The 143,590-nt window shown below is 40.2% G+C and overlaps 7 protein-coding genes across 11 annotated transcripts; all 7 read right to left on the reverse strand.

Annotated features, from left to right (window-relative positions):
• Positions 18,438-26,110, reverse strand: KRT25 (keratin 25). Its single transcript, NM_001285766.1, is given in 8 exon segments — positions 18,438-18,829; positions 19,715-19,782; positions 20,280-20,497; positions 21,952-22,077; positions 22,163-22,324; positions 24,558-24,714; positions 25,258-25,340; positions 25,623-26,110. Coding segments are annotated over 8 exon segments (1,353 nt in total). The 5' UTR covers positions 26,052-26,110; the 3' UTR covers positions 18,438-18,719.
• Positions 36,750-43,144, reverse strand: KRT26 (type I keratin 26). 2 transcript variants are annotated; one of them, NM_001285714.1, is given in 8 exon segments: positions 36,750-37,255; positions 38,212-38,279; positions 39,157-39,374; positions 40,014-40,139; positions 40,223-40,384; positions 41,018-41,174; positions 42,127-42,209; positions 42,642-43,109. In NM_001285714.1, coding segments are annotated over 8 exon segments (1,407 nt in total). In that variant the 5' UTR covers positions 43,083-43,109; the 3' UTR covers positions 36,750-37,103.
• Positions 49,190-55,060, reverse strand: KRT27 (keratin 27). Its single transcript, NM_001285719.1, is given in 8 exon segments — positions 49,190-49,499; positions 50,039-50,088; positions 50,290-50,507; positions 52,453-52,578; positions 52,662-52,823; positions 53,072-53,228; positions 54,010-54,092; positions 54,562-55,060. Coding segments are annotated over 8 exon segments (1,383 nt in total). The 5' UTR covers positions 55,006-55,060; the 3' UTR covers positions 49,190-49,356.
• Positions 61,129-69,231, reverse strand: LOC102168573 (keratin, type I cytoskeletal 28). 2 transcript variants are annotated; one of them, XM_018065041.1, is made up of 9 exons: positions 68,707-69,222; positions 68,156-68,238; positions 67,188-67,344; positions 67,029-67,094; positions 65,836-65,997; positions 65,532-65,657; positions 62,572-62,789; positions 61,910-61,965; positions 61,129-61,633 (listed from the first exon to the last, which is right to left on the reverse strand). In XM_018065041.1, the coding sequence occupies exons 1-9, from the start codon at positions 69,154-69,156 to the stop codon at positions 61,491-61,493; spliced, it is 1,461 nt and encodes a 486-aa protein (XP_017920530.1). In that variant the 5' UTR covers positions 69,157-69,222; the 3' UTR covers positions 61,129-61,490. The 2 variants fall into 2 exon arrangements, with proteins under 2 accessions (XP_017920530.1, XP_017920531.1); XM_018065042.1 differs by lacking the exon at positions 67,029-67,094 and having other exon boundaries at positions 68,707-69,231.
• Positions 78,655-83,296, reverse strand: KRT10 (keratin 10). Of its 2 annotated transcripts, none has more exons than XM_018065044.1 (8): positions 82,659-83,296; positions 81,785-81,867; positions 81,129-81,285; positions 80,882-81,043; positions 80,666-80,791; positions 80,144-80,361; positions 79,451-79,789; positions 78,655-79,025 (listed from the first exon to the last, which is right to left on the reverse strand). In XM_018065044.1, exons 1-8 carry the CDS (start codon positions 83,232-83,234, stop codon positions 79,019-79,021), a joined length of 1,668 nt encoding a protein of 555 aa, XP_017920533.1. In that variant the 5' UTR covers positions 83,235-83,296; the 3' UTR covers positions 78,655-79,018. The 2 variants fall into 2 exon arrangements, with proteins under 2 accessions (XP_017920533.1, XP_017920532.1); XM_018065043.1 differs by having other exon boundaries at positions 79,431-79,789.
• On the reverse strand, positions 119,545-125,819 carry KRT12 (keratin 12). 2 transcript variants are annotated; one of them, XM_005693792.2, is made up of 8 exons: positions 125,256-125,819; positions 124,157-124,239; positions 123,054-123,210; positions 121,817-121,978; positions 121,481-121,606; positions 121,148-121,368; positions 120,227-120,297; positions 119,545-119,756 (listed from the first exon to the last, which is right to left on the reverse strand). In XM_005693792.2, the coding sequence occupies exons 1-8, from the start codon at positions 125,811-125,813 to the stop codon at positions 119,659-119,661; spliced, it is 1,476 nt and encodes a 491-aa protein (XP_005693849.2). In that variant the 5' UTR covers positions 125,814-125,819; the 3' UTR covers positions 119,545-119,658. The 2 variants fall into 2 exon arrangements, with proteins under 2 accessions (XP_005693849.2, XP_017920545.1); XM_018065056.1 differs by having other exon boundaries at positions 120,227-120,274; positions 121,155-121,368; positions 125,256-125,813.
• KRT20 (keratin 20) lies at positions 132,793-142,623 on the reverse strand. Its single transcript, XM_005693793.2, has 8 exons — positions 142,173-142,623; positions 139,656-139,738; positions 137,901-138,057; positions 137,402-137,563; positions 137,100-137,225; positions 135,048-135,268; positions 134,065-134,096; positions 132,793-133,558 (listed from the first exon to the last, which is right to left on the reverse strand). Exons 1-8 carry the CDS (start codon positions 142,560-142,562, stop codon positions 133,461-133,463), a joined length of 1,269 nt encoding a protein of 422 aa, XP_005693850.2. The 5' UTR covers positions 142,563-142,623; the 3' UTR covers positions 132,793-133,460.

Genomic DNA, 143,590 nt, shown 5'->3' on the forward strand with positions numbered 1-143,590 from the left:
TAGCTGTTAGTCACAAATGGGCCTCCCTGGTGGCTCAGCAGTAAAGACTCTGCCTGTTGCAGGAGATGTGGGTTCGATCCCTGGGCTGGGAAGGTCCCCTGGAGAAGGAAATGGTAATCCACTCCAGTATTCTTGCCTGGAGAATTCCATGGACAGAGGAGCCTGGTGGGCTATAGTCCATGGGATTGCAAAGAGTCAGACATGACTTAGTGACTAAACAGCAAGACAGTGACTAAACAGACACTTGTAGCTGGGCTTATCCTTCACGAAGCTAATTACTCCTTGACTCCATGTGAATTATACTCTAGCATTCTTCTCCTCCTGTGCTCCCTTGATGTATTCTTTGTTTCAGAAAGAAAGTCTTTGGCCTATAACTTCAGAAAAGAGCAACCCCAGTTACTGGGAGTTTTCTGATGCTAGCAGTGGCTGTTTTCTGAAATTTTACAAGAGGAAAACACACACACACACACACACACACACACACACACACACAAGACCTTCATTAGAGTATAAAACTTTGGTGACCCAAGGACAAAAGAGCAGATAAAACCAAGGAAGGTCTTGGAATGCAGGAAAGGAAAAACCAGACCCTTATTGTCCTTCCCTCCCCCATATTGTAACTATGAACGGATTTCAGGTCCTCCTGAGCAGAATAACCTGTCTCCCCTCCTACCCCACACAGGGATGAAGGTATTTACTCTTCCCCCACCCAGTGCACATGCCTCATCCAGTCAGCAAATGACCCGAAAGACCCCTACCCTGGGTATAAAAGTGGACTAAAGATCAACATCAATTCTCCCTTGCGCTGGCCTGCTGTTCTAACAGCGTCTCCCACTCTAATAAACTTTATTTCCCTGTTATTCTGTCTCATGTCTGGAAATTACTTTCTAACCCATGCGCGGACCATGACAAAAACGTCTCCGTATTTCTTCCCCGGGGGGAGTGGGCATAATTCTCGAGGCTCTAGCCCACTGTGTTCCCTCTTTGCCTGGCAAAGAATAAAGCTCCTCTCTCTCGTTCTTCCAAAACTCGGTCTCCGTGTTTCTCTTTGGCATTGGCGTACGGACAGTCAATATTTTGGCATCACAGCTCCTGCCTTCCTACGATTCACTGTCCACACAGGCACCAAAGTGATTCTTCTAGGTTCACGGCACCCTCAGGTCTGGACCTCCCGTGGCTCCTCACTGAATAATGTCCAGCTTCCTCCAAGGCATCTTTTGAACCTCTCTCCGCTTTGCTCGCTCCTGCCACACCGGCCATTCTTCTGTCTCTGTAACATGCCCACTTCCCTCCTGCCCATGCTAGCTCTGCCCTTCCACAGAGCTTCCCAGTATCGGCTGCTTCGTGTCCATTTGGGCCTCAGCTCAACACTGGCCCCTCTGAAGTTCTCAAATAACTTTTCCATCTGAAGAAACCACCTTATCCCTGTATTCATCATACTTTTTATTTCGGTATTTCATGATGTTTAGACATCTTAAAACTCTCTGGCCCAGGACTAGCCAATTTTAGCAAAGGGCTCAGCTGGGACCCTCTTTTATTTGCGTACTAACCAATCCTGAGTTGAAAGCACCAATCAACTTCATATATGACTGTCTATCATCAAGCCCCTATTTCCCTGGCTCTTATGTCATCGCAGGACCACATAGAGACCCTCCACAGCCCCAAACCCAAGGGAGTTACTCTAACTAGTCAAACCTAAGCTGCCCTGCCTTGATTTTCCTGCAGAAACTGCATAAAGGCTCTGGCCTTGGCCTTCTCCTTGCTCCTTTCTTCCTCTTGACCTACGCAGGTTCTCCCTGTGTGGCTCTTTGTGCTGAGATATGCCCCCTTCTCTCAGGAAGTATCAGTTCAGTTCAGTCGCTCAGTCATGTCTGACTCTTTGCGACCCTATGAATCGCAGCACGCCAGGCCTCCCTGTCCATCACCAGCTCCCGGAGTTCACTCAAACTCACGTCCATTGAGTCAGTGATGCCATCCAGCCATCTCATCCTCTGTCGTCCCCTTTTCCTCCTGCCCCCAATCCCTCCCAGCATCAGAGTCTTTTCCAATGAGTCAACTCTTCAAATGAGGTGGCCAGAGTACTAGAGTTTCAGCTTCAGCATCATTCCCTCCAAAGAAATCCCAGGGCTGATCTCCTTCAGAATGGACTGGTTGGATCTCTTGCAGTCCAAGGGACTCTCAAGAGTCTTCTCCAACACCACATTTCAAAAGCATCAATTCTTCAGTGCTCAGCTTTCTTCACCGTCCAACTCTCACATCCATACATGACCACTGGAAAAACCATAGGCTTGACTAGACAGACCTTTGTTGGCAAAGTAATGTCTCTGCTTTTGAATATACTATCTAGGTTGGTCATAACTTTTCTTCCAAGGAGTAAGCATCTTTTAATTTCATGGCTGCAGTTACCATCTGCAGTGATTTTGGAACCCCCAAAAATAAAGTCTGACACTGTTTCCACTGTTTCCCCATCTATTTCCCATGAAGTGATGGGACCAGATGCCATGATCTTAGTTTTCTGAATGTTGAGCTTTAAGCCAACTTGTTTACTCTCCTCTTTCAATTTCATCAAGAGGCTTTTTATTTCCTCTTCACTTTCTGCCATTAGGGTGGTATCATCTGCATATCTGAGGTTATTGATATTTCTCCTGGCAATCTGGATTCCAGCTTGTGCTTCTTCCAGCCCAGAGTTTCTCATGATGTCGGGAAGTATAGGTAATAACAATCTTCTTTCAGTGGTATTGGCCTCTCTGTGTTGTCACTCAGTCATACCTCTAAGCTAAATACTAGGTATAATTTTAATGCAGACCAAGGACGTCCAGTGGTAGTCCTTGTCAGTCCAGTGGTTAAGACTCCATGTTTCTGACGCAAGGAGCTTGCGTTCCATCCCTGCTCGGGACACTAAGATCCCACATGGCATGCAGCCAACACAAGCAAACAAAAAAGATATTTTACATGCATTAAATTGTAAAATGTTATAAATTTTTTTTCAAAAATACAGTCCACAAGCTCCCCCTCTCTTTATCATCTTTAAGGCACGTGGCAGCACTGATGTCTTCCTGTCTGTCCACCTGCAGGTGCCCTGTCTCCTCCACTAGCATGTAAGCTTCAGGAAACCAGGAGCAGGATTTGTTTGGGTTCCCATAGATCCCTGGCCCCTTAAGTGCTCACTTAATTGATATATGTTTTTGGTTAAATCAATGAATAACAGATATCTTCACTCACACTGACCTATCTACATTACTCTACAAAGATCAGAAGAGAAATGGCACCAGGTTGGAATTATTTCACGCTAAAAATAGGAAAGTATCAGTTATAATTTTCACTCATGTTTGCGAGTACTCTCCAAATAGCATGGTGATATTTGTTTTAAAAGAACAAATTAGAGACATTTGCAGAAATAATGACTATTACTTGTCAGCTTTGATATTGCTCAGGCGGTAAAGAATCTGCCTGCAATACAGGATACCCAGGTTTGATCCCTGGGTCCGAAAGATCCTTTGGAGGAGGGCATGGCAACCCACTCCAGTATTCTTGCCTGGAGAATCCCTTGGACAGGGGAGCCTGGTGGGTCCCATGGGGTCACAAAGAATCAGACAGGACTGAGTGACTAACACACACACCCCTTTCTTCCTGTTAGATTATTACCGTAACTGAATATAAATCCATCAGTTTTTTGACGTTCTTTAAAAATATACATATATTTTATGTATTTATTATTTGGCTATACCAGGCCTTATTTGCAGCATATGGGATCTAGTTCCCTGACCTAGGATCAAACCTGGGCCCCTGCATTGGGAGAACAGAGTCTTAGCAACTGAACCACCACGGAAGTGCCCTGACCTGCTTTCCTAATTAATCACTATCTGGGTCCTTCTCTCCTGCTCAGCGATACCTCTGCTCTTCACCCTCTGGAGAGTTCTTTATTCTTATCTACCTTTAGGGCCTCACTGATCACCTCCCTCCTGTGGTCTCTGAAACCCACCTCCTGCTCCCATTTGCTTCCTTCCTCTGGGAAACAATTCGCTTGTCCTGATCTCAAAGCTCACGTTCCAGACTCATCTCACCCTTTTCCATTTCACTGACGCCCCCTGTCACTTCGCTACTTCTCCCAACAGTATTGTTATTTTCTAGTTATGTTTCCTTAAAAGCTTGGCATCATTTTTGGCATCTGTTTAAAAAATTTTTAATCATTAAGTATCTTAAATTAAAAAAAAATTTTTTATTTTGGCTGCACCGTGTGGCATGTGGGCTCTTAGTTCCCCAACCTGGGATGGAACCTGTGCTCCCTGCGGTGGAAGAGCAGAGTTACAACCATGAGACCGAGACCACTAGGGGAGTCCCTATTGTAAAATATCTTACATGGTAAGGATTTAAAAATTATCTGCATAGTTTAAATAATGATAATGAAACATACCTGTATTTGAGAGTTCCTCGTTTCTTCTCATTCTTGCTCAGATGTCATCACTATCTAAAGTTTTGTTTTTGCCAGCTTTATTGAGGTAAATAAATAATAAATAATAATAAAAAATAATAATGCTGTGCTTAAGGTGTACAATGAATTGATTTGATACATGGATAAACTGCAAAATGATAACCACTGTAGTGTAACTATGGCCCTCCATCTGCCAGATAGTTAACGTTTCTTTACTTTTTTTGTGGTGAGAACATTTAAGACTTATTCACTTAGCAACATTCTAGTATATGATACAGTATTATTTGCTATCACCACCATGCTGTATTGTTACATCCCAAACTTGTTAATCTTATAACTGTGAGTTTGTACCTTTTGACCAACACATTATCTAAACTTTTTTCTTTTAAACAGTTTTGTCATTGATGTTCTTCTAAACAATGCATTATTTAGTTTTTCTGTTCTGAACATCAGGCAAATGGAGTTATACCTAATGTATCCTTCTGGGACTTGCTTCCTTCACATGCTTTATATTGATGGAACTGCTCAGGGTTGGTGTGTGTGGCAGTTGTAGGTTGGGTTCCTTGAGAAGCAGACTTGAAGGTGAATTCTGTGTACAGGCGAAAGAAAGTGAAAGTGTCAGTCCCTTAGTCGTGTCTCTTTGTGGCCCAGAGACTGTAGCCCTTCAGGCTCCTCTGTCCGTGAAATTCTCCAGCCAAGAGTACTGGAGTGGGTTGCCATTCCCTCCTCCAGGGAATCTTCCTGACCCAGGGATCGAATCCTGGTCCCCAGCATTGCAGGCAGATTCTTTACCATCTGAGCCACCAGGGAAGCCCTTGTTCTTTTACAGGGTGCTTATTAACAATTGCCCTTGGAATCCTTACCTGTGAAAGGGGAGAAAGAAACAAGATTGGGTGTAAGGAAAATGTGAACTTCCATGAGGCACCTTGGAGCTCAGTATTGTCCTGAGATGGGCTGAGATGTCCAGGCCTTTGTGCTCCTGAACCACTCAGCCATTGGATGTGGGTCACTCCAGGAGGGGGCATCATCTTGAGTGATTCCCTGTAGCCAACACTATCTCTGGGGGACCAATGACTGAAGAATGTCTGCTGCCAATACTCATAGCTGAGATAAGAAGTCTTTCCTTGAAGGAAGACCTGGGTGGCACATCACAGTGAAGAGGTTGTACTTGGTCATTTTTCACTAATGAGATACCATTCCTTGGTATGAATAAGCCTTGGTTATTACTCCATTTCCACTCTTGATGACTGGGTTGTTTCTAGTTTTTTGCTATTATCATTAGTTATGCTGTGAATATTCTTGGACATGTCTCCTGGTGCACATGTTTGAGGGTTTCTAGAAGTTCTAAACCTAGGAGTAAAATGGTAGGGTTATAGAATATGCACATATCCAACTTGATTAGGTAAAACCAAACAGTTTTTCAAAAGTGATTGTATTAAAAAAAAAACAACAAAGTGATTATATTTTTACAACCCCACAATAATATGAGAATTTCTATTACAGCCTCATCTACACTTGATACAGTGAGACTTTTTGATATTTGTCAAGCTGGAGCATGTGAAATGAAATCTTGTGGTTTTAATTTGCATTTCCCTGATTACTAATGAGGATGAATATATTTTCATATATTTATGGAATGTATCGGTTTCCTCTACAGTGAGGAGCTTGTTCAAATTTTCATGCTGTTTTTATACTGCTGTCCTACTTTATCCTTGTGTCTCTTGATCTTCTAATATATTTGTTCACATATATGAACATTGTGGCTATATACATGCTAAACTATATACACTACTCTATTTCTGTGCTGAAGTCTGGATAATTCCTTTAGAATGCAATTTACTAATATTCTTTTCTACTACTAAATCTAAACATTGAGATTTTATATTTCATTTCTTATCTTCTTTCTATCTAGACATGTACATTTGTTTCTTTTTCAAATGCTTAGTTTTTCCTTTCATATTTTAGGATTCTGCTCATATTTCAAGGTTTTAAAAAATTTCCTTAAATATATTCATCATATTTTTAAATACTCTCTGTTTTATCATTGTTTCCATTGGTTTTTTCTCATTGCACCTTGTTTTCCTGGGTTGATTTTTGATCATGAAAAATACATGTTCCTTAAAATTTTATTTGGGAGAATCCTTCGAGGCCTGGGGTGATGGTGGCTTTATCCAAAGAAAATTTTTATTTGCTTCCATTAGGTCATCTGGAAGGATACCAGTAGATATAGGGATCATCTTAAATGGAATTCTCAGCTTAAAGTTATTTTGAAACAGCCAGATAATGTGAATTTTGACTTCAAATCTGTCTGAAGTTTGACTTGTAACTGTATATTCTAAAGGGTAATTTTTTCCTCTTCTCCTTATGCAAAGGGTTGAAACAGGAAACTTTCCTTGTAATCCTGGGAGGGAGTGAATTAATTTCTCAGTCATGCTGGGTGCATAGCCCTTTGGGGTTCACACTTACAGAGGAGGCCCTCTGCTTATACTTCCCCCTTTAGACAAGTGCTGTGCTTTATCTCTTGACTTTCACACTCTGGGTTCATATAAACTGAAGTCCAAGTTCATAGCTTCCGCAGTGCTTCAAAGTTCACGCCAGCATCAGGTCTCTATTTACCTCTTAGGTTCCCTCCTTCATGTAGTGGTTGATCTGAATTTCTTTGTTAGTACCAGTTCATTAATGCTTTTAAAAAGCTTTAAAAGGGATTTTATACAGAGTTTTCAGTTGTTCTCAGTAGGAGAACCAATCAAAACAGTCTCCCATACTGATTCTTTTTACCTCTTCGACTGTTCCTATTTATTGTTATTCATAGATTTTTGTTCCTCCAACTAGTCCGTAAGGGTTGATATTCCCCAGTTTTAAAATACATACTCAATTGTATCTGATTCTTTGTGACCCAGGCTCCTCTTACCCATGGGATTTTCCAGGCAAGATTACTGGAATGGGTTGCCATTTCCTCCTCCAGAGGATCTTCCTGATCCAGGGATGGAATGCAAATCTCCTTTGTCTCCTGCATTGGCAGGCAGAAGATTTACCACTGAGCCACCTGGGAAGCCCCAGGGTTTTTTTTTTTGCTTGTCTTAAAAAATTTCTTTTATTTATTTAATTATTTTTTATGGAAGGATAATTGCTTTTCAGAGTTTTGCTGTTTTCTGTCAAACCTCAACATGAATCAGCCATAGGTATACATATAACCCTTCCCTTTTGAACTTCCCTTCCATCTCCCTCCCTATCCCACCCCTCTAGGTTGATACAGAGCCCCTGTTTGAGTTTCCTGACCCATACATCAAATTCCCATTGGCTATCTATTTTACATATGGTAGTGTAAGTTTCCATGTTACTCTTTCCATACATCTCACCCTCTCCTCCCCTCTCTTCATGTCCATAGGTCTATTCTCTATGTCTGTTTCTGTAAATAAATTATTCAGTACCATTTTTCTAGATTCTGTATATATGTGTTAGAATAAGATATTTATCTTTCTCTTTCTGGCTTACTGCATTTTGTATAATACGTTCTAGGTTCATCCACCTCATTAGAAATGACTCAAATGTGCTCCTTTTTATGGCTGAGTAATATTCTATTGTGTATATGTACCACAACTTCTTTATCCATTCATCTGTCGACAGACATTTAGGTTGTTTCCATGTTCTAGTTGTTGTAAATAGTGCTGCAGTGAGCAATGGGATACATGTGTCTTTTTCAATTTTGGTTTCCTTAGGGTATATGCCTAGGAGTGGGTTTGCTGGGTCATATGATCTCCATACCATCTTCCATAGTGGCTGTATCAATTTACATTCCCACCAACAGTGCAAGAGCGTTCCCTTTTCTCCACACCCTTTCCAGCACTTATTGTTTGTAGGCTTTTTGATGATGGCCATTCTGGCTGGTGTGAGGTGATAGCTCACTGTAGTTTGATTTGTATTTCTCTAGTAATTAGCAATGTTGAGCATCTTTTCATGTGTTTGTTAGCAATCTGTATGTCTTCTTTGAAGAAATGTCTGTTTAGATCTTTTTCCCACTTTTTGATTGGGTTGTTTGCTTTCCTGGTATTGAGTTGTATGAGCTGCTTGTATATTTTGGAAATTAATCCTTTGTCAGTAGTTCCATTTGCTATTATTTTCTGCCATTCTGGGGGCTGTCTTTTCACCTTGCTTATAGTTTCCTTTGCTGTGCAAAAGCTTTTAAGTTTAATCAGGTCCCACCTGTTTACTTTGGTTTTTTATTTCCATTACTTTAGGAGGTGGGTCACAGAGAATTTCGCTTTGATTTATATCATTGAGTGTTCTGCCTATGTTTCCTCTAAGAGTTTTATAGTTTCTGGTTTTACATTTAGGTCTTTAATCCATTTTGAGTTTATCTTTGTGTATGGTGTTAGGAAGTGTTCTAACTTCATTCTTTTACATGTAGCTGTCCAGTTTTCCCAGCACCATTTATTGAAGAGGCTGTCTTTGCCCCATTGTATATTCTTTCCTCCTTTGTCAAAAATAAGGTACCCATAGGTGCATGGGTTTATCTCTGGGCTTTCTATTTTGTTCCATTTGTCTATATTTCTGTTTTTGTGCTGGTACCATACTGTCTTGATGACCATAGCTTTGTAGTATAATCTGAAGTCAGGAAGGTTGATTTCTCCAGCTCCATTCTCCTTTCTCAAGACTGCTTTGGCTATTTGGGGTCTTTTGTGTTTCCATGTGAACTGTGAAATTTTTGTTCTAGTTCTGTGAAAAATGCCATTGGTAATTTGATAGGGATCACATTGAATCTGTAGATTGCACTTGGTAGTATAGTCATTTTCACGATATTGATTCTTCCTACCTAGGAACATGGAATATCTCTCCATCTGTTTATGTTGTCTTTTATTTCTTTCATTAGTGTCTTAAAATTTTCTGTGTACAGTTCTTTTGTATCCTTAAGTAAATTTATTCCTAGATATTTAATTCTTTTTGTTGCAATGGTGAATGGAATGATTCCTTAATTTTTCCAATTTTTCATTGTTAGTATATAGAAATGCAAGTGATTTCTGTGCATTGATTTTGTATCCTGCAACTTTACTAAATTCACTGATTAGCTCTAATAATTTTCTGATACTATCTTTAGGTTTTTCTGTGTACAGTATCATGTCATCTGCAAACAGTGAGAGCTTTACTTCATCTTTTATGATCTGGATTCCTTTTATTTCTTTTTCTTCTCTGATTGCTGTAGCCAGAGTCCCAGAATTATGTTGAATACTAGTGGCAAAAGTGGACACCCTTGTCTTGTTCCTGATCTTAGGGGGAATGCTTTCAGTTTTTCACCCTGAGAATAATGTTTGCTGTAGACTTGTCATATATGGCCTTAACTATGTTGAGGTAGTTTCCTTCTATGTTCATTTTTTGAAGAATTTTAATCATAAATGGGTGCTGAATTTTTTCAAAGGCTCTTTCTGCATCTATTGAGATTATCATAAGGTTTTCATCTTTCTGCCAGGGTCCAGCCCCAGTGGATCCAGGGAATTTGAAGAGGGAATGGAGTCAGCATCTGGGAAAGGACTATTTAATTAGAAATATAAAGAGATTAGGAAAGAATAGTGTATTAGGAAAATTTAGTGGAGAAAAGATGCTGAATAACTTGGTTTACGTGGAGAGCTAATAAAACCTCGAGACAAGAGGTTTGCACCATCTACGTAGGCCACCAGTGCCCACTTGAATAGCGGAGGGTGCCCCGCCTTGGGCTCCCTTTCGCGTGGGTCTTAGAAGCCAGGGCAAGTAAGTAGACTTGGTGAGCCTCCACGCTTCAGATGGGAATTCAGCCAGAAAAGGAGAGGGAGGGAGAGGGAGAAAGAGAGAGAGAAAGAGAGATTCGACACAGGGGGAGCCAGATTTCCAAGAAACCAGTTCAAGAAGCTGGTCTGAGAAACTGGTCCATCCTTTATTGTTTGGGAAAGCTTTTTATACTTTTGGTTGTACATAGAGATCAATGGATAATACAAAGTTATGCAGGGTCAGCAGCCCTGACTCTTATCAAGACCAGGCTTTCTTTCTGCAAATCTTTCCATATACAAAGGGTCTCAGGTGATTTACATTATCTTCTGGCCAGAAGGCCAATTAACATTTTACAGCCCTTTTCTGATAAGAGTAATAGTGTTGTTCTTCCCAAAGTCTGGTGCCACTCTCAGAAAGCACTAAATAAAGTTACATTCTTACATAGCAAGGACGCAACAGTTTATAACAAAGAAAGAGGAGTACAGCGACTTCTCACAAAGAGAAAATTAATTAACTCAAAGGTCTAGGGTTGTTAACATCAAAAACTACTATATTCCTTTTTCTATATCCCAATTACATTGATTAATATCCTTCAGGTGCTTAAAAGATAAAGAATATGGAGGTCTGGCAGCAAACATTAACTCAACAATGAAATCCTTCACCAAACTAATTCTTAGCTCTAAAAGGCTCTATATCTTTAAAATGTTTTAAGCTTCGTGCCTCTCGTGGTTGTGGGGCTGTAAACAATCACAAGTTGTAAAAGTCTCCAACCATCAGGCAAGTTAGAGAGCCATCAGAGGGATTTGAGCTGAAACATTCCTTTCATATGCAGGAGACCAGTTGGAGCTCTAAGTTAACTTTTTCTGGAGAAAAGTGGTTGGGTCAGTTCAGCTGCTCAGTCGTGTCTGACTCTGCGACCCCATGAATTGCAGCACGCCAGGCCTCCCTGTCTGTCACCATCTCCTGGAGCTCACTCAGACTCACGTCCATCGAGTCCGTGATGCCATCCAGCCATCTCATCCTCGGTTGTCCCCTTCTCCTCCTGCCCCCAGTCCCTCGCAGCATCAGAGTCTTTTCCAATGAGTCAACTCTTCTCATGAGGTGGCCAGAGTACTAGAGTTTCAGCTTCAGCATCATTCCTTCCCAAGAAATCCCAGGGCTGATCTCCTTCAGAATGGACTGGTTGGATCTCCTTGCAGTCCAAGAGACTCTCAAGAGTCTTCTCCAACACCACTGTTCAAAAGCATCAATTCTTCAGTGCTCAGCCTTCTTCACAGTCCAACTCTCACATCCATACATGACCACAGGAAAAACCATAACCTTGACCAGACGGACCTTAGTTGGCAAAGTAATGTCTCTACTTTTCAATATGCTATCTAGGTTGGTCATAACTTTTCTTCCAAGGAGTAAGCGTCTTTGAATTTCATGGCTGCAATTACCATCTGCAGTGATTTAGAAGCTCCCCCAAATAACGTCTGACACTGTTTCCACTGTTTCCCCATCTATTTCCCATGGAGTGATGGGACCAGATGCCATGATCTTCATTTTCTGAATGTTGAGCTTTAAGCCAACTTTTTCACTCTCCTCTTTCACTTTCATCAAGAGGCTTTTTAGCTCCTCTTCACTTTCTGCCATAAGGGTGGTGTCATCTGCATATCTGAGGTTATTGATATTTCTCCCAGCAATCTTGATTCCAGCTTGTGTTTCTTCCAGCCCAGCGTTTCTCATGATATACTCTGCATATAAGTTAAATAAGCAGTGTGACAATATACAGCCCTGACGTACTCCTTTTCCTATTTGGAACCAGTCTGTTGTTCCAAATCCAGTCCTAACTGTTGCTTCCTGACCTGCATACAGATTTCTCAAGAGGCAGGTTAGGTGGTCTGGTATTCCCATCTCTTGAAGAATTTTCCACAATTTATTGTGGTCCACACAGTCAAAGGTCTTGGCGTAGTCAATAAAGCAGAAATAGATGTTTTTCTGGAACTCTCTTGTTTTTTCCATGGTCCAGCAGATGTTGGCAATTTGATCTCTGGTTCCTCTGCCTTTTTGAAAACCAGCTTGAACTGCAGGGAGTTCATGGTTAATGTATTGCTGAAGCCTGGCTTGGAGAATTTTGAGCATTACTTTACTAGCACGTAAGATGAGTGCAATTGTGTGGTAGTTTGAGCATTCTTAGGCATTGCCTTTCTTTGGGATTGGAATGAAAACTGGCCTTTCCCAGTCCTGTGGCCACTGCTGAGTTTTCAAAGTTTGCTGACATATTGAGTGCAGCACTTTCACAGCATCATCTTTTAGGATTTGAAACAGCTCAACTGGAATTCCATCACCTCCACTAGCTTTGTTCGTAGTGATGCTTTCTAAGGCCCACTTGACTTCACATTCCAGGATGTCTGGCTCTAGATTAGTGATCACATCATCATGATTATCTGGGTCGTGAAGATCTTTTTTGTACAGTTCTTCCATGTATTCTTGCCACCTCTTCTTAATATCTTCTGCTTCTGTTGGGTCCAGACCATTTCTGTCCTTTATCGAGCCCATCTTTGCATGAAATGTTCCTTTGGTATCTCTAATTTTCTTGAAGAGATCTCTAGTCTTTCCCAATCTGTTGTTTTCCTCTATTTCTTTGCATTGATCGCTGAAGAAGGCTTTTTTATCTCTTCTTGCTATTCTTTGGAACTCTGCATTCATATGCTTATATCTTTCCTTTTCTCCTTTGCTTTTCACCTCTCTTCTTTCCACAGCTATTTGTAAGGCCTCCCCAGACAGCCATTTTGCTTTTTTGTATTTCTTTTCCATGGAGATGGTCTTGATCCCTGTCTCCTGTACAATGTCACCAACCTCATTCCATAGTTCATCAGGCACTCTATCTATCAGATCTAGGCCCTTAAATCTATTTCTCACTTCCACTGTATAATCATAAGGGATTTGATTTAGGTCATACTTGAATGGTCTAGCCTAGCGGTTTTCCCTACTTTCTTCAATTTGAGTCTGAATTTGGTAATAAGGAGTTCATGATCTGAGCCACAGTCAGCTCCTGGTCTTGTTTTTGTTGACTGTATAGAGCTTCTCCATCTTTGGCTGCATAGAATATAATCAATCTGATTTCAGTGTTGACCACCTGGGGATGTCCATGTGTAGAGTCTTCTCTTGTGTTGTTGTAAGAGGGTGTTTGCTATGACCAGTGCATTTTCTTGGCAAAACTCTATTAGTCTTTGCCCTGCTTCATTCTGTATTCCAAGGCCAAATTTGCCTGTTACTCCAGGTGTTTCTTGACTTCCTACTTTTGCATTCCAGACCCCTATAATGAAAAGGACATCTTTTTTGGGTGTTAGTTCTAAAAGGTCTTGTAGGTCTTCATAAAACCGTTCAGCTTTAGCTTCTTCAGCGTTACTGGTTGGGGCATAGACTTGGATCACTGTGATATTGAATGCTTTGCCTTGGAGACAAACAGAGATCATTCTGTCGTTTTTGAGATTGCATCCAAGTACTGCATTTCGGACTCTTTTGTTGACCATGATGGCTACTCCATTTCTTCTGAGGGATTTCTGCCCGCAGTAGTAGATGTAATGGTCATCTGAGTTAAATTCACCCACTCCAGTCCATTTTAGTTCGCTGATTCCTAGAATGTCGACGTTCGCCCTTGCCATCTCTTGTTTGACCACTTCCAGTTTGCCTTGATTCATGGACCTGACATTCCAGGTTCCTATGCAATATTGCTCTTTACAGCATCGGACCTTGCTTCTATCACCAGTCACATCCACAACTGGGTATTGTTTTTGCTTTGGCTCCATCCCTTCATTCTTTCTGGAGTTATTTCTCCACTGATCTCCAGTAGCATATTGGGCACCTAATGACCTAGGGAGTTCCTCTTTTGGTATCCTATCATTTTGCCTTTTCATACTGTTCATGGGGTTCTCAAGGCAAGAATACTGAAGTGGCTTGCCATTACCTTCTCCAGTGGACCACACTCTGTCAGACCTCTCCACCATGACCTGCCCATCTTGGGTTGCCCCCTAGGCATGGCTTTGTTTCATTGAGTTAGACAAGTCTGTGGTCCTAGTGTGATTGGATTGACTAGTTTTATGTGAGTATAGTTTCAGTGTGTCTGCCATCTGATGCCCTCTTGCAACACCTACCATCTTACTTGGGTTTCTCTTACCTTGGGCGTGGGGTATCTATCTCTTCACGGCTGCTCCAGCAAAGCACAGCCGCTGCTCCTTACCTTGGACGAGAGTATAGTATAGCAGACAGTAAACAGACAGATTTTGATTTCGGGGTAGATGCTCAGGCAGAGGACCTCTTGAAACCTGACTCGCCTTGCCTGTCAGGTCTCTCCGCATGACCTTTTCATGGGTGGGATCTCCCGTGCTGGCTCCCGGCATCTTTCTATTTGTTAATATGGTGTATCACATTGATTGATTTGCATATATTGAAGAATCCTTGCATCCCTGGAATAAACCCAGCTTGATCATGGTGTATGAGCTTTTTGATGCGTTGCTGAATTCTGTTGACTAAAATTTTGTTGAGGAGTTTTGCATCTATGTTTATCAGTGATACTGGCCTATAGTTTTCTTTTTTTTGTGTTGTCTTTGTCTGCTTTTGGTATCAGGGTGATGATGGCCTCATAGAATGAGTTTGGAAGTGTTCGTTCCTCTGCAATTTTTGAAAAGAGTTTAAGAAGGATAGGCATTAGCTCTTCTCTAAATGTTTGATAGAATTCTCCTGTGAAGCCATCTGGTCCTGGGCTTTTGTTTTCTGGGAGATTTTGGATCACAGCTTCAATTTCAGTGCTTGTAATTGGGTTGTTCATAATTTCTATTTCTTCCTGGTTTAGTCTTGGAAGATTGAACTTTTCTAAGAATCTGTCTGTTTCTTCCAGGTTACCCATTTTATTGCCATATAGTAGTTCATAATAGTCTGTTATAATCCTTTGTATTTCTGCATTGTCTGTTGTAACCTCTCCTTTTTCATTTCTAATTTTGTTGAATTGATTCTTCTCTCTTTTCTTCTTGATGAGTCTGGCTAAAGGCTGGTCGATTTTGTTCATCTTCTCAAAGAACCAGATTTTAGTTTTGTTAATCTTTACTATTGTTTCTTTCATTTCTTTTTCATTTATTTTTGCTCAGATCTTTATGATTTATTTCCTTCTACTAATTTTGGGGGCTTTTGCTCTTCTTTTTCCAGTTGTTTTAAGGGTAAAGTTCAGTTCAGTTCAGTCGCTCAGTCGTGTCCGACTCTTTGCGACCCCATGAATCACAGCACGCCAGGCCTCCCTGTCCATCACCATCTCCCAGAGTTCACTCAAACTCACGTCCATTGAGTCGGTGATGCCATCCAGCCATCTCATCCTCTGTCATCCCCTTCTCCTCCTGCCTCCAATCCCCCCCAGCATCAGAGTCTTTTCCAATGAGTCAACTCTTCTCATGAGGTGGCCAAAGTACTGGAGTTTCAGCTTCAGCATCATTCCTTCCAAAGAACACCCAGGGCTGATCTCCTTTAGAATGGACTGGTTGGATCTCCTTGCAGTCCAAGGGACTCTCAAGAGTCTTCTCTAGCACCACAGTTCAAAAGCATCAATTCTTCGGCACTCAGCTTTCTTCACAGTGCAATTCTCGCATCCACACATGACCCACTGGAAAAACCATAGCCTTGATTAGAGAGACCTTTGTTGGCAAAGTAATGTCTCTGCTTTTCAATATGCTGTCTAGGTTAATCATAACTTTCCTTTTAGGAGCAAGCGTCTTTTAATTTCATGGCTGCAGTCACCATCTTCAGTGATATTTGAGCCCAGAAAAAGAGAGTCAGCCACTGTTTCCATTGTTTCCCCATCTATTTGCCATAAAGTGATGGGACCAGATGCCATAATCTTCATTTTCTGAATGTTGAGTTTCAAGCCAACTTTTTCACTCTCCTCTTTCACTTTCATCAAGAGGCTCTTTAGTTCTTCCTTGCTTTCTGCCATAAAGGTGGTGTCATCTGCATATGTGAGGTTATTGATATTTCTCCCGGAAATCTTGATTCCAGCTTGTGCTTCATCCAGCCCAGCATTTCTCATGATGTCCTCTGCATATAAGTTAAATAAGCAGGGTAACAATATATAGCCTTGATGTATTCCTTTCCCAATTTGGGACCAGTCTGTTGTTCCATATCCAGTTCTTACTGTTGCTTCCTGACCTGCATACAGATTTCTCAGGAGGCAGGTCAGGTGGTCTGGTATTCCATCTCTTTAAGAATTTTCCAGAGTTTATTGTGGTCCACACAGTCAAAGGCTTTGGCAAAGTCAATAAAGTCAGAAGTAAATATTTTTCTGGAACTCTCTTGCTTTTTCTATGATCCAATTTATGTTGGCAATTTGATCTCTGGTTACTCTGCATTTTCTAAATCCAGCTTGAACATCTAGAAGTCCATGTTTCATGTACTACTAAAGCCTGACTTGGAGAATTTTGAGCATCATTTACTAGTGTGTGAGATGAGTGCAATTGTATGGTAGTTTGAGCATTCTTTGGCATTGCCTTTCTTTAGGATTGGAATGAAAACTGATCTTTTCCAGTCCTGTGGCCACTGCTGAGTTTTCCAAATTTGCTGGCATACTGAGTGCAGCACTTTCACAGCATCATCTTTTAGGATTTGAAATAACTCAAGTGGAATGCCATCACCTCCACTAGCTTTGTTTGTAGTGATGCTTCTTAAGACCCACTTGACCTCACATTCCAGAATGTCTGGCTCTAGGTTGGTGATCACACCATCTTGATTATCTGGGTCGTGAAGATCTTTTCTGTATAGTTCTTCTGTGTATTCTTGCCACCTTATCTTCTGCTTCTGTAAGACCCCTCACCTTGAGGGAAATACAAGCACAGAGCCTTGGTCCCTCTAGGGACCTATTATGCCCCCTTTCCTGCTTAGGTCGGAGAAGGCAATGGCAACCCACTCCAGTACTCTTGCCTGGAAAATTGCCTCTATGGATGGAGGGGCCTGGTAGGCTACAGTCCACGGGGTTGCGAAGAGTCGGACATGACTGAGCGACTTCACTTTCACTTTTCACTTCTCACTTTCATGCATTGGAGAAGGAAATGGAAACCCACTCCAGTGTTCTTGCCTGGAGAATCCCAGGGATGGCAGAGCCTGGTGGGCTGCTGTCTATGGGGTTGCACAGGGTTGGACACGACTGATGCGACTTAGCAGCAGCAACAGGCTTTTAGGTACCCATCCATCTCTTTTTTTTGTCCTCTGCCATCAGAGAAATATGGCTTAGGGGCCCAGAGTCTCCTCTTTCAGGTCAAGGCAAACACTTATCGTTGAAACAGTTATCGGGCAGCAATGGTACAAGGCATGGGTTTGGCAGTAGTGGGGTGATGGTAAAAATGTGTAAAGTAAGCTCTCCTTCTCTCAAATGCTTCGAGACTAGTTAATATTGTAATATTTGTATTTCTTATAATCTAATAGGGAACATAATTAGGCATTTTGGCTCTAGTGTCCCCTGCCTAGGATTCATTAGAAGAATACAATAAAAATAATTCAAGGATAACTCTAGTGCTTATTATCTGCTTAATAATAATTATTATTATCTGCTTAACACTTTCAGAAGGCTCTTGAAATCAAATTTTCATGAATGGATTACAACATGGGTATCTATAGAGTATTAAGAGTCAGCTGAATATAATATTTGATCTGAGGAAACTATGTTTTCAGTTTATCGAATTTATTTCCCTTTCTTGGAGATGTTGATCAAGAGAGTTACAAACATTAAGTGTGCTTTGTAATGCAAATGAAGTACTCCATCAAAAGAACTTAAATTCTAAGCCAGAACTTTGGATTAACCTCCTTTACATTTGAAACATTGTTTAAATATTTATTCAAAAGGGATCTGAAAGTTAATCCCTATAAAAATTGAGTATTAAAAAATGAGTTAAAACATTTATTGGGTGCTTACCCCTAAGTATACTTTATGATAATTTATTTGTTTAATCTTTACAATAACCACTTGAGAGAAGTACTGTTATTGTTTTTTAGATGAACCTGAAATGTACTACTGTGAAAAGGAACAGGCTTGCTATATGTCAAAGGACGGCACACTGGGGGTTCAGTGGAAGGATTTTTATTCCTTTTGAGTTTGTCTCATATTGAGTTATTGGGAAAGCCTCATGAAAATCCAGGGAGAAATCTTGATTATTTTTTAAAGTTTTCATGCAGATCAAGAGCTGTTAGATGTTCGCACATCTGTACCACAGACATGAACATTTTAAAGATAAGACAATACCACCAGTGATAACTTGCTAAAGGAAGAAGGTTTATTGACTAAAAAGAACTGACAACATTTCCTGTAGGGCAATCAAATGAGTCATCATATTTATATGTGATGTTCTTCCAGATAAATGGGAAGATACTATTGATAATGCTAATGATTGCCCAGACAGAGATTATATTTCAGCAACAGGAAGATAAGAGGACAGACCTTTTTTTAAGACTTGCTCATTTTCCCAGACAGATATACTATGCCTTCTCTTCTCAGAGAGTTTTGGACATATGCTGTCTCTTGTATATCAGATTAATTGCTTTGAGATTTCTCTTCCAGGGAGTGGAGCCTGGTGGTAAGTATTTTGCTGCGCTGGTCTACCTCCTCAAGGACTTTCTTAACCACAATGGCTTTGATTGGATCTAAAATTCAAATTTTAAAAGGAAAGTTTTAGAGAGTTGAAACAAGATGAATAAAATCACAATAGCTAAAATGTGGAAGCAACCTAAGTGTGCCTTAATAGATAAACGGATAACAAAATATGGCATATCCATATGGTGTAATATTATTCAACCTTAAAAAGAGGAAATTCTGACCCATGCTACAACATGGATGAGTCTTGAGGATATTATGCTAAGAGAAATAAATCAATCACAAAAAGACAAATATTATATGATTCCACTTATATGAGGTACCTAGAGTAGTCAAATTCATAGCAAGAGAAAGTAGAATGGTGGTTGAAGAAACTGGAGGGAGGAGGAGGAAAGGGGAGTTTTCTTTTGTTTTTAAACAGGAATAGAGTTTCAATTTCACAAGATGAAAAGAGATAGACAGTGATGATGGCTACACAAGAATAAGAATGTACTTAATGCCAGTGAACTATACACTTAATATGGTTAAGATAGTAAATTTTATGTTCTGTGTATTTTACCACAGTAAAAAAGTGGAAAAATAATGTCATATTAATTAAGGGAATAATAGAAAAAATTCTATTATATATAGAATATATTCTATATAGAGAATATAGAATAGGATAAATATTCTATTTCTATAGAAAGGACTATGCAGGAAGCACAAAGACTCATTTTTGGGGAATTTTGATTTCTTGGTTAACTAAAAATATGATGACAAAACACTTTGTTTAAAATTAGCACACATCACTAAAGTTAGACATCCAGCACACACTGGTGTCTACTACAGTCCTTTATTACATCTGTTCTTACTGAGGCCTGGAAATATGAAAACAGTCAAGCTGTGCATTGAAAATGAAGTAGAATAACATAAAACCAGGATTCCATTTTAATCACCTTTCATTTGGTTTCCCATATTTCCAGCTGCATAGTCTTTAGACTTGTAACCTCCAGACTTGCAAGCCCTGTGGACGCAAATTGTTGAAAATGTCACAGGAGAGTGACTTAGAAAGAAATCCTTTAACTAGATTCACTCTTTTGTTTTCTTTTTTTTGTTTTATTATTAATAGTATCCTGACCAGAGATCGAACCTACACCCCCTGAAGTGGAAGCTTAGTGTCTTAACACTGGACTGTCAGGGAAGTCCCCCTCTTTTTTTTTTTTAACTCTTGTTTTCTTTAGCTGTTTGGTGAGAAGAGTTTCAGTGGGTCACACAGTTGAAGCTACTTTGCTTTAGCAACAAGAGGTGGTTTTTAAAAACTTCTCGCCTTAAATAACAGTGCTTATGGCACCTTGATTTTGTAAGATGTGGCTAATTTGTATCTTGGCAGTAGTGTATCACGCTTAATATTTAGCATTTATGACCATAAATATGGTCATTTCAATTTATGTTCACTTTCCAGGTATCTAAGTTCAGCAGATTTTGGTATATTGCATTTTCCCTGTAAAGAATTCCACTTACCCATCATCTCCACCAATGAGGAGACAGTAGGTCTCGATTTCTTTTTCCAGGTGGACCTTGATGTCCAGGAGCTGTTCATACTCCAGTTTCTGGCCCTCGGTCTCGGTCCTGACTTGGTGTAGCTGCTCCTCCAGGGCCCCGATCTGAGCCTGGATCTGGGCCAGCTGTGCACAGTAGTTGCCCTCCGTCTCTGTCAAGGAGCACTCCAGGGAGTGTTTCTGTTAGGAAACAGTAAAGAATCTGGGATGGATATACAGATATGCAGACATTTGCTTTATTGATGACTTTTTCCTTTTGTTACCTTTCTCTATAATTGTTTTAGATTTCACATTGACACATAGTTAAGAAGACACTCTATGACACACTCTTAAAAATCAGAAAAATTTTCTTTTTTGGTAGAATAAGCCAAAAGATATCGATGATGCTGTTTCAGCTGTTACATAAAATACCATCATTTTCTTATGTTCTAAGTTAACTACATAAAAAAATATATTTTTTGATATATGGATATATTCTCAACACAGTTAAAGCTTTTAGCATCAACCGGCACACATTTAAAATGGGAACATAGGAGCTTAATTTCCAAAATAGACAAACAGCTCCTATAGCTCAATATAAAATAAAAAACCCAATCAAAAAATGGACAGAAGACCCAAGTAAACATTTCTCCAAATAAGAAATACAGATGGCCAATAGGCATATGAAAAGATGCTCAACATCACTAATTATTAGAGAAATGCAAATCAAAACTACAATGAAGTATCAGCTTGTACCATTCAGAATGGCCATCCTCAAAAAGTCTACAAATAATAAACTGGAGAAAATGTGAAGAAAAAGGAACCCTCCCACACTGTTGGTCGGAATGTAAATTGGTATAGCCATTATGGAAAAAAAGTATGGAGGTTCCTTAAAAAACTAAAAATAGAGTTACTATATGATCCAGCAATCCCATTCCTGGGCATATATCCAGAGAAAATATTAACTTGAAAAGATACGTGCACACCAATGTTCATAGCAATACTATTTACAGTAGCCAAGACATGGAAGAAACCTAAATACCCATCAGGAGATGAATGGATAAAGAAAATGGGTGTGTATATACACAATGGAATACTACTCAGCCATAAAAGAGAATGAAATAATGCCATGTGCAGCAACATGGACACAACTAGAGGTTATCATATATGTGAAGTAAGTCAGAGAAAGATAAATATATATAACTTATATGTAGAACCTAAAAAGTGATGCAAATGAACTTATTTACAAAACAAACAGACTCACAGACATAGAAAACAAATTTATGGTTACCAAAGGGGGAAGAGGGAAGAGAGATAAATTAGGATTTGGGGCTTAACAGCTATACACTACTTTATATAAAATAGATAAACAACAAGGTCCTACTGTATAGCACAGGGAACTATATTCAATATTTTGTAATAATCTATATGAAAAAATATATATGTAATATTCACATATTAAATGTTAGTTATTATGATCATTATATCATCATAGATGTTGGAATCAGTTTTGCAGCTAAAGTCTATGTATATATCTGAATCACTTTGCTCTATACCTCAAACTAATACAGCATTGTAAATCAACTATGGATCAGTTTTAAAAAAAGAAGAAAAAAGATAACCTAGGAGATGGTAAGAGATCAGCCTTTTCATACCGTGGCTAGGAGAGACTGAAGTTCAATTTCCAGTGTTTGGAGGTTGCGCTTCATCTCTGTCAGCTCATTCCTGGCTGAGGTGGTGGCTCCCACATCCTCAGTGATCTGCTGTTGCAGCGAAGCGCTCTATCAAGGGGTAAAGCATGGAGCACATCTCAGTTTTGTGAACAGTGCTCAAAAGCAGAGGGGAAGTTTTCAGGTTAAGGCTCACCTTTTCGTTGAACCAAGCCTCAGCGTCCCTGCGGTTCTGCTCGGCCAGGGCTTCGTACTCGGCTCGCATGTTGTTCAGCAGAACCGTGAGGTCCACGCCGGGCGCTGCGTTCATCTCCACGTTCACGTTGCCTCCGGCCGCGCACTGCAGAACCTGCATTTCCTGGAGGCGGAAGAGTGTTCAGCCCAGCTGTGTAGGGATGTCCAGAAAGTCTAGAGGCTTAGATTTGGCAGGGCTCTTAAGAGTTTTTCCGGGTCCACCTCCCAGGCTGTGCAGCTGCCTCTACATTTCGTATTTCCTGTCTCATGAAGTAATGTGTTTTATTCTTGTAAAGTTTTAATTGCTCCAAAGCTCTTCCTTCTGGTCAATTTAATTCCTGCTCCTATAACTCCAATTCATTGATTTAGTTCTGCTGCACAGAAAAGAGTCTTTCTTCCTTTCCCAAATGAAAGTCCCTAAGATATTTAAAATTAGTTATTCTTATCTCTTATTCTATTTATTTATGGCTGAAATGTCTCCACCTTGATGCACTGGTCTGCATTTTACTTAAGAGACCAGCTTTGAAGTGTTCTCTGATCAGCTCTCTTGATCTCAGACAGTAGGACCATGATCTAAGAGCTGTCTAAAGAATTCTGAATAATTATAAACAAATATTTGTTATATATTTATATTTACAATTTAAACATATTTGTTTATTTATAGTTAATAAAGGGAGAACCTACTCCTGTAAAGAATCCTAGAGGTCGGTTAAGCTATTAAGCTTATACAAGGACTGGTGTCATGATGGACTTGGGTGTCGGACAGATCTCTGCATGAACTCCGGTTCTGCCATATAGTGGTTAAGTGAACTTGGGAAAATCCTTAACTTTTTAGTCTTGATTTTCAGATAAAATAAGAATAAAAAAATATCCTTCTCTTGGTGGTTGAAAGATGTGAAAGAATTATTAGTGATAAGACCTAGTAATACTTTCCGGAATATAAATGCTAAACAAATGCTAGTTATTATGATCATTGTCATCATCACAGAAGCTGGAATCAATTTTGCAGCCAGTCTACTTATTATCCCACCCAAGATGTGGGCTGTTGGGATGCACTCAGTTCTAAGGCTGTGGATAGCAGACATCACTGCTAAGACTGTGTACATTGAAACAGTAGGGATCAGCTTTAGGTCTCTACTGCAGAAACCCTCCTGCCTGCCCATGTCCTGGGCTCTGAATTGGACCTAATGACAATAATGAGGCTTTCTTTTTTCCCGGTGATCTGTATACCTTCTGTTTCTCCAGGTGGGGTTTTTCCTTCTGAGGATTTAGTGAAAACTTCCTCAGTTCAAGCAGAAAACGAAAAAGATAAAAAAAAAGATGCATGTGGGTCTGTCTGTGAGTGAATCATTTAAAAAATCAATTGTATCCAATTCATCAAAAATTTGTTATAGGGACTTCCCTGGTGGTCCAGTGGTTAAGACTCTGAGCTTCCACTGCAAGGGGCATGGGTTCAATCTCTGGTTGGGGAACTGAGATACCACACGCTGAGTGGTGCAGCCAAAGATTAAAAAAAAAAAAGATCACGTAGCTACCATGGGCTATAAACATTCCTGAACCTGTATGTTCATATTAACGTTCTTTAAGTAGGTATTGTTTCAAGACAGCCTCATGGCTAATTAAATTGCATTTTTAGCTTGATCTCCTGCTTTGAGGTTTGGCATGACTCTGAGAACTTTTTTGACTACTTTAAAATAAATTCAATTTCAAAGAATAAAGATTTCTCAGAAAACAGTGGTTCTGAAAGCATTCCCCCAAATGTGTCCAGAGTCATAGCTGTATGGTCTGATTTTTTTAATCTAACTTCCAATGGTGACCACTTTGGAAATGCATGTTTATTTGGAAGTGCACATTTTTATATGTTTAGTTTCAGCCTCATTATTTTTATATATGTTAAGTTTATATCTATTATATATATTAAGATTATACATTAAGGACATACACTTAAGTGTGTACAAAGTAAGGGTTTAAGTGTTTTAAATCTGCCACTGTTTTATAGAAATCTAGATCTGGTTTCCTTAAGATATCCTTAAAATATATTTATCTAATTAGATGTAATCTCCTAAGTATGCCATTTTAACTTAGCCATAATTGCCTAGCTGAAACATTGCTCTTGTAACCCTGATTGGTATGGAAAAGAAGATTCTTTCCCCCTCCCTGCCATGGGAAATTTGGTGCAAGGTCAGAGGTGAATCTGGGCTAATACTTCACCATTGCTACAAACCACTCAGGCCTCATGTCTTTCTGATCACGGATCTTTAGTGCCAATTTCTTACTTAAGAAATCAAGTCCATTATCTCCTGTTAGATGGATAGTGTCTGCAGAGGGATGGCAATATGTGGGCAGTCAGTTCTTACCTCTTTATGGTTCTTTTTGAGGTAAGTCAGCTCTTCACTCAGGGTTTCATACTGAATCTCCAGGTCTGTTCTGCAGAGGGTGATTTCATCCAGAACTCTGCGAAGCCCATTGACATCGCTCTCTACGCTCTGATGAAGAGCCAGCTCATTTTCATACCTTAAAGAGGGTTAATGATTTTCCAGTTTATTTCATGGTTGGAGAAATGGTCACTGATCAATGATAAAATGCTAGAACTGTGTAATTTTAGAGTGACACATTTGGCCTAGATGAGAGGGGAGTTTGGAGGAGAATGGATACATGTATATGTATGGCTGAGTCCCTTTGCTATTCACCTGAAACTATCACAGCATTGCTAATTGGCTATAACCCAATACAAAATAAAAAGTTAAAAAAATATAAAGTGACACATTTTGTCACAAGAGACATTTTCAAAATTTATTGTATCATAATTATTTTGAGATATTTCCTTGGCAGAAAAAGAACTAGGGTTTTGCACACTGCTTTGATAGCAGTTCATACGTTATATTTCGTAGCCAAAGAGTAAAAAAATAATAACATTCTGTTTGTTTTAAGTCCAAGTGTTTTACACTGTTGGAATCAGAGTTGGTAATATTTAATGAGGGATCAAAAAATAAATTTAATGAAATGCTTATCATTGACCTTGTGAATTTTTTTTTTTCACTCTGTGAGGCTACTTACTTGAGTCTGAAATCATCAGCAGTCAGCCTGGCATTATCGATCTGCAGAACAGCGTTGGCATTGCTGGTGGTGGAAGCAATGATCTGGAAGCAGGGAGTTTGATTTTTTAGAGGCAATTTATCATAACTGATAAAAACCAAAAAAAAGCGTGTATGTGTTTAAGATTAAGAAATGGAAATAATCCAAGTTAATATCGTTACTAGATAGTGACATTTTCATCATAACTATTGAATCTGCTAAAATGAAATTCCCTTTAAGAAGTCACAAGTAGGAATGAGAAATGTTTTTAGTATTCAGTGAAGAAAGAAAAAGAACATTTGGAAATAAAAGTACATAAAAAAGGATGGCAAAGTGTAATTTCTTACCTGGTTTTTAAGATCCTCGATTATCGGGAAATATCTACTATAGTCATGATCAAGACCACGGCAAGAACCGGGCCCGAATTTCTCATACCAGCCCTTGATCTTCTGCTCCAGGTCAGCGTTGGCCTCCTCCAGGGCACGGACATTCTCCAGGTAGGATGCGAGGCGGTCATTGAGATTCTGCATGGTCACCTTCTCATTGCCAGAAAGGAGGCCCCCCTCATTCATAGTAAAGCCAGCACAGGGATTGCCCCCCAAGGCGTTTCCTCCTGATGAGCTGCTCCCAAAGGCACATGAGAAACTGCTTCCAATTCCAGGCATGCTGCAAGCATTTCCAGCTCCGAAGCTGGCTCCTGCACCGGAGAGCCTGAGTGAGCCCGTGGTGGGACGGGGACTGGCCCTCCTGGATCCACTGGGAAGTCGAAGAGACATGGTATCAGGACAAGCGTGTTGCAGAGATGTGCTTATGAAAGCTGGAATAGAGTGACTGCCCGTCCCAGCTCGTCTGTTGTCCTTTTTATAGACAATGCTCAAGTGTGTTTGGATGAAATTCTGCCTACATAGAGTCAAACACCGCTTGCCAGCCTCAGCAAGTTAGCTTAATTGGATGAATTTTCCTAATTAGTATCTAACTTTGCCCGGCTCATTTCTGTAGGAGGGCAGTTGCCCCCAGGTTGGTGGTTATCTGAGAAATGGGTCTGGGTGGAGCAATTTCAGGTTCCTTATTACGTTTTTAAATTGCGAGTGAGTCATTCCTCACTTCCCTCCTTAGAAGATAAAAACTCACCAGTCCATCACCGAGTAAAAATCTGGCGTCATGGTTTTGGGCTGTTAGGCCAAGGTAGATTTTGATGTTTCTGAGACTTCTACTGCTTCTGTTTTTACAGTTCTTTCCACAGAAATAGAGCACAGGACAGCAATCATTATTTCCCCAGCCTGGATCTTCAACCACCGACTTTTTTCGACTCTTGCTACTGTTTCTGGTGGGAAGTTAATTTCCATTTTGGCTGACATGCGGGGTGTTTTGTTGACATGTACTATGTCTGGGTATAGTTGTCTTCTCATATCCATTTTGGTAATTAGGAACACACCCCTAATTGCTGTTATGGATTGTGGGAGTTTGGAAGGACATTAACTTATTTCCTGACCTTGCAAAATTTGAAGCAGAAACCTGGAAAGAAATATTTCACCTGTTTCTACTTCGTGGTGGTTTCGTTTAGGTGAAAGTCATCAGTAAGCTACTTTCTGGATGTGGATTCCCACATATTTATTGAAAACTCTAAATATATGGCAATTTGGGGAAAAAAATCTGGAAATTGGCTTATGGACAAAATTTCCATGAATATTTATTATGTGAGGCTGTTGTGAAAATATGGGTTAATTCCTTCATTCATTTAGAACCTACTATGTGCCAGTCATTGTTCTGACACTTGTGATAAGTAGAATCATACATTATTTGTCCTTTTATGACTGGCTTGTTTCACTTAGCAAAATTTCTTCAGAGTTCATCCACGTGGCAGCATGTATTAGATTTTCCTCTTTCTAAGCCTGAATAATGTTCCATTGCATGTGTTTTGTTAATCCATTCATCAGTCAGTGGCCACTTGGGTTACATCCACTTTTTAGTTATTTTAATGTATAATGCAACTATGAACATGGATGTATAAATATCTGTTCCAGTCTTTGTGTACCCTTTTCATGGGAACATACCCCACAGTAGAATTACTAGATCATATGGAAATTTTATTTTTAATTTTTTGAAGAAATACTGTACTATTTTCCATAGTGGCTGTACTATTTAATATTCCCATACATAGTGCACATGGATTTTAATTTCTCCACATCATCACAAACATTTGTTATTTCCTTTTTTTGATAGTAACCATATCAGGTGGTACCTCGTTATAATTTTGACTTGCATTTCCCTAATGATTAGTGATGTTGGGCAGCTTTTCATGTCCTTGTTGGACATTTACATATCTTCTCTGGAGAAGTGTCTACTTAAGTCCTTGCCCACTTAAAATATCATGTTGGATATTTTTTTGGTTAAGTTGTAGGAGTTTGTTTTATATTCTGGATATTAACTCATTATCGTCTTATTTTTAAATAGGTTGAATTAAGAGTTGAATGACTGAGTGACTAAGCACACACATGCACACATCACTCTTCGTTTTTGGATTGTGATTATTTTATCTAACTTCAGGAGGTGATTAACTCTATGAGGTCATAAAAGTGTCTTCCAGTAATGTACTCGAAACATTTTGCCTTTCACATTTAAGGCTTTGGTAGTTTGGAATAATTTTTGTATATTCTGTGGTATATAATCAAATTTCATTTTTCCAATATGGATAATGATTTCAGCCCTTTGTACAGAACAGTGTCACCCTCTCCCTGCAATGCCATGCCACATTGCCATAAAGAAACTGTCCAATGCCTCAATAGGTCAGGAAATCAAAGTCCTCAATAAATCTTCATTTAGGTGGGGATTCAGCTGTTACTATTTTTTGGTCTGGTGCGGAAACATACCGTTTTGGTTACCATTGCTCCATAATATAACTTGGTATCTGGTAAGGCAAGTATTCCTTTGTTCTTTGTTCTATTTGCCATCAAGTCAAATATTCCTTCTGTATTGCTCTTTCATATAAAATTTAAAGCCTGATTCTCAAATGCAATAATAGCCCAAGATTTGCTTGAAATCCATAAAGCTATTTGAAGAAAATTGACATCTCTGTGATATTGTGTATGTCTATCCAAAAAGTTGAATATTCTTTCCATTTATTTAGGTCTTCCTTAATGTTCTTCAGTGAAAAGGTACAGATTTCTTCATAATATGCTTTTGCATCCTTTTAAAAGAACTATTTCCAGATACTTATCTAATATTGCTAAAGATATCTTTTAGAAATCGTACTTTCTGGACAAATTCTACTAAGAAATGCAATTGATATCTGTGTAGTGGGTTTGATCAGCTTTACTACAGTCTGTTCCCTCCCTGCCCCAGTTTAAAAATTTTATTTTATTTTTTTGGCTGTGCAGTATGCAGGATCTTAGTTCCCTGATCAGGAATTGAACCTGGACCTTTGATCATGGACGCACGGAGTCATAGCCATTGGATCTCCAGGAAATTCCCATCCCCCAGCTATTATTTATTAGTTTTCTCAGTTTTATTGAGGACCAACTGACAAAAGTGTAATGCATACTTTGTAGTACAGTATTATAGAATTGTAATACAACTGTGAGAAATTATTCTCACAGTCAAGTTAGTAAATGCATTTATCACCTCATATGGTTACCTTGGGCTCCAAAATCACTGCAAATGGTGACTGCAGCCATGAAATTAAAAGACGCTTTCTCCTTGGAAGAAAAGTTATGACCAACCTAGATAGCATATTCAAAAGCAGAGACATTACTTTGCCAACAAAGGTCCGTCTAGTCAAGCCTATGGTTTTTCCAGTGGTCATGTGTGGATGTGAGAGTTGGACTGTGAAGAAAGCTGAGCACCGAAGAATCGATGCTTTTGAACTGTGGTGTTGGAGAAGACTCTTGAGAGTCCCTTGGACTGTAAGGAGATCCAACCAGTCCATTCTAAAGATCAGCCCTGGGTGTTCTTTGGAAGGAATGATGCTAAAGCTGAAACTCCAGTATTTTGGCCACCTCATGCGAAGAGTTGACTCACTGGAAAAGACTCTGATGCTGGGAGGGATTGGGGGCAGGAGGAGAAGGGGACAACAGAGGATAAGATGGCTGGATGGCATCACCGACATGATGGACCTGAGTTTGAATGAACTCCGGGAGTTGGTGATGGACAGGGAGGCCTGGTGTGCTGTGATTCATGGGGTTGCAAAGAGTTGGACACAACTGAGCGACTGAACTGAACTGAACTGAATGGTTACCTTTTTTTCTTTTCGGTGAGAACATGTAATATCTGCTCTCTTAGCAAATTTCAAGTATTCAGTGTAGTATAATTAACTAGTCATTATGCTACACGTTAGATCCTCAGAATTTATTCATCTTTTAACTAAAATTATGTACCCTTTTTCCTCCATTCCCCAGTCCCTGGCAACACCATTCTACTCTCTGCATGAAAATATGATTTTTTTAAAAAATTGGAGGATAATTGCTTTTCAATGTTGTGTTAGTTTCTGCCATAAAACAACAGGAAAATATTTTTGATAGAAACAAACATCGCAATATCTATAGAATAAAATGTTAAAGTCCTTCCTCACCTTCCCCTCTCTTTTGTCTTCCCTGCTTTCTCAGGAAACTGCAGTTTACTCATCCAGATGTTTTCACCCTTCCAGATGGATTTCTATTCATTTGCACACATACACAGCACGTAAAAATACACACGCTATCTGTGAGTCTTCTGTGTTAAATGTGTTCTGTAACTTGTTTTGTTCACCTTGCATAATACACTTTAGTGCATGGATGGGTGCCCAATGTGGATGAAACTGTTGGTTGACTCTCAATTTTAGCTGGGCAATAGCTCACCACAAGAAAGACTACTATCTCTAGTTTTCTTTGCAGCCAGCTGTGGAAATGTAATTAAGTAGCTGATATGATGTAAGCAGTATATGTAGCAAGTTCTAGAAAACTTTATCTAAGAGAAAGCAGACACATATCTTTTGTCCTGTCTTCTCCGTTTCCTCCATCCTGGCTCAGGGTGTGATGGCTGGGTATGAGGGTTGGAGGGTCATCTTGGACTATGAACTGGCACCATATCCTGGGTATGGCAGAGTGGAAAGCTGAAAGGAATGTGGGTCCCAGAGGATGTCCTGAGGCACAAAGCTACCATCTGCAGCCCTGATTAGCCTACTTTTGAATTTTTATGTATGAGAGAAACAAACTTCTATCTGTGTAAACTCATGTTATTTTGTTATTGTTCAGTTCAGTTCAGTTCAGTCGCTCAGTCATGTCCAACTCTTTGCAACCCCATGAATCGCAGCACGCCAGGCCTCCCTCTCCATCACCAACTCCCGGAGTTCACTCAGACTCACGTCCATCGAGTCGGTAATGCCATCCAGCCATCTCATCCTCTGTCGTCCCCATCTCCTCCTGCCCCCAATCCCTTCCAGCATCAGAGTCTTTTCCAATGAGTCAACTCTTTGCATGAGGTGGCCAAAGTACTGGAGTTTCAGCTTTAACATCATTCCTTCCAAGGAACACCCAGGACTGATCTCCTTTAGAATGGACTGGTTGGGTCTCCTTGCAGTCCAAGGGACTCTCAAGAGTCTTCTCCAACACCACAGTTCAAAAGCATCAATTCTTCGGCGCTCAGCTTTCTTCACAGTCCGACTCTCACATCACTGGAAAAACCATAGCCTTGACTAGACGGACCTTTGTTGGCAAAGTAATGTCTCTACTTTTCAATGTGCTATCTAGGTTGGTCATAACTTTTCTTCCAAGAAGAAAGCGTCTTTTAATTTCATGGCTGCAGTCACTGACTGCAGTGATTTTGGAGCCCCGAAAATAAAGTCTGACACTGTTTCCACTGTTTCCCCATCTGTTTCCCATGAAGTGATGGGACCAGAGGCCATGATCTTCGTTTTCTGAATGTTGAGCTTTAAGCCAACTTTTTCACTGTCCACTTTCACTTTCATCAAGAGGCTTTTTAGTTCCTCTCAGGGCCAAACCTAATATTAAGTAATTTGTCTAACCACTGTCTTATTTAGAAACTTTCAGATTGTTTCCTACTTTTTGCTGTTATTAATAATGTCAGACATGTTTTTATTTTTCTTTAAGGTAGAATTATTAAATCTTTTCTAGCCAGATTTGTTGAGGTTTAATGTATGTATAATAAAATTCATTCTTTAAGCATACTCTATGAGTTTTCACAAATTCATAGTCATGTAACACTCACCACCATAAAGATATAGAAAGTTCTGTTACTCATCTCCCAATTCCTTTGTACCCCTTTGTCATCAACCTATCCCCACAGCCCCAGCTCCAGACAAAGAATGATCAATTTTCTGTGTCTATAGTTTTGCCTGTTCCAGAATGTCATGTAAATGGAATCATACAGTATGTATCCCTCAGTCTGACTTCTTTCACTTAGCATAAGAGAACTGAAATGCATTCATGTTTGAGTCAGCACGTCAGGGCAGTGGGAATTCTGCTAGAAGCCTCCCATGGAAATGGTGAAAACCTCATAAATATACCCCACTATGTGCAACTCAATTTTCTCTCCACTTAAAGTGACTCTATGTTCATATGCCTATAATGGATCAGTTCATGCCTATTAGTGCGCCTGATCAATAGAACCTTTTGCTCCCTCTCAGCTGTTACATTTGGATAATAACTATGGTTCCTTTATCTTAGAAAGGCCCTCAGAATGCTTATGGATATCCAAACACCACCAGATCTGAGGGAAACTGATGACGGAAGGGATGTTGGCAAGGAAACAGACAGCAGATTTCACCAATTGTGGTAAATTATTTTAGTTTTGCAAAATTTACAAAAAGTGGGCATATGAACCTAATTCTAGGTCCCCCTTTGTGCCCTTGTGCTAATGAGGGCTCTTGAAGTGTGTGTGTCCTTGGTGTCATGGTACTTTCACCTCTGCCAGTCACCATGCCCTCAGCTTCATCCCTCAGCCCAGTCCTCCATCACACCTGGTTCTTCCAAGCCTTGAATCTCTCTTGGATTTTATGAGGTTGACTAGTTCCAGGAACATGTATTTTGTTGTTGTTATTGAGGCTTCTTCTGCCACTTCCTTTCTTCCAAATTAAAAAAAAAATCCACCTTTGTTTCTTCTCTTACTTTTTTTTCTATCTTTTTGGTTTTATACATTTTTCATTCTTAAATGGGGTGTGGGGAGGAAGAAGAACCTACATGTTCAGTATGGTGTGTGTTTGCAAAGAAGATGGCAGTACTCTGGCTGTACCATGATTGGGTATAGCCTCAAATTGGTCACATTCGAGACTATAACTCTTGCATCAGCCCTTGGGGCTCACAGAACATCTGAAATATCTGAATCAGAGACAAAATAGGCCCTTTCAGATGTCCTCAGAAAGTTCTAATATAGCACAAAACGGTTTGTATCCTGTTTGGGTTTTTGCTGTCCTTGTAGGACTGAGGCGGGAGATCCTGCCTGATTCCTCCATGCTGTGTTTTACTCCAGAGGCCATGAGTTCTTATCGGTCCTGATTTTTCAGGGCAGTACCTTCTCAGCCTGTTCTGTAAAATATTTGTTTCCAAGGGCCTGATGGTGAAATGTCTAGGACATGTTCTGTTAGCCAAGGTCTGAATGATGGATGCTGGACAAGGTTTGGTAGTTAACAATTAAGAGTGCCCAGTGAAAGTTTCAGACCTGGACATTGAACAACAGACTGTTTCCAAATTGGGAAAGGAGTACGTCAAGGCTGTATATTGTCACCCTGCTTATTTAACTTATATGCAGAGGACATAAGGAGAAACGCTGGGCTGGATGAAACACAAGCTGGAACAAGATTGCTGGGATAAATATGAATAACCTCAGATATGCAGATGACACCACCGTTATGGCAGAAAGTGAAGAAGAACTAAAGAGCCTCTTGATGAAAGTGAAAGAGGAGAGGGAAAAAATTGGCTTAAAACTCAACATTCAGAAAATTAAGATCATGGCATCTGGTCCCATCACTTCATTGCAAATAGATGGGAAAACAATGGAAACACTGAGAGACTTTATTTTCTCGGGCTCCAAAATCACTGCAGTCAAGCCACGAAATTAAAAGATGCTTGCTCCTTGAAACAAAGTTATAACAAACCTAGACAGCTTATTAAAAAGTGAGACGTTATTTTGCTGACAAAGGCCATCTGCTCAAAGCTATGGTTTTTCCAGTAGTCATGTATGGATGTGAAAGTTGGACTATAAAGAAAGCTGAGCACTGAAGAACTGATGCTTTTGAACTGTGGTGTTGGAGAAGACTCTTGAGAGTCCTTTGGACTGCAAAGAGATCCAACCAGTCCATCCTAAAGGAAATCAGTCCTGAATATTCACTGGAAGGACTGATGCTGAAGCTGAAACTCCAATACTTTGGCCACCTGATGCGAAGAACTGACTCTTTTGAAAAGACCCTGATGCTGGGAAACATTGAAGTTGGGAGGAGAAGGGGACAACAGAGGATGAGATGTTTGGAAGGCATCACTGACTCAGTGGACATGACTTTGAGTAAACTCTGGGAGTTGGTGATGGACAGGGAAGCCTGGCATGCTGCAGTCCGTGGGGGTCGCAGAATCAGATACGACTGAGCGACTGAACTGAACTGAACTGAATGAAAGTTTTGGAGATTTGTTAACTATTGATATCAGTGTTTTACTTTTTTTTTTCACTAAGACTGAGTTCTTAGAAATGTGGATGAGTACTTAAGTTTTCCAGCCCTCATACTTATGCTTTCCAGAAGTATTAGCTAAAACCATGCATTTTGGAATCATAACTTAAGTTTGTATTAAATACAAATCTGTCTTGTATAGAGAGACAAGTCTGTTTATCTGAATAGGAAAGAGTGGATATAGAAAAATGGAAGTTAGATTGTGTTTTTGGAAAGAATAAGAACATTCTTTGGAACAAGGAGTGACTAGCACTGGTGGTTGCAGACGAAGAGGGTCCAACATTGTGGTATTAAGACGGGGGATTAGCCAGGTGTCTTGAGAGAGCTGTAGTTGTGGCCCTAGTCCTCCAGTTCCTAGGAGATGGAGCCTCTGGATGACCCTGCTTGTCAGAATGAGATGGTAACAAGACATAATGAAGTAACTTGCAGCCTAAGAGAGAGGATATCTAGTGACCAGGACTTAATAAATATGGAGACAGAGAAGGTTGCTGCTGGAGAGGAGCTGGACATGGGTGGTGAACAGAGAGGAAAATAATACATCTATGCACACAACAATCTGTTGATGATGGACATTCCTGGATGGCAATGGAATCTTAGTGTGAAATAGAATGTGCTTGGGGGAAGTTGTTGATTTTTTTCCTGGTCTATTAAGACTCTGGTCAGCGAGGAAGAAAGGGAGATCTGAATCTGAATCTATCCCCCACTGCCCATCATCTGTGTGACTCTGGGGAAATTGCTTAATCTATTTGAATGTTTATGCCTTTTATGTAAATAAAAATAATAAAAACACTTACCTTATAAGCCTTTATGAAGATCAAAATGGTGAATTCACAGAAAGCAAGATTAAAGCACAGTCAATAAATGTAAGACATTGGTATTCAGTTCAGTTCAGTTCAGTCACTCAGTCATGTCCAACTCTTTGTAACCCCATGAATTGCAGCATGCCAGGTCTCCCTGTCCATCACCAACTCCCGGAGTTCACCCAAACTCATGTGGTTTGAGTCGGTGATGCCATCCAGCCATCTCATCCTCTGTTGTTCCCTTCTCCTCCTGCTCCCAATCCCTCCCAGCATCAGAGTCTTTTCCAATGAGTCAATTCTTCACATGAGGTGGCCAAAGTATTGGAGTTTTAGCCTCAGCATCAGTCCTTCCAATGAACACCCAGGACTGGTCTCCTTTAGGATGGACTGGTTGGATCTCCTTGCAGTCCAAGGGACTCTCAAGAGTCTTCTCCAACACCACAGTTCAAAAGCATCAATTCTTCAGTGCTCAGCTTTCTTCACAGTCCAACTCTCACATCCATACATGACTACTGGAAAAACCATAGCCTTGACTAGATGGACCTTTGTTGGCAAAGTAATGTCTCTGCTTTTTAATATGCTATCTAGGTTGGTCATGGAGAAGGCAATGGCACCCCATTCCAGTACTCTTGCCTGGAAAATCCCATGGACGGAGGAGCCTGGTAGGCTGCAGTCCATGGGGTCGCTCAGTTGGACACGACTGAGCGACTTCACTTTGACTTTTCACTTTCATGCATTGGAGAAGGAAATGGCAATCCACTCCAGTATTCTTGCCTAGAGAATCCCAGGGATGGGGGAGCCTGGTGGGTTGCCGTCTATGGGGTTGCACAGAGTCAGACATGACTGAAGCGACTTAGCAGCAGCAGCAGCAGGTTGGTCATAACTTTCCTTCCAAGGAGTAAGCAGTATTATGGTCCTGCAATTGAAAGTACTTTTATTTATTTATTTTTTAAATATAAATTTATTTATTTTAATTGGAGGCTAATTACTTTACAGTATTGTATTGGTTTTGCCATACATCAACATGAATCCGCCACGGGTGTACACATGTTCCCCATCCTGAACCCCCCTCCCACCTCCCTCCTCGTACCATGAAAGTACTTTTAACCTAACCCAATCCAACTCTACACCATTGAACTTATGACTTCCATTACCATAATTCATCAGAATAAGACCATGAAGAAGGTAACGTCCAGCTGTAGCTACAGTTCAAGAAACTATGCTGGAACAGAGGTCAACTACTTATGTGGGAGGAGGGAACATAGCAATCAAAATGATCTTTGAGACCTGGAGATGCAACCTTAGTGTGGCTTAGCACCTAGATATGCTCCCGTTGAGTATGTGGGCCACTTTGAATTCCACATGGTGTATTTATCAGTTGGTTAAAACCCTTTAGTGAGAGACTTTCCTGGTGATCCAGGGGCTAAGACTCTAAGCTCCCAGTGAAGGAGGCCTGGGTTTGATCTCTGATTGGGGAACTGGATCCCATATGCTGCAACTAACAGAGAGCAGTCAAATAAACCAATCCTCCCCCCTCCCCGCCCTCAAAAACCCAAAACAACCCTTTATTGATACTTTGTCATCCACATTGGAAATCTAGGTTATTGCAGAGCTCTCTGCCTCATCCCTCATATGAAATAAACTTTTATATCCCAAAACTTTGTTGCTGTCTAGACCCAGCTGCACTTTCTAAAATAACTTGGTTAGGATACCAGGCAGGAACTTGTGTGCAGGAGGCTATGAGCAAGATTGAGAACCACCCCAGTCAATAAGCAACTAAGTGCAAAATGGAAAACAGCTATCCAGAGTAACAAACTAACATTAGCCGATCACCCCTGCATTCTAAGGTTGAACCAATTATAAAGCTCAATCAGTATCATTTTCTATTACAACCATAGCAGCCAGCTCAAACTCAAAGAGAACCAGTCATTTACATAGTTAATCAAGGACAGATTTGGGACCAGAGGTTAGGACTGGCATTCTTTCCAATTCATCCTGCATTGAACTGGAGTGAATATGACTACAAGTGAGGCACTTAATTTTATTAGCATATCCTTAGTACTGCGACACTGAGATCAACTGCGGAAATTCAAAACCACAGAATTTATCAAAAATAACTTGGGGCAGAAAATTGTTAATGAAGAGGCAATAAAGATTCCACCAAATGCAAGCAAAAACCAGGGACAGAGCAAGATTTTTTCCCTATTCCTGGAAAGGATGACATGCAAAGAACCTGAGAAAGGGAAGAGAAGGGAAACATCTTCTAACCCTTTTATTTTGAAGAACGGAAATGAATAGTTTCTTTGGGATTTTTGGTTAATAGGATTTTACAAAAGCAGACTTTTTTTTTTGTTTGTCTTAGAGAGCATTTCCCCTCATTAAGGGACTTTAGAAGGCAGTCGTTGCTCCATTGTAATGTTGCTTATTTTTGAGGATTTTTCTTCAACCGAGTGGACTCTTAGTGAGAGGACGCTGCCAAGCTGATCAAGTTCCCCAACCACTGTTTTGACAACAGCTTCTTCTTTTGAGTCTAAAATAAAATAAATGCAAGCTTAGTACTCATTTTTAACAGGTGGAAAGGTATTTAGTCACAATGGGTATGCTCGTATAAAACAGTTTGCATGTTTGGGAACGCATGTAAGAATTAAAGATTTTAAAATTAAAAAAAAAAAAAGAATACCTAAAAAAAAAAATTAAAAAAAAAAGATTCAGCTGAAAAAAAAAAAAAAAAAAAAAAAAAAAAACCAGTTTGCAGAACTTCCCTGGTGGTCAAATGGCTAAGAGTGCTGCTCTCAATGCAGGGAGCCTGGATCTGATCCCTGGTCAGGGAGCTAGATCCCACATTCTGCAGTTAAGACCCAGCACGGCCAAGTAAATAAATAAATAAAAATATTAAAAAACCCCAACAAACAGTGTTTGCGAGTTCGCTGAAAATTGAGATGTAATACTCACTATCTGTGCTTAGCAAGGCCTGAGACTATCTTTCTTATCTTTTAGAGCAATGGGTGTTTGAAAACATAAGTGAAACATGCATAATTCATGTTGATATATGGCAAAACCAATACATTATTATAAAGCAATTAACCTCCAATTAAAATAAATAAATTTATACTAAAAAAAGAGAAGTATCAGGCAGGTATAGGCCTGGAGCAAGTAATATTTTTCTTTTAAACACCAACTTTCCCTGTTTTTGTGGTTTAAAATAAAGTTGCTTTTCTAGAAAAACATTGAAACTGGGAAAATAATAGGTTCTAAGTAAGAAAAATGTTGGGGGAATTGATTTCCCATTTCAGTAATTTCATAATTTGACCACATCTGTTCTACAGGAATATGAAATATGAATGTTAAGAGCTGATACCTTATCCCTTCATTCACTAGAACTAAACTTATATACAATTTTACTTAGTTTCCAAATAAGTGACTTATTTAATATGACTCCTGGAGTTTAAGAGTTATTCCAAGTTAAAAAAAACAACCCTCCTGTACCTTTGACTTGATTTTCAGAATTTTTGGGCCCACGCCCTTCTGATTTGTAACATGTGGACTTGCTTTTTCTGTGAAGAGAAAAGAAAATTACTGCAGTTTTCTTTCATTAGGGAGCTCATGCTGCTGCTGCTGCTGCTGCTGCTGCTGCTAAGTCCCTTCAGTCGTGTCTGACTCTGTGCGACCCCAGAAACGGCAGCCCACCAGGCTCCCCCATCCCTGGGATTCTCCAGGCAAGAACGCTGGAGTGGGTTGCCATTTCCTTCTCCAATGCATGAAAGTGAAAAGTGAAAGTGAAGTCGCTCAGTCGTGTCCGATTCCTAGCGATCCCATGGACTGTAGCCTACTAGGCCCCTCTGTCCATGCACAAATAACTATGAGTGGGGAATAAAAGTTTTGGAGTGCTAGTTTCAACTGAAGTTCTAGTTTCAAATATGGCTTCAACATTAGCTGAAGGAAATGAGATCTCCAAGATCTCCAGGATCCCCTGGAGAAGGAAATGGCAACCCACTCCAGTATCCTTGCCTGGGAAATCCCATGGACAGAGGAGCCTGGCTGGCTATAGTTCATGGAGTCTCAGAGTCAGACATGACTTAGCGACTAAACAACAACATGACAGGGTGGTGGCCAGTGAAGCCACAATGGAGTGTGTTATTAAAAGAAACATGCTTCTGTGCTCAATCTTAGAAAGCAGTTTTCCTCCTGGATTGGAGTCCAGGCATTGCTCAGTATTCCATATTTAAATCTTCTCTACAGTAATAGGTATAGATACTTTACATACTAAGAGACTGGATTTTGCTGCCTGTTTTCATGTCATTTAGATGCAGTAAGAAATTGCTAAGTGATGTTCTTCAGAGCAGGAAATTCTAGGATACAGTATTGGTTTACACATACACTGAGAAAACCTAGTCTATGTGTGATTCATGTTTTTCACAAGTTGATATTTACCTTCCTTCCCCATCTATTAATTTGCAATACATTTCAATTTCTTTTTCTAAAAATATTTTGACATCGAGAAGCCTTTCGTGCTCAAGCTTCTGGCCTTCTGTTTCCATCCGAATCTGCTGGAGTTGGTCCTCCATTGCTCCAATCTGCTCTTGGATTTGCTGGAGCTGATGGCAGTAATTGCTTTCAGTCTCAGCCAAGGAGCATTCGTAGGAATGTTTCTGAAAGAACAAAGCACAGCTTGCATGTGTAACAGATAAACCACATGTTTATGCTTTAAAAACATTCTCAAGGTGGAAAGAAATATTTTGTACAAGGGCTAAATCTTTCCCCTTGAAAATCAACATTAGCCAAATTAAAAAAAAAAGTTTGCTCTTCATTGAAAAAGCTTCCTGTTTTTCCTTCTTCAAGTTTTGGGATTAGTGAATCAGAAGTAATATTTATAGAAAAAATGCTTGATATGTAATATGTCCATGTCTATTTAATACATTTTAGTGAAATATAATTAGTTATATGTATTTAGCTATATAATTAGTTATATATATTCAGTTATATGTTTATATATATATATATGGGTTCCCAGGTGGCTCAGTGGTAAAGCATCCGCCTGTCAATGCAGGAGATGCTGGTTTGATCCCTGGGTTGGGAAGATCCCTTGGAGAAGGAAATGGCAACCCACTCCAGTATCCTTGCCTGTAGAATCCCGTGGACAGAGGAGTCTGGTGGGCTACAGTCCCTGGGGTTGCAAGAGTCAGACATGACTTAGCAACTAAACCAACAACACATACACACCCGCATATATATACATGTTTGTATTTACTTAACACACACACATTCAAGTCAAGGTGATGCCTACGAACCATGGCCAGGAGGGACTGAAGTTCTATTTCCAAGGTTTGCAGGTTGCGCTTCAGTTCCATCAGCTCATTTCTGGCTGCCATAGCCGCTCCCGCATCGTCAGAAATCTGCTGATGCAGCGATGTGCTCTGAAGCATAATTGTCAGATGGGTTAGTGACCCGCTTGGTGGTCTCCTGAACAAACCCTTGGCCTGTGATTTGCAACATGTACCTTCTCGTTAAACCAGGCCTCGGCATCTTCACGGTTCTGTTCCGCCAAGTCCTCGTACTCAGCCCTCATGTTGTTCAACAGAACAGTGAGGTCCACTCCTGGGGCTGCATTTATCTCCACGTTCACGTTCCCCCCGGCTGCACCCTGCATGACTTTCATTTCCTGGAAAAGCTATATGTATTAATCATCAAGGTAGACTTAAAGAAAATTATTAAAGTATAGTTGATTTTGGGCTTCCCAGGTGGCGCTAGTGGTAAAGAACCTGTCTGCCAGTGCAGAAGATGTAAGAAACATGGGTTCGATCCCTGGCACAGGAAGATCCCTGGAGAGGGAAATGGCAATCGCCTCCAGTGTTCTTGCCTGGAAAATTCCATGGACAGAGGAGCTTGGCAGGCTATAGTCCATGGGGTCGCAAAAAGTCAGGCATGACTGAGCTCACACACACACACACACACACATACACAAGTTGATTTACAATGTTATGTTAATTTCTTCTATACAGCAAAGTAACTCAGTTATACATACATACCTATAGATTCTTTTTCATATTCTTTTCCATTATGGTTTATCACAAGGTATTGAATATAGTTCCCTGTGCCATACAGTAGGACTTTGCTGTTTATCTCTTCTATATGTAATAGTTTGCCTCTGCTAATCTCAAACTCCCAATCCATCCCTTCCTTCTCCCCCTTCCCTCCTGGCAATCACAAATCTATTCAGGGTAGACTTTTGATTGAGATCCACAGTGGACTTGAGGAAGGGCATCAGATACCATAAGAAGCCAGGGTTCCTTACCTCCTGGTGATTTTTTTGGAGATATGTCAGTTCCTCACTGAGTGCTTCACACTGCATCTCCAGGTCACTTGTACAAAGAGTCAGCTCATCCATAACTCTGTGAAGACCATTGATGTCAGCCTCAACACTCTGGTGGAGAGCAAGCTCATTTTCACACCTGGAAGGTAGTTAACATGCTTGAGAACTATAATCGTAGGTAGGTGCAAAGCATGACTTTTCTAGATGTTTCATATACTAAAAGATACCAATGTTCAGTACATACCCCTGAAGCAGACGATGATAGCAAAATGATGAAACATTTTGAAACACCTATTGATTTATGAATATTATTTTGGAGCTGTTTCTTCAGAGTTGATTTTTGGCATCCTGTATGCTTAACAGTAGAAGAAAACTACTCTTTAAAATTTATGATAGCTTTAACCTAAATGTCCATAGCAGAGAAATAGATAAAGAAGATATGGTACATATATACAATGGAATATTATACAGCCATTAAAAAGAATGAAATAATGCCATTTGCAGCAACATGGATGGACCTAGAGATTATCATACTGAGTAAAGTGAGTCAGGCAGAGAAGGGGAAATATTGTATGCCATCCTTCAAATGTGGGATCTAAAAAGGAATGTTACAAGTGAACTTATTTACAAAACAGAAACAGGTTCCCCTACTTAGAGAACAAACTTATGGTTGTCAGGGGGGAGTGATGGGAGGAAGGGATAGTTAAGGAGTTAGTACCACTATATTTAAAATGGATAACCAATAAGAACCTGCTGTATAGCACAGGGAACTCTGTTCAGTGTTATGTGGCAGCCTGGATGGGAAGTTTGAAGGAGATGGATACATGTATCTGTATGGCTGGGTCCCTTTGCTGTCCTCCTGAAACTATCACAGCATTGTTAACTAGTTATACTCCAATATTTAAAAAAAAGGTTTTAAAAAGTTAAAAAAATTAAATTTATGCTAGCTTTGTATCAGGGCACATTTAGTCTCTTCAGTCATCTAGTCTGACTTTATAAAACCATGTTGGTTTTTAAAGCAAAAGTTATGTTCTCTATTCCAACGTAGTATTTTTACCTTTATTATAATTAATTACTTTATGTTTACCTACTTCAGCCTGAAGTCATCAGCGGTCAGTCTGGCATTTTCATTTTGTAGAACAATGCTGGCATTACAGGTAGTCACAGAAATAATCTAAATAGGGTGGATGGTGCAAAATGTTAGGTCCCAAAAGTCAAGGGAGATTCCAGATCTCATTGTGATTCTTACCTTCTTAATCCATAAAATATCTATTTTAGTATCATTTTTTTCCTATTTTAAAGAAATCTGGATTTTCTGCAGAGTTTAAGAGCCAAATGTAAACTTTCCCAATCACAGACAGCTTTATTACTCTTCATCAAAAAGTATGAGGTAATAAAAGATCAATGAAGCAATTCTATTTGGAAACAATTTCTCTTTCATCAGTTAATTCTGCAAATTCTTATTGCCAGGCAGTGTACCAAGCACTGGGAATGTAGTGTTAGCAAATTCACACAAATTTGCTAAGCATGTTTTCTATTACATCTTTTTTTTTTTTTAAGGTTATGCACACCCAAAGCCTGTAGTAAAAGTATCCATCTTTCTTACCTGCCTTTTGAGATCTTCAGTGACTGAGAAATATTTACTATAGTCATGAGCAAGTTGCCGGCCAGAACCAGGCCCATATTTCTCATACCAGCCCTTGATTTTCTGCTCGAGGTCAGCGTTGGCCTCCTCCAGAGTACACACGTGGTCCAGATAGGATGCCAGGCGGTCATTGAGGTTCTGCAGTGTTACCTTTTCATTCCCAGGGAGGAGGCCATGCTCATTTTCAAGAAAACCAGTACAGACACCACTTCCCAACCCTCCACCACCATGAGAGAAACTTCCTTTAGAAGAAACGCTTCCAAGAGGGCCAGAGAAGCTGCTTCCTGCTCCCAACCCACTGCATACATTTCCAGCCCTGAAGCCTGTCCTTCCACCAGTTAGCCGACCAGTGCCAGCTTGAGAGCAGAGCCGCCTGGATCCACCAGAAAGTCGAAAAGACATGGCAACAGCACCAAACGACCCTTTCTCAGAGAGGAGCGAAGTCAAAAGTCACCATCCATGGAAGTTCGCTCTGTTGGCCTTTTATAGGATTTAGGAGGTCATTTCAACCTTAACTTTGCCCATCTGTAATAAAATATTACTTGCATGCTAATTGTTGTTTTTCATAATTGGGTGATTTTTTAACAGTGTCCAGTCTGTAGGTGGAAAGCTGGCCCAAGGATATCTTTGTATATGAAAAAGGTGCCAGATAGAGTAATACCAAATCATAGTTTTAAAAGTCAATATTGTATATGAGTCAATGTACATGTTTTTGACCTCTGAAATATATTTTAGTTGTTTTTTCCCTCCAATATAACAAAAGATTCATAATTCAAATGGACTATGCCTAACGCTTTTGTTCTGTAAATACTTATGTAGTATTTTTATTATTCATGTGTTATTGAATGTTTTCTTTATTATTCAAATCAGGCGCTCTCAATATATAGTGATCCTTTGGTAGTGGGAGCTCTCTAACTGATTAAAAAAAAACAGAAATAAAAGTCCTGCAGAACTTTGCTTATCAATTTAACTAAAAATTAGTGAGTATGTGGCATTGACCGAAAAATTACTTGTATTACGATTTCTTGGTTTAGTCCAGGAACAGAATGTCTATTGAAGTAACTTCTGAGCCTCCAAATTGCTCATTTTTCTAATGCAAAAATATTGTTTAGCGTTTTATAGTTTAAATGTATGTATTTAAGACATTATGAATTTTTTTGAGAAACGAGCTTCATGTTGGTGAGGGAGTAAAATATATGAAAAAGAGGGGGATTTTCATCACTACTTGGAAAACCAATAATCATGGTACTCTAGATAAAAGATTAGTTGTCACTGGTGAGCAGAGTCTTCCTCCTTCTGCCTTGATGCCCATGGGAAGTCATCCTGTCCAGTGGGTGCTTCTTTTCCCTGTTGGGCAAATGAAAATAATAATGTTGAAAAGTCTCAAATGAATGTTGAGCAGTTCCAATAATTAATGATTACAACACAGTTGGATGGGCACAAACATTTTGTAAGTGTTAATTATTTAAATTATTATAATAAAGTAGACATGTCAGACAGAGTCAGCTGTCCATCACTTAAAATGGTGCTACTTGATTGGTTAACTGATTATGTGTCCAAATAGTTTTGAAACAGTAGTTTTTCTGAACAAGAGTTGTCAATGTTGTGGATAGTGAATACCTTTGAAAAACATCCAACATTATTGTTTTTAAGTGATATTTGGTATACCAGAATCCATAAAAATCCGTATTTTTTGACCCAAAGTATTTAAAGATAATTAAGGTAAAACTAACTGAGACCATTGGGACACATTTAGAACAATGTGTGATAAGAGATTCAGCTCATATTTAGAAACTTGGTACTGATTTTGTAGTGACCTGGTCAAAATTTCAATCTTTTTGTCCATGTTTCCCATGAGTAATACAAGTAAAACAGAGTATGTTGTCAGTGTAATAGTTGATAAGTCTTGAGTTTCATGGATAAGAGGTATTATGAGACTGCAAAGTGTTATTAACATAATCTGCTTATCTCTAGATCTTTTATAAACACTAATTAAGTGATAATCTTTTGTGTAATAAGGTAAGCATATATTATTAAAATCATTTTGAAGACAAGTTGACTGTGAAGCTAAGAGGCAACACAGATTATAAAGCATTTCTATATCAAAGCAGGACTGGAATGTATGATGCTAAACTCAGTGAAACATGAGTTTACTCATAAGGGCAAACCTCTTGAATTTTTTAATCATAGATTTCCTCCAAACTAACAATTACTACAAAAGTTTAGATATGCTTTAGTCCTTTCTAGAAGTGGGGGACAGAGTTAAATATTCTAGGCTAGTTCTATCTATATATTTCTCCCTGACAGTGGTGATTTTATTAATGATAAGAAATGTGTATTCAGCTGTATATAATTATCATTTCTTGAGAATCTATTGGGTATTAGAACATTCATTATATAATACATATAGTGTAGGTAGAATCCAATGAACAGTATGAGATGGTTGGATAGCATCACCAATTCAATGGATATGAACTTGGTCAAACTTCGGGAGCGAGTGAAGGATTGGAAGGCTTGGCGTGCTGTAGTCCATTGGGTCATGAAGAGTTGAACACGACTTAGCAACTGAACAACAACAATGTAGGTACTCAAAAATAATTGAACATACAAACTTTAAGTTAGGCAATTTTAATGTCTACTTATTTCAGGATAAAGTTATTCCTTACATTATCTTATTTTAATGATTGGATGCTATTTTTTCCCTGATAAATTTAGCATTTAATTTCAAATATGCTTTGGTATCTTTTGCTGTTGTTTAAAGTTAATATTCTACATTTCTTCTAGCCAAGTTTATAAAAGTGTGTTTCTTGAACACAGATAAAGTTTGTTTTGTCACCAGATTCTTAGTTTTTTTTCTGAGAATCAGACTCTGGTGAGCTAATTCCTCTCACAAAGTGGCTTCCCTGATTTGTTTGGGAAGGAGACTCTGATGACTGCTTAATCTCAGACTGATTGGAGTTAGGATGATTTAGTATTTTTTTTTTTTTAATTCCTTCCCTTGCTGGAAGGTGGAAGCATGAAGTTCTTACTAGCATGGTGTTATGTTGTAATTAAGCAAACAGACTCTGAGCCTGACTGCCTGGATTAGCATTCCAGCAACTCCAGTTATTAGCTGTGTGACCTTGGGCAAATTATCTAACCACTCTCTGCTTCAGTGTTCTTATCTGTAAAAAAGAGGGTGTTAATAGAATATACCTCATAGTGTTGTTGTGAGAATTAAATGATGCTTAGGACAGACCATGGACTTCCTGGGTGGTGCCAGTGGTGAAGAACCCACCTGCCAATGTAGGAGACATAGGAGACTTAAGTTTGATCCCTGGGTTGGGAAGATCCCCTGGAGGAGGCCACAGCAACCCACTTTCTTGCTTGGAGAATCCCATGGACAGAGGAGCCTGGTGGGCTACAGTCCATAGTGTCACAAAGAGTCAGACATGACTGAAGTGACTGAGCTTCATGCATGCGCAGAATAGACCTTAGCACATAGCAAGTGTTCATTATCATTATTTTGAATTTTTTCCCTGGAAATTATGTTAAAAAGTCCTGGATATATGTTTGGTTTCATTGCCTGTTGCTTTTGGTATCAAATCTGAGAAATCATTGCCAAGACCATGTTAAGAGGCTTTTCCTTATGTTTTCTTTGAAGAGTTTTATAGTTTCAGGTCTTGATATTTATGTCTTTAATCCGTGTTGAGTTGATTTTGTGAATAGTGTATGATCAGTTCAGTTCATTTGCTCAGTCATGTCTGACTCTGTGACGCTATGGACTGCAACATGCCAGGCTTCCCTGTCCATCACCAACTCCCGGAGCTTGCTCAAACTCATGTCCATCGAGTCGGTGATGCCATCCAACCATCTCATCCTCTATGAACAGTATGAAAAGTGTACTATAGGGTCCAATTTTGTTCTTTTTACATGTGGATATTCAGTTTTCCCAATACCATTTGTTGAAAAAACTGTCCTTTCTTGATTATGTATCCTTGGCTCCCTTGTCAAAGATCAGTTGACTGTATGCATGTGAGTAGTTCTGAGCTCTCTATTCTGTTTCAACGGTTTAAGTCTGTCTTCTCCCCTCCCACCATACTGTTTTTTCCCCCCAGTTGCAGTAAAATACACAAAACATAAAATTACCACTTAACCATTTTATGTGTATAGTTCAGTGATATTAAATACATTCATTCACCAATGTTTGCAACCAACATCCATCTCCAAAACTGTTTTCATATTATAAAACTGAAACTCATACCTCTTAAACAATAACTCCCATTCCCTCCTCTTCCCAGTACCTGGCAACCATGTCCCTACTAACACTTGTTATTTTCTATTTTTTTGACAGTAGTCATTCAGCTGCGTATGAGGTGGTATCTCCTTTCAGTTTTGATTTGCCTTCCCTAATGATCAGTAAAGTTGAGCCTCCTTTCATGTGTTTATTGGCTGCTTATATATCTACCCTAGTGTTTTAATTACAGTAACTTTGTCATATATTTTGAAATTAGGAAGTGTGATACCTTCAGCTTTGTTCTCTTTCCAAAATTGCTGTGGTTATCAAGAGTCTTTTGTGTTTCTCTATGAATTTTAGCATTTTTTTTTCCATTTCTGTAAGAAAATACAGTTGGGATTTTGATAAGGATTGTTGGAATTTGTAGAGCATGTTGGTAGTAGAAACATTTTAACAATATTAATTCTTCCAGTCTGTGAACTTGAATGTCTCTCCATTTATTTGCCTCTACTATAATTACTTTCAGCAATGTTTTATAGTTTTCAGTGTACAAATATTTTAGCTCTTTGATTAAATTTATTGCTAGATATTTTATTCCTTTTATGCTATTGTAAATAAGATTGTTTAATTTTTTTGGATAATTTGTTTGTATATAAAACTATAGCTGATTTTTTAAAAATGTTGAGTTGTATCCTGCAACTTTGCTGAATTTATTAGTTCTAATAGTTTTTCGAGGAAGTTTTCAGGGTTTTCTATATTTAAGATCATGTCATCTGCACGCTGAGACAATTTTACTTCTTCCTTTTGGATTTGGATGCCTTTTATTTCTTTTTCATACCTAATTGCTCTGGCTACGACTTCCAGTACTGTATTGAATAAAAGTGGAAAGAGTGGACATGATCTTAGAAGAAAAGATTTTTGTTCCTGATCTTAGAGGAAAAGCTTTAAGCACTTCACCATTGAACTTGATGTTAGCTGTGGGACTGTCATAAATGGCCTTTGTTGTGTTGGAATACATCCTTCTATGCCAAATTTTTTGAGTATTTTTATCCTGAAAGTATTTGAATTTTGTCATATGCTTTTCTGGCCTCTATTGAGATGATCGTATGATTTTTATCCTTCCTTCTGTTAATGTGATGTATCATATTTATTGATTTGTATGTATTGAACCATCTTGCATCCCAGGGATAAATCCCACTTGATCATGGTTTATGACCCTCTTAATGTGCCCTTGAATTTGTTTGCTAATATTTTGTCAAAGACTTTTGCCTCTATGTTCATCAGAGATATTGATCTATAATTTTATTATCTTGTAGTGTTTTTGTCTTTGGTATCAGGGTAATGCTGGCTTTGTAAAATGAGTTTATCAAATTTCCATCTTGTTTAATTTTTTGGAAGAGTTTAAGAAAAATAGGCATTGATTCTTCTTTAAGTGGTAGAATTCACCAGGAAACCACCTGGCCCTGGGCTTTTCTTTGCTGAGAGGTTATGATTACCAATTCAATCTCTTTATTCATTATGGGTCTGTTCAAATTTTCTATTTCTTCATGATTCAGTCTAGATAAATTGTATGTTTCTAAGAATTTGTTTCTTCTAAATTATCCATTTTGTTGGTATATAAATATTCTAGTATTTTCTTTTTTATATTTATTTCATTTTTCTGTACTGGGTCTTAGTTGCAGCATGGAAACTCGTAGTTGAAGCACATGGGATCCTTGAGCAGAGATAGAACCTGGGTGTTCTGCGTTGGAAGCATGAAGTATTAGCCCCTGGACCACCAGGGAAGTCCCTCTAGTGGCCTCTTATGAGCCTTTGTATTTCAGGCTTCTGTTGTAATGTCTCCTTTTTCATTGATACTTTTATTTATTTGAGTCCTCTCTCTTTTTCTCTTGGTTAGTCTAGTTAAAGATTTGTCAATTTTATCTTTTCAAAAAAACCAACTCAGTTTTGTTGACCCTTTCTAATGTCATTCTAGTCTTTATGTCATTTATTTTTGATTGTTCAATTTCTTATATTTCTACTTCTATGAGTGTGTTGCACTCAGTGATCGGATTTTATTAACTGTTTTACTCTTGCTGTTGGTATATGCTCAACAAGTATTTACTGAAGGAAGGAAGGTTTAAAATTTGACAAAGATGTGAAAAAGACACCAACTAGTTTTTTGCCTGTTAAACTTTACACCTAACTTGTGAAGACCATTGCCTTAAAGAGAAGAAATTAAAAACAAATTCAGTTTCTGTTGGGGAGGAGTATATTTAAAATGCAAAGACTGACCAGAACCAGTGAGGATGGCTTGCAACAGGAAGAACTTTTATTTGAAACACCACCACAGAGAAAGTCAAAGAAATGTTACTATTCTAAAAATAATTTTAAGTTCATTGGAAGAAAAGCAGAGAAATGAGAGCTCTTGTTTAGGATAGCTTTGATTTGATATTTTGATTTAGGGGCATCCTTTTGGGCTTAGGAAGGCACCCTCTGTTCACTCTTCATGTTGTTGACTTTGGTGGACTTCTCTTCCACAGTGTGAACTCTAGATGACAGAACTTTGCCACGAGGATCTATTTCTTCAACAATTGTTTTAACCACGGTGGCTTTAGATGGATCTAAAATGACATATATACTGCAGTAATATGGATACAACCAGAGCTTATCATACTAAGTGAAGTAAGTCAAAATAACAAAGACAATGCATATGATATCACTTATGTGTGGAATCTAAAAGATGACACAAATGAGCCTCTATGAAATAGAAACAAAATCAGGGATACAGAGAACAGACTGGTGGTCACCTTGCGGGAGGGATTTGGAGGGTGGATTGGGAGGCTGGGCTTGGCAGATGTAAACCTTTGTATGCAGAATGGATGAACAAGTTCCTACTGTATAGCATGGAGAATTATATTCGATAATCTCTGATAAACCAGAGTGGAAAAGAATATTTAAAAAGAATATGTATATGTATATAATTGAATCACTTTGCTGTACAGCAGAACTGAATACAACATTGGATATCAACTATACTTCACTTTAAAAAAAAAGTAAAATGAGACATGAATTGTTAGAATTTATCAAATTCGTAAAGGGGAAATAACTCATTCCTTGAAACATATACAAATGTTGAATGTTCAACCCAGCTTTTGTTTACCTTTTATTTGATTTCCTGGGCCACCATAGCCTTTTGATTTAGTGCAAGAGCTGTAAAAGTATAAAGTTTGTATTAAATATTTGATGCTGTTTTTCAAGAAACTGATTAAAGATGAATGATTTAAGATGGGAGATAACTGAATTCTTAACACTAGGAGTTTAGGTACACATGACCTAGATCATAGATACTTTGGATTTCAAAAAAGTCTTTAATAACCTTAATATAGTTTTTTCAGTGTAAATAGTACTTACCCATCCTCTCCATCTATCAGGCGGCAGTAGGTCTCGATTTCTTTTTCTAGGTGGACCTTGATGTCCAGGAGCTGTTCGTATTCCAGTTTCTGGCCCTCGGTCTCGGTCCTGACCTGGTGCAGCTGCTCCTCCAGGGCCCCGATCTGAGCCTGGATCTGGGCCAGCTGTGCACAGTAGTTGCCCTCTGTTTCCGTCAAGGAGCACTCCAGGGAGTGTTTCTGAGGATCAGTGAGACATAATTTAGTAGTTGATGTCACTGTTTTGGGATATGGCAAAGCACTTAAAAGATATTGAGAGAGTTATCCTTATATAATAACTGTATTCCTCTTGTTTAATATTAATTGTTGCCCTTATTAGATGTCATACTATTTTTAATCTATTGGAGAATAGCACAGTTGGTTAAATGCTATTCATATCCCCAAGAGTGTTAGAAAAATTGTTTTCTCCTAGGACACAGTCTAAAGATCTGTCCCCTCTCACCCTGTGCTTTGGTACAGTTTGCCACTGTTTCCAGGAATTAAAGTCCCCCGACACTTTGTGATCTCATTTCTAATCATGTGGCAGCTTTGTGTCATGAGGATTATACCTCTTATGTTAAAGAAGCAATCCTGGGATTTCCCTGGTGGTGCAGTGGTTAAGAGTCTGCCTGACAATGCAGGGGACGTGCCACAACTACTGAGCCTGCACTCTTGAGCCCATGCTCTGCAGCAAGAGAAACCACGGTAATGAGAAGCCTGCACACTGCAACCAGAATGTGGTCCCTGCTCACCGCAAATAGAGTAAGCACATGTGCGGCAATGAAGACTGAATGCAGCTAAAAATATATTTTAAAAAAACTTTAAAAAAGTAACCTCTGCATAAATTTTCTGGAAGTAGAATGATCCCAAGAAAAGAGTGGTCTTCTTAGGCTTTAAATAGTTTGATTCATTGGCTTTATGGGTGCTTGCTGTAATTTTACATGGGATGACAATGAGTATGTCTTATTCTTCTACCTGCAAGAATTTTACATATATTTATAGCCTCTTCTGGAGAAGGCGATGGCACCCCACTCCAGTACTCTTGCCTGGAAAATCCCATGGACGGAGGAGCCTGGTAGGCTGCAGTCCATGGGGTCGCTAAGAGTCGGACACGACTGAGCGACTTCACTTTCACTTTTCACTTTCATGCACTGGAGAAGGAAATGGCAACCCGCTCCAGTGTTCTTGCCTGGAGAATCCCAGGGACGGGGGAGCCTGGTGGGCTGCAGTCCATGGGGTCGCACAGAGTCGGACACGACTGAAGCGACTTAGCAGCAGTAGCAGCATAGCCTCTTTTGGAAGTTTGCTAGCCATAGTAGAAAAAGTATAGACTTGGGAGTTAGAAAATTTGGAGAGAAGTTCTGGTACCTTTGTACCTGACTGTGGGACTCTTGGAAAATTGCTTAACTTCTTTGAACCTCAGATTCTTCTCTTGGAAATAATAACATGAAATATAAATTCTGGTCTGCCCAAGCGCCAGGGTTATTGTGGACTCACGTGGGTGAAATTGCTGGGCAACCCTTAATGAAAACGGTTATTATTAAAGTTATTGTCATGCATGTTTAGCTTTATGGGCAGCCTTCATGCCTCTACTTTGCTTGTTTATGTCACTTAAAAGGGAACATGTGTTCCAATTAAAATTAAGTGGCCCAAAGGAATGCTAGATAAAGAAACTAGGATGGGTGCAAGCATGTTTTTGCATTCCATGAACAGTGATTTTTGATCTTTTGACGTGGGAGAGAAGACTCAGGGTAAAAACTGTTTTCTTCTTTTTTTACTATTTATTTTTATTCATTTATTTGGCTGTGCCAAGTCTTAGTTGTAACATGTGGGATTTTTAGTTGCAGCATGTGGGATCTAGTCCCTGACCAGGGATAGAACCTGGGCCCCCTGCACTGGGAGTGCAGAGTCTTAGCCCCTGTTTCTTTTTGAGTACCTAAAAGTCATTGTATTTTTTAATTCTAATTAGCATCTTGGTATAATTTTCAGGCCAAAGATATTCCACTGTGAAAAATGCAAATGTGTCTTATTTCAGGCAGAGCAATGACTGGATAAAAATGAAAATTAATAATAACAGGTGGCAGAAAAACTCTGATTTTTTCCCCCTCAACTTCTAAAGCAACTCTTTGGTGTCATTTTTACTTACTGTTGCTAAAAGAGACTGAAGTTCAATCTCCAGGGTTTGAAGAGTACGTTTCATCTCAGTCAGTTCATTTCGAGCTGAGGTGGTGGCGCCAGCATCATCAGAAATCTGCTGCTGCAGCGAAGCGCTCTGAAAACGTTAGGAGCCTTGTTATGAGCGATGCTTGCATCAGCACCGGGCGCCAAGTCAGCGCATCCTAGCTTGCTTTTTACCTTTTCGTTGAACCAGGCCTCCGCGTCCCTGCGGTTCTGCTCGGCCAGGGCTTCGTACTCGGCCCGCATGTTGTTCAGCAGAACCGTGAGGTCCACGCCGGGGGCCGCATTCATCTCCACGTTCACATTGCCTCCGGCTGCGCACTGCAGAGCCTTCATCTCCTAAAAGAAACCATGTTGGGATCGGAATATTTCTGAAGGAGCCAGACAGACACGATCCATATGGTTAGAAACTTCTGTGAGGGTTTCTTTGGAGGGAGATGAACAGAAACATTTCAGACCATCTAAGCCATATGGAGAAATCAACAAATTCTTTCTTGAATTCAAGATATTATATTCGTCATCTGAAACGTATTTTTAAACATTGGGAGGAAGGCAGGCTATGAAATCAGGGGGGAGAGACCACCTACCTCCTCATGGTTCTTCTTGAGGTAAGCCAGCTCCTCGCTGAGTGTCTCCAGCTGAATCTCTAAGTCCGTTCTGCACAGAGTCAGTTCGTCCAGGACCCGGCGCAAACTGCTGACATCCGCGTCCACGCTCTGATGAAGGGCCTGTTCATTTTCAAACCTTAGAAAAATATTTGAAAGCGTCATCACATCAGTCATCACCTTTTGCGTTAAGTCGCTCAGTTGTGTCCCAGTGTTTGCTACCCCATGGACTGTAACCCTCCAGGCTCCTCTGTCCATGGAATTCTCCAGGAAAGAATGCTAGAGTGGGTAGCCATTCCCTTCTTCAGGGATCTTCCCAATCCAGGATTGAACCTGGGGTCTCTTGCACTGCAGGCAGATTCTTTACCCTCTGAGGCACCAGGGAAGCCCCATCATCACTTTTTAGGTCATCATAAAACTCAAGCTAAGGGACTTCACTGCTGGTCTCCTGGTTAATACTCTATACTTGCACTGCAGAGGGTTCCATCTCTGGTGGAGGAACGAATTATCTTACATGCCGTAAGGCATGGCAAATAAAATAAAATATAATAAACTCAAAGTAGGAAGGATATTAAAAAAGGTTAAGGCAGAAACTGTATAAAACAAAACAAAAAACCCTTCAAACTAAGCTTTTAAGTCCAACTGTTAAAATATATTCCAAACTTCAGGTAGATCATTCATAATCAAAAAATAAATAATTTTCTTTGACACAAGAGAATGAGAAGACTCAAAATTCCCTTTTGACATTCATTTGTGTCAGTCCCCCAATTTCCCAATAAAATATATAATTCAGTGAGTCATTCAAACACGCATTTGGTTTAAAACAAATAAACTCAAAGAATGGAGGTGACCTCAAATAGCCTAAATAAAAGAGGGAAAAGTTTAGGCAACTGTTTTGGTTTCTTTTCAGCTCCACTTACTTTAGTCTGAAGTCATCAGCTGTGAGCCTTGCATTGTCATTTTGCAGGACAATATTGGCATTGCTTGTTGTTGCAGAAATTATCTGATAAATGGAGAATTAGTTAAGAATGAGGAAATATTTTAAAAAATTCAGATTTCCTTGAAATAAAGTCAACTATAAAATTATAGCAATATTTTTGGCATCCTGTCTCTAATAAGATGATTCTTGCAAATGGAAAATTTAAGTATAGCCTCTTTTACTCTCTATCTTACCCATTAAAAAAGAAAAAAACTTTCTATGGAAAACTTTCTATGTAAATATATAACTGGAGACCTTGGGCAGTTTTTGATATTTTAGTATTTCTGAAAGCATAAACATGCATACCACATACCAGATGATGAGTAAGCCATGTTTGAAGACCAGAATTGTAATATAAATTAGTTTTAGTATTAATAAGCTACCGAAAATTAGCAGCTGAGAGCATAAGCCTTGCTGTGATAACTTAGGCATCTGTGCCTGTGCGGCTAATTACCCTTCCAGGTACTAAACCTCCTGGCACTGTGTTTCTTACCTGGTTCCTAAGGTCGTCAATTACCGTGAAGTATCTGCTATAATCGTGATCAAGACCACGGCAGGAACCAGGCCCAAATTTCTCATACCAGCCCTTGATCTTCTGCTCCAGGTCGGCGTTGGCCTCCTCCAGGGCACGCACGTTGTCCAGGTAGGAGGCCAGGCGGTCGTTGAGGTTCTGCATGGTCACCTTCTCATTGCCAGAGAGGAGGCCATGTTCATTTCCAGTGAAGGCAGTGCAGGAAGCACTTCCTCCGCCCAGTCCCCCGCTGTAGCTTCCTGCAGAGGAGCTGCCTCCAAAGGCGCAGGTGAAGCCGCTTCCAAAGCCTGGCACACTGCCTGTGCTGCCGACCCCAAAGCCGGCTCCCCCGCTGGAGAGCCGCACGGAGCCAGCTCCTCCACAGGAGCCAAGGCGTCTGGATGCAGAAGAAAAGCGCACGCTCATGGTGTCTAGACTGCCCTGCTTGTTCCTGGAGGTAAGCTCTGATGGCAAACGTCCTACGGAAACAGTTTCGCGTACCTTTATATACACATTATCAGGGTGTTTCTTGGTGAACTCTGCTACCTATAGCAAAATGGTGTTTGCCAGCTCATCTGAAGTATTCATAATTAGGTACTTTTTTCTTAAATGAATGCCTTTACCTTAATGTGTCCATTTCTGTAGGTGGATAGTTACCTTGGGGTTATTTGTTATCTCCAAAATGAGAAAGGGAGGAGTATTATCAAGATTATTATAATGATGCATTTCAAATTTAGCATGAGTAATTCTTCCTGTCTTCCAGGCCTTAGGACTATAAAGTTCCTATAAGAATAAAATAGTGTGATACACAAATTTCTTTTTCCCTTGCTCAAACCAATAACTGCTTTTTGTCCAGTAAGTGAGCCATCATAGTCATGGTTTTCTATAGATAATAATGATCCTTTCGGATAGATCAAAAATAATATCAAGAACCAGTGGGTTCATGGTACCAGAAGAAGAAGGCCAGGTACAAAATGAAAATTAAGGAATTAAATGGGCTTTTCTTTGAAGACAGATAGTCTTCTCTTGATTCTTATCCCTTCTGAGTTACCATTCCATCTTTATTGGTTTTCTCTCTAAGCTTTTTTCTAACCAGGTTAAATAACAGTATTGGCATTTTTAGGGTAGTGAAACTGTTCTATGTGGTATTATGTTGGTGGATACATGTCATTACATGTGTGTCAAAACCCATAGAATGTACAACACAAAGAACAAACCTTAATGAAATGGACTTAGTTAATAATGATATGTCAGTATTGGTCCATCAGTTGTTACCAGTGTTCCTCGCTTAATGCAAGATGTTAGTAATAGGGGAAGCTGTGGGGAAATGGGGGGCGGAGAGATTGGGAAGAGTGGGTATCTGGAGACTATCTGTATTTTTCTGTTCAATTTCCACGTAAACCTAAAATTGCTCTAAAAAAGAAAGTCAATTTTTGAAGCTTGAGAAAAAAACCAAAACAGTATTGGTTAGCCTCTATGGGCCTCAGTTTCTTCATCTGTAAAATGAAGGGACTAGACTATGACCTGATATTCCTGTTTTATTTCTGGATTTCTTGTATTTTTACATTTCTTCCTTTCATTATTTCTAGAAAAAATTTCCGCATTCATTTCCTCCACTTTTCACTTCCTACTGACCCCTAAATTTTAATCTCATCATTTTACTGAAACTTATCCCACAAAAATTACTAATTATCCTACATCTCAAATCCAGTCATCGTTTTTCATATTTCTTCTCCTACACCCTCTTGGACACATTTGATACTGACCACCTGAGTCTTAACTGAGTCCTAAACGGTTGCTTTCAAGAATATAGCTCCTTTTCTCTCTTCCACTCATAGATTCTGAAAGAATGGTCTAAAATGTGTCATTATTTACAGTTTTATACTCACGCTTTTTTTTTTTCCTACCCTCTCTCCCTCAGTGACCTCATCCCTTCTTGTGGCTTCGGCTCTATGTGAACAGTTTCATATTCTCTAATAATGGCTTCATCCCCATTCTGGACACATTCCTTACTATGCCCATCAGATATTCCTACTTGGATGTTCTGTCGTGACTTTCAGCTCAGTCACCTTGTTATCACACTTTGTTCTTTGGCAATCCTTCTCTGTTATTTGTTGGTAGAATTACCCTGAGTCATCTCATGATTATTAAGAAAAATTTTAATTGCTCTCATTTTATACTAGCTGTCTCCAGTAATTCACTAGGTACTACTGAATCTACTTCTGCAGTTTCTCCTGAAGAATTTTTCTCTTTTCCTTGTCTTTGTCACTATCATTTTCTTTCAACTCAGGTATTAGAACCTTAATTGGAATTTTGGTTTCAAGTCTTTTTTTCTTTCCATCATGGTCAGGAGGCCAAGGTACCATGCCTGAAGTACCGCACCATTCATGTAATTGAAAGAACTTGGGCTGTTGAGTCAGATATGTCAGCATTCACATATCAGTCCTGCCATTTTTTTCAAACTGTGGTACTAATGCAAAGTTCATTCTTCCTGAGCCTTGGTTTTTCATTACTAAGATGGAGCCATTACTTGTATTATTCAGAGACTATTGAATGGTAGCTAAATATGAATAGAATATCATCAAAGTTGAACTAGAGAGCAAAAGAAAGAGATCTTGGGATTAAAAGCTCAGAGAGATGTTATGAGGAGGGAGGTGGGAGGGGGGTTCATGTTTGGGAACACATGTACACCCGTGGTGGATTCATGTCAATGTATGGCAAAACCAATACAGTATTGTAAAGTAAAATAAAGTAAAAATAAAAAATTAAAAAAAAAATACGCAACTTGAAAAAAAAAGCTAACTCCCACAAACAAATGTCAACAGATTGGTTGGAAAACAAACTTTTAAAAATCTCCCCAATGGCAGAACAAAAAGAAAAGTGAAAAGATTAGAAAATTAAATGCTTGGCCTAAGAAGAACAGTCTTAAGGAGGCCTTCCTGAATTAGAGAAGGGAGAAACTATTTTATAAAGGACCAAGTTTCTAAATGGAAAGAGACCACCAAGAACTCTGAATAATAATTGAGAAAGAATAACAGCCAGGCACGTGCACAGACTATTTCAGAGAACCGTGGAAGAAAAGACAACATGTATCCAAGGATGAGGAAATCAGAATGGTTCGGGACTTCTAAACAGTCCTGGAAGCCATAATTCCAGTGAAGAAAGCCTTCAAAATTCTAACTGAAAATGATATTCAACCTAAAATTCTCTACTTTGACAATTAATCATGAGTGAGGATGGAATAAAAATATTTTCAGACATAAAAAGTCTCAAAAAATTTACCTCTCTTGAACTTTGTCAGGAAGTCACTAGAGGGAAAAATGAACAAGAAACAGGAAAGCTTAGGATCCAGAGAATGGGGTTCCAATACAAGAATGCATTGAACAAATTTCCCTGATGGTATGTACAAGGTAAGTATGACATGTCTATAAGCAAGTAAGCAGGGTCTCTAACAACTCCAAGAGGCGAGGCTTCCTACTTAAATGGAACTTGCCTTAAATGTAGACAGAGGCAGTAGTGTTCTAAGATACATGAATGATCAAGGAACCCTATCATATACTTCTATTACATTCCTGTATTAGCCAACTACTTCCTGAAAACAGTGAAATAGAAAGATAAGGTGACCCTGTGTCCTTTTCTGTCTTTTCTTACTTATCAGAAAGCCAGTGGTGAAGAGTTGGTAGAATGTGAGCCTATAAAGTGAAATTTAAAAAATAGTTGCGTTTGTTTGATGCAGTGTTCCCACTGTTTTGGTAAGAATAAAATGCATATGCATGTATGAGCTACAATATATGAGTTGTGGACTTCCCTGGTGGTCTTGAGGTTGAGACTTGTGATTCCACTGCAGTGGCCATGGGTTCCATCCCTGGTTAGGGAACTGAGATCCCCCATGTCCTGGGGCGGGGGGGGATCAGCAAAAAAAAAAAAAAAAAAAAAGAAAGTATTGTGTAATTTCATTGACTGAATGTTCTTGTATTTGGATTTAAAACTGGCATTGCACAATATGAAACTGTAAAATTCATGCCAATAGCTTAAATTTTTAATTTTTATGTACCTTTGATGACATTGCTTCTCAGGTGGTGCTAGTGGGAAAGAACCTGCCTGCTAATGCAGGACACTTAAGGGATGCAGGTTCAACCCCTGGGTTGGGAAGATCCCCTGGAGGAGGGCATGCGATCCACTCCAGTATTCTTGCTGGGAAAACCCCATGGACAAGGGAGCCTGGCAGGCTACAGTCCGTAGGGTCACAAAGAGTCAGACATGATTGAGTGACTGAGCACACCTAATGACATTAAATGACCAAAAAATCCTACTCCAAAACTGTGGAGGAGCTGGAAGGCTTTAAGTAAATACTGAGAATGTATTTGCTCCATTCATGACGAAGGTTGGAAGCTGGAACAAGCATAACAAAGGGTTATGAGCATTCACCGAGTGCCTGAGGCTGGGAACGGATAACGAAAGGTTATATGCCTGGCCTTGAGGCGTTCGAAGGCTTCCTTCTGACCACCTGTTTCTGGGAGCAAGGACTGTTGTTTCATGATAAGACTCCCTTTAGAGTTTTGCCAAAGCTATGTTATGGCTTGGGCGGTGGGAACTGTATTTTATGCTTGAATGCTTTGATGTTTTATTGAGAAAGGCTACGTGCAAATCTGCTTTATGCTCTGCTCCCTGAGACCATATATCTGCGAAAGCTGGATAATAAAATTTGTCAGTCCACTAGAGGCTGTCCCTGAGTGTCCCCTTCAGAGTGGGGCCCTCCGAGCCTTACACAAAACTATGACGTCAAGAGTATGAGTGCAGAAGGAAAAACAAACAAACTTATTTTAGTGCCTTTAGTGACACTTTTTCTGCTGATTTTTGAACATAGGACTCTACATTTTCATTTTGCACTGAGCCCTGCAAGTTATGCAGCTGGCCCTATACGTTGTGCTTGCGTGTGCTCAGTTGCTTAGTTATGTCTGACTCTTTGTGACCCCATGAACTGTTGCCCGCCAGTCTCCATGAAATTTTCCAGACAAGAATACTGGAGCGAGTTTCCATTTCTTCCTCCAGAGGAGCTCCCCATCCAGGGATTGAACCTGCGTCTTCTGCATCTCCTGCATTGGCAGGCAGATACTTTACCCCTGAGCCACCTGGGAAACCCATACATTATACCACTGGGAAATTATTTCCCCATCAATTTCTACTATTTGCTTCATTTAGTGACCTTTGGCTCAAAATTTTATAAATATCCTTTTTGCCCCCTCTTTGAACTCCCATATAACTGTTGAGTTGTTTGGTAGAATTCCTGCCCTCATTAGAGCTTCTCATTAGAATCAATCACAAATTTGAGAAATATGAAAGCTGTTCTTCCTTTGCAGAGTTTAAAATTTGTTGGGAATCTCTATCATACACTTTGATCGGGAAAGATAGAAAAATGTATTCATCAACCTCATGAAATTTTAGGTTCTAGAAGAGCTGCACATGGGTTAAATCTGGCCCACCATATGTTTCTGAACAGCCCATGAGCTAAGAATGGTTTTTTATGTTTAAATGGTTGGAAAAAAAATCAAAAGAAGGACAAATATTTTTTGACATGTCAAAATTACTGGCCATTCAAATTTCAGTGTTTTATTGGAAGTTTTATTGGAAGGTAGTCATGCTTATTTTCTTATTTATTGTTTATGACTGCTTTCTACTTCAGTGAATGAATTGAGTAGTCATTGAAATAGAGAATTTATGGCCTGCAAAGCTTAAAATATTTACTATTTGGGCCAAATATTTTAGGGAAGCTTGCCAACTTCTACTCTAGAAAAGAGTCATTGGCATGAGATTCTTTGCTGTAGATCTTTCGAGATTATCCTGATTATGGGGAATGGCATCCTGATAAGTATCCAGATCTCCAAATGAATTTGAGATAGGCTCATAGGTGAAACACCAGGAATGCGCCATCTAGAGGTGGAAGTTTTCAATCACAAGAGAATTTCTAAAATTTTCCGGACTGCTTTAGTTCAATTTCAGTTCAGTCGCTGGCTTAGTTGTGTTCACCTCTTTGCGACCCCATGGACTGCAGCACACCAGGCCTCCCTGTCCATCACCAACTCCTGGAATTTACTCAAACTCATGTCCATTGAGTTGGCGATGCCGTCCAACCATCTCATCCTCTGATGTCCCCTTCTCCCGCCTTCAATCTTTCCCAGCATCAGGGTCTTTTCCAATGAGTCATTTCTTCGCATCAGGTGGCCGAAGTATTGGAGTTTCAGCTTCAGCATCAGTCCTTCCAATGCATATTCAGGACTGATTTCCTTCCAAATTGTCTGCTCATGTAAAAATGATTTAAAGATTATGCCTGCTGCCTAGTGGCTCAGCATTAAGAATCGACCTGCAATGCAGGAGACATGAGTTCGATCCCTGGATCAGGAAGACGCCCTGGGGAAGAAGATGGCAACCCACTCTGGTAGTCTTGCCTGGAAAATCCCATGGGCAGGGGAGCTTGGCAGGTTATAGTTCATAGTTCATGGGGTCGTAAGAGTTGGACGTGACTTAGTGACTCAACGACAACAACAAAGATTATGCCTAGTGAATGTTTAATATTTAAATGCCATGTGGCATTGACTATTATATAAAGCTAGGGTAAAAGGCAGTTAAAATATATTCCATAAATGTTTCCCTATGAATTAGACATGGAAAAAAATAACTCTCAATTATTTATTTGTCATGAGTGAATGGGCATAAGCGCACATCAGCTTTTTTATTTATTTGAAAACAAACATCCAACTTCCTATAAAAGGTAACTAGGACAATAGGATTATTTTTTTATTGGTAAGTAACTAATCTTTAAGGTAGAAAGTGTTTTTACTATCTCCTTGATATTTAGAATAACGAAGTGTTGCAGGATCTTTCCCCAAATGATTCTTTTCTCAAAGTGACAACTAGAAAGGAACCCTTTGTTCTGTCTTGCCATTGGTCATTTTAGATGTCTTTTCTTCAATGGACTGAACCCTTGATGAAAGAACTTTACCACGCTGATCTATCTCTTCAACCACAGTCTTTACCAGCGTGGTTCTGGATAAATCTAGAAATAAAACATATGCAATACACATATTCAACTTAAAATATTACATGACAAAGAATTCCACTGTCATAATATATTATGTCCATTTTTATTGAGGGAGTTAAGTATTGGTTTATAATAACTGTTTGGGATAGTTGTATCCACTCAACAGAATACTTTAAGTTCAGAGCACGTTAGTTAAAATTACTCAAATATAGACAGGCTGTTGCCATAGTGTATGATTGTCATTAATGTAAAAATATTTGCTGAAATAGAAGGAAAACTAGATTTTATTACCTTTAGATGAATTTCCTGGGCTCCCTGATTCAAAGCCCTTTGATTTAGAGCATGAGCTGTTAAAAAAAATCCAGTTTATTCTGTAATATTTGTTCATCACCTCATAAATATTCACTGAGTCATGGGAAGAACATGAATGCAAGTAAACTTTGTAGGCCCCAAACAGATTTTCATTTTCTATAGAGGAAAATATTAAAATTTTTAGTTATCTAAATCTAACATTTAGATAACTAAATGTTATCTAAAGAGAGGATATAAAACAATCTTGTTTACATTTGATTTTTGTTTAAAACCCAAGAATTTAAAACTTAAGGAAAAAGTATACATTTTACATATAGATCTTGGGGGGTTGTAAAGAGTACATTTATTTCAGGACAGCAGTGATGTTAGGTATGAACTGAAAGGTGGATAAAGCTTGAAACCCACAAGGATTAAAAGAATGACAAATGGAGACTTCTGCAGGGATGCCTGGGATCACCCAGGGCAGACGAAGATGCGACTGTGATGTACAAAGTATGGAAGAGGGGACAGCTGAGGCAAGAGATGGCCATGCTTTCCTGCAGTGGGAAGGAAGAGGGGAGGCTCGGAGGCGTGGAAGGGAATGACTGTCTACGGTTGTGGCTTGAAACAGTAAAACTGAATTTTCTGATGGCATCACTTACTTTCTGTCTCCATCTATCAGGCGGCAGTAGGTCTCGATTTCTTTTTCCAGGTGGACCTTGATGTCCAGGAGCTGTTCATACTCCAGTTTCTGGCCCTCGGTCTCGGTCCTGACTTGGTGTAGCTGCTCCTCCAGGGCCCCGATCTGAGCCTGGATCTGGGCCAGCTGTGCACAGTAGTTGCCCTCTGTTTCCGTCAAGGAGCACTCCAGGGAGTGTTTCTGAGGACATAAAAGATGTCACAGCAAGGGATGAAGGAGGACCACTTGGAGGACACGTGGGCTAGTGTTTCTCAGCCAAGGGCAGTACTGCTCCCTAGGTGAGCTTTGGAAATCTGAGGCACCTGTCGCAGTTAAACAGGAGGTGGAGAGAAAGGGGAAGTGACTGGCGTTTACTGGGTGGGGGGGGGCCAGGCCCGATGGATGTCCTGGCGTGAGATACCTGACCCACGGATTTATGATTATTCCAGCAGACATTCACATATTTAGATATTATTTCATATAACAATCAATCTTTATATGAAAACATGTTTGGGGGGGTACCATAATAAGAAATCAATCTTAGTTTGAAATCTTTCCATTTTATTTTGAGATCGTATTGAGTTGCCTGTTGTTTTTCAATCTTATTCTGCTACTGTCTCCAAAGATCTACCCCACCGCTGTTCCAATGCTTTTTGTGCTGCTCTTTCTTTTTCTAATTCATTCTTGATTTTCTGTCATCAGTCAAAGGCCTTTTAATAAGCACTTGAGATCGTGCGAATGCCCTCACATGGGCGGGATTTCAAGACAAGAGATATATTTCATAACCCAGGACAGGTCATTATTTCAACTCTACTCTTGTGAATATTATACCTCCTCATTTCCACTTACATAGTCTGTAATTTGTCTTGTCATGTAATCTTTACTTTAATTAATATAATTTTCCTCTTTCTATTATCGTATCACATCCGGGTGGTTATTACGTCTCTTGATACTAGTTATTACCCCAGTGTGCACTTCTCCTTCCACTCTTTCATTTTCTCTGTATTCTTGTGTGGACCAACTCCCAATCTGATGTTGTTTAAAATGAAACTTATCCATGAAAAGAAGGTGTAAGCCTCAGTCTGTTTCATTACAGGGTAGTTGGGCCCAAGTGTTTACATATTAAATATATATTATTTTAAAACTTCTATTTTTCCTCTTGATTGCTGTTATGGCATTGCACTGGTTTTAAAAATCTTTTGTGTATTGCTAAATATATTATCCATTTTTAGGATTATAAAGAGGGAGTTATAAAAGATTCATTATTAAACAGGAGTCTCAGGGAGCTAAGAAGCACTGCCTTTGATAAACAGTCTGACCAGTACATCACATGGGTGGGGCTGGGCTCTCCAGAGAAAAGAAGTGGAAGGTGAACAGGATGGTAACAGGACGCTGAGGTGACAAGTGGCAGATATCAGGGAGGTGCATGCTCAGGTGTTCAAAACTTGAAATTCCCTGATAGAGTGTTCTCATATGATACTCCTTATCAAGATGGTTAACACTGTCCTAAATCAGACCAGACCATAAGCATCTCTATCTCACACCTTGCTACTGTAAAGGTTGGCTTGTAAATGAGGAGACAGGTCAGGATGAACTTAGAAGTTCATACATTACAGGAAGCAGGTGAAACATTGAGATATTATATTTAGACAACTCCCAGCGTGTTCACAGTTTGTGTTCCAAACTACAGAAGTCATCTGACCACGAAAGAGTCTCAGGAATGGAAGCTAGGTTCCATGCTACCCTTATTCTATTATTTGGTTATGCTGGAAGTTAAGATGGGCTTTTTTGTGGATTATTTCATGAGCCCAAACTACAGGACTACTGGCTGCACGGAATCTAGCTACTTTCTAATATCACTTCTCGGTGAAAGTGCTTAAAATTCTGCTCTGGGAACTTAGGAATTTATTTCCTTCAGCACAGCTCCAAAATGAGAGGGAGGATCTGTGTTCAGGAGCATGGCAGCAGGATAGGTCCTCAGGTTCTAGTTGCAGGAAAGAAGGGAATGGGGAAGAGAGGAGGGTTCCAGGGGCCCAAAATGGAAGGGAGGAGGGTCTTGGGTACCAGCCAGCAGTGGTGATGGAGGTGAAGGAGGAGAGGGGCACACTTGTTCAGATGGGGTTAGTGAGTGGTAAAGTTTCTAATCTAAATACGATACGGTAAGAAAGCCCTGGCCTTTTTTAGGGTGTCTACAAAATCAGTCCTCCTATTGTTTTGAGTATCTTTTCCTTCTCTGCTTACTGTTCTCATTTGTATAAAAGTGGCTCTTTGTGTCAAGCTGGTATCCTCAGGGGGCATGGAAACTCTGATGAGGACAGGAACCCTTAGACCACCACATGTGCCATAATTCTCAAAACCAAGCCTTTTGAATGCTGCCAGCAGACACTGGAGAAGAGAAGCCGTTTTCCTCCTGGGCTATGTCCATGGAAACGTTTGAAATAATTGGCAGTTAAGTGCCAGAGAGGGCTGAATGCCAAGCCTTTTGGGATGTGTCAGGTTGGGAGGTCTCCCCTGGATGCCCTGAGGCTGAAGAGGCTCACAGTCCTTACATGAAATGTGTCCCCTTCTTTGCCTGGTGGAAAGCACAGTGTGGCCTTTAACAGGACTTCAGCAATGTTAGGAGATGCTGGTGACACCAGCTCTGCTTTGCCTGACAGCCTGACATAAGCTTGCCACTTGATTGGCAGGTGGATCAATGCTGCTGCTGTCTGCTCTGCATCCAGCTGAAGAAAGGACCAATTTCGGGGAGTGGGCGCTGAGCGTGGGCGGGAAGGAAACTTCAGAGACCTCAGGGAGGAAGCGGTGCCATCTGTCTGTCTGAGCGACTCGGGGTCTGTCTGTCCTCCTCTCTCCACTACGTATTTGGAGGTGAAGTTGTAACCGGGGGACTGGGAAGAATTTCAGTTAGACTTTTTAGCGTCGCTGACCTGCGCTCTCACCTACCGTCGCCAGGAGGGACTGCAGTTCTATGTCCAGGGTCTGCACCGTGCGCTTCATTTCCGTGAGCTCGCCCTGGGCGGAGGAGGCCGCGCCCGCGTCGTCAGAGATCTGCTGCTGCAGGCTGGCGCTCTGCAAGGCCGGGCGCCCGGGAGTCAGCGGGTCTGAGCTTGCCAGGGGGTGGGTGGGTGCGTGGCCGGGGGGTGGGGGGTGAGGGGGTGGGGTGGAAGCATGCAGGGTGACGGGTGTGGGGGTAGGGTGTGGCGGGGGTGGGTACCGGCTGGGCTGGGCTGGGCTGGGCGTCCCTCACCTTTTCGTTGAACCAGGCCTCGGCGTCCCTGCGGTTCTGCTCGGCCAGGTCTTCGTACTCGGCCCGCATGTTGTTCAGCAGAAGCGTGAGGTCCACGCCGGGCGCCGCGTTCATCTCCACGTTCACGTTGCCTCCCGCGGCGCACTGCAGAGCCTTCATTTCCTGCGGGGAGACGTTGACTGTGGCCTGAAGGCGGTGTGTGCTCACCTGCGCTCTTGTTCCTTTTTTAGGTGGTCTCAGTTTGTGACTTAAATTCGAGTTGTCTAAGTTAAGGCACGAATGATTTTTTTTTTTTAAGTTGACTTATTCGATCAGTAGTCATGCCAGTCATCTATTTACTTCGTAATTTGTTAAGACAGCCACAACCAACGGCACAACATCCAGAGAGGTGTTTTATCTTTTTAAGTGAGACGTGGGTACAAAGATCAGAGAGTTCTTAAATTCTTTTTTCCTTTATTTTTTTAAAAACATATTTTATTATACTTGATTTACAATGTTGTTTTAGTTTCAACTGTACAGCAAAACGATCCGTTTATATGTATATCTATTCATTTTCAGATTCTTTTCCATTATAGATAATGTTATTACAAGATATTGAATGTAGGGAATTCCCTGGTGGTCCAGTGGTTAGGACCCAGCTTCCATTGCAGAAGGCATGAGTTGGATCCCCCTGGTTTGGAAACTAAGAGCTCACATACCATGAGGTGCAGCAAAAAAAAAAAAAAAAAGAATATAGTTTCCTGTGTGGTACAGTAGGATCTTGTTGTTTATGTTATGTATAGTAGTTTGCATCAAGCATATAATTCTCGATTAAATGTCAGTGAGAGTGCTTGTTGATGGGACTAGAGCAGTGGAAAAACAGATAAAAATCGCTGCCCTCTTGGAACTCTCACCTTAAGGACAATAGCTCTCACTTGAGCACTTGTTATACGCCAGACATTGTTCTAAAGCAGTTTAGGGGTATTAACATCTCTAACCAGTAGGTACTATTGCCAGACTTAGTTTAGATTGGGAAATGGAGGCACAGGGAGGTTAAACTATTTGCCCAAAATACTTAGTACCTGAAAGGACTGGGATTTGAACATTCCTGGATTTGAACGTGGTAGAGAAAAGTAATGTATTAATTTCCTAAGGTTAGGCTGTGACAGGCAGAAAATTGAAGGATATAGATCAACGTGTTAATCATGTATTACCTTGGGGGAGGAGATTCGAAGGGCAGAGCGGGAGACATGGAATTCTTTGTTTTGTATGCCTTGGCACTGTTTGAATTATTATAAGGAGCGTGAGTTACTATTGTAATTTAGTCTTCACCCCCAAGTATTTAAAATAACTAGAGCTACATCTTCCCCTACCTCTTCATGGTTCTTCTTGAGATAGGTCAACTCTTCACTCAGGGATTCATACTGCAGTTCCTGGTCAGTCCTGCAGAGCGTCAGTTCATCCAGGACTCGCCGTAACCCATTGATGTCAGCCTCTGTGTTTTGGTGAAGGGCGAGCTCATTTTCATACCTTGGGAAACATTCAGTGAATCTCAGCACCAAGTAGACTAGCTCAAGAGACCAAAAAGTAAAACCTGCTTTGCTCAACTGCTCAACTGCTTTTAAGTGAAAGTTAGAAATGAAATCAGGTCTCTAAATATTATAAATGTATAAAAAGAAAGTCCTCCTCCACTCCTCTCACACAATTCTGTACAGAATAATCAGCATGAATATCTGGTCATGCAAATTCCAATAGCATATCCCAATTAAGTAGAAATAGGGCTTTTCAGGATTTTATTGAAGTTAAAAGTAAAAATTGTAAATTGGTCAATTAAAACAAATATTTACATTTACTTTGTACTTGGCACTATTTTAGGCAGGCCTAGAAATACAGTGATATTTTGGCTCAAGAATGTCATAAATATGTAAAAATGTGAGTCTAGCTGATTGTAATCTTAAAACATGCTTTGTATTGCATTTTGTTGTATCTTTGTCACATGTTACTTCCTTTAATCTCTTAGGTTATAGCTTGTTCTGTGTGTGTGTGCTAAGCCACTTCAGTTGTGTCTGACTTTATGCAACTCTATGGACTTTAGCCCACCAGGCTCCTCTGTCGAATGGGGTTCTCCAGGCAAGAACACTAGAGTGAGTTGTCATGCCCTTCTCCAGTCGGGATCAGACCTGTGTCTCTCATGTCTTCTGCACTGGCGGGCGGGTTCTTTACCACTCGCGCCCCTTGGGAAGCCCATAGCTTATACTACTTGGGGTGAAATTGAAATTTTATATAGCACATTAAGTGGACTAGAACCATGTTCTAGGTGTGATTATTTTCTATATCCTACTTTAGCCGGAAATCGTCAGCAGCCAGTCTGGCGTTATCAATCTGCAGAATGATATTAGCATTTGCCATAGTGGAAGAGATGATCTGGAAGAAATCAGGAGGGAGAACGCAACCGGTAAGTCTGCTCTAACAACCTATTATTTCAGGAAACAAACAAGCACGCAAACAAAAAACATTGCACCATCAACCTTGGTATTAAAAAAACTCACTTCCTTATGTAATAACCAAAAAGTTTTAAAATTTTATTTTTAAAAATTACAAATATGGTTTTACTTCTTTCCATATAACTTTTAGACTGTAATATTTCTTTATCAATGAATATATCTCAAAATAAGCAATAATGGAACTAGTAACATTTAAGTTGCATAGACATTCATGAATCAAAGTGCCTGTTTTTAGCTAATAGGAAGAATTATGTTTCAAAACAGATAATAAATATGATACAAATGATACATAACAATTTGAAGCATTTCCTGTTCTACTTCTATGTCTTTTGCTAGATCATTCTTAGTTTTAAATAGTTTGAGGAGTTCCAAATTTGTGAATTCTCACCTTATTCTTAAGATCTTCGATTGTTAAGTGATACCTGCCGTAGTCATGATCAAGTCCACGGCAAGATCCAGGACCATGTTTTTCATACCAACTCTTGATTTCTCTCTCTAGTTCAGCATTTGCCTCCTCCAGAGCTCGCACGTTATCCAGGTAGGATGCCAAGCGGTCATTAAGATTCTGCATGGTCACCTTCTCATTCCCAGAGAAGAGTCCCCCTTCATTTCCAGCAAAGCCAGCACAGGTACCACTTCCCGGGATACCACCAGCATGGTCCCCACCAGGAAGACTGCCCAAGCCGCCTCCCAAAGCATAGGAAAATCCACGTTCAGCACCAGAGTTACCCCAGGCATTGCTACCTGCAAAGCCTGTGCCTCCACTGGATGGTCTGAGAGATTCAGTTCCAGACCGTAGGCAAATATGCCTGGACCCACTAGAAAATCGGAGAGACATGGCAGTATGAGAAATGGTCACCTTGTCTCTGGATAGCCGTAACTTCAGAGGAGAACAGAATATTGTGTGCTGATGGCTTCTTTGGGCTTTTATACACTGTGGGGGGTGTCTCTATTTGAGTTATACATGCCAAAAGGAAAAAAAGGCATCATTCAAATTAGCATGAAATTATGTATAATTGGGTGATTTGGGGGGCTAAATTAATGTCTACCATCCTGGGTTGTTGCTTCAGGATATTTGTTATCTTACATATAATAGGGTTCATTCTATATTAAGTTCATTATTTTAACTTATAATTTTGGGTGAGTAATCCTTTACTTTCATCTAGACCCTAAGAATATACCATTATTATTTGACACAGGTTATTATAAAGTTTTAAAAGTTAAGCTTGTGATAGGGTACCATCAGCTATACTAGGGTCTTAATTACCAGAGAGATATATTGATATAAAGAACCATTAGCTACAGAAACACATATTTTATCCCACCACAGCAAGAAACATTGTGTTGTTTTAAAAAATATATGATCCTACTAACTTCTCTTGTCTTACTGTGATTATTACATCTATTCGTTACCTTGAACAATAACTTAAATATTGACTGATTCCTTTCTTTAATAACTAATACATTTGTTAGTCATTGCTAAGTGTAAAAATAAAGACGTGATGCTAAATAAATGCAAAGATGAAAAATGCATAGTTACAATCTTTGAGAAATGTATGGTCAGGACCAGATAGGGGCTGGATCATGTTTAGCTGTCTGTATTAAAGACTTTGGGATGACTCAAAAGTAAAAAGCAGGGGGCAACATAATCAGGTTGAAATGAAAAATAAGGCCAGTTACAAGGCTAGGACAATGGTTCAGGTGGAAACGATGAGGGTAGTCGGATGGAAAGAAGTTGAAAGGACATGGTCACTGATTGAATTTGGAGAATAAAGAATAAGAATTAGGGATGGCTCTTAGGTAATTGCTTTCAGATGCTGGGAATCCTGTAATACTGACGGAGATAGAAAACATAGGAGGAGGCAGATACTGGGGTTAGCTTTGGTCCAGCTGAGTTTTAGGGGTTGGTGGAATGTCTCATATGAAGATAGGAAGTGTGAATGTTTAGAGTAAGTACTTGGAATGGGGGAAAATGCCTGACTAGCAACAAGTGAAAGGATTGTCAGGAAGAAATGAAGGACCAGCTCTCATTCGTAATGACATTTAAATGCATGTTTGGAAGTTATCTTCGTGTAGGAGGAGAGATGATTGGCTGATGTGCCTTTGGGGTTTGAAGACAGGCTCAGAAGAAGGGAAAAATAGCAAAGAAGTTTCTGGTGTTCTTGAGAAAACAGTTGAGGTGATTGACCACAGTTTGTGTTGCTCAGTTGCGTCCCAGCTCTGTTATGACCCCATGGACGGTAACCTACCAGGCTCCTCTGTTCTTGGGATTTTCCGGGTAAGAATATTGGAGTGGGTTGCCATTTCTTCCTCCAGGGGAATCTTCCTGGCTCGGGGATCCAACCCCCATCTCCTGCATCTCCTGCATTGGCAGGTATATTCTTTACTACTCAGCCACCTGGGGAACCTGTGACTGACCATATGTAAAGAAGGAAGTAAGACTAGAGGAAGAGATACACTGAGCAAAGACAAAGATTGAGTCATTGGGCACTTTTTTGAGGATATACAGCAGGTGGAATGGGCAGGAGATTGACAGAGATGAAGGATGGTGGGTTACAGTTGGACAGTGGAAGCCAGAGTTTAGAATTCTAATTGAGATATAACCCCAGATCTTGGTAAAGTTTAGTGAATAGCCATGGGGCCTGGTCCCAACAATCGCTGGAATAAGAGGTTAGAAATGGACTGACGCTGAAGTCTTGGAGTAGGAATTCGACTGGAGTGTTAGATAAGCCATCTATATAGCCAGGAAGTCTCCCATGATGGCAGGAGATGAAGAGAAGTGGACTGTGAACCAGGTGCCGAAGCCCTTGGATGGTGGCAGGGTGTGGTGGGGGGTAATTGGATAGCATCAGCCTCAAAAGAAGAATTTTAGCTGAAGAATGAAATGACAGGAAGCTGGATGTGGCATTGGATATATAGAGAATACGGATTCTGCCTTGAAGTCCATATGTTAGATACGTGGAAGTGGAGTTGGGAGGGGATGAGGAGAAAGGTGGAAGGGAAGTGGAGGAGAGGAGAGAGAAAGGAGAGGGTTGGGAGGTAGAGAGAGGAAATGAATGATCAGTTTCCAATAGAAAAAGTTCCTGGGCGAATTCGGGAGAAAGACACATTAAGTGTAATATTATAAAAAATCTTTTCAGTTGAACCCTTCTGCAAGGAAACCTGCAGAAAAGGTTTAGGGAGTTGTCAAAATGTGGATAAAAAGATTTTCCAGGAGACTTGGCTCAGTACAATGCCCGGTAAATGAAAAGCTGTCAGCGAAGGACAGCTTTATTGTTGTGGTTGTGTTATATGCTGGTGTGGACAGTCTGGGGAGGTTAAGCTGAAACAGAAGCAGAGGTGGGCAAGAAATGACCTGAGAAGCCTCCTCTTGGGGCTTTGGTGGGAGAGTGGGGTGAAGGAAGAAGAGAGGACAGGAGAAGGAGGGCCTTGGTTGGGCTTGACTCGGCCCAGTTCTGTGGCAGAGAGAGGAATGAAGTAGCTTTGCCACCAAGACAGTCAGGGTGTCTCCTGGAACTCTGTTGGCACAAGCAGTCTGAAACCTAGTTAGCTGGTACCAAGGCTGGCATCAACATGGCCTTTAAATGCATTTTCTGGGCAAAGTTGTAGGATCTTTTTAGAGCTGCAGAGGGCCTGAGACATCACTAATTTCAGCCTTTTTATTTGACAGATGAGGCAAGTAAGGCCCAGAAGTGTTAAACAATTTGCTCAGTGTTACCAGCTACCTGCCGAGTGAAGATGTGGCATATTTTTAGGTGACCTTGAGAGTCTTGTGAGCATATTTCAGATATAAGTAATAACTCTACTGAATATCTGCTTTATATGTTGCCATCAATAATCTTAAAATGCTGTATGGGTTGTGAAATTATCTTTTAATTAAGTTATTGAATGATTGAAATAACAAAGAATTAGGATAGTAAAATATATAAAGAATTGTGACTCTCTTCATTGCTTGCATGATCACTGAATTTGAATTCATGTCTCTCAGTCGTGTCCAACTCTTTGCAACCTCATGAACTGTAGTTTACCAGGCTACTCTGTCCATGGACTTCTCTAGAGTACTGGAGTGGGTAGTCATTCCCTCTCCAGGGGATCTTCCTGACCCAGGGATCAAACACGGGTTTCTCACCTTGCAGGCGGATTCTTTACCATCTGAGCCCCCAGAGAACTGTAAGTAATAATAATTAGACAAATAATTGGTGTAACGGGCTTTCCTGATAGCTCAGTTGGTAAAGAATCTGCCTGCAATGCCGGAGACCTGGATTCAATCCTTGGGTTGGGAAGATCCCCTAGAGAAGGGAAAGGCTCCATTATTCTGGCCTGGAGAATTCCATGGATTGTATAGTCCACGGGGTCACAAAGAGTCAGACACCACTGAGCGACTTTCACTTTCACTTTGGCATAACAGGTCCACATTCTGTATATGTAAAGAAAATATTTCCAAAGGAACATGTGTGGGAAAAAAAAAGAGGAAGATTTTGTTGTTGTTAATGCATAAATTAATTTTTTTTTGCTTTACAACAGTTTTATTTATTTTTTAAAATATAAATTCATTTATCTTAATTGGAGGTTAATTACTTTACAATATCGTATTGGTTTTGCCATACATCAACATGAATCCGCCACAGGTATACACGTGTTCCCCATCCTGAACCCCCCTGCCTCCTCCCTCCCCGTACCATCCCTCTGGGTCGTCTCAGTGCACCAGCCCCAAGCATCCAGTATCATGCATAGAACCTGGACTGGTGATTCGTTTCATATATGATATTATACATGTTTCAATGCCATTCTCCTAAATCTTCTCACCCTCGCCCTCTCCCAGAGTCCAAAAGACTGTTCTATACATCTGTGTCTCTTTTGCTATCTTGCATACAGGGTTATCGTTACCATCTTTCCAAATTCCATATATATGCATTAGTATACTGTATTGGTGTTTTTCTTTCTGGCTTACTTCACTCTGTATAATAGGCTCCAGTAATGCATAAATTTAAATAAGTGGCTTCTCGGCATCACCTCTGGTGCGCCCATGTCATTAACTGCCCCTGCCCCTACCTTTCTATTTCCACCAGAGGGCAGTGCTCACCTGCAAATGTATGTTCTTGGGGCTGACTTCAACCTGGATCATACATGCCCTCGGCAGGAAATTATTAAACCCCTGAATCCACCTGCTAATGCAGGAGACACAAGAGATGCAGGTTTGATCCCTGGGTTGGGAAGATACCCCCTGGAGGAGGGCATGGCAACCCACTCCAGTATTCTTGCCTGGAAAATTCCATGGCCAGAGGAGCCTGGTGACCTATAGTCCATGGGGCTGCAAAGAGTTGGACATGACTGAGCACACACACAGCACAACAGCAAGAACCTACCTCAACATTAATGTTTTCAAAGTCTAGAGCATGATGAATATAAAGACAAAATCCCCTTATGTTTATATCAAGCTTTACAAGTTCAAAACCTACAACCCCTGCATTGAAAGCGGGGAGTCTTAACCACCAGGGAAGTCCTCTGCTTTTAGTCTCCCCTTCAAATTTCTTACTTCACAAAACCTTACAGAGGCTCTATAGATTAACACAAATAAATTTATTGAAACATAGTTGGTTTACAGTTCAGTTCAGTTCAGTCGTTCAGTTGTGTTCAACTCTTTGTGATCCCGTGGACGCCAGGCTTCCCTGTCCATCACCAACTCCTGGAGCTTACTCAAACTTATGTCCATTGAGTCAGTAATGCTATCCAACAACCTCATCCTCTGTTGGCCCCTTCTCCTTTTGCCTTCAATCTTTCCCAGCATCAGGGTCTTTTCAAATGAGTCAGTTCTTCACATCAGGTGGCCAAAGTTGGTTTACAATGTCGTACAATTTCTGCTGTATAGCAAAGTGACTCAGTTATACATACACATCCTTTTCATAGTCTTTGCCATTGTGGTTTATCACAGGATATTGACTATCCTGTGCTGTGTAATATGGCCTTGTTGCTTATCCATCCTATGTAAACTAGTTTGTGTCTGCTAATCCCAAACTGCCAGTTCTCCGCCCCCACTGCCTCTCCCCCTTGGCAATCACACGTCTGTTTTCTATATCTGTAAGTTTGTTTTTGCTTTGTAGGTATGTTCATTTTGTGTCATATTTTAGATTGTACATATAAGTGATATCATACGGTATTTGTCTTTCTCTTTCTGACTCTATTAGTTTGATAATCTGTAGGTCCATCTTTGTGGTTGCAAATGGCATTATTTTATTATTTTTAATGATTATTATTCCATTGTGTGGAATAGTGCCACAGTACCACTGTGAACATAGGAGTGCGTGTATCTTTTTGAATTATAGTTTTGTCTAGGTATATGCCCAGGAGTGGGGTTGCTGGATCATATGGCAATTCCATTTTTAGTTTTTTGAGGAACCTCCATACTGTTCTCCATAGAGGCCGCACCAGTTTGCATTCCAACACATAGTAGTAGGTCAAAACTTTTAATGAGAATTCCTCTTCTAAAGGGCTCTTTAGCTTGGTCATGGTTCAGCTAACCTTCGAACCCATTTCTTTATACTTTTCTAGCATTTCTTCTTAGATAACTTATTCTGTATAGGAAAGATTAATTGAAAGTTTAAGTATGTGATTTTTTTTTCTTTGCTAAAATCTTGGACAACACTATTTTCAGAACACTACCCAAATTGTTCTCTGAGGTAATATCCAATGTTTATGCCAGTTCACAACAATTTCTTCTTTTCCAAACTGATGTTAGGCTGGAAAGACCTTTTAACTCAATGTTAGCATGAGGATGGTGTTTCTGGGTTGTTTAAAAAAATTAATTAGTTAGTTTTATTTTTGGCTGCACTGGGTGTTCATTGCTGTGCTTAGGCTTTCTCTAGTTGTGACAGTTGGGGGCTATTCTTTGCTGTGGGTAAAGGATTCTTACTGCAGTGTCTTCTCTTGTTTCAGCACATGAACTCTAGGCATGGGGACTTCAGTAGTTGTGGTTCATAGGCTTTGCTGCTCTACGACATGTGGGATCTTCCCAGAACAGGGAATGACCCCAAGTCCTCTTCACTGGCAGGAGGATTCTTAACCACTGGACCACCAGAGAAGTCTCAGTGTTTGTGTTTTTATCTAGAGACTAAGGAGCAAGATGGCAACTCGAAGAGTCCTTCTTCTTTTGGCATGTCTTTTTCTGTGGGACAACCTGGTTCAAAAAGTATCCTTCAAAAAAGAAAATCCTCCATACCTAGTTTCCAGACAGGTTTTATATATGTTGTGATCATTTGTTTCCCTGTGTCATCCGAGGACACAGCCTGGATAGTCTGCATCGTGATCAGGCTGACCACAGCTGTAGCTTTCAGGGGTGGTCAACCATCTCAGATCTTTGGGGTGATCATCTGGTCCTTCCCACTTACTTTCACAAACTTCTTGCTATATTTTATCAGACTTCACATTCCCAGAACTGGATTAATCATAACCCTTTGTGACACTGGAATTTAGTTTTGCAGCCCTAGGACAGCAACCTGACCTGGTTCTCTACCTCTCGGTAGATGATGTTAGTGATCACCTACTCTAACAATTTATTGTGATGCTCTTGTCCATCTTTGGAGAAACTCAGTTATTTAGCCAACAAGCATATTTCTTTGAAAATGAACATAATACTCTTTTTTCAGTACAGTGGGCATTTTTTAAGGGCTTTATTAACTTCCCTGGTGACTCAGATGGTAAAGAATCAGCCTGCAATGCAGGAGACCTAGGTTCAATCCCCAGGTTGGGAAGATCCCCTAGAGGACATGGCAACTCACTCCACTATTCTTGCCTGGAGAATCCCCATAGACTGAGGATCCTGGTGGGCTACAGTCCATGGTGTTGCAAAGAATTGGGCATGACTGAGCGACTAAGCACACATTTTTATTAACTCATATTATCCCCAAATGGGGAAACAATAATCTCATATGAGGTAATTATTATTCCTACTGTATAGATAAGAAAACTGAGACTTAGGATGGTTAAATAACTTGTCCAAAATTTACATGATTTGTAAATGGCAGTGCCAGAATATGAAGTCCAGGAATCACTGACTTTGAAATGCATGCCTATAACTACAAATGAGCTCTTTCCCTAATTTCCACTCTTAAGATGCAATCTAGATGGGAAATGCTGGATGAACCTTATTTAATTAAACTAACTCAAGCTGCTTCCCTATGCTGGCCATAACAAAGTTATTCTCCAAGACCCCCCCAAAATATCAAGTCATTATGGACATCACTGTCAGTGTGCAAAGTTCCAAGGCTTTTAGCAGCATAAAGCAGAATCTTTGGAGATACAAGCTTTTGCTGTTTAGTGTGATTCCACATGAGTCTCAAAATTGGCTCTGGTAGTCTCAGTGGACACTTCCCTGCTTAAATAGCAGGACTCTGTAACAACTTTAGAATCTGTAAGAATGTGTACAGGATTTTTGATTAATAGCTACATGATAAATCTTTGTAGTAAAAATAGTGATCTGCATAGCTAACAATAACTTTTTAAACTACAAAAACAAATGTCCTTGTTAAAATAAAATTGTTTGTTTAGATACATTGTCTTTATGAAACTATAGTTTTGGAGTTCAGTCAAGAAAGTAGTTTTTTTTTTTGTCTGTTTGTTTTACTGGGATATCATATACAGTACTGTATAAGTTTAAGGTGTCCAGTGTAATGACTTGATGTATTAATACATGTCGAGAAATAATTACCACAATCAGATTAGTCAATACCCATCAAGAAAGTAGTTTTCCATCAGAGATAAGCTAGTTACTTTATAAAGAAAATTAAATATAAATGCTTTAAAGAGATATTAGAAGATGGAAAAAATAAGAAGACAGGACCCCCATGACTCAGACTTTTTAGGAATGAAGGTTTGGGTCACCACCCAGCCAGATAAATAATTGACCAGCTGAGATCCTGGCTTGGAGCACATAACTATTTCATAATAATGTATTTGCATTTGTCTCAAATCCATGTTATTGAATATGAAAACCCTTATTCAGAATAATGAGAATGGCCAACTCAGATTAAGAATAATCTAGGTCCCAGGGACTTGGTTAATTTTGCTAGATAATAAGAGTTTTTTTGAATAATAGTATATACACAGTTGTTGTTCAGTTGAAAAGTCATGTCCAACTCTTTGCGACCCCGTGGACTACAGCACACCAGTCTTCCCTGTCCTTCACTATCTCCTGGAGTTTGCTCAAATTCATGTCCGTTGAGTCAGTGATGCCATACAACTGTCATCCTCTGTTGCCGCCTTCTCCTCTCAAAGAATCCTTACCCATCCCTGTTTCAGGGCATTGCAAGGCAGCATCTTGGGACTTCAACAGACTGGCTCCCAAGAAGGGCGGCCAGTACACATAGAAAGTCATGTGCACTAAAGCAGTGTCTGTGGTAATGTTTGGTGCCAGGGAGGTCATGGCGTTTTCACTATAACAAAGTCCATTCACAGTAAAACACAGTTTCAGTGATCAGTTTGGGATAGAGTGTAGGGTTTACCCAGCAGAAGTCTCAATCAAGTGGCCAGTTTTAGGTCCTTGGGAGAACTGGAGCTCAAATCAGTAAGGATACTAAGAAAGGCTACTTGGTGGACAAGGATAACCTAGGAACCCACCAGGGAACACAAGGTAGTCTTAGGGTCACAGAGTAAATCCAACCCTTACCTACCCCATATACTCACAGAGTAATGTCAGTTGGGTTCTTATTGACTGAAGGTTGTGATTGCATTGACCTTGTAAGAACCAGGTCTTTAGTACTGTCACTGTACTAATTGGTGAAAGTAGAGACTTACAGGTGTCCTTTTGGTTAAATTGGTATTACCATGTCTTGACAGTGCTTCTCCTGTTTGTCTGATAGACACCAAATAATTTTGTCAGGGTGATTTGACTTTACTTGGCTAGTTAGTGTTGGAAGCTATCTCTTTGGCTGTGTAGCAATTGGGCAGAAGCAACATAGTAATGAGAAGAAAATATTAATAAGAACAGCTAAATGTGAGAAGGCAAGTGATCAGAAAATGTGAAATTTCCAATTAATTTAATCTTTGGGGTATGAGACTTTTCATAGTTTCTAGGACTTAATTCAAAGCCAGAGAACTGGGAACTATCAACATACTTTTGTATCTTAAAGAAAGAGTAACTGGTGACTCATGGACTTTTTCCTCAGTGAGATTATTAACATTGGTCCAACATACCCATAAGATTAAAAAACGGATTCAGAGAAATCCTAATGATAACCTGTCTTCAGAATTTCTGGATAAGTCAATCTTCAAATGATACTTTACTAATCTTTAATGTTAAAAATTGTCTACTTCAAATAAAGACAACTCTGACCAAATTGGATAGTTTGCATCAGTAAGAAAGTTTATTGAAATTCATTAGTAAATGAGAATAGAAAGTTTTTCTTTTTTTCCATTAAAGAATACTTTTCGGTAAAGTGAAAAGGAGAAATACAGAAACCACAAAACACCGTTTAGACACCTTAGGATCAAGGAGTGGACCTATTTCCATAGGCCATTAAGACTGAAGTGTTTTCTTGGAGATTTTTTTTCATGCATCTGTGCATAATGGCCTGTGTGACGGGAGACTCTTTCCTCTTAATGCGGCTTAATAGTAGTGTTTCTTGGTTTCCGATTCAACCATAGATGAAAGGACTCTACCATCAGGTGCCAACTCCTCAATAATTGTCTTGATCACTCTGGTTTTGTTAGTATCTGTAAGTTAATTACAATAAAAACAACAATTTAGAATACAATTTGTTGGGTCCTTACTAATTAATGAGCAAAATAGCTAAATCAAAGATATTTACTACCCAAAATATCTATATCAAAATATCTAAATGAAAAAAAAAAAACCCCACAAAAGTGAAAAAAGGAAAACTTCTTTACAGCTACTTTTAAAAACACCAAAAAGCTACAGCATTTTAGACAATACCGTTTTCCCCTCAAGACTGGAGTCAACAACTATAGTCGGTTGGAAAAAGCAAATAAAGATTTTATAAGATTTTAATTTTTAAAATAATTCTAAAAAAAAAAAGTTACAGAACTTAAAAAACAAAAGCAAAACCAAAAAACAGCAACAAAAAAACCCATCAAAAAGTTAAAACTAATTCTGATTACCCCAGCTAGTTTCTGCTGACCTTGGTCCCTTAGATGAGGACTCTCCAACGGACCCTGAAGTGGTGGACTTGTGGCCTCCGCTGGAAGTTCCGCTGCCGTAGCCGCCGCCGGAACTACTTCCGTGGCCACCGCCGCTGGAGCTTCCGCCGCCGTAGCCGCCGCCGGAACTACTTCCGTGGCCGCCACCGCTGGAGCTTCCGCCGCCGTAGCCGCCGCTGGAACTTCCGCCGCCGTAGCCGCCGCTGGAACTTCCGCCGCCGTAGCCGCCGCTGGAACTTCCGCCGCTGTAGCCGCCGCCGCCGCCGGAACTTCCGCCATAGCCGCCGGAACGCCCGCCGCCGTAGGAGCCGCCGCCGGAACTTGGAGAGTAAATGTTAATTTCCGTTAGCTCTAACGTTGGAAGCTGTGAGTCTGTTTCCAGGTTATTGTTACTTTATAACCTGGGCAAAACGTGTTTTGAGGAAAATCACCCCTGCCGATTATGAACTCGATCTTTTAAAGCAGTTATATATGCACCCAAGCCTAAGAATCTTTCTTGGGCCAAATTCGTTGGGACACTGAGGCTGGTTGCATACGCCTTCTTGTGTACTTTGCCTCCTCTCTTTCCACTTTCTCCCATCCTCTGACATATCCTTGAGTTTTGGGAAAAGCCTTGCGGCTTGGCACACTGAATAAAAGCAACTGGGATGATTTAAACATTTTCTGTAATTTACCTTCCCTCTCCTTCTAGCAGGCTGCGGTAGGTTTGAATTTCATTCTCCAGTCGTATCTTAATATCCAGGAGTTGTTGGTACTCGGCATTCTGGCACTCGGTCTCCGCTCGAATCTGTTGCAGTTGTTCTTCCAGAGCGGAGATCTGGGACTGAATCTGAGAGAGCTGCACACAGTAGCGACCTTCTGTCTCTGCCAAGGAGGCTTCCAGGGATTGTTTCTGCAGAGGAAGGAATATATTGTAACTTAGCTACTTCATTGTTGACTTAGGTACAGTGAGGCTTAATAATTTCATGAGAAGAATAAAGAAAAGGAACAGATTTGTGTTTTAGGTTTAATAATATTTCAATTTCAGCATTTTCCGATCAATGCCAATAATACTTTTCTCCCATTAACAAAAAGCTTCCATTTTATTTCTACTTTTTTACCCTCGACTCTGCATTTTCTTTTATGTTGCCTATTCTTATGTGAGGATGAAACGCATGATAAAGTGATGTTATTTCTCGAGAGAATTATTTACTTACTAGGGCTAGTTGGGACTGTAGCTCAATCTCCAGGCCTTGAATAGTGCGTCTCAACTCAGTAATCTCAGATTTATGGCTCGATACTTGCTCAAGGTTACTGTTGATTTCCGTAGTGAGTTCCTTGCTCTAGAATATTAAAAACAGGGGACCTGATGAGAAAAATCTGAACTAACAACCAAACCACCATTGACTTTGCTGCAAAAGAAGATGAACTACCTTTTCATTGAACCATGCTTCGGCGTCTCTGCGATTTTTCTCGGCAAGTTGTTCATATTGGCTTCTCATGTTATTCAGAAGTTCAGTGAGATCAACACCTGGGGCAGCATTCATTTCCACATTCACATCACCAGTGGATACATTTTGAAGGTCTCTCATTTCCTGTTTGAGGAACAGAAATATTTAATGACTGCTTCATGACCCTGAGTCCCTTTTTGGCTGGGGGAAGTATAACTATTTATGTTACCTCTTCATGGTTCTTCTTCAGGTAGGCCAGCTCCTCGGTCAAGCTCTCGATCTGCATCTCCAGGTCGGTCTTGGTCAAGGTCAGCTCGTCCAGCACCCTGCGCAGGCCATTGATGTCGGCCTCCACGCTCTGGCGCAGGGTTACCTCATTCTCATACCTGAAACAAGCATGATACAAATACTGGGTATAACTTATATCAGGGAGATATTCCTGGGTGGGGACTGTTTAGAAACCAAGTAAAGAGTTGACTTTATATCTTGGCAACATTTATCATACTCTGATTAACATAGGGATTCTTAGTGGTTTAATGAGAAGAAACTTTGCATTTACTTTAAAGCGCATCTTCTTATAATATTGCCTAAAAGGCATCACTGACTCGATGGACATGAATCTGAGTGAACTCCGGGAGTTGGTGATGGACAGGGAGGCCTGGCGTGCTGCAATTCATGGGGTCGCAAAGAGTCGGACACAACTGAGCGACTGAACTGAACTCAACTGAAAAGGTAATACTGAGGTTGAAAATTTCTCTTGACAGCTCCAGTATTGTTTAAATTTGAATGAATTCAGGAAAATGTAAACGCTCTTGTGGGCATACATTGTTAAAAACATCTCATGTATTTATTGTGACAGTATTGTACCACATTTGCTTAGCTTACTTCATCCTGAAGTCATCGGCTGCCAGCCTGGCATTATCAACCTGAATCAGGATATTGGCATTGTCTGTTGTCAGGTTGAGGATCTGGAAGGAGAGACAAAGAAATCAGACACAGACACAGCTTTTATAGTGGCAGAGATGAACCACATTTCTGTGGTGTTCTATTACTAAGTCTTGGGAAATTTTTTATTTTAAATCTGACATTGAAGTCTTACCTATATACTTAAGATTGAGTCGTTTGTTCTCTTGAAGTTTCCATACTTTTCTATTTCTATATCCTCCCTTTCTGAAAACTAACTGGAGTTATATAGCTGCATTCATGTCCTCTTATACCTGTGTAATTTCCATGTATTTTAGCTAACTTTTGACTGACTCATACTTGTATTTGGTTTAACTTGTTTTAAATATATATTCTAAGTGAATATAAACCGCACACAATGCAATTCAAAAATTCCCTCAGGGCAAGCAATACTCCATTTTCGTACTGGAAAATTCATGTTTCTTACAGTGTCAGTAGTGAGTATTTGCTGTTGTTATCAATTTGAATAATATTTTCTGATTCATTGAATAATTCTTTCAGTCCCTGTGTTTGTACATTTTCTAATGTATTTTAAATGTGGACTCTTACACTCATTAAAACCTTAAAAATTCTTAGTAATCCCCTCATCCTACAAGATACACAATACACATGTTGGATGAAGATTGCAATGACTGTACCCTCACAGCTGTTTACCTTTGAAGAGACTGGATTGCTCAGGGAAGCAAGAAAGTAATGTAGTCAAACACAGTGAACACTGTAGTTGATTAAAAAATTATCTATCAGAATTACATGCACAAAAAGAGACTTAAAGTTACATTTAAAAAATGCCCCTTACCTGATTTTTAAGATCATCAATGGTTTGGTAGTATTTGCTGTAATCACGAGGCTCTCGCTGGCTTGAATTGCCATGCTTTTCATACCACTCCTTGATTTTGACTTCTAGCTCATAGTTTGATTCTTCCAGAGCCCGAACTTTGTCCAAGTAGGAAGCCAGGCGATCATTCAGATTCTGCATGGTTATTTTTTCATTTCCAGAGATGAGGCCACCATCTCCTCCAAATCCACCACCCAAACCACCTCCAAAGCTACCCCCTCCAAAGCTGCCCCCTCCGAAGCTACCTCCTCCATAGCCCCCTCCAAAGCTGCCTCCTCCATAGCTCCCACCGAAGTTACTTCCATAGCCCCCACCAAAGCCACCTCCTAATCCTCCTCCATAGACAATTGATGAGCCCCCCAAGCAGCCTCCAGCAGAGCTCCCACGGCTAAAAGAGCCACCACTGAACCCCCCTGAGCTAAATCCTCCACCAAGAGAGCCTTTGCTGCTTGAAATTCTGAGGGATGATCCTCCTCCTCCTCCATGTCCACTGCGGGAGGAAGAGTATTGCTTGCTTGAGCTGTATCGAACAGACATGGTGATGCTGTTTAGCTCAGGGAGTGCCTGGTACCAAGGACAGTGACAGGCCTTTATATACTGAGAGGGTGTGTCCCACGTGTGTTAGAGTTTTGCTTACTTGCTTGATTTTCTTTTTGCCAAATTTGCATCTTTGGCTTATGATTGCATAAATTATCTTAAGTAATCACCAGCCCCAATATGTTTGGTTTTGAATTAGCCTTAAGAACAAACAGGAGGTTTGCTATGTTGAAATTGAAAATGGGTGTTGGTCATATGAGCATTTGTTTCATTAAACTTTTTCACCTTTTTAAGAAGCTTGAGCAACTTGACGTGCATTTTTCCTTTTTTCCTCGGCACTAATTTAGTTTGTACAGAATGTTTGCAAAGTTTAGAAAAAGAATTTTAAATTACAAAATCATAGTTAATACTTTTCAAATTCATGTTTTAAACAGTTTTAATTAATTAGAACAGCATAAATTCAGATAAAATTATGCCATGTTAGGGCTGTAGAGTAAACTGCAAGCAACCAAAATGAAAATAAAAAACATGTTAAACGATTTGTGTTCAAAAGTTACCACGTATAAATAAAGACATAAAAACACAACTTAAGAAATGCATGTGTGTGTATGTTTATAGAAAATCTTTTATTTGGAGAATGAAAGTACATAGATATTTTGTCTAGGAAATTGGAAGTGTGTAATGATTTAGGAATCTTCTAATTTATTGGTGCTATTCTTTTTAACATTTAAATCTAACATCAGGAAGTTATCCTGGATTTTTTTTTATTTTTTAAATTCATTGTAATGAAGGCCTATATGAAGACCACATTGCAGAAATTCTTAGCACAAGATATGAACTAATCTCCACTGTTTTGTTTACTGTAAGTTTGGCCAATAGAAAAGGAAGTGATTATGAGTAAAAATTTTCTTACAAGAATATACCAGATTGGAAAATGATACTTGCTTCAAAATTATGAAGTGGTCTGTGAACATGTGTTTGAAAGCTAGATTCTGCTTCTCAAAAAAAATGTTTCCCTTGAATTTACTGTGTGTAGAATTTTATATAACTAATAAAGTATTTAATTGGGACTTTTAACACATGATAGCTCATGGGCTTCCCTGATAGCTCAGTTGGTAAAGAATCTGCCTGCAAAGCAGGAGACCCCGGTTCAATTCCTGGGTCGGGAAGATCCCCTGGAGAAGGGATAGGCTACCCATCCCAGTATTCTTGCGCTTCCCTTGTGACTCAGCTAGTAAAGAATCCCCCTGCAATGCAGGAGACCTGGGTTCGATCCTTGGGTTGGGAAGATCCCCTGTAGAAAGGAACGGCTACCCACTCCAGTATTCTGGTCTGGAGAATTTAATAGTCCTTGGGGTCATGAAGAATTGGGCATGACTGACTGAGCAACTTGCACTTTCACTTTTCACTTTAACACATGATATAAAATTATTTTTAATCTATCTATAGGATATGGCATTGCTATTCAAAAGTATATTCACACATATATATTTCTGTATAAATTCACACAGTTTACAGTTATACAGTGCTATTTGTGATGCTGTCATTTTATTACTCAAACTGCTGAGATAGGGAGGGTATTGTCTCTATTTTATACAAGAGGAAGCTGAAGCTGAGAGCGGTTATGATTTTGCCTAAAAAGATAAAATAGATGGATAAATGAGGTTAGAAAATTGGTCTGATGTCTGGCTTTTGGCTCTTCCTGCATTATCAATGTGTGTCTGTGTTCTCTGTTCTGGTGGATTTGGTCAGAATGCTGAATGCCTCTTTTTGTTACCATAAACTTCTCCACATGGGAAGCAACAAACAAAACAAAAAGTACTTGGAAACATGAATATGTTGAAAGGGTAGGATGTTTGGCACACATTTCCATTACTAATTGCTTTCTCCAATTACACTTAAAGTTGCACATTCCAGTTTATGAAAACTATAGAATTAGCTTCTGCAGGGAAAGGGAATATGGCTGGGAGTGTGAATGAGGTGTAGACTGGGAGAGTGGAGGTTACTACCCAACAATTGCAGCTTCTCCAACTTGTTACCACATGCAAGTGGGGCAGAGTTAAAAGAAAAAATGAAACTCAACCGTGGGAATTGATTCTTGCTGAAGATAATATATAGTAAAGGAAGGTTATGATAAGCCAGACTGGAAAAAAACATTCCAACAAGTTCAGAGAGGATGTTGAAGACCTGATATTAGTGAAATTAATTTAGAAAAAATAGTTAAAGAGACTTTGCTAAAATTTACCTGTAATTATATTTTGGGAGTTGATCTTGCTAGTTTTGCTTTAGTATCAGCCTTAAAAAAAAAAAACCTGGTGGAAAAATATAAGCATCTCAATCTAGTTTCAGTTAACAGGTAGTATGAAGAGCTCTGTTGCTATCACATTAAATCACAGAATTTGTAGAAAGCTTCCTAAAAGTATATGGGAAAAAGTACAAATACAGAAGCTTCTAATATTGACTGCAGCATTTAAGCCAACTTTAATGTTATTATCAAAGACTCCTTATTGACTTGTGCACACTAGAAATTGGTTTCAGCAAATGTGTGGTCATTTGTTGAAACCAGCTTTTGGCATGTGCAAAAACTACAGAGGTGCCATGTGATAATCCTGCAGCTAAATTAGATGGAAAATGTACTATGGTCAGCTCTAGTGTTGGCCCTATTTACACCTGATTGCCATAATCCACTGTAATTGTAATTTTGTTGTTCTCAATTTTTGTTGTATCTCTATGTAAGGCACACTGAGAGATGTTTAAACGATAGGAACGTAAATGAGATGCATCTCCTACCCTCACAGATCTTACCAATTGTTACAATCTAGTCATGGAGACAAAAGTGTGCACTGTGAGTCCTATGTAAATGGTAAATGAAGCGGGAGGGAGGAGTTAACATTTCCTGAACATCTACTGTGTTCTAGGTAGTTTACTCTTCTTTAATCCTCCCCCAGATTCTCCAGATGGAAATTATTTATCTCATTTTATAGCTGAAGAAATAAAGCTTTAGAAAGCTTCAGGGATCTGCCAAGAGTAACACAGCTGGTTTCTGCTACAACTTGCCTGAGTGGCTTCAAAGATGATACTGGGTTTATGACATTGAACTGCCTGTCACCTTAAGACCGATGAGCAAGGAGTCTGGTTGAATGGGGTCACCTGACAAGTGGAATTGAAGCTGAGTCTCTGGAAGGATGGGTGGGAGTTTTCCTTATGTGCAGCAGCAGAGAGGACTGTTCTGGGCTGGGGAGTGGGGACTGTGAAATGCCAAGCAGGTGGAGACCAGTTTGGCTGAAACAGATTTGTCCGGTTATTCATTTCTCTTACAGATTTTCTTCAGCATCTGCAGTATTATTCCCTGGGGATACATGGGTGACTCAGACAGTTCCTGCCCCTCAGTGAGTGTACTTGGAGAGGCAAACAAACATACCCATGAATCAGAATGAGGGTAATCTGGGCTGCAGTTGAGGCATGGACAGGGTGTTGAGGAAGTTAAGGGAGTCTGACAGTTTGGCGTGTGTGTGTGTGTGTGTGTGTGTGTGTGTGTGTGTGTGTTATGTGTGAGGGCACAGTGAAAGAATAGATAAAGTTTTGAGGAGAAGACCAATTTAGATTAAAACTCGTGAATTTGAAGTAATACTGTGAAAATGTCTATTAACACTTAGAGTCATAGGACTACAGTTCAGGAGAGAGATTAGAGGAGCAGATTGCAGGATAGTGAGGTCCCCTAAGGGAAGGAATTTAGAGAAATGAGCAGAGGGTCCAAGTCTGAACTTTTTGGGAGACAACCACTTGAGGGGCTGGTGAAAAGCTAGAGAATAGTACTGAGAAGAGTGATGCCTAAATCTGGGAAAGCAGGGAGAAGGATCATGGAAGTCAAGGGGGGAAAGAACCCAGGTAAAGTGGAGCGGTCTGTAAAGGAAGATCAAGGAGAAAGGGAACTGAAGAAAGATCACTGGTCATTTAGAAGCTGTTGGCCCCCTTTCAGAGGGCAGATTTAGTAGAGTAGTGGTGGGACAGTCCACTGTGTATATTGGAATTGATGGTTTTGCTTTTAGCATTTTATTTATCAGTTTCTTCTCAGTTGCTTCTGAGTTTTGAGTCATGGTTAGAATGGATGTAGCTCTTATTCTCATTGGGTTAATTTATCTGTGGCTCTTGAAATGTGTGTGTGTGGTTTTTTTTTTTTTTTTTTTTTACTTTGTTATCAGCTTGACTCATCTCACTGTTGGGGTTTGGATCTCTTTTCTATTTCTTTCTTATTTTGCCTCCAGTAAAATTCTCTGTTTAAGAATTTTTCTAACTGAAAATTCTATTTGCACATTTCTTCTCTGATTAATTGAGATGTAATAAATCATTTAGTGGCAGAAAGACAAAACTGATAATGCAAGTTATGTCTCAAGATGGCAAGGTTGATAAGCTAAATGTTTAGAATTTTTTATTTATCATGTAAAATTTGAGAATAAGGGATTCTTTGCTTGAATGTTCTGTGACTGTGCAAACTGCTGAAATGTGCCATTGTGATTATGACCTATGGAGTCAACACCAAGTGGAAAGCTGTACAAGTGTTTGATGGATTTGGTACCCTTCTCCCAGATAGCTGAATAATTAGGACAATCAAGATATTGGTAAAGCCCATGTCTTGTCATTGGACAACTTCTAATACTTAGGGCTCTGAAATCTGGAGAGACTCCCATATTACACAGTTTTTCTAAAATTTCCAAGGCTGCACTATGATGGACACTGTAAAAATATGGAAATAGCATGAAGGCTTTTCAGTGTAGTGTAGCAGAGTGGTTAGATGGGTGGGCTCTGGAATCAGACTGCTTGGGTAACAGTCCAGGGCCATCCACTTACTGTATGACTTTATTTCAGTTTTCTCAGCTCTAATGTGGCATCACAATTTTGATTGTCCTTTAGAGGTGTAAGTGGGAGTTAAATGAATTAATATAAAGCATTTAGAACAGTGCCTGACATTTCCTTCTGGAGAAGGAAATGGCAACCCACTCCAGTATTGCGTGGAGACTCCCATGGACAGTGGGGACTGGCGGGCTACAGTCCATAGGATCCCAAAGAGTCGGACAAGACTGAAGCGATTTAGCATGCATGCATGCTGGTCTTTATAGAATAAGTGCTGTAAAAAGGTTTTTCTGTTGCTGTTATTACTGTTACTGTGATCAGAGCCTAACCCACAGTTGGTCAGTAAAATATGAGTGGATGAAAGCTAGAATTCAAAGTTGAAATACAGCTAGTGAGAAGGAGAAAATGGCTGGGGTTGGGGGTGGTCCAGCAGGGGAAAGGTGTTCTATTTGTTCTATTTGATAACTTTGTGACAAACCATGCTGTTTTTCCCTGAATGACACACGCTCTCATTTTTAACTTCATTCTTTTCTTTATCTCTGACATCCACCAAGTTACCAATTTGGTCACTTTTTCTTTTGCCCCATCTGATATATTTGTTTTTTTGTCTAGTCCCACCACAGCTGTCCTAATCCAGAATTTCATCACTTCTGTCATCAATTACATCACCAGCTTCTGAAGTGGTTTTCTTGGCTCGGTGCCATGTCACCTAAGGTCTGTTCTATTCATGGCTGCAAGATGACTGCTCTTGAAAAATACTGTCATCACTTCATCCACATGCGTAATAAGTACCTAAGGATTTCTCTTGTTAGTAGATTATGTCTTTTTGGTAGCCTTGCCCTATTCTGTCTGTCCAACCTCATTCTTCCTGCAGTGAGTGAAGGTAGTAGAGTGGAAAAATTGTTGCATTCTCCTTGTAAAGTAATTATTAAATATGTGGCCTTGGGCAAAACACTCAGCCCTTGAAAATGAGCCTGTGTGTCATTTTACTACCCTATAAAATATGGATAATAATAATAGTAAATACTAAAATATGTATATAGTACTACTGCTAACAATAGGCCTTATTCAAATCAAGTCCAGGCTCCTCTCCTTCATGAGGCTTCTCACCATTAGTCTAGTCACGGATGTCTCTTTCTTTTCATTTCCTGTGTGTACAACCTAGTAGTTTATAGTATGATATAATTATTATTGTTCCCAATGAGATAAGACATGAACGCTCCTTTCGAGAAGGGAGGGTACCTTTTTCTCTTGCTGCACCTAGTAGATACTTAATGTTTTCTAAATGTTTTCCTATCATCTCAGAGCCTTTTCCCATTTTCTTTTCTTTGCCTTTATTTTGGTCTCAAAACTCTTCTCGCCTATGTTTTCGCAATATACAAAGTTTAAAATTTAAATCAAGGCTAGTTGAAAACAACTAATTTGATTTTTCTTTAAAGCCAGTTGTAATAACTTTCAAATATGAGAATGTTGTGTAAGAACAATAAAAAATCTAAGATTCTGCATAGGAATTTTTAGATATCTTAAAATATATGATGATATATACCTTAGATTATGTATGTGCCATGCTTAGTTGCTCAGTCGTGTCTGACTCTTTGAGGACTGTGGCCCGCCAGCCTCCTCTGTCCATGGGAATTTTCAGACAAGAATACTGGAATGGGTTGCCATTTCCTCCTCCAGGGGTTTATAGAATAAATAAGTATTATTCATATTTAAGTGGATACATGTAATGTGCCTAGATTGAAAAAAATCTTATGAAGTTAATCTCTTAATTTTATTGTTTAGAGATTTTTAAAATACTGAACTGAAAAGAAGTCAAGAAACTTGTCAGTTTCAAAGCAAATTAAGAAAAGCTCTTGTCAGAATCAACTCATTTTTGTGTGTGCAGTGGGAATGATAGGGAATAGATTTAAATAATTATTTAACGGTAACACAATAGCAGTAGAGAAAATTTACCGTAACTGTTCAGTGACCTTCCTCCACAAGGCTGAAGATTGGAAACAACTGAAGAGTTTATAATGTCTTGGAGTAAATGCATTAATTAAATATGCAGCATTTGTAGTCAATCCTCAGATAGTTAAAGCTTTTAGAGCTTATTAAAACTTTCTTATGTTCCAAGGGTCTGTGCTAAACACTTGACCTGAATGTTTCTGTCATTAAATCCGGACAGCAAGTGAAAGGTGTACCTTTTATTTTAACTGAAAAATTAGTAGCTTGCCCAGAATTATTCAATAAAGGGATTTGAACACAGACCTATCTTCAGAGCTTTCTCTTTAGTACAATGAGCAATGCTTACAGCTCTCCTAAAGTAATGTGGAATTGCATTTTCTAGTCCTGTAACTTAGAAATTAGCAAGAACATAAGGGATTTTACTTTCTTTCTCAGATAGGACAAGCTCTTTTTTTAAAAAATAATTTTTAAAATTTATTTATGTATTCTTGGCTGTGCTGGGTCTTCGTTGCTGTGCGGACTCTTCTCTAGTTGCGGCAAGCTGGTGGTGCTCTTCCTTGCAGTGTGCTGGCTTCTCATTGTGGTGGCTTCTCTTGTTGTGGGGCACGGGCTCTAGGGTGCGTAGGCTCCAGTAGCTGTGGCACATGGGCTCAACAGTTTTGATTGCTGGGCTCTCGAGCACAGGCTGAATAGTTGTGGTACATGGGCTTAGTTTCTCTGCGGCATGTAGAATCTTCTCAGGCCAAGGATTGAACCCGAGTCTCCTGCAATGACAGGTAGATTCTTTACCACTGAGCTACCAAGGAAGCCCAAACAAGCTGTTCTTATCATGGTTACATTTGTGATGAAAAGATGGGCTAGTATGAAAAGAAAGAGCATTAATACGGCAACAATTCTTGCTTTTGAAGAGGTCAGACAGGTCTCATCTACTTAGGCTACACTCTTAACTTTCTGAAGGTGCCTCCTACTTGGTTTTCTAGGGGTTCCTAACTCTGTCAGGATTGTCCTAAGCTCCAGACTAGTCATTAAAGTAACAAACCAGAGCAGTTAGCCACCATGATTAATCACCATAATTAATCACAGTGTTAATCCTTTCTTAAATGCTGGTTTTTCTACTCAGAGCTAACACCCATTACAGAGATTAACTGCATTTTAAAAATCAGGTTTTTACTCTTTACATGTAAACACAAGGTGCATCTCTGAACTAATTTTAATAGTTAACTGTGACAGAAAGGGGTTTTGTTGCTTTGGGACTTCCCAGCTTCAAAAGCTATCAAACTCTTTGATGTCTCTCACAAATATTTTCCATATTGATCATTTTGGTTAAAATGTGGAGTTTAGATTAGAATTTTCTAACCCTAAAACTTAGGGCTTCTCTGGTACCTCAGCTGGGAAAGAATCTACCTGCAATGCAGGAGACCCCAGTTTGATTCCTGGGTTGGAAAGATTCCCCTGGAGAAGGGAACAGCTACCCACTCCAGTATTCTGGCCTGGAGAATTACATGGACTGTTTAGTCCATGGGGTCACAAAGAATCGGACACAACTGAGTGACTTTGACTTTTCACTTTCAATCCTAAAGCTTAGATAGAAATGATTGGATATTTATAGAACTGTAAAGTGTTGTATGTTATTTATTTTCCCCTTGACATCTCAGATATAATTGCTACCATTTAAATAGGATATTGGAGAAGGCAATGGCAACCGGCTCCAGTACCCTCGCCTGGAAAATCTCATGGATGGAGGAGCCTGGTAGGCTGCAGTCTATGGGGTCTCAAAGAGTCAGACACGACTGAGCGACTTCACTTTCACTTTTCCTTTCATGCATTGGAGAAGGAAATGGCAACCCACTCCAATACTCTTCTCTAGAAAATCCCATGGATGGAGGAGCCTGGTGGGCTGCCGTCTGTGGGGTTGCACAGAGTCGGACACAACTGAAGTGACTTAGCAGCAGCAGCCGCAAATAGGATGTAGTAGGATTACTTTTTTTTTTCAACTATCCAAGTATGAGGACTCCACAACCCCTATCAAGATAATTATCTTTAGCAATCTGTCACAATGATATCCAATAAGTTGCTGTAAGAATATTAAGAATAACAAGAACTGTCACCACTTTCAACACTAACATTTGTTTAACATTTACTCAGTGCTGGGCACTCTATGGGCTTTATGTACAACTCTATAAGGCAGATACTACTTTAGATCTTTTTTTTTTTTTCCCCCAGAGGAGGAAACTGAAGGTTTGAGTGGTTATGTATTATACACGGGTAATACAGCTAATAAATTCATAGTGGAGCGAGAGTTGAAGCTGAGTCTGCCTCCCCTAGATCCCATACTCTTTAACCATGACCTTTTACTGCCAAATGTCTAATTAAACTTTGCTTTGTGGTTTCAAAGGCAGTCCCCAAAATATGAATTACAGTGGTAAAGATGGAACCTGTTCCAGCCTATAAATGAACTAAATGAAATTTTTAAGGTGAGCAGATTTGAAAAATGTTCCCTTTTTGTCTAGCTGATTTTAAAATATTTTAAAAGATGTTGTGCCAACACTATGATTTGCATATGTTTTGAGGGTATGGATTTGACTGATTTAGGTGTGGATCAGTCACAATGGTAAATTACTTTATGTCACATGCTATTTAGCCTGATAGTCTAGGTTTGATTAAGTATACCCAATAATTTAAGAATTGAGTATTTCATCAAATGGCTAGGGTTTTAGTGGATTATTTATTGTATCACTTGCCCAGATTTTCCATTCATTAGCTTATGGTACTTTTCAATCTCATTTACCAGTCAAATATTCACACAGGAGTTGTTCTGTTCAACATTCAGGCCCTCTGCTTGAATCCTGATTTGTTGAACTTGACCCCGCCCACCTTGCTAATCATTTCTTGCATTTGTGAATGTTGACAACAGTAGTTATTGATACTTTTGGTTTCTATCAAACTAGAATCCAAGGACTGCTTCATGAAAGAATGGAAGTAAACGTAAAAAGGTGATTCATTAAAAATTTCAGAGTAGAAAAACAGAGCGGAACGTAATCTAAACTACTACCAGACAAAACTTAAATTGTACTTTAAAATCAGCTGTTCTAAAGTTATTTATTCTTTGAATTGTGTCTTTCTCTCTTCTTCTAATCTACTGTTCTTCTCTCGTTTAGCCCCTAGACAGAGTTGCGTTTAATTTTTATAGTGCAGACATTGTTCTATGGAGACATGAAATAGTTGAGAAATCTGTGGCCTCTCAGTAACTGTCACGTGTGGGTAGTGGACTTTGGAAACAGCAGCCTTCTTGCCAGAGACCACTGGGCCTGAAGCTCTAATTCCAGTGGCTTCAGGGTTTGCTGCAGCGTACCGTCCTGCTCCTGTTGATACTTGTCTTGTTAGCAGAAGTTGGTACTTGCCCATTCAGTTCTTTACCCTAAAATATTAGAGGAGAATAAAAATATAAACGTTGTACCAGCTTTCATGAGTTCTGCTTAATATTGGATGCTTTTCTTGGGTGGTGATAGGTTTAATTTTTCATTAAACCAGACATCAGTTTTTTTTGTGGTTTGTTCTGCTGGGACCTCAGATTGCCCCCTCCTGTGGTTCAGCAGGGCAGTCAGGTCCATTCCTGGGCCATCTTGATTTCTACATTGACTTCAACATGAGGTAACATTGTCAACCCTCATTTCCTGATCCAAAATAAAATAATCAGTACACCACAGGGAAAACAGTGGAAACAGTGTCAGACTTTATTTTTTGGGGCTCCAAAATTACTGCAGATGGTGATTGAAGCCATGAAATTAAAAGACGCGTACCCCTTGGAAGGAAAGTTATGACCAACCTAGATAGCATATTTAAAAGCAGAGACATTACTTTGCTAACAAAGGTCCGTCTAGTCAAGGCTATGGTTTTTCCAGTAGTCATGTATGGATGTGAGAGTTGGAATGTGAAGAAAGCTGAGCTCCGTAGAATTGATGCTTTTGAACTGTGGTGTTGGAGAAGACTCTTGAGAGTCCCTTGGACTGCAGGGAGATCCATCCAGTCCATCCTAAAGGACATCAGTCCTGGGTGTTCATGGGAAGGACTGATGCTAAAGCTGAAACTCCAATACTTTGGCCACCTGATGTGAAGAGTTGACTCATTGGAAAAGACCCTGATGCTGGGAGGGATTGGGGGCAGGAGAAAAAGGGGACAACAGAGGATGAGATGGCTGGATGGCATCACCGACTCGATGGACATGAATTTGGGTAAACTCCAGGAGTTGGTGATGGACAGGGAGGCCTGGCATACTGCGATTCATGGGGCTGCAAAGAGTCGGACATGACTGAGTGACTGAACTGAACTGAACACTGCAGGTTACTTTTTATTGCATCTGCAATATGGTAATTTAAAAGGGTTGAAAAGATGAAAACGGGAATGTAGATTTTAGAAATCATTTTTAAGTTTTAAAAAATTTCTGGAAGATTATAAAATAGTGTTCCTAGATTTAGCAAATAAAAATACAGGATGCCTGCTCAATTAAATTTGAATTTCAGGTAAATAATGAATACTTTTTTTTTTTTTTAGAATAGCCCCAAATGGCAACCCACTCCAGTACTCTTGCCTGGAAAATTCCATGGACAGAGAAGCCTGGTAGACTACAGTCCATGGGATTGCAAAGAGTCGGACATGACTGAGCGACTTCACTTTCACTTTCATATAATATTTGGAAATGTTTGTATTAAAACTTTATTCATTGTTTATCTGAAATTCCAGTTTAGCTGGGTTCCCTGTATTTTATCTGACAGCTCTGTTGCAGAAATAGTCAAGGGAATTCCCCGGTGGTCCAGTGGTTTGGACTTGACACTTTCACTGCTATAGTTGCTTGTCAGGGAACTAAGATCCCACAAGCCACATGGTGCAGCCAAAAAAATAAAGTATTGAGGATCAATGTGATAAAAGATAATATTTTTATATTTTAAAAGGATTTTGGTGTGATTCATTTGATCTTTACTGTGACCTCGAGGGGTAAGTTTTGCTGGGAGGAGGGGGAAGGGGCGTTATTATTCTTTAATTAGCAAATAGTTGAGACTCAGTAACAGTTCAACAAAGCCATGGATGAAAATGCATGGACCTGAATCCAAGTCTTTTGATTCTTAGTCCAGCACTGTTTTTAAAATTTTGAGACTTTTGCAAAATATGAAAAAGCACCAAGGATTAAGATTCAGAAGGATGCAGATATTAATAAATAAGAAATTCCACATTCCCACCACCCATCATTGCTGACCCTGGTTTTTCATATTCGCTTCTGATTGAGTGTCCTTTCCAGCATGATGCATTACCATGCTGCTCTGAGAAAGCATTCTGTTTATCCATACCCTGTCATGGCCCAGGCGCCTATGGGTCATTACTGAGGTCAGAGGGCTAGGTAGGGGGAGGGAGATGGGAAAACCTAGTAGACATGTTAACTTTGTAGTCTGTGTTATAGTACCTGTGCTTTATGAAAGGAGTGTCTCACAGTGACACTACCATTGTATCTTCATGTGTGCTGCTGTACTGAGACTTTTGGTTACATTTCATGTAATTCCTGACTCCAGGAAAGGTGCTAGGTTCTCTAATTACTGAGAAAAGTCCTGGGGATGTTCTGCAACTTTGTAAAAATAGGTCTCTGACCTATGATTTGAGGGTCATATGCCATAGGAAATGGCAACCCACTCCAGTACCTTTGCCTGGAAAATCCCATGGACGGAGGAGCCGGTAGGCTACAGTCCATGGGGTCACAAAGAGTCAGACACGACTGAGCGACTTCACTTTCACTTTCATGCCATAGGTTACATTTCAAAGAGCTGGAAGTTTCCAGATAGCTACCTGATGGTTGCTATTTATTGTAATTTAAATGTTTTAAAACAGATTGTTATATGTTGGGATGTTTAATAATATGAAAGAATGATATTGTAAATTTGGTAGTAATTGCTCGTTAAGTTAGAGTGATTATGGGGAAAATATTTTCTTGATAATCAATCCTTTACATGTTTTCTGACTTAACTTGAGCTGGAAGTCATCCACAGTGAGCCTGGAACCGTTGATCTGAGGCAGAGTGTTGACGTTTTCCGAAGTCATGTTTGTGTTGACTTTTGAGAGAGAAAAAGGAACCATATCATTCAACAGAATTCATTGGGTGCTATTAGGTCCAGATTATATACCTCACTGATTTCAGTTATCATAACTATATGCCAATCATAAGTATATTTGTATAAACTAGATAAACATCTATGTAGTTTAAATTCATACCTTTCTGAGATGGTTATGAAACTTTTCAGCTAAATGTATTTTCTTTTATAACTTCTGAAATACACACACAAAAAGGCAAATATTCCTCTTTCAAATGAGTGTCAAGCCATTTCATGTTAATTTTTATGCACATTAGATATTTTTCTGTTTGTATTAAATGCATCAATTTGTTTGGTATGATGGATGTTGGCCAGGGAAAAAAGTGTTTTCTAGATAAGACAACTTTCCTGAGTTTTAAGGTCCTCCATTACTGATGTAATGTCTGCTGTAGTCTTGAGATTGACCATTCATGCCTCAGTTTCCAAAATTCTCATACCATCTTTTTCTTTCGAATTCAGTGTCAGCACTGGTATTTTCTAGGTGATGCACCTTATCAAAATAGGAGACTATCAACTGATGCATATTTTCCCTCTAATTACTTGAAATAAGGCAGCAGCATCAGAGCCACCAGCATTTCCAATGCTTCCATTTGTTCCAGCACTCACGTTTTTCCACCCTGTGCCAGTGCCCAGCCCAGCCCCAGCACCATAAACACCTCCGTGCCCTACTTCTCTGAGCCCTCTTCGGGCCACAGCTTCCCCTGAGGCCTTAATAGACCCATAGCCACTTCTAGCACTTCTCTGCTACTAAAACCCAGAGGAATAAGCCATTGAGTGCAAGAGTAGCTGAGGTCAAGGTCAAAGTATAGCCTCCAAGTCAGTGAGACTATTGTAGAGCTTAACATGTATGTACAACTGTAACACAACATTTTTAATGAGAAGATTTTTAAGTATAGTTTTTTTGAGTCAACTTAATTTTTCTATCCCTTAGTTTAGCAATTGGTGAGTCACATATACTGAAGCGATGCCTCCTTAGGGTCTTGATTATATGTGACAGAAAACTGTGAGTGGGAGAAACGGAGACGTCCATCCTTTCCTGCTTTTGCCCTCTGACTATGCTGAATGACCATTGTTTTTCTGAAGCCCTGCATTGCAGACACTCTTTTAACAGAGAATCTTTGTTTCTTTCTGACCTTATATTCATATCATTCTCATACTCTTGAGCCTAGCTCAGGTTTCTCTCTCTCCTTCCATGTAACTTTTCAAGCCAGCTACTAGTCCCTTTCCAGGGGGTACATGTGGAGGAGCGCATACACTCTGGAGTTAAACAGAGCAGTGATTGAGTCCTGGCATACTGTTTTCCTGCTTGGGTAAATGTTAGTTATCGTCTCTGAGTCTCGGTTTTTTTAATCTGTGAAACTTCCAAAAGATGTTAGGAAAATGAATGAAAAACAAGTAATAGTGCCTGGCACTTAGTTGGCACTCAGTAAATTCTCATTCTCTCACTGCTCCCTCTTACTTCCCCACTTTAGCTCACAGTGATCTCTAACACTTATACCTAATTATACCACACCTTCATTCAAGGAATATTTATTGAATGCTTAGTGTGTGCCAGGGACTCTTTTTAGACAGTTACAGGCCCTTGATTTTTGGCAATTATCATGCATGCTTCTTGATCAGATTTCCTTATAAGCTCAACATCTGAGCATGCGTTGATTCTAGATATTCATACACATCTCAGACTTTGAGGAGTTACCTTTAGACAAAGTTGTGGAGTTGTTAAAGTTTGTTGTTGGCATTTCTACTCTTTTCTTTATTTGCTCCATCTTCTTGAGGTCAGACTCTCTGCCTTTCATCTGAAGCCATGGGCTATCTTGTGTTCTAACTTTTTTTTTTTCTGTTTAAAGAAAAGATACAGTGCTGTTCATTTCAGTTCAGTCACTCAGTCATGTCCGACTCTTTGCAACCCCATGGATTGCAGCATGCCAGGCTTCCCTGTCCATTGCCAGCTCCCAGAGCTTGCTCAGACTCATGTCCATCGAGTTGGTAATGCCATCCAACCATCTCATCCTCTTGTCACTTCCTTCTCCTTTTGCCTAGGTTGAAGCAAAAGGGTCCCAGCATCAGGGTCTTTTCCAGTGAGTCAGTTCTTCGTATCAGCTGGCCAAAGTATTGAATTTCAGCTTCAGCATCAGTCCTTTCAATGAATATTCAGGACTGATTTCCTTTAGGATTGACTGGTTTGATCTCCTTGCAGTCCAAGGAACTCTCAAAAGTCTTCTCCAGCAGCACAGTTCAAAAAGCATGAATTCTTCGGCGCTCAACTTTCTTTATGGTCCACCTGTCACACACATACATGACTACGGGAAAAACCATAACTCTGACAACAAAGATGGACCTTTGTTGGTAAAGTAATATCTCTGATTTTTAATATGCTGTCTAGGTTTGTCAAAACTGTTCATTTACCATAATAGAAATACAGCTGTATTCACTGTTTGTTGTTCCAGGCACTCTAAGCATTTAGTGTTTTGAACTTTTTCTTCAGGTGTAAAATAAGAGATTGCTCCTTGTAATAGGAATTTCAGTTCTTGGTGAGAAGAAGATAATTTTGGGCAGAAGTCTGTTGAAAAATCACAGTTGACCACTTAAAAGGGCAACTTTTAAGACTAAGCATTCTTTTAGAATGCATGTAGACCAAAAAGAAGGCACAAAATTTTTTATTCCTTATTCTGTGCACAGATCTCTTCCTGCTCTCATGCCCATTTCTCAGACTTCTGTCCCTGGAGCCTGCTCTGAATTTCAGGAACTTGCCTCTTCTTCAAATTCTCTCTCTCTGTCTCTCTGACACTTCTTTTTCCTTTCTTATCTCCAAGTCTACCTAAGATTCCAAGATGCCCATATGTGGAAGCTCAATGCTATCCTGTTCCCTTGTGCCAGGATCTCCACTTCAGTCCACTGCATCCCATCCCCACAGCATGGGGATTGTTCAGCCTTTTCTATGTCAGCTTCCCATGGCCCCGAGAACTCATAATTTTGTTACATTTAGGTGCACAGGATGGAGGGGATGAAAATGCATGGAAAGACATAAGAGTCTCAGCTTTCACCAGGGTTTCAAGAGTAGACACTGAATATTGGGAATTTAGATTATGGACAGTTGTCTTTAAGCATGTGTCTATTTCTGTAGCAGAGAGGAGGAACATGTGTTAGGAAAACTGTCAATGAAAACACTAATATAGCAATTTGAGAACCATAAAATTGGAAAAGAGAAACTAGACATTGTCTGGAGACAAGTAGTGATAGTAGTCTAATCCGACAAATGGGTATTGAGTGCTGACCCTACAAAACCATTTGCCTTCCAGATCCACTTTCCTCCTTTCTCCAGCCTGCTCTCTCCTCCAGGAGATGAGCTGCCCTCTGGCCTTCATTAGGTTTGCCCAGTGGGGACCAAATCAGGAAATTGCAGGAAGGTAAGAGAATGGATTTAGGGTGTTTATTCCCCTGGCATCTCCTCCATGTTGACTGTGACTGTCCATGAAATGCACAGCTCCTCTCAAGGCGGCCCTGTTTATGACTTTCACTTTCTGACTCACTTGCCTTCATCCTTTGGATGTGGGGGTCATAAGTTACTACTCCCAGTGGTTTCCCTACATCATTTGCCACACTTTGGCAGATAGTCCTTTTACTAAACTCTTCTAGATTTCCCCTAATTCTAGTGCCTAAGTTGTTTCTGTTTAGGCTCTGCTGTATAGTAGGACTTGTATAAAGTTTTTGTCCTACAGGAGGTTAATAGGAAAATGAACAATTACAATGCCATGGTTAATAAATACTTGTCAAACTGTACACTCTTTGAAGGTAGAAACCAAATATTATGCCTGCTTCTTTCTTGACACTTAGCATTGTGCTAGGTGTAAGCAGGTGCTTGCCAGTGTGGAGGTGGAGGTAGGTATAATGGGTGGGAGAATGGGGACGGAATTGAGCAACTGTTCCAGGAGGCTCCAGGTAGGCTGCCCAGTGTAGCTACTCATTAGAGTCAGAAACAGACAGGTTGCATTAAACAAAGGAATTTACTAGAAGAATATCAGTGGCTTCTAGAATCGAAGGAAGGCAGGAGAACAGGTTTGGAGGAACTGGTTGCTCTGTAGGGCTAATTTACTGAAACCACAACAAAAGTCACACATTCAATACAGCTGGGGCATCGTCATGGACAGCCCTTGGCTTTGGTTTCTTTAAGGTGGATTGACACAGGTCTCAGAGGAGAGAAAGCATTTTTGGATACATGTTATATTCACTCCATGGAAACTTTCTGGGCTTCTTCCTTCCAAGCTTCCTCATAGAAGGTCTGCTCACTGCTGCAGGTAAGGTAGGAAGAAAGAAATAGGTTAGATCTAATCCTCTGTGGCAACCTATGTCTTAGAACTAGAGAAAACAGCTCACTTCTCTCCTTGGCCTCCTCACTACCCAAAAGGCAGGGTGATGGGGGCAATAGGTGGGAACAATAGTTACATTACGAGAGTCAGCAAGAATTAAGTAACAATGGGAGATGAGTTCTTCTCGTGAAGAGCTAAGTGTATGTGCAGAGGTGGGGCCACTTTTGCTGAGTGTGAGAGAGGGTGTGTCCCCATCTTTAGGGAGGAGTAGAAGCAGCAGATCCTACCGAAGTTTCCATCATTGAATACGGACCTTTGTTTTGCTGCTTCCTCTCCTACGTCCTCCAGTAACCCCCTGCTGTGCAGTTGCTCCCCAGTACCCTAGAGCCGCATCCCAGTTGAGCTTTTCCTCCTCTGATGGGCTCCATTTCCCTTACTTTTCCTTCTTCCTGAAGCTTTCAGCCTGTGTGGGAACAGGTGTTAAGAGGATAACCATCTGGTTAGTTTAATTCAATCTAAGGTGTTACTTACCAACACAGGTGGGTATGGTTGGAGAGACCGTCACCATAACAACAGTCATAAAAAAATTTACCCTGGTGGCTCAGTCATAAAGAATCTGCCTGCAATGCAGGAGATGCAGGAAATGCAGGTTTGATCCCTGGGTAGGGAAGATCCAGTGGAGGAGGAAATGGCAACCCACTGCACTACTCTTGCCTGGAGAGCCCTGTGGACAGAGTGGACTGGCGTGCTATGGTTCACGGGGTTGCAAAGAGTCAGACGAGAGAGAAGCAACTAGAGAGAAGCCTGGGTGCCGCAATAAGACCCAGCACAGCCAAACAAATTTAAAAAAATAAATAAATATTAAAAAAGTAAGTCGGGGGACTTCCCTGGTGGTCCACTGGCTAAGAATCCACCAGCCAATGCAGCGGATACAAGTCCGATCCCTGGTCCAGGAAGATCTCACATGCCACAGGGCAACCAAGCACGTGAGCCACAACTACTGAAACTTGCATGCCTAGAGTCCATGCTCCACAAGAGAAGCCGCTGCAGTGAGAGGCCCACAGACCCCAACTAGAGAAAAGCTCATGTGCAGCAATGAAGATCTGGTGCAGCCAAAAATAAGTAAATTAAAAAAAAAAAAAATGAGTGGGGAAAACTTTTTCTAGGCAGAGAGACCAGCATACATAAAGAAGGTGTAAAAACATGCACGACATATTTGAAGAACTGAAAAGTTTGATTTGGCTGGGGCATGAAGTTTGTGTGAATGAGTGCCAAGATATAAGACTGGAAAAATAGATTGGGGCCAGGTGGGGAAGGACCTTTTTTGGGCAAGGGGAGGGACCTTTACTATCATTCTAAGGAATTTGGACTTTGTCCCATAGTCAGGGGGTGTATCACTGAAGGTTGCTAAGCAGGGGATGAATATAATCTTAAGTTTTAGAAAGATAACATTGTTGGCAGTGTACTATATGAACTGGAGTTGAAGCTGGAGGCAAGGAGATGAGAAAGGAGAATTTGCAGGGGTCTGTGGAAGAGGGTGACAGACAATGACAACTTCCAAGAAAGTCGCAGTGGGTTGGTAGGAAGGGGAAGTTAGAAGATAGAAATGGTGGCATTTGACTATTAACTAGTTACAGGTTGATGAAAGAGAGGGAGGGAGTCTTAAATGACAAGCAGTCTCCAGTTTTGGACTTTGGGGAGTGCCATTAACTAATATGGAAATGTGAAGGAGAAGCAGATTTTGCAGGAAAGATAATGAATCCAAGATAACAAAGACTAGGGATGGAGCTTTGACCAAGAACTTTGATGGAGGACCAAGAGCAAAAGGAACCTCAAGGAATTAACATTTAAGGAAAAACAAGAGAGATTTAAAGATAAAGTGAAAAAGAAAAAACCAAGAGACAGAAGTTTCAAGAGGAAAGGAGAATTTCAAGAAAAAGCGATGGTCAACAAAGTCAAAGAATTCAACAGTTCAGAGCTTCCAAGTAGGACAAGGACTTTCAATATGGCTGCTTTGGGTTCTGGAAAGACCATATAAATACTGGTCCTCAAACCTCTCTTTGAATCTGTGGTTGTGCTGCAACTTTATGATTCCTAATTCATTCTACAAAGTATGCCCTGAACATCTGAAAGAAATGTCCCTTATTGCTAAAATAAACTAGAATTCTAATCTGTACATTAGTGCTGTATAAATATAATCATTGTATAAATACTCTTAAAAACTTAAGAGTTCTCTTAAGGCTGCTAACTAAAATACATACAGATGCTCATTCTATAGAGTTTGTGAATTATATTACATGACCATTTGCTCAGACTAAAGGAAATCTTTAATTTCCTTTAAAAGCAAATTGATAGAAAAATGTAGGAGAGGGTTTAAGGGATCATCCATACTGAGGTGATAGTCAAAGCCTTGAGAACAACTGCATTTTTAAGGTAGAGAAGAGCAGAAGGTTAAGATTGGAAGTTGAAGATATCCTCAAGATTAAGTTTAGCACAGAGGAAAAGTAAGTAACTGATAAAGGGAGTGAATAGGAGTAATCTGAAAGGTTGGAAAAGCCTTAGGGAATCACAGCATGGATTAAAGCTTGGGTGACTCACCTGGTGGAGTTTACAGAACCTCCTGGAAGTTCTGCAGAAAGATCAAGGGGAATGAGGTCTAGGAAAATGTCCATTATATTGGCCACAAGATCCCTGAAGATCTGAAAGCAAGAATTTCTGGGAGAGTTCAGGCCCAGAAGCCAAAACTCTTGTCACTAGGAAAGGAAAGGATGGTGATGGAATGAAGCCACCTTTGTCTTGTGTTGCTACAGCATGCAGAGTGGGCATGAAAGAACAAAGGATGATGAGGAGGGAAGCAGGGGTGGAGTGAAGACAAGACTGCTGTGTGTAGAATGCACTTGAAAACAAGCAAGTAGAATTTTGGAGCTACTTGAGCTTCTGGGAAACAAAACAAGCAAAACAACAAAAAAAGGCAGAACACTGAGGGAGCCAAGAAGTAAGATAACTCTTAGATACCTGGAAAAAAAGGGTAATCAAATAATAGTGATCCAAGAGCAAGTGAAGCCTCAGTGCTGCAGGAAACCACCTTTTGGATGGTTAATTTAAATTTCATCACAGGGAACTTTTCATAAAGAGAAGATGTGTGGTACCATTAAAAAAATGACTGAAAAAATTCCGTATTTTAGAATAGTCATTGTGATGAATGGGCATTGAACCTGGAAGGTGCGTATGGTTCTCCTTTGTATTTTTAAAATAACAGACTTTATTCTTATATGCCATGAGCCTAGGGGCTGCCCTCTGATACTTGAAAGAGGTGGCTACAGCTATAAATATGGATGTGACAGTGAGGTATCCCCATGAACTTGGGAGAAAGGGAAATATAGTTGCCTTTGTAACTGAACTATTAAAACCAAAATATAATCTGTCTCTGAGAGTCAACACCCGGGTAAGGAGTGTGGTCATTAGGGAATATCAAAAGGAGAATTCAGAGAAAGTGCCTTTGGCTTCATCTTAGGCAGAGAGATGCTGAATTTGGGCACATAGACAGTCCAGTCACTAGAGAGGAATTGCCGCGTGTGGGGCAAAGATGTTTCACCTGGACTGAGTAGGATCTGAAGGACGTGGTCCTCAAACCTCTCTTTGAATCTGTTCTTGTGTAGCAACTTCATGATTCCTAATTCATTCTACAAAGTATGGCATGAACATCTGAAAGAAATGTCCCTTATTGTTAAAATAAACTGGAATTCTAATCTGTACATGCAGTTCAGTTCAGTTCAGTCACTCAGTTGTGTTCGACTCTTTGAGACCCCATGAATCGCAGCGCGCCAGGCCTCCCTGTCCATCACCATCTCCTGGAGTTCACTCAGACTCACGTCCATCAGAGTCAGTTATGTCATCCAGCTATCTCATCCTCTGTCGTCCCCTTCTCCTCCTGCCCCCAATCCCTCCCAGCATCAAAGTCTTTTCCAATGAGTCAACTCTTCGCATGAGGTGGCCAAAGTACTGGAGTTTCAGCTTTAGCATCATTCCTTCCAAAGAACACCCAGGGCTGATCTCCTTCAGAATGGACTGGTTGGATCTCCTTGCAGTCCAAGGGACTTTCAAGAGTCTTCTCCAACACCACAGTTCAAAAGCATCAATTCTTCGGTGCTCAGCTCTCTTCAGAGTCCAACTCTCACATCCATACATGACTACTGGAAAAACCATAGCCTTGACTAGGCTAATCTGTACATTAGTGTTGTATAAATATTGTCAGTCTGTCTTCAAGTGCCAGGTCACCTCGGGTATACTACTAAAGTCGAGTTTCTGGACACGAAAGACTGAGAAGAACAGATTCTAGGCTGTAGAAAGTTTTCCAAAGTCATTCTTATTTATGTCATGTATAAACCTTCTTGATAATTAGTCTCATGGACAGCCTTCGGTCTACCTTGTGTATTTCCATATCCTCCGCCACTAGTTTTAGGAATACTGTCAGTAGTCATCACTTTCAACAGTTAGTTGGTAAAGAACATAGAGCTTGTATTCACTCAAGAACTGAATGAAAACATGTAGACTAAAGATGAGAAACACAAAGCATTCTTGTTACCACTCTTCTGTCCTGTATTTGTGCAAACATACTAATTGATAATGACATTCTTTCCTCATGAACCTAGACTGACCATAGAACTCTTCTTAATGACATTAATCCAGAAAATCACAACCAGCAGCCTAGATTGGATCCATGTGAGGTAAAACTCTGCCCTTTCTAGTTTAGATGGGTTGTCAGGGATTCTGGCCATCAAAGTTACGGAATTCATCAGGGAAGGACGGGAAGGATGGTTAATCCTCTGAGTCTGACGTCATGGAGAAAGGAGATAGGCTCTTTGACCAAAAGTCCCTGAATATTTTGACAGACTAGATAAATGGACAGAAATGATCAGAATGAAATTACTTAGACAGTGAGTGCATTCACTGCCATGCGGGTGTCAACCAGAAAAGAATTTGCAAGAGACCTTGCAGGTCATCAGTTGTTGTTCAGTTGCTCAGGTGTGTCCCAGTCTTTGCAGCTCCACGGACTATAGCATGCCAGACTCCTCTGTCCTTCACTAATACCCAAAGTTTGCTCAAACTCATGTCCATTGAGTCGGTGATACTCTCTAACCATCTCATCCTCTGCTGCCCCCTTCTCCTTTTGCCTTCATTCTTTCCTAGTTTTAGGGTCTTTTCCAATGAGTTGGCTCTTTGAATCAAGTGGCCAAAGTATTGGAGTTTCAGCTTCAGCATGAGTCCTTCCAATGAATATTCAGGAATGATTTCCTTTAGGATGGACTGATTTGATCTCCTTGCAGTCCAAGGAACTCTCCAGAGTCTTCACCAACACTACAGTTCAAAAGCATAAATTCTTCAGGGCTCAGCCTTCTTTATGGTCCAGCTGTCACATCCATACATGACTACTGGATAAGCCATAGCTTTGACTGTAGAGATGGACCTTTGTTGACAAAGTGATGTCTCTGCTTTTCAATATGCTGTCTACGTTTGTCATCGGTTTCCTTCCCAGGAGCAAGTGTCTTAATTTCGTGGCTGCAGTCACTGTCCGTAGTGATTTTGGAACCCAAGAAAATGAAATATGTCACTGCTTCCATTTTTCCACCTTCTATTTGCCATGAAATGATGGGACCAGATGCCATGATTTTAAGTTTGTTTAATATTGAGTTTCAAGTCTGCTTTTTCACTCTCTTCTTTCACCCTCATCAAGAGGCTACTTAGTTCCTCTTCACTTTCTGCCTTGAGTGGTATCATCTGCATATCTAAGGTTGTTGATATCTCTCCTAGCAATCTAGATTTCAGCTTGTGATCATCCAGCCTGGCATTTTGCATGATGTACTCTGCATATAGGACTGCCCAGTTAGTGCTAGTGGTAAAGAACCCTCCTACAAATGCAGAAGACTGAAGAGACACTGGTTCAATCCCTGGGTCAGAAAGATTCCCCTCGAGGAGGGCATGGCAACCCGCTCCAGTATTCTTGCCTGGAGTATCCCTTGGACAGAGAAGCGTGACGGGCTATAATCCATATGATTACAAAGAGTCAGACATGATTGAAACAACTTAGCATGCATGTACTTTACATGTAAGTTAAATAAGCAGGGTGACAATATACAGCCTTGTACTCCTTTCCCAGTTTGAATTAGTCAGATGTTCTGTGTCTTGTTCTAACTGTTGCTTTCTTGACCTGCATACAGGTTTCTCAGGAAACAGATAAGGTGGTCTGGTACTCCCATCTTTTTAAGAGTTTTTCAGTTTGTTGTGATCCACACAGTCAAAGGCTTTAATGTAGTCAATTAAGCAGAAGTACATTTTTTTTCTGGAACTCCCTTGCTTTCTCCCGGATCCATTGAATGTTGGCAGTTTGACCTCTGGTTCCTCTGCCTCTTTGAAGTCATCCCAGGTTTTAAATTCTAGCTCTTCCTCTTACTGGGAAAGTAGTAAGTTACGCCTCAGTATCTTCATATGAGAAGTCATATCCATTTCATAAGTTTGAGACTACCAATTCAGATAGCACATAAAAAGTGTTTGCAAATGAGATCCTCACAAATGTTAGCTCCCTTCTTGCTTCTCTTATTTAAAATATTCTATTCAACAATGAGCTACCTTATCAGAACTACCTTATCAGATCTCTCCAGTCTGTACTTGAATATTTCTAGTGAGGGGAAGCTCATTGTTTCACAAGATATTAAATTTTGATCTGCTCTAATTACTTAAAAGTTTGTCTTTATATTGAATGGAAATCTGCCGCACAATATAACTTGCTTTGCCGCATAGAATTTAGCTTTGTAGTCTTTTTGATATTTGAAGAGGAATACTCAACTCTTTTAAAATATTTTCTTTTCTAAGCTATAGGGTCACCAGTCCATTCAATTCTTCCTAAATGACACTTCCATTATCTCTATGTTGCCATAACTTGGATCACTTCCAAATTTGCAGGATTTATCTGGCCTTTTTGTTTTTTTCTATCTCTAGCATTAGTTCCAGGAAAAAAAAAATGCTGTGTTTTATTTCATTTCATCAATTCCCAGCATAATATTACTTCTGGAGATAGAATACAGTGCAGAATTTCTTGCTTTAAATCTATAAATTTAGATTTCTATTAAATCTATAGCAATTATTTAAACTTAATAACTAATAACTAATCAGTAGTAACAAAATTCTCTTCCTCGTGGTTTCAGGACTTTCAGAATGGCTCACATGCCTTGAACACATTTTAATGGAAGCTTGTTTTACTCACTTTTTGGGTTCACCCCCTTTTCTTGGGTGTGGGACCAAGGCTTGTCCCTTAGATATTTCTGATTGTGGTGTTGACTAACTAGTTGGTTCTTAAGCTGTAATTATCTTCCTCCTTCAATTAAAATTACATTTCTATATTACAACATGGGCTATTGCAAAATCTAACAATACACATTGGATTTTTATTTCCCTCTAAGCAACTTTTCCTGACAATACGTATTTTTTTCTCTGGGTTGTTCAACTGTTAAGTGCTGAGGAGGACATTCTTCCTAACAAAGATCAATCAGTGGGCACTTTGCAGTATTGTTTTTTTGGTTTTCCTGTGTCCTCACTTGCTGCTGTGTAGTAATTCAAATACCTGATTATTTCCAGCTTAGAAATTGAGAGACTCATGAACTAGAGCCATACAGATGTGACAGAATAATTGGTGCCAATGAAACATTCAGTCAACATATGCTTTTATTTTAAAATGTGCTGAATGATGGACTTGATTAGTAGTTTATGCAAGATATTAATTCCCCAACCAGGGGTCAAACCCTATGTCCTCTGCAGTAGGAGCACAGAGTTCTAACCACTGGACCACCAGGGAATTTTCCCTTGATGAATAGTTTTAGTTGAATTTTATCTAATACTTTCCCCCAAATTTTTAAATTATTTTGACAGTGTGTAAACTGAGTATGATGTTTCTAATCATCACTTCAACCAACATGTATTTGGCATACCTACATTCTGCCAGACCCTGCCTCAGGGCTGGGTATTTAGCTCTAGATGATCAACAATACATGGTCCTGCCTTTGAAGAGGAATCAGACACACAGTCAGTCAGTCAGTTCAGTCGCTCAGTCGTGTCTGACTCTTTGCAACCCCGTAAACTGCAGCACTCCAGGTCTCTCTGTCCATCACCAACTCCCGGAGTTTCCTCAAACTCATGTCCATTGAGTCGGTGATGCCATCCAACCATCTTATCTTTGGTCCTCCCCTTCTCCTCCAGCCTTCAATCTTTCCCAGCATCAGGGTCTTTTCAAATGAGTCAGTTCTTCGCATCAGGTGGCCAAAGTATTGGAGTTTCAGCTTCAACATCAGTCCTTCCAATGAATATTCAGGACTGATTTCCTTTAGGATGGACTGGTTGGATCTCCTTGCAGTCCAAGGGACTCTCAACAGTCTCTCCAATCAGGAAACTTTTGTAACCCTTTTATCCTTCTCCATAAGAGGGCAGACAGACTGAAAACCACAATATGAAAATTGGTTAGAAAACTAACCAATCTGATCACACAGACCACAGCCTTGTCTAACTCAATGAAACTATGAGCCAGGCCATGCCATGTAGGGCTACCCAAGACGAACTGGTCATGGTGGAGAGTTCTGAAAAAACGTGGTCCATTGGAGAAGGGAATGGCAAACCACTTCATTATTCTTGCCTTGAGACACACACAACTCTTTTAAAAATAAAGTTCAGACCACCATGGTCAAAGAACATGGGTTCTCGGAAGATCACTTAGTCTTGTGAGAAAGCATATCAAGGGAGATGCTGTTTGCTCCTGTTCCTGCCAATCCACTTCCAGTTAACACCACACATTGAGATTCTATGTACTCATCTAGGCTCTGCTCAAATGCTTCTTTCACTGAAAGAGTGGCCCTAGTCCTCGTGCCCCAGCCCTGTGTATTCTCTCCCTCTTCCAAACTTCTCTGGCTCCTCGTCTGCACTTTCTCTCATCACCAAGTCTCCTTATACCTCAAGGTAAGGTTATCTGCATGTATGTCTGTTTGCTCACAGTTATTTCCATAATGCCCAATAAATATTAGTTTGATTGGGAGAAAAGTCTATTTTAGGTAGAACACCTTGATTAACTAAGGGAGAACAAGTTTTATTTTGGTTTTGGTTGCCAGGAGTGTTAAAATTTGAGACTCATTTTTTTTTTTTTCATGGAAAACCAGTCTTCCACAAGTTTCCTCAAGAGAATTCAGTTTCAGTTTGTATCCATAGTTTGTGGATTTCCTAGGTACAGATCATACTCTCATGAGGTTTCTGAGGTTGCTTCTACAAATGAATGTTAATGGATACATATTTTTTTTTCTTATAAATACTTCATAGAAATCAAGTAACTCATGTGAAAACAACTCCTAGTACTCTTCAGACAGATGGGAAAAAGTCCTCAGATTAGTTTGCTTAAAAAGTCATAAATTAAAAGACTGCTCATTGAAACTGAAGGTAACTTTCTACTGAGTCATCAGAAGCAATGTATTGAGCAATATGATCTGTATCAATATGTCTTATGAAATTGCCAAGTTAGGAGTTGTATATTTTAGATAAAAAATTTATGTCTCCACTGAGTGTCAATTTATCTTTAAAGTTTTCTGAAAATATTAATAGAATCCAATCAATTTCTCAGTAAAATGCAAACGACATTAACATTTTTTTTTTAATGTGACTTTTTATTCTGAGACTTTACTTGGGTTCCCAGAGACTATGAGAAGAGCTTTCCTCGTTCTGATAATTATCACTTTAGCTCTGGAGTTTATGGTGGCTGGATTATGATTCCCTCTAGGGGACTGATGCAAACACTTTCTTAATGGTGTTTCGGTCCCTGACAGCATGATTCCTTTAAAGAGAGTGCAATAGGTGCGATTTATATCCATGTGACTCATGCATTTAAAGAAATAAAGTAGCCAAAATTAATAGATTAAAATTAAATATATTCAGAGCATCCTCTTAATGCCACCTATGTATTGGCAACCACTTATTCTCTGTGCATTGACGAGTCTATGTTTGCACTTTGTAAGTGTTGTATATTTATTCTGTATTTTGCAGTCTGTTGCATGTGTGCAAAGCATTGCATTAACACAGGATTTTTCCAAAAGTTATTGTATGCTTGTCAAAAACAAAACAAAACAAACAGATCCCTAAGATTATGCATGACAATCCCCAGGAGCCCTGAGGTTTTCCTCAGCCTGTTTACTGTGCTCTATATTTACTTGTTTAATGAATGAATAAATAAAGTGATGGATTCAGGAGACATGGAACTTGACCTAGTGGAAAAGCTGCCTTTGAAGGATTTTTAGACCAGTGTTGATGATGGGATAACTTTACTTGAATTATTTAACTAAAGTTCCATTTGAGATGCAAAAGTTTGTTGAAATAGTGCTTTCCTATTTGGTGATTTTTCTTACCAAAACAAACAAATTAAGTGACCCCAAACATCCTAAATCATAAGTTATAATGATGCTGTAAGATGTCAGGATACATGTGTGTCTAGCAAGTGTCTTGTGATGCACATAACGCATTTTTGGGGTGAAATTTTGCATGATTTAAGTTTTCAGGGTCCCATTGGTTGGAAAGGGCAGCTAATCAAGAAATCACTGTGTAACCTGTTGCTCGAGCTTTGTATCAAGGGAGTTACAATATTGTATTTTCCTTCAACTCCTCAGATCCTCTCCTATGTGCTGTGTATCCTGGAGGTGACAGATAATGCCGATAACGATGACTAAATGTTCACTGGCTTCTCCCTGAGACCTACCTTCCCCTAGAGCTGTTCTCATCTTCCCACCAGTTATCATTCAGGTATCCTTGCTCGTTCCAAATCTACAAGCTGTAAAAACACCAGAGTCACGTAGGAGAGGGAGAGATTCCACTGCAGGCTTCAGTGGGGAACTGAGTCAAATTCTCCCACCTTCATGTCACCCCTTGGAGGACTTTTTCTTCCCTTCAGCCTCTGACTCATGAAACAGGAAAGCCAACTTTATTGTTTTGCTTTATCTCTGTCCAATGAACTCTAAATTAGTATGGATTTAAATCTGTGCTTTTTGTTTCAGGATTATCTATTGTTTAGATGCTGATTGTATGTGTTTGTTTTTTTAAATAACGATGAAAATTTATCTTAAGCCTACTCAGTCATTTATTAGGTAAGATAGAGAAGTTAGACATCGAAATTGCTCTATTCAGAACCAGCATATAAGACTGTTTAAAATGAGTGTTGGATAAAAATAACTTAAAGTACATTGGAGTTACTTTTACATAATGAAACATGTAATATAAAATGTAATTAAATACTTAAGAGTATCATAGTTTTAAAATATGCCCTCAAAGTATCGGTTTAACTTATCAAACCCGTAAAATGAATGCTGCTGCTGCTGCTGCTAAGTCGCTTCAGTCGTGTCTGACTCTGTGCGACCCCATAGACGGCAGCCCACCAGGCTCCCCGGTCCCTGGGATTCTCCAGGCAAGAACACTGGAGTGGGTTGCCATTTCCTTCTCCAATGCATGAAAGCGAAAAGTGAAAGTGAAGTCACTCAGCCGTGTCCGACTCTTAGCGACCCCATGGACTGCAGCCTACCAGGCTCCTCCGTCCATGGGATTTTCTAGGCAAGAGTACTGGAGTGGGGTGCCATAGCCTTTCCCGTAAAATGAATGAGGAGGTGTCATATCTTCTAGGAGGAGTTGACTAAGTCTCTCACACTTTTAAAAAATAATCAGTATGTACCACATGTGGAGCAATGTCACTTCTGCCAATTAAAAATGGTGATGACTTACTTTATTCCATTTATGCCTATGCAACAAAGAAAAATAATGTATGAAACCTTATCATGCATTTACCTTTAATTCATAAAAACTGAGATTATTGTCACTAGATTATGTAAAGACTTACCTATGCTGCTGCTGCTGCTGCTAAGTTGCTTCAGTCATGTCCGACTCTGTGCGACCCTAGAAACAGCAGCCCACCAGGCTCCCCTGTCCCTGGGATTCTCCAGGCAAGAACATTGGAGTGGGTTGCCATTTCCTTCTCCAATGCGTGAAAGTGAAAAGTGAAAGTGAAGTCGCTCAGTCGTGTCTGACTTTTAGCGACCCCACGGACTGCAGCCTACCAGGCTCCTCTGTCCATGGGGTTTTCCAGGCAAGAGTACTAGAGTGGGTTGCCATTGCCTTCTCTGAAAGACTTACCTATAATTGGTGCTAAATAAATATTTATTGAATGAATGAATACACAAATAAATGAATGTGGGATGCTTTATTTAAATATTTAGTTTAAAATTTTTTTTAATTTAAATTTATTTATTTTAGTTGGAGGCTAGTTACTTTACAATATTGTATTGGTTTTGCCATACATCAACATGAATCTGCCATGGGTGTACATGTGTTGCCCATCCTGAACCCCCCTCCCACCTTCCTCCCCATACCATCCCTCTGGATCATTCCAGTGCACCTACTAAACATTAAAAAAAAAAATTATATTTCAACTGGTTGTGTGTGTGTGTGTGTGTGAGTGTGTGAGTGTGTGTGTGTGTGTGTGTATGTGTGTGTGTGTTCAGTTGCTCAGTCGTGTCTGACCCTTTGCAACCCCATGGACTGTAGTCAGGCTCCTCCATCCATGGAATTTTCCAGCCAAGAATACTGGAGCAGGTTGCCTTTCCCTACTGCAAGACATCTTCTTGACCCAGGGATCCAACCTGCGTCTCTTGTGTCTCCTGCATTGCAGGCAGCTTCTTTCCAGCCTTAAGCAATTTTTGAAAATCGCATGATATTTTTCAAGTAAATGAAATATTTCAAAATGGATACACTTTCCTCAGCAAAAACTTCATGTGTATGTAATTTTAGGAAGTGGTTTACAAGAGGATAACTAAAATGAATATATTCTGACCAGCCAAGTTCATAATACCCTGTATTTACAGTGTTTTTCCTGAGAATTCCAAATGCTGGGTTAATGTGATTATACATGCTATTCTTTTCTCTTTTCCAGAAGGTGAATCATCTCAAGTTGAGTAACTTGTTTTGAGTAAAATAATGACTCACTGAATGAAGCCTGAAATACCATCTGGTTTCTGGTAGATCCCCCTACCTCTCTGTGGACTATTTTATTTACAAGCCTCCTTCTAAAGTCTATTTCCATGATTTTGAAAAGATTGCATTTCTTTAAGCATATATGCATTGTGAAACATAAGCAATAGCATCTTTCATCAACTGAAAATTCACAGGTAATTTAATCTGAAGGAAGATCAGAGTGTAGAAGTGGTTTCTAAAAAGGCTGGTGGCCCTATGTTTGCATTCTATAGAGTTTAAATATTTACTCTGAAATTTGCTATTTATGGCATATATGTAGAGCATTGCATTTACTCAGGATTTTCTAAAAGTTATACCATGCATGTTAAAGGAAAAAAAAAAAAAACCCTGAAAATTGTGACAATCCCCTGGAGTCCTAAGGTTTTCCTCAGCCTCTTTTCTATGTCCTGTACATGTAGAACCTTCCATTCAATCTGAGCAGTGGTGTTAAAATCAGTGTCTTACAATTCTGACGTGATTTGCAGCTTACAATGCTCTTTCACAGAAACTGGTCTTTTTGATGCTCACAACAGCTTGTGATGTAGGGAGGATAAATATTATTACACCAATATGTCCTGTTAGAAAATTTGACCTTTTTAGCAATCAGCTAAGGAGAAATACTTCAGGTGAAAAAGAAAATGGCACATTTCTGAGATTGAAATTGTTTGGGAGATAGCATGAAGAGAAGGGAAAGAATGAATAAGTCTAGTAGTCTGAAAGAAAATCTGCAAATTAATTTCTTTAGTTACAGAGTGACTTTGTTTTTCTTTCTATAACAACAGTTACCATTTACTTAATGCTTATTCTGTGAAATGAGAATTAACTCACTGAAGCCTCATAATAGTCATGGTGCTATTATTGCCTTGATTTTTACAGACCAAAGAACTGAAGAACAGAAGGGTAAATAAAACCACTGAAAAGTAGCGGAGCTGGAACCCAAACCCAAGCGTCAGCTTCTGCATCTGTGTTCTTGATGACTGTGCTCAGTGGTGGGCGGGTTTAAGCCAGCTCTCCAGCAGAATACATAAGTAGAGCCCAAAGCCCATAGTGTAGATGTTCCTCTTTTGGCCAATTTCAGGTTGTTTTGTCGCTAATTCATGTCTGACTCTTTTTCGAACCCATGGACTGTAGCCTGCTAGGCTCCTCTGTTCATGGGATTTCCCAGGCAAGAATACTGGAATGGGTTGCCATTTCCTTCTGCAGAGGATCTTCCTAACCCAGGAGTTGAATCCAATGGTTTAATAACCAGCTTGTGAAATTGCTGAATATTTGTTGATCAGCACTGAAGAGCAAGTACAACCTTGCCCTAGTACATCATTGATTATCCTACATGGTGCTTTCAACATAACATTGTCATGAAGACAGACTATTTAATTACTCAGTTCAGTTCAGTTCAGTCGCTCAGTCGTGTCCGACTCTTTGCGACCCCATGAATCGCAGCATGCCAGGCCTCCCTGTCCATCACCAACTCCCGGAGTTCACTCAGACTCACGTCCATCGAATCAGGGATGCCATCCAGCCATTTCATCCTCTGTTGTCCCCTTCTCCTCCTGCCCTCAATCCCTCCCAGCATCAAAGTCTTTTCCAATGAGTCAACTCTTTGCATGAGGTGGCCAAAGTATTGGAGTTTCAGCTTTAGCATCATTCCTTCCAAAGAAATCCCAGGGCTGATCTCCTTCAGAATGGACTGGTTGGATCTCCTTGCAGTCCAAGGGACTCTCAAGAGTCTTCTCCAACACCACAGTTTAAAAGCATCAATTCTTTAATGTACCCATTTTATGCGTATTGTTTGAAGATTTTTGACAGATAGATATACCATCTTCATAATCAAGCTACAGAACATTTCCATTAGTCTTAAATGTTCTCTTGTGACACTTCCTAGTTAACCAGTTAATCTTCACTCCACCACTCATTTCAGCCCGGGCAACCACTGATCTGGTATTTTTTCTTTTTGCCACATAGTATGAAGGATCTTACTTCCCTGACTGACGAGGGATCAAAACCGTGCCCCCTGCAGTGGAAACATGGAGACTTAACCAGTAAACCACCGCCATGGATCCGTTCTATGTCACTGTAGATTAGTCATTTTCTCCCCCTAGCTAGCGTGTGACATATCTCAAGTGGCTTAAATGGCAGGATTAATTTTTAAAATCTCATATCCTGAATTTCCAGTAGGTGGCACTCTTACAAAGCCTAAAGACTTCTGTTTTGGCAATCCATGGTTGTTTTCTAGATGACTCTCTTTCTACTTTCACCTCCTTGCAAACCCATTTGTTCTGGATAACTTAAATTCATTTTCCTCTAAATATCAGAGTTATGTATACTGTTTGTTAAGCATTTTAAAATGTTCAAAAGAAGAAATAGTCTTCAAACCCCTTGATTAATTTCCAAGAGATAACCACTCCAACAATTTAGTATGTACAATATTTTCCAGACCTTTTTCTAGCCGCCCCCACAATATGTGCATATAAAAGTTAAAATTTACATCAGTAAAAATTTAGATTTTAAAATAATCATAATGATATGCTTGCCTTTGTTTTCTGATCCTGTACCTGGGCTTTTTCTTATGAGTAGTTTTCCTTTAAGAAAGACCTCTCATTTCTGCAATTCATTAATTGCTGAGTCCAAAAGGACCTTTCCTGTTGGTGTTGAACTAGGTAGGGCATGTGGTGCAGTGAATGATGCCTGGACTTTCATGATAAGAATTCTGTGCTAATTGCATTTCTTGGCAGTGAGGGTGGAGTAAGGAGAATTTAAATAATAAGAAACCTAAAGCTTCCTTTGCCAATTGAAGAGTATAGAATATTCTAAGATTTTATCTGAATAGTATTGTGATTTTTGAATTTTCTGGCTGTTCCAGGAGATGTTCACTGTTGGTGTGTTAGTGGGAAATTTTGTGAAATCACTGATTTTTTTTTTGAAAGGTAGATTCCGCCACCCCTCCAACCCCCGCCACAGTATTACCTTAAGGGCAGCTGATTTCCCCCAGAATGAGCAATCCAAGAGACCAAGTCAGACAAAAATGCTTTTGTGACCTAAGCTTGGAAGGTATACAGTCACTTCTTCAGCAGGTCTGCTGTATTCACTGTGGGAGGGGACAATGCTCAGGGGCCTCTGTAATAGGAGGTGAGGCTCCCTGGGGCCATCTTGGAGGAACCACAAGGAGTAGTCAACATAGGTGGTTACCTTATCTGTTTACTTCACTGAGGTATAATTGATACCTAGTATTATTGGAGAAGGCAATGGCACCCCACTCCAGTACTCTTGCCTGGAAAATCCCATGGATGGAGGAGCCTGGTGGGCTGCAGTCCATGGGGTCGCTAAGAGTTGGACACGACTGAGCGACTTCACTTTCACTTTTCACTTTCAGGCATTGGAGAAGGAAATGGCAACCCACTCCAGTGTTTTTGCCTGGAGAATCCCAGGGACAGGGGAGGCTGGTGGGCTGCCGTCCATGGGTTAACACAGAGTCGGACATGACTAAAGCGACTTAGCAGCAGCAGCAGCAGCAGCAATATTATAATAACAGTTTTAGGTATACAATGTAATGATTTAATATTTCTATATATATTGGGAAATGGTGACTGCAGTGAGTCTAGTTAACATCCATCCACAGATGGTTACTTTAAAGCCATGAGATTAGATGAGATCACCTAGGGAGTAAGAGTAGAGAGAGAAGATAGCAGGATTAAGTCAGCACTTAGAGGTCACAAAGAAGAGTCAGAGAAAGCCTCCAGGGAGGTGGTGCCTTTGGGAGCCCAGTGGAGAAAATATTTCCAAAAGAAGAGAAAGCTGAGAAACTAAGATAATAGTTAAGAAATGATCACCAGATTTATACCTATGCAAAACCCATTTCTCCTTGGAAGTGAAGTGAAGTGAAGTCACTCAGTCATGTCCAACTCTTTGCGACCCCATGGACTGTAGCCTACCAGGCTCCATCCATAGGATTTTCCAAGCAAGAATACAGGAGTGGGTTGCCACTTCCTTCTCCAGAGGGTTTTCCTGACCCAGGGATCGAACCCGGGTCTCCTGCATTGCAGGCAGATGCTTTACCGTCTGAGCCACCAACAAAGGAGTCTGCTTGGAGTCTCACACAATTCAGATGTAGTTGTAAGCAAAACAGGTGTTGTTTAAAACGGTAACTATTTGCAGCCACTTTTGAGTACCAGAAAGTAGCCTCACATATTATTTGTGGGTGATAGAGCTTGTGCAGGAAAGACCTTGATAATCTCTTTGGGTCTGAACATTAAGGCTCTCCTAGAGTTAGATCTGGAAGGTGAGGGCTGGAGAATTGAGCTGCCATCCACAATAAAGGAAGAAGAATGGAGTATCCGAGACTGCTAGTGAATTTAAAAGAAAGTGTGACTTCAGAAAGCTGCATACGAAGCGTGTCAGCTGAGAATGACCAAATAACTAACCTTCCATGGGCTTTTGCACGCAGCACTGGAATTCCTCCAGGCCTGTACGACCCTCTTCTCTCCATTCTGCTCCTCTGACACTCCTTGCTTATCAGTTCCCCTGGTTTCTCCATAGGATTTTAGTTACACACAAAAAGCAATCATAGGACAAAAATACTGAGTACTTGCTAGGTTCCAGGGACTGTTCCTACTGTTTTATGTACACTACCTCATTTAATTTTCACAAAGCCTCTCCACTATGAGAATAGGAAATTGAGGCATGCAAGAGGTTAAGTTACTTGCTATTAAGTATTAAGGTCAGAATTTGAAATCAGTCCGGCTTCAGAGATTTGGCTCTTAATCAGTAAATTTTGCTCGTGTTTTCCTTTTAGGGTTTTGAATTTGGCAACTCAGACTGAACCAGTCTGAATCACCATCTACTCAGGCTTAGACTTTGGCCATCTTCTGCCCTAGCCAAGAACTTGACATCTGTTATTGACTTGTGGGTCTGACCCACCCCAATAGAAACCCCACCCTGGGCCTTGCTGGTGCCAGATAGGAGAAAGGCCATCAAAGCAATGTGTGTTCATGCCCCTATGCCCTTTCATACATGCTTTTTCTGTTCCCTTTCTCCCTTCTCTGCCTGGTTGGTTTCTGTATGAAGTCTTTGGTTGCCTCATCACAAATTTTTCTTTTTCCTTCTAGTGTCCTTTGATCTTCTATCCACCCTGTCTCAGCATATCACCATTCCTGGTAGATGTCTATCTCTGCCCTCAATCTCAGTTGTGAGCTTCTCCAGGCAAGGACTATACCTCTCCAGTCTGGCACACTATGAGGGTTCAATAAGAGTTTCTTGACTGAATGAAAGAAGGTGCTGGAAAATGAACAGAACGAATGTTATACCCTGCAGTGAACAATACTTTTTCTTTTTTGTAACCTTGATGGGCTGATGTAAAAAGGAAAGAACTATAAGAATCTTTTTTGTTGTTGTTAATTACTCTAAGTGCGTGCTTCTTTATTTTTTTGATGTGGACCATTTTTAAAGTCTATTGAATTTGTTACATTATTGCTTCTGTTGTTTATGTTCTGGATTTTTGGCCATGAGACATGAGGGATCTTAGCTCCTGACCGGGGATCAAACCTGCACCCCCTGCTTTTGAAGGTAACGTCCCAACCACTGGACTGCCAGGGAAGTCCCAAGAATCTTCTTAACTTAATCTCCAGCCTCAACATCTTTAGCTCAGTGTTTATCGACTTCATCAGTACTATTTCACAAACCTCTCTCTATGCCCTTGACTGTATTGTTGGTGTCAAGAAGGTACACATTTCACATTATTACCATTCACCATTTATTAAAATTAACTTTATTAAAACAGTACTACTTAATTAAGGTCTGATGATTAAAAATACGTGCTAGGTCACTAGAATAAAGTTTATTAAAGGACTACCTCAGGTCCAGAAAGATGTAAGGCAATTTTGATTTGCTATTGAGATCCACATTTCCACAGTGATTTGTAATTAAAGTTTGTTTCGAAGGCCAAGAAAAAAAAAACAAAAAACACAGACTCAAAGTTAATAGGGAATCCAAAGAAAATGAAACAAACAGAAGCAGAGATTGAACTAATATATCATCTTACTCTAAAAGGAATAATTTCTACTTCTTAATTTCTTGTTCCTAAGGAACTAATCATGGGGCAGATCTTGTGAAATTTTACATCAGTTCTTCAATTTCCTTAACTTGGGTCGAGACCACCTCACCATTCACCACTTCCTGCACAATTGTCTTGATTTTCCGGGCTTTGTTAGGGTCTAAAAATTAAACATGAAACAAACAGAGCAAAAGTCATTGCTTCAAATATTCATCTAACATTTGTTGTTTAACTTAGGCTTCTAAATTAGGTATTTACTGATACAGTCAACGGAATTTAAACTTTCAGGTGTGACCTCTTCATTCTAAACAAAATCCATTTTATTTAATAAAATGTTTTCAGTGTTGTCTTGTGTACAAATGAAAATGATTTCCTTTTTAAACACTTAAAGATTGTTTATGATTCTCACAATACCTCTTTGTAGAGTAGATTTTTTTTTTCCTTCCTGTACTTGCTGAAAGTTTTAACCCTGTGCAGACTACTCAGTTTATCTGCAGGAATGCATAAATATTTTTTCTTGGCTCCAAATACAAATATACTCCAAATATACACTGCTATAATCTTACAGTTTTGGTCATTAATAGATGTGATTCTGACTTGTTCTACATGATTCCTAGGGAATCTGCATACCTTTAGAGGAATCAGTTGATGGTGCTTGAGATGTGGAGGCTGTCACATAAGAACTTTCCACCAGAGAGTCACTGTAAAGAAAACAAGGGAGTTGATATCACATGATGCTTTCTGGAATGAGAAGGAAGAAGGAATTTGCTGTTTGGGCTTTTAAAATGGCCAATGAGAGAAGGTATTCTAGATTTCTCGATTAAGAATGGTGGAGTGATGCATCCTGAGAGTAATCAGTGGTGCAGCTACCTTTGTTTTCAAACCCTGTCTAAAAAGGGTTCTTGAAGTGAAGCCAACTGACAATTAATGGAAGATGTGGTTTCCCAATTTATGATCCTGAATTCTTCCCACCAGTCCAGGCTGCTGTTACTTTTGGAAAGTTCCCTACAGTAGTTTCAAGGTGGTTGCATGGCTGATATTTGATGTGTCGTTCTTAGCATTAAAATCAGAACTCTACTGGCTGATTGTTCTAATACACGTCTGCAGTATGCCTCTGTCTGTGGTGCCATTTTTCATCCCAGCATTTTATGAACTTTTATCAAGGAAGATAATGGTGACAACACTTTGCAAAGTGTAGAGCACTTAATAATGCTAAGGCATACTAGACATGCGAGACTCATTTGCACCAGACTCTTTGCGACCCCATGGACTGTAGCACACCAGGCTCCTCTGTCCATGGGATTTCCCAAGCAAGAATACTGGAGTAGGTTGCCAAGTCCTCATCCAGGGGATCTTCCCCACTCAGGAATAGAACCTGCATTGAAGGTGATTCTTTACCGCGGAGCCACCTAGGAACCCCTAGGTCTTTACCAGATGTATTCTTTTCTGTCAACTAAAGACCCCTTCCCGATTCTGTTGCCCTTAGACTGCATCTGGTGTCCACTGTCTGTCAGCCATTGAGGTTATTTTCAATCCCAGTTATCTATTTACCCTTGGGCATCGCCGTCCAGTAGGCGGCGGTAGGTCTCGATTTCCAGCTCCAGGCGAGCCTTGACGTTCAGCAGCCGCTGGTAGTCGGCGCTCTGGCGCTCGGCGTCGGCGCGCACCTGCAGCAGCTGCTCCTCCAGGCTGCCGATGAGCTGCTGCACCTGGGACAGCTGGCCGCAGTAGTCGCCCTCGGTTTCAGCCAGCGAGTCCTCCAGGGATTTCTTCTGCACGTGGGAGAGAAACGGCACAAACGTAACAATGGAGGGCACCGAAATGCGGAAGGCTGCCAATGGCCCGTCTTACTCATTTGGATGCATCTCTTGGCACGCGCCCTACCATGGCGAGCTGGGACTGGAGCTCGATCTCCAGGTTTTGAAGCGCGCGCCGCAGGTCGGTGACCTCGCTCTTGCTGGACTGAAGCTGCTCCGTGTTGCTGCTGATCTCCTTTCTGAGCTCCCCGCTCTACCGCAACAAAGAGGAGTGAGGGGACGTGAGTCAGCCCTGCTCCCCTTTAATACAAGCGTATCCACACCTTTTGCTTTTGTTCGGTTCGGTTCAATCGCTCAGTCGTGTCCGACTCTTTGCGACCCCATGAATCGCAGCAAGCCAGGCCTCCCTGTCCAACTCCCGGAGTTCACTCAGACTCGCGTCCATTGTTTTTGTTAGCAGTACCTTTTCAATGAACCAGGCCTCCGCATCCTTCCGGTTCTGCTCAGCGATGGTTTCATACTGCGCCCGCATGTCGTTGAGGAGCCTGGTGAGGTCCACTCCGGGGGCAGCGTCCATTTCTACGCTGACCTGGCCTGGGCCACCGGCCCGGCAGCTTTGGAGCTCCTGGGGAGAGAGGGTGAGAGGGGCGAAGGGGCCCATTGTGACTTTCGTGGGCCTCTTCATCCACAAAAAATAGGAAACATTACCTTTTACAACTGCGTTGGTTTAAAGACAAACCAGTTAATACAAACTATTCAAACATCTTTTATCTAAACATTAGTAGTTTTCTTCTGATTTTTGAAAGAGCTTGAGATGGGCCTTGGTAGGCTGCAGTCCATGGGGTCGTGAAGAGTTGGACACGACTGAACGACTTCACCTTCACTTTTCACTGTCATGCATTGGAGAAGGAAATGGCAACCCACTCCAGTGTTCTTGCCTGGAGAATCCCAGGGACCGGGCAGCCTGATGGGCTGCCGTCTCTGGGGTCGCACAGAGTCGGACACGACTGAAGTGACTCAGCAGCAGCAGCAGCAGCAGTAGAGATGGGCCCCTAAACTCACTGCGGGTCCTTGGTGCTGTGCCTGATGGATGAGCTGGCCCTGCTTTTTGGGGCTCCATGGCCTTCACAAGATGGGAAGGCCTGGTGGAATTGGTGCCCCTGGGGCTTTGAACCGCACCTGCCAAACCGAGGGCTGCAGACAGTCCCTGGGTTTGCTCACCGGTTGTACCGTAGTCATTGGTTTCCAGTAGAAAGCTCTTTAGGAGTCTTGTGCCAGGTTATGCTTAATTACTGATAAACATTGTGGTATATCAGAGTTCCATGTGTATACTGCACTGGGTATAACCAGTTTCTCTAGCATATTTAACAGTATGTATTATTGGTAGACTTTTATTTTTGAACTTTAAAAATACTGTATTTTTGGAACTTCCTTGGTGGTCCCGGGCTTCCAATGCCAGGGGCACAGGTTTGATCAAGGGACTGAAATCCCACATGCCACTTAGTGTGACCATAAACCAACCAACCAAACAAAAACACCCAAACTATATTTTTAAAATCATGAAATCAGGACAATTAAAATTCTGATTGTCCAATGGATCATGCATATCTCTTCTAACTCCATATTTATACATTTGAAATGATAATATTTGAATCTGGCAGAAAAAAGCTGCTTAGAGAGCTGTCCTTTCTGGCTCTCACCTCTTCGTGGTTCTTCTTCAGGTAGGCCAGCTCCTCATTCAGGGTCTCAATCTGCGTCTCCAGGTCAGCTCTGGCCAGGGTCAGCTCGTCCAGCACCCTGCGCAGGCCGTTGATGTCGGCCTCCACGCTCTGACACAGGGCCAGCTCGTTTTCATATCTGAAAATCAAGTGCAAAACCGTCTAGGGAATCCACACACCCATTTGAATAAGGCCCCTGGCATCTTCAGGGCTACTTTGCAAATAAATCTGGCAGCAGTGTAATGAATGATGGTGTTTTTGCTTTTCTAACTTTTTATTTTCCTTTTTTTTTTAAAAATGATAATTTACAGCTTAGTCGGAGAGGAGTGAAAAAATTATACTTTTCTATCAGCAGTGAACCCCAGCAGCACTGCATCCCAGGCTTACAACTTTACTTCTGGTTGGCTGTCCTGACTATGAACAGTAGCGACCCATCTCTAGGTGGAGTTTCTGACAGAAGCCTAGAAGTGGTTGAAAATAAAATAATCATCTAGTCATCTTGCTTAACTTTTATTCAAGATTTAATTTAAAGCATCAATATTCCTTTAGTAACTTGTACTAGGTTTCGGGATCATCACCAAAGCAACATCTTGAGTGGAAATTCTGTGGAGCAAACAGGACCTTAGGCTTTTCCTCCTTATATCTGAGGGGAGGGGGTGGTGTAGAAAGGAGGATGGGATATAAAAATAAGTACATGGTTAATATTTTAGTTGTATGTGTCATCAGGAAAAAGATCATTTTATTCAACTCCCAGGCACAAACATTATTAATTCATTTTGATGCACAGAAGACTGAGGTTTAGGATCCTGGTGGAATTATCTTGGCACTTCATGAGTCAATAGCAAATGTCAGATATGGTAATCCACAGCCCTGGGTTTAAGCAACTTATAATTAAGGACATGTAATGTGACTCTATTGAATCTAGATACTTTCTAGAATGCCCAGTGTAAATTTACCAAAACATGTGTGGAACCTGTGAAGTGAGGAAGGCTTGAAATATTTGCCATCAATGAAGGAAGGAAAATAGAAAAGTAAGAAGAAATGCTGGGACATGCCAGGTGTCATTAGTCGTTTATCCTACTCACTTCATTCTGAAGTCATCGGCAGCCAGTCTTGCATTGTCGATCTGCAAGATGAGCTGGGCATTTGCAATGTTGGCAGAAATGATCTGGCGAAACAGGGGAAGACACACAAAGTGAAGTCATCAAATACTAGTGTTTTGCAAATATATCTTTGGCAGGAAAATTTTACGTGATGTTAAAGATCAACCCTGGGATTTCTTTGGAAGGAATGATGCTAAAGCTGAAGCTCCAGTGCTTTGGCCACCTCATGTGAAGAGTTGACTCATTGGAAAAGACTCTGATGCTGGGAGAGATTGGGGGCAGGAGGAGAAGGGGACGACCCAGGATGAGATGGATGGATGGCATCGCGGACTCGATGGACGTGAGTCTGAGTAAACTCCGGGAGATGGTGATGGACAGGGAGGCCTGGTGTGCTGCCATTCATGGGGTTGCAAAGAGTCGGACACGACTGAGAGACTGAACTGAACTGAAAGTGCTATTTTATGAAGAGTATAAAGCAGCTTTACTTTTTAAAAGAGGATATATGTGGAGAATCTTACTTAAAAATTAAGAAACACACCTATCCCACAGAAAAGGTAGTAGGAATACAGTCATTTTATGGTAAATGATAAAATGAAACTACGGGCTTCCCTGGAAGTTCAGTTGGTAAAGAATCCACCTGCAATGCTAGAGACCCCAGTTCGATTCTTGGGTTGGGAAGATTCCCTGGAGAAGGGATAGGCTATCCACTTCAGTATTCTTGAGCTTCCCTGGTGGCTCAGATGGTAAAGAATCCACCCGCAGTGCAGGAGACCCGGGTTCAATCCCTGGGTTTGGAAGATCCCCTGGAGGAGGGCATGGCAACCCACTCAAGTATTCTTGTCTGGAGAATCCCCATGGACAGAGAAGCCTGGAGGACTATAGTCCATGGGGTTGCAAAGAGTTGGACATGACTGAGTGACTAAGCACAGCCCAAATATCTTGAGATGAGAATTTACTCCAAATACAGTTGAATGGAAAAATATCTAGGTTTTAGGTGATTTATCACTGTAAAATCTTGAAATAGAAAAAAGGAAAGTAAAAAATAATTCCCAAAGCCCCTCGAAAGAAACCATTTTGTTACCTTGTTCCTGAGGTCTTCAATCAATGGATAATATTTGCTGTAATCATTTTGTGACCCAGGGTCTCCAGTCCCAGAGCCTCGTGTTTCATACCACTCTCGAATTTTGGTTTCTAGATCAGTGTTAGCCTCCTCTAGAGCTCGAACCTTATCCAGATAGGAAGCCAATCTGTCGTTAAGATTTTTCATGGTTTCCTTTTCTGATCCAGAAATAAGGCCTCCATCGATGCCAGGGAAAATCCCTACAGAGCCCCCTCCTGAGCTTCCTCCGAATCCGATTCCCAGGCCTCCAAAGCCCCCTCCTCCAGCTCCTCCATAACCAGCACCCAGTCCTCCTGCAAAGGAACCACCACCGAAGCCAGAACTAGAACCGAAGCCAGAACTAGAACCAAACATGGAAGCAGCAGAAAAGCCTCCCCCAGAGTTGCCTCCGAAGCCAAAGGCGCTGCCCCCGTAGCCGCTTCCAATGCTCGAGGCAGACATGTCCCTGGCTCTGCCCAGGGTCCCACTCTGGGAGGACAGCCACTGAGGCAGCCCAGAGGTGCGCACAGAGAGGGACATGGTGCTGCTGGAGGGACCTAGAGCTCAGGAGGGGGCAGTGTCAGCAAGGCAGGAAGGCTAACCTTTTATAGGTCTCTGAATGGGTGTTGCCTCGGAAGGTTCACTCTCTCCATCCAGAGTATAGTGGCCCCCCTTTTTTGGCCAGCTTAACAAGAAAATGATTTATGCATATTGACAATTCACTGGTATAGATATAATTGAATTATTTTCCCCATTACATACTTGTGATAGAAAGAAGAAATCTGGGTGGAGTGCAGATAGGTTGTCATAAAGGATTTTTCTTCTCCAAATTATTCTGTTGCTCACATTCTCTGCACTGCACAGTGTCTTATGCATAGTGGGAAAGCAGTGAGGGATTGCTGAGTGGGTAAATTAATGAATCCTTCTTCCTAAACCTTAAGCTTCTTAAAGTCCTTCCCTCATATCTCCTATTTGTTTCCTTTCGAAAATTCAGTATGAACCATCTGATCATGATCTAGTCTATCTTCTAACAGAATATAGTTTCAGAAACAGTTGTAAAATTCACTGGGAGAAATGGGGGAACAAATGCATTTTCCAGATTGATACTGGAATTTGAGTTTCCAAGGATTTAAAAATCTTGACATTAGGTTGTTGCATTTTTTTTTTCTGATTCAATAAGAATACCTCTTAAACATTGAAAATACTTTTTTTTTTTTTTAATCTTTTTACTGCACTCCATTGGATCTTAGTTCCTCTTAGTCCCTTGACACTGGAAACATGAAGTCTTAACCACTGGACCACTAGGGAATTCCCTGAAAAATGCTATTTTTGAGTAGAATATGATACTAGTAATATTTCCAGCCGATCTTCTTTTACATAATATTTGACCTTAGCAAACTCTGTGAAATCAGGAACCTCGTCTGACGGTTCACTACTGCCAACTTTGTTACTGCTCTTTTTGTTATTGAAATTGTATCAATGCTCATACATTCAACCCCTGGACCCCCAAATATCCAGATATTGTCTGAATATTATCCGGCTCTGACTCCAGCCTCTCTGAAGGTAAGGTTCTTCAGCTGTGTGAACACTCCTGTGAACAGCTGGGTCTACCTGTGCCCACTAGTTGATTCGGGGAAATCAGAGGGGTTCCGCTTGAAGTCCATGTCAGACCTCTAGAGAGAATGCCTAATGTCAACTCTCACAAATGGAAGGATCTTGTGACCCTCTTTATATTTTCCTAGGGACAGGGATTGATGAACTCAAAGTGAAATCCTACTACAACTTCCTTTTACCTTTTTATAGGAGAGACATATGCTAAAGGACATATTTTCTCCCAACCTAGACACATCACAAAGAGCAAGCTAGTGGGGTGCCTAAATAAAGGATTTTTTTTTTAAGCAAGAAATTTGCAGAAATCGCATGTTCTCTTTCACATTAGATATAGAAAGGGAGCAGCAGTCCAAAGCAGACTCAGCTTGAAGAGAGGGGCCAGCATCCAGCCATCTGTTTCATTTCTTGAGAGAATGGAAACTCGTTAAGTTAAAATGTCAGGGGTCCCAGTTTCATACGGAGATTTTTACCAAGAATTTCATTCATCTATGTTACCAGCACTTTGTCCGAGCTTATCTTTTTTGAATCATTAGTGCTTATTGTATACTTAACGATGTTCCAGATAGTGGGCAGGTGAACTACAGACATTATTTTTAACCTTCCGTGGCAACCTCTTAAGATGGTAAATTTTACCCCATTTAGTAGATGAGCAGTCTGAGGGTGAGGATGTCAAGTGGCTTATTTAAGGCCACACAGCCAGGAGATGACCAAGACAGGATCTGGGGCTGCAGATAGACAGACAACACAACCCTGCCTCTAACAGTAAAAACAAAAAGGACAGAGGGTCACTCTGACCCCCAAATTGTGAAACTAGGTTTCTGCCCTGCCCACCAACCAGGAGTTTTAGGTCTTTCCCTTTTCAAAATTGAACTTCATTTCTCAGTGTTTAGCATGAGACCTAGTGATTTTCTCTTTCAGGTTTGCAAGAAATGGCATCACACATGAAATCCTGCAAACCTATATAGGCAAATGTGTTTTTACTTACACTTTTTGAAATGTAACCACATCTCCAGAGATCGTATGAAGTACTAGTTAAGTGACAGCCCCGCAAGACAGAGTGATTCCCTTTTTTGGCCCTGGAAATGAAAGCAAATATTACTTGCTTACAGAGTCAGAAGGAATGTGCCAAATTCTGAGCTATAACTTCGTGATATCACATACAATGGAAATATGATTAACTTGAATTTTTGAACTTGGAAACAATTTTGTGCTGAAATGTATACTTTCTAAATCTCATGCCTATATGTAAAATTTAAATAATTTGGTTCAATATGTAACACTGTTTGCACATATACCTTTGTGTTTTTATACATTTTATATATTATCCTAGACTGAAAGCTTCTCAGGTGAGGACTATATCTAATTCATTTTGTATCCTGACTCTTAGCCTAGTGTTTGCTAAACTTCATTCTTGCATGCTTGGAGTTATTGCACTTGAAAGAACTTAATCCTTAATATATTTGAATCTGTCATTCAAAATTTATTTCACTTGAAAAAGACTTTGCTTTAATTTACTGGTATGCTTTGAACAAGATTTATTCTGAATCCGATGGTGAATGGGGAGCAACTTCAGAAGTGGAAAAGAGAAATATTTCTTCTTCAGTGGATTTTTTTTTGTAGGGGGAGGAGAGGCTAAGTGAAATAATTAGGCCTCTATTTTAGAGGATTTTTGTTTTCTTTGGCTACACAGCATAGCATGTGGGATCAGGGTTTCCTGACCAGGGATTAACATCCCCTGCATTGGCAATGCAGAGTCTCAACCACTCCCTCGATTCCCATCAGGGAATTTCATATTTTAGAGTTTTTAGAAGTGCAAGTAACTTTTCTGACAGCTGTGAAAATATAGGAAGGTGGAAATGTATAAAATGGGGTTGTTGGCAAAATGAGGCACAGGGGAAAATGACTACAACCAGGGTGAACTGTTCAAAAGAATCATATCTCCATTTTTTGGTAGAGTTTAGGGAATATTCAAAATAAGATTATTGACATGGCATTTGTAAATCTTTAGATTTTATTAAGTAGAATGTGTGCTCATCTTATGTCAGATTGGTTAGTTTCCTAGTCTTTGACTGAAGAATTTCCTCCTGAGTTCTTTCTCTTGAAGACAGACCTTTCACTTTATGCAATTCACTGATCACTTGGTCCATAACAGCTTTTCTTTTTTTTGGTGCATAACACCTTTTCTTTTTGCTTTGAATAACATTTTATCCTATCAGTAAGTGAAAGAATATTGAATTACTGATATAGAATGCTTTGAGGTTGATTTCTGGACTTCAGAGCTCAGTGATTCTCAAAAGCAGGGGAGGATTGTACGTGGTAAGAAAGAGAAGTAGGAAGATAAAATAATACCCTGGTAAGGTGAAGAGGAACTAAAAAGCCTCTTGATGAAAATGAAAGAGGAGAGTGAAAAAGTTGGGTTAAAGCTCAACATTCAGAAAATGAAGATCATGGCATCTGGTCCCATCACTTCATGGGAAATAGATGGGGAAACAGTGGAAGCAGTGTCAGACTTTATTTTTTGGGCTCCAAAATCACTGCAGATGGTGACTGCAGCCATGACATTAAAAGACGCTTACTCCTTGGAAGAAAAGTTATGACCAACCTAGATAGCATATTTAAAAGCAGAGACATTACTTTGCCAACAAAGGTCCATCTAGTCAAGGCTACGGTTTTTCCAGTGGTCATGTATGGATGTGAGAGTTGGACTGTGAAGAAAGCTGAGCACCGAAGAATTGATGCTTTTGAACTGTGGTGTTGGATAAGACTCTTGAGAGTCCCTTGGACTGCAAGGAGATCCAACCAGTCCATTCTAAAGGAGATCAGCCCTGGGATTTCTTTGGAAAGAATGATGCTAGAGCTGAAGTTCCGGTACTTTGGCCACCTCATGCAAAGAGTTAACTCATTGGAAAAGACTCTGATGCTGGGAGGGATTGGGGGCAGGAGGAGAAGGGGACCACAGAGGATGAGAAGGCTGGATGGCATCACTGACTCGATGGACGTGAGTCTGAGTGAACTCTGGGAGTTGGTGATGGACAGGGAGGCCTGGCATGCTGTGATTCACGGGGTCACAAAGAGTTGGACATGACTGAGTGACTGAACTGAACTAAACTGAACTGAAGGTGAATTTTGAAAGTGAGTCTAGGAGAGAAAAGGGAAATTAAAAAAATAGAGATCACCGAAAGAGAAAGTTGCTCGGGCATGTCCAATGCCTTGTGACCCCATGGACTATACTGTCCATGGAATTCTCTTGGCCAGAATACTGGGGTGGGTAGCAGTTCCCTTCTCCAGGGGATCTTCCCAACCCAGGGATAGAACCCAGGTCTCCCACGTTGCAGGCAGATTCTTCACCCTCTGAGCCATGAGGGGAACCCAGGAGTCCTGGAGCGGGAAACCTGTCCCTTCTTCAGGGGATCTTCCCGATCCAGGAATCGATCCGGGGTCTCCTGCGTTGCAGGCGGATTCTTTACCAGCTGAGATACCAGGGAAGCCCAATGCCTTAAGTTGGAATTGTTGTTTGAGGGTGTAATCAGGTACCTGAGATCACTACCAAGTGAGTGAGAGTGAGAGCAGAGGGTATCCTCAGGTAAAGTTTTGATTTTATATCATTTCATTTTTTTTCTTTTTTATATGTTGTAACGACTCTGTGTAGAAATAATTCCCAAAGCCCAGGGGAAAAAAAATGTTCTCTCCACCCTAACTTCACCTCTAGGGATTCTCTCTGCATTGGATAGCTCCATGACTGCACTGACAATCTCATATAAAGTCACAAAACACATTGATGATAATTCTAATGTATGATTAAAAAAAAACAAAAAACCAAAACCTGTATTTACTGACTATGAACCTGCTCTGGATCTGTATGCCTGTCAGAAATTGGATTGTCCTGTTCTGGTTCTTAGCTCCTGTAAGAAGTACATAGATAGATACAGAGGTTAATGCTTAACTTTCACGCAGTTGATACTGGTAGAACTGGAGATAGAACCATCTGGTTCCACGAGTATGTATGGTCTCATCTTTTCTTTGAAAGATTACTTGGAAGAAACTAGAGTTAGACCAAAAGGCAAGGATTGATCTTCATTTTTTATGACAGAAATTGAGTCAAAAATAATGGTCCCACCTCTTTTTCAATAAAGCATCATGATTGTCATATGACAATGGTCGTGTGTAGTGAATTTCAAAAGCATCTCCTGTAAGCTTTTTATTAGTTAGACTCACAATGTCAGATATTTGTATGTTAAAGATTCAGACTCTTCCGGAACGTGTCTCAGCACGTAAAAAAGAATTCACTTCTAAATATTCTTGACATCTTTAAAATCAATTTACTAACTAAAGTGACTTGGAAGGAAATTAAGAAATGAAAAAGAAACCTCTTTACTACTTTGAAAAGTAATAGATTGAGAAGGGATGAGAATAATATCTTTTCTGACAAAGGCTGTGCTGAATCAAATCTTGTGTGTGATGTAAGCTGGACATTTGTGATAATTGGATGTTGTAAGTGTCTGGCTAGTGAAAAGTGACAATTAGTAAATGACAAAACAACTAAGGATAGGTGTTCATTTCAAGTGTGACTCAGTAAGTGTTTGTCAATGTAATTAGTTGCTGAAAAAGACATGATGACTTTAGACAAACAGCTCTGAGTTCAAACTTGCTCTGTTACTTGGAAACTGTGACTTTGGGAAAGTACTTTTTTGTGTCTTCATATATAATTCTCATTTGTCCTTATGTGTAAAATGGGAATAATATGGTAGGTCAAACCAGGTAAAATTGCTATTTCTGAAGGTCAAAGATGATCATCTGTTGGCAAGTTCATATGATTCAATCCAAATCCCTCTACCTCACAGGTAGAAGACTTTCATTGTAAAGATTAAATGGGAAAGGCATATAAAATGCTGGCACACTGTTTAGCTCATAGGAAGTGCTCAGTAAATATTAGATATTACTATCTTAAGTGAATCACATTATTATTTTCAACATAATAATCACTCAAAATCCTATTTATTTATAAACGTGAATATTAAAATTTAAATTTGAGCTATCCATTTCCTAGAATACAATGATAGAGGGCAAATTAATTTTTTCCTGGAAACATTTGCAAGGCAGTTATTACTCACAAAAATGCAAATTTAGTGAGATGTAGAATTTAGAAGTCTCACTAGAACACAGTATGTGACCTTTCGTATCTGGTTTCTTTCACTTAGTATCATGTTTTTAAGGTTCATCCCTGTTGTAGCCTGTGTCAGCACTTCATTCCTTTTTGTTGCAGAATACTGTTCTGTTGTGGGGCTTCCTCAGAGGCTCAGGGGTAGAGTACCCTTCTGCCAATGCAAGAGACACAGGAGTCAGAGGATTTGATCCCTGGATCAGGAAGATCCCCTGAAGGAAGGCATGGCAACTCACTTCAGTATTTTTGCCTGGAGAATCCCGTAGACAGAGGAGCCTGGCGGGCTACAATCCTGACTCACGACGAGTCAGACATGCCTGGCGTGGCTGAGCACGCAGCACTATTCTGTTGCTGAGGTCTACCACATTTTGTGTATCTGTTCATCAGGTGATGGGCGGCGTTTGAGTTGTTTCCATTTTGGGGCTGTTAAAAATACTGCTGCTATGAACATTTGTATACAAAAGAACACATTGTATGATTCCGTTTATATGAAATGTCCAGATTAGGGAAATCCATAGAGGGAGGAAGTGGATTAGTGGTTTTCAGAGGTTGAGGGGAAGAGGTATGGAGGGACTGCCAAAGGAGCTTCTTTTTGGAGTGATGAAAATGCTGTAAGATTAGATAGCGGCGATAGCTGCACAACTCTGTGAACATGCTAGAGACAGCTGAATTGCATACTTTATTATAAAAAATAGTGAGAAACATTTCATAATATACGATTACCGCATAAAGAAAGAGAGCACCCGATGATGATTTATGCAGTTTATTATCATAAGGAGAAGCATTCTGCCTTGAGAAAGGTTTTGCTAATTTTGTTTTCAGTCTATTCCCATTTCAAGCATAATGTGCTTCATTCTTATTCTGCTCAGCGTTTATGATCGGAATTTGACTGTCAAATTATTCAGAGCCGAGCTGAGTTTTAAAGACAGCCAAGACGATAAGGGGGGAAGCAAATATAATTTAAAGCTAGCAGAATTATACTGATATTAAAAATTCAGTGAAATTAATCAAGAAATTGACTCAAGAATCCAGGAAACCCTGAAAGGAGATTTTTGCAATTCAGAAATGGGAGGCGTTAGAGAGGTTCATTTGTAGTTTGCATACCCTCCTCTGCTTTGTAAGGTTTAGTAATGATATTAGGTGGTCTATAGCTTGTGATTAATGCGTTTTGTGTTAAAGGTGGCAGTAATGATATTTTAAATATCCCAGTGATCATTGGATTTCATTTTTGCTCACAGCTTCTCTGAGTAAAACATTTATATTCAATTACAGAGACTAGTAAATGGACTCCCTTCTCCCTGCTCTAATCACCAAGAAATATTAATAGTGCTTTCTGATGCCAGTTTCTTGAAGGGAGTGAAAGTTATAGCTACATTTCTTTCGAAACCTCAGCAGCATCACTTTCTGCCAGCCCTTCATATATTTTCTTCCATTTCTTTGACTTCAGATGACACAACCTTGCCATCCACTACTTCTTGTACGACTGTCTTAATCTTCCTGGTTTTCTTTATATCTGAATTGAGATTTAAATATAAAATGTTAATTCAAACCCAAGACGCTACTATTTTAGAATACTCAGCTTTAAATTACTATTTTGTATGTATTTCCTTCCTTTAGAAAGGAGTTGAACCCATTCTCTTTCTGAAATGATCTTAAGTCCATTTTCTAAATAAATGAGAAAATTTTTCTACTCTCCCCATTCCGCACAAAAGAAATATGTCATATTGAATTAAGTAAAATGCACATTTTCATCTTGTTTTTCTCTTTTAGGATCTTAGGATGTCTCAGGACAGTAATAAGAGCCTGGGCCAAGAAAATCACCCCATCAATGGGAATGTGAGAAATTTCCCATATGGAGGATTTCTTTATATGATGTGCCCTGAATTCAGAATCCGTAAGATGACATCTGTTTACTTAAGAGCCAACTTTCCTTCACTTTTCACCAGTGGCAGATAAGTGGTAAACTACTGAGTGAAAATTCAGTCTTATAGGAAATGTGTAAGAATTTAGAATACTTACCTCTCTCATCCAGAGTGCTTAACTGATATTCTCTAGTTTTGTTTTTCGTTTTTTTGAGAAAAAGGAAAAAAAAAAAAAAAGAAAAACAGAAAAATGTGTTATTACCATTTTGCAAATGAAATGCTCTCCTGCCTGTTCTGCTTAAAAATAAAGTCTGAGTGATGTGTGTTTTACTACTGTTTGTCTTTCCCCCCTCTTTGCAGTGCTTGCTCCTTCAAGCTGGAGTGTCTTACTTTCTAACTTGAAAAATCCATAGCTTCAGAAATGACTGGTTTAACATACACTAGGGATCTCTAATTACTAGAAGTTTCTGTAATTAAAATAACAGAATTATGAAGGCGGTTTACATCTTGTGTTCTTTTGTTGCCTTTCGTGGGGGTGGTATTTGAAGACAGTAGCTGCTGCCACACTGATGATTCTCAGACTGGTTCCCACAGACCTCTGCGGACTGTTTTTCAATTCATGATCTTGCAGTGAGAACTCTAAAAAGCTATAGTGCTTTCACTTGGAACTCTGCTCAATGTTATGTGGCAGCCTGGATGGGAGGGCAGTTTGGGGGAGAATGGATACATGTATATGTATGGCTGAGTCCCTTCGCTGTTCACCTGAAGCAATGACAACATTGTTAATTAGCTATACTCCAATAAAAAATAAAAAGTTTAATAAAAAATTATAGTGCTTTCAATTATGTATCAATCATAATAATTAACACAAGCATATCTGTATCGGATATGCTTAACCATCTTCTATCTCAGTCCTACAGCATGACCTGAAGCACAAAGGATTAGTATTTTTTTGGGAGGTGTGCATACTGGTTGGTAAATTTTTGTTTTGTTGGTGTTGTTGGTGGGGGTGTGTGTAGTTGTTTTTCAGCTAGGGATTACATTGGTGCTGGGGAAGGAGTTACAGAGTTTAAGGTATGGACATTAAAACAGAATAGCAGATGGACATCGACATCTATCCTTTGATTCTAAGAGCCTTACTTGACATCTTCTCCTTCCAGAAGACGGCGGTAGGTAGCAATTTCCTGCTCAAGCCGGATCTTTATGTCAAGGAGGATATTATATTCATGGATCTGGCGTTCTGTGTCCATCCGAACCTGCACCAGTTGGCCCTCGAGGGAGTTTAGCTGTGCCTGGATTGTGGCCAAGTGGCTACTATAACGAGCATTGGTCTCCTGTAGTGTATGCTCCAAAGCTTCTTTCTATGAGCACAAGAAAAAGTAGATGCTTCTTATTTGAGGATCTGATTTAAGAGGTGCCTCGATGGTAATTTCTCTTGAGAAGAATTCTTTTATCTAGTCATTGTGGGAATCATGCATATTTCTAGCTTTATCTCTCACTTCTTCCAACTAGACAGCCTCAGCTAATCAACAGGGATCACTGGCTGTTCAGGTTTTTGTTTGTTTATTTGAGTTTGCACTCTGTGGTATATGTATTTTTGTTCTCTGTATTTGCTTCTCCTCACTGTGATTTGTAGTGCCTTTCCATTAGGAGGATTGGACTTGCTAAACCTGTTGATGGTAGGCTTGGTTATGTGAGTTTCTTTGGCTAATGAAATGCAAGTGAAACTGACCAATGCATTTTATGAGGAGACAGCTTTAAGAGCTATCACGTAGTCTAGCTATTGCCCCTTTCCTTCTGGCACAACACTGGCATGTCCACTTACCCTGGAGTGGAAAAGTCATGGAGCAGAGCTGAAGCTAGCCCATGATGGATGTAGTGCTGTTGTCACAGGGAAGAACAAAATCTGACTACATGTTGGATCTGTTTCTTTTACTTTAACCTTTGCTTCCTGTTGCTATTGTTCACTGTCTTATCCATAATGGCCTGCCTCAGGGAACCATGCCTGTCTGCCTGAATGTTAAACCAAATTGCCTTTGCTTAAGGAAACATCCTTATCCTGTCCACCTGTGGTGGTTTAGACACTAAGTAGTGTCCGACCCTTGCAACCTTATGGACTCTAGCCTGCCAGGCTCCTCTGTTCATGGGATTCTCCAGGCAAGAATACTGGAGTGGGTTGCCATTTCCTTCTCCAATGCATGCATGCATGCATGCTAAGTCGCTTCAGGGATCAAACCCGGGTCTCCTGCATTACAGGAAGATTCTTTACTGATTTCCCTGGTGGCTCAGATGGTAAAGAGTATGCCTGCAATGCGGGAGACCTGGGTTCAATCCCTGGGTCAGGAAGATCCCCTGGAGAAGGAAATGGCAACCCACTCCAGTGTTCTTGCCTGGAGAATCCCATGGACAGAGGAGCCTAGCAGGCTACAGTCTATGGGGTTGCAAAGAGTTGGACATGACTGAGCAACTTTACTTTCACTTCTTTACTGACTTAACTACAAGGGAAGCCCTGTCCACCCATATGTAAATGACTACAAGAAAGAAGAGATTAACAGCCTTCCCGAGGCTAAACATTCAAGGAGATATTTGTAAGACTTATGACCTTTTTACTTTGTTTCCTCACCTCCTCCCCATCTCTGTTCTATGAAAGAAACTGGCATCCAGACCCCCGATGAGATGGTTATTTTGAGACATTAGTCCACCATCTTCTCAGTCTGCCAGCTTTCCAAATAAAGTCTTTATTCCTTGTCTCAACACCTGGACTCTGATTTATTGGCTTGTGTGGTGAATAGAGTGAGCTTGGACTGAGTAACAGTTATTGTAAGCCATTGTGATTTGAAGGCTGTTACCACAGCATAATTCATCATGAGCTGACTGATATGCTTAGCCTGGAATGTCTTGTCCCCTCTTCTCCAATTAAAAATTGTGCCTTACTCTTTCCAGTCTACTTTAAAGGCCACTTTTCCTATGACATCCTCCAGCTCTACTTTGACCTCTGCATTCTTGCAGTGTCTTGTCCTTCACTTTGACTTCTTTCTGTCTTTTCATTATCATCAGCTGTTTGATGTGTTTTCCTGACTGCTCTGCAAAGGGAGGGATTATTTCTTATAGGTACTTGCATTTCCAGAGTTCCTGATACAGGCGCTTAGTAAACACACACCCCATGAGAGTTGAAAGTTAGATGTGCTTTACCATGCTGAGAAGAGACTGGAGCTCTATTTCCAGGACCTGGTGGGTGTGTCTCTGCTCTTTTATTTGATCCTTGTTTCCTTTTAACTCTTCAGTGCTCACTGTGACTTGCTTTTGCAGATCATTAATCTAAAGTTCCAAAATGAAAAAAAAAAAAAAGGAATGAAAGAAAGAAAATAAGGAATAAAGGGAGGAAAGAATGGAGGGAGGGGTGGAGGGAGAGAGGAAGGAAGGAAGGAAATGAGTTATCTGTTATGGAAGACAGCTTCCTCACATTGGCTTACCCATTAGAATTATGCTATTACCTGTATCTCAAACTGTTCTTTGGCTTTCTGAAGGTTCTCTTGGGCCATGGCATCATATTTCTGCCTCATTTCATTCATGATGGCACCGAGGTTCAGGCTTGGAGCAGCATCCACCTCTACATTTACATTATTGCCCAGATGAGCACGTAGGCTCCTCACTTCCTACAGGGGTGAAAATTCCAATTGATTATAGTCTGAAGTACCTTCTCAGATGAGGCTATGCAGAAAAGACATAGTAAATCTTAAGGCTTCTTTCCTTGGGGATGAGTAATAGAGAAAGAAAACAGCTTAGCTAAGGCTTATTATGGTTCAGAGACTGCTCCAGGTCATTTAAACCTGGCAGCAGCCAGATTGAAAAGATGTTAAGGCTCCTGTTAATCTTGTTGTCATCGTTTTCACCACCACCACAATCACCACATCTTCCTCTTTTTCCTCCTCCTCCTCATTATTATTAGAGCCATTCTATCATTTCCAACACTGCTTCTGAATATTTTCTCACCTCCTCATGTTCTTTTTGGAGGAGATGCAGGTCTTTAGTCAGCTCTTCAATTTGAACCTCCAAGTCTGCCTTCTTTAGAGTTAAGTCATCAAAGACCATTTTCAGGCCATGAATATCAGCCACCACTGTTTGGCAAATCCTCTGCTCAGCTTCATACCTGTGGATTAAGTAGTATGGAGAGATAATTGAGTTCTTCTTAAGCCATTATAGAAGAGATGATCTTAAAATGACAGTAAGATCAATCTTTATGTGGTATAAGAAGAGGTCATTGTGTCTCGATACGTTTGGAAATGTTCTGGAGAACCTTGGACTCAGATCACTTGCTTCATAGGGTAGTCTCTGTGATTTGGGGTGATTGGTAAAATAACACTCTGAAATTACTTTTAAAATTTCTTAAATTCTGGAATATATTGTTTTAAAACTTAAAAATTGCTCTAATTACTGTGTTAGCAAAGGGTTCACATTATTGATATTAAATAATGGTTAGTAGAAAGACTCACAGACTTAGAGAATGAATTTTTGGTTGCCAGGGGTGAAGATGGAGGGAAGGAATAGTTAGGGAGTTTGGACTCGACATGTACATTGCTGTATTTAAAATGGATAACCAACAAGTCTTTTTCCTACTTGTTGGTTAGCACAGAGAATTCTGCTGAATGTTATCTGGTAGCCTGGATGGGACGGGAGTTTGGGGGAGAATGGTTATATGTATATGTATGGCTGAATCCCTTTGCTGTCTACCTGAAACCGTCATAACATTGTTAATTGGCTATACTCCAAGATAAAATAAAAAGTTAAAAAGTTAACTAAAAATTGGTTAGATTTACTTAATGAATGAACATGACCAGTTTATTTTTATTACTTTGTAAAAAGATGCAGCCAAAGTGAATTATCTTAAAAATTCATGCATTCTCTTCTATGACCTTATATATTCCCATTTTTATTAAAATAGTAAACTTTAAGAAGTGATAATGCAATGAGACTCCCAAATGCTGACTGGAATTAATGAACTTTCACTGCTTTCATTTCCAGATCTGCTTTCTCATTTCTTTCTTTTTGATCCCTTATAGCATTATAATGCTGTGCTTTTAAACCACAAAAGGCTCTTCAGTGCCAATGTATTGTACAAATTCAGGATGAGGAAGCCCTAGTGTGGAAGCAGTTATGAGGAACAGCTCTGATCGCATGTAACGTGATGTGACTGCAAGAAAGTGAACACAACTTGAACTGCTTTAATCAACCTGGTTCTGTGGTTGGTCAGACCTTACTGTAAAACACTGTCAAACTGGAAGGATGAAGAGTCACCCCTGGAGCTTCGGTCATTTACTTGAAGGAACATGGATGACTCAGAGAATCACTAAGCGCAGATAAATGACTCTCTAGATAACAAAAGGGTACAGGCAGGAGGGAAGTTGTAAACTGCCTTCCTATTACTCCGAAGAGCAGAATTAGTTTCAGTAGGTGAAAAGATAGAACTAAAAAAGAATGTTCTAGCAATCAGAGCTGACCAAGGAGAACAGTAGTAATTACTAGAGGTGTTCATTTACTCTCTGGGCGACCGTATCTTAGGACTATGGGAGGAGAAGTCCAGTTCTGATGCTAGATCAGAAAGCTTCTAATACCCTTTTAACGCCAAGGTTCTGATACTATTCAGTGGGAGCTCCTTTGCCAACAATGCTGTAGGGAGTCAAGTGTCATGAAGGACCACTGAAAGGCCCTCCTTTTCAGGAAGTGTCAGCATGGTATCAGAGAACCTACTTCAGCCTGAAGTCCTCGACAGCCAGTTTAGCATTGTCGATTTGCAGGACACATCGAGCATTCTGCAGCTGAGCATCTTTAATCTGGAAAATACGCCAGAAAGAGTGACATTTTCAACTGGACAGAAGTCTAAAATTATTGAGTTGATCCTCAGATACAGCCTCTCTGGAACTGAAGACAATGTTCATCTCAGGGACTGCCACATGAAAATAGAAAGGAGAAATATTGGGTTGGAGCTTTAATACAATAGATTCATAAAATGCAACTTGAGTCCTGAGGGTTTGGTCAGTTTCCGTATGATTCTACAAACGAAGAGCTTAATTCAACTTGAGCCATCAGAACTTACTGAGAGCCTTGTCTTTGATGTTCCTGCCTAGAACCTTCCTGTTAGCCCCATTCACTTGGTGAGCTCCTCTCTCCTCTCAGCCTCAACATCATTGCTTCAAGGAAGCCTTCACTGGTTTCCTCAAAACAGAGCTGGATGAACTGCCTGTGCTTTCACAGCCCTACATAGCCCTCCCTTTATCCTTCCACATGGGACAATGTTGCCTTTGTCCATATTTGTTTCCCCCAAGTCACCTTAGGGCTTCCCTGGTGGCTCAGATGGTAAAGAATCTGCCTGCAATGTGAGAGACCTGGGTTTGATCCCTGGGTTGGGAAGATCCCCTGCAGGAGGGCATGGCAACTGACTTCAGTGTTCTTGGCTGGAGAATCACCATGGACAGAAGAGCCTGGCGGGCTATGGTCCATGAGGTCTCAAAGAGTTGGACATGATTGAGTGACTAGGTACAGCACACAAATCACATTATGTTCACCATCATCTTTCCCAGTGCCAGCTGTTGCTGCTGCTGCTGCTGCTGCTAAGCTGCTTCAGTCGTGTCCGACTCTGTCTGACCCCATAGACCCACCAGGCTCCCCCATCCCTGGGATTCTCCAGGCAAGAACACTGGAGTGGGTTGCCATTTTCTTCTCCAATGCATGAAAGTGAAAAGTGAAAGTGAAGTCGCTCAGTCGTGTCCGACTCTTAGCAACCCCATGGACTGCAGCCTACCAGGCTCCTCCACCCATGGGATTTTCCAGGCAAGAGGACTGGAGTGCGGTGCCATTGTTTTCTCTGAGTGCCAGCACTTAGTGTCTATTAAACACTGGCTGAATGAATGCACACTTGCTATGTGGTGTTAACTTGTGTAGGCACTGGGGCTGTTGCGATGGCAAAGTCCCTGATCTTAAGAAGTGGTTACCTAATGGATGAATCCTCTAAGATGCATATAGATCAGAAGTCTGCTTGTAAAAGATGCTACGAAGGCATGTCTCTTTCAGTAGATCTAGTCCTGGAGAGAGCAGTCTTCTTTCACATACTGGGCCCGCTCAGGTAACATTTGGCTGTGCCTGTGTGTTTAGGATGGCCTGAAATAGCTTCATAAACGTGAATCATGCAATGGCTAGGGGAGAATGGTTGGCTGATTTTGAATATTTTAGTAAGAGCCTGAGAAAAATGAGCTGTTGGCAGAGGGGCAATTTAAACACCTTTGCTTTCACATGCCCACAGTTCCAGAAATCCCAAAGTAACTTCCTGTAGAATCAGATAAATTGCACTGATGTTTAATATAATGCAAGAAAAGAGAGACTTGCTGGCAAGTAAGTAGCCTTTGCTCTAAAGAAAGAGGAATGTTAAAACGGAAATGAGAATGAAAGGAACAATTTTCTTGATTAGATAAGAATTTTAAACCAGAGTAAGTGTTCTGTGTCACATTTGACATCTTCAGTTAGGAGCAAAGTCTTCTTTAATTCCACGTTATTGATAAAATGGAGCACTCCACCTTTCTGGTATGACATGGGAGCAGGTATGATTGCACTAAATTTGAATTGGGGCAATAAAACATTTTATGACTGTTGAAGTGGTTTCTGAACTGCTTGGTGAATGAATGATGATCAGATTATTAAACATTTTAAGAGTATTTTAAAACCCGGATATCATTAAGACCTATGCCCCATCCCCATTACCACCTTGAATCATTTCATCATTGAAATTTGTGATCCAGTATTCTGACACTTGTGGAGATTCCCTGGTGGCTCAGACAGTAAAGATTCTGCCTGTAATGCAGAATACTCAGGTTCAATTCCTGGGTTGGGGAGATTCCCTGGAGGAAGGCATATTCATTTGGAGGGCAACCCACTCCAGTATTCTTGCCTTGAGAATCCTATGGGCAGAGGAGCCTTGCAGGCTACAGTCTCTGGGGTTGCAAAGACTGGGACACAACTGTGCGACTAAGCGTGCACACACACACACACACACACACACACACACAAAGTCATCCTATTATGTAGTCAGATTCTCTAGCAATAAGGGTAGATGGCATATAAAATATAGCATATAAAAATATGCCATCTTTATAGATGTGGCATTTAAGCCTAATTTGCTTCACAGTGCCCATTTGGACCACCCAACATATATGCCCTTCTTGACGTATGATACAGCTAGACTGTGGAGAAGAAAGCAGAAGTATCCTGGCTCACCTGATCTCGCAGCTCTTTGATTTGTTCCAAATATGCACTGTGGTCCCGACTGGTGCTAGGTGTGTTGGTTTCATACCAATGCTTGATCTGCTGTTCAAGGTGGGAGTTGGACTGCTCCAGTGACCGCACTCTTTCTAGGTAGCTTGCTAGGCGGTCATTCAGGTTCTGCATGGTCATCTTTTCATCGCCAGCCAACAGGTTTCCTCCAGCAGGGTCGCTCCCATAGTTTAGCATGTGTCTAGACGTCGAGATGCGGGTGCCGTGGCCTCCAGCCCCTCCATACACGCTGGGTGCAACCCCCCTCCTATATATGGACCTGCTCATGCTGAGCGCAGGGCCCTGGGAGGAGGAACTCAGGCTTCGATGGAATCTTCTCTGATTGAAATCCATTGGGGGTTCTAGGAGGAAGCAGCTGTTGTAGCTTCAGGATGGATGGAGCAGAGTCCGTCTCTTGGTTGCGGATGAGCTGACCTTTTATAGAACTCACAGGAGAAACGCCTCCTCTGCTGACATGTCACTTTACGATTGACACAATCCACCTTGCCTTGCCTCTTTTCTTTCCCCTTTGTACAGCAGTCTATTTAATACCATTCCAGAAATTACCACTAGAGGCCTTTCTCAGAGGCTTTTTTCAGGAGTGATTTCTTTTTTCAACAGAGGAAACAAAGGGAAACTGGAAAGTATTGTTTTAGCCTTTGCACCTGCCTCGGCACATTTTCTTTCATCCTAATGTACACATAAAGCATATTTGCAATCTCCATGAATAATTTATCTGAAAATAAAGATGTGTGTACGTAATAGTAAGTCACACTAATGATAAAAAAACAATGTTTAAAAATGAAAAAAAATTGAAAAAAATAAATTTCAATTATACAGTATAGCATTATCAACTACAGTCACCATGTTTTAAATTAGGTCTTCAGAACTTACTCATCTTACAACTGAAAGTTTACATCTGTTTACCAGCCTCTTCCATTGACCTCATCCCTCCACCCTCCAGCCCCTGGCAACTACTTTCCTACTCTCTTTTCCATGAGTTTGACTTTTTTTCTTTAAGGTTCCACATGTAAGTGATACCATGCAACATTTGTCTTTCTTGGATATTTCACTTAGCACAATGCCCTCAAGTTCTATCCGTGATGTTTCATGTTCTTATATTCTTCATTATCCATTCATCCATTAATGGACACTTGGGTTTTTCCACGTCTTGGCTACTGTGAATAATGCTTCAATGAACATGAGAGGGCAGATATCCCAGAGACAGTGATTTCATTTCTTTTGAATATATACCCAGAAGTGAAATTGCTGGATCAGAGAGTAGTTCTATTTTTAATTTTTTTGAGGAACCTCCATATTGTTTTACACAGATGCTGTACCAATTTACATTCCCACTAATAGTGCACCAGTGTTCTCTTTTC

This window comes from Capra hircus, chromosome 19 (assembly GCF_001704415.2).
Source record: "Capra hircus breed San Clemente chromosome 19, ASM170441v1, whole genome shotgun sequence".
NCBI lineage: Eukaryota > Metazoa > Chordata > Mammalia > Artiodactyla > Bovidae > Capra > Capra hircus.

Coding starts and splice junctions, on each gene's coding strand:
- KRT12 (XM_005693792.2), bottom strand. CDS start 125,813: ATGTCCCTCTCTGTGCGCACCTCTGGGCTGCCTCAGTGGCTGTCCTCC. Junction 124,240..125,255: donor TTGAAGACCTCAGGAACAAG/GTAACAAAATGG, acceptor CTGTTTCGCCAG/ATCATTTCTGCCAACATTGC. Junction 120,298..121,147: donor CTGGACGGCGATGCCCAAGG/GTAAATAGATAA, acceptor TTTTCTTTACAG/TGACTCTCTGGTGGAAAGTT.
- LOC102168573 (XM_018065041.1), bottom strand. CDS start 69,156: ATGTCTCTCCGATTTTCTAGTGGGTCCAGGCATATTTGCCTACGGTCT. Junction 68,239..68,706: donor TCGAAGATCTTAAGAATAAG/GTGAGAATTCAC, acceptor GATTTCTTCCAG/ATCATCTCTTCCACTATGGC. Junction 62,790..65,531: donor TGCAGTCCCTCCTGGCGACG/GTAGGTGAGAGC, acceptor TTATGTCCTCAG/AAACACTCCCTGGAGTGCTC.
- KRT10 (XM_018065043.1), bottom strand. CDS start 83,234: ATGTCTGTTCGATACAGCTCAAGCAAGCAATACTCTTCCTCCCGCAGT. Junction 81,286..81,784: donor GCCGATGACTTCAGGATGAA/GTAAGCTAAGCA, acceptor TGCTTGTTTCAG/GTATGAGAATGAGGTAACCC. Junction 79,026..79,430: donor GTCAGCAGAAACTAGCTGGG/GTAATCAGAATT, acceptor ATTAACTTACAG/ATACTAACAAAACCAGAGTG.
- KRT20 (XM_005693793.2), bottom strand. CDS start 142,562: ATGGATTTCAATCAGAGAAGATTCCATCGAAGCCTGAGTTCCTCCTCC. Junction 135,269..137,099: donor TCCAGTCTCTTCTCAGCATG/GTAAAGCACATC, acceptor TTGTGCTCATAG/AAAGAAGCTTTGGAGCATAC. Junction 133,559..134,064: donor AAGCACTCTGGATGAGAGAG/GTAAGTATTCTA, acceptor ATCTCAATTCAG/ATATAAAGAAAACCAGGAAG.
- KRT26 (XM_013971961.2), bottom strand. CDS start 43,082: ATGTCTTTTCGACTTTCTGGTGGATCCAGGCGGCTCTGCTCTCAAGCT. Junction 41,175..42,126: donor GCTGATGACTTCAGGCTGAA/GTAGGTAAACAT, acceptor ACTACCTTCCAG/GTGTGAAAATGAGCTTGCTC. Junction 37,256..38,211: donor TTCTGAAAATCAAGTCAAAG/GTACAGGAGGGT, acceptor ATTTTATTTTAG/ACTCAAAAGAAGAAGCTGTT.